The following is a 144,179-nucleotide window of genomic DNA, read 5'->3' on the forward strand; positions in this document are numbered from 1 at the left end:
CCATAATTTTTTTTTCTTTTTCTGAGAAACTTTCATCATTAATATGCAACTCCAAAATCTCCAATTAGGCTCAGAATAAAGTAAATGTTCATTAATTAATTGTAAATAAAAACACTGAAGTGTGACTATTACTAATATTTGACATAAAGTTCTCCACTGCTGTAGCTTCTGTAGTTCTTTGGTGCCTCGTTCACTGTAGTAAACATTAGAAGCATATCAAAAGTGTTCTTGTTCCTGAAGTGTTCACATCACATCATTGAGATCATTCTCTGTATCAGCCCAGAAACCTCGGTTTTAATGCAGAACGTCAAACATCACTTTGCAAAGAAGACTGAAGAGGATTCTTCCTGTTGGTGAGTGAATCAAAGCTAAACTGATTTCTTTCAGTGTCTCACAGTGAAGCTTTCACATCAAACTCCAGGATCAGCTGCAGGAATATTCAGGATGGAGCTCAGTGTTAGGTTTTCACCAGTGGTTGCTCTGAAATGTCCTCTGGTGTCTTTTCTCCTTCACGCGACTTTTTCCTTTTCTTATGACCTGAAACAGACGACACAGTGGCTTATCAGGAAGTGACAGGTGCCATGGGCCAGCAGTTTGATAGCCCTGCTCCAAAACTCTCAACATGTATAATAATCATTATTAAATATAAAACTCAGACATTGTCCATTTTCATTTTTTACATTTAAGTGCAAATAGGTAAAGTGCACACAGGACTTATGTGTGTGTTTCTGCTAAAGGGATGAACAGACAAAGGCTGAGAGATGAGAAGTGTGGAGTCCTCTCACTAATACCATAACATAGCATACCATACCATACCATACCAACTTTATTTATAAAGCACTTGAAGAACTTTACAGTTGGCCAAAGTGCCTTACACAAATCATAAAACTGTTAGGTAAATACAACAAATACAGCCATAAATAAAACAAAGACAATTTATGAAAACAACAGGAAAACTGAAACCACATCTCACTTCGTGACTTTAGCAATTTAAACACAGGCAGAGACTGAGCTTTTCTAATCTCTGGAGGCAATGTGTTCCACAGCTTAGGGGCAGCAACAGAAAAAGCATGGTCCCCAAAAGCAGCAGCAGATCTGCTGACCTGAGAGCATGAGACGGGGCATATCAGGTAAGAGAGGTAGGAGAGGGTCAAGCCATTCAAGCATTAAAAAGTAAATAATATAATTTTAAAATCAACTCTATAATGCACTGGCAGCCAATGAAGTGAAGCTAAGAATGGTGAGATGTGTTCATGTTTCTGTTAAAAGCCGAGCTGCAGCGTTCTGAATGCGAAGGTGCATTCTTACTCAAACCAGCGTAAAAGCTGTTTACAACAGTCAAGTCGAGTCATAACAAAGGCATCAACCACAGTTTCAAAATGAGGCCGAGACAGGATAGGCTTGATTCTTGTGTTAAGAAGAAACTAGATTTGACAACGTTTATTGAATTTAAGATCAGGGTCCATTTTCACACCCAAAATGGATGGATGCTGGGGGGTCTCTCCAGGCGGTGTCGCTCCGGTGGGCCGTGGGGGTGCCTCTTCCCTATGGGTGTAGCCTGGTGCTTGTCTCATCTCCTGGTTGCCTTGGGGGCTGTCCTCGGTGTGTGCGGCGGAGCCTGGGCTGTTGTCCTTGCACCGTCTGGGGCTGTGCCGTCCTGCTGGACCCCAGCCCAGCCGGTTCGTGGACTACCACCTCTGGTCTCCGTGCGCCGCATGCCGGTGTGGAGGTCTGGCTGGGCCCTTGGGGGGTTATTAATATAGCAATAACTAAGGCACATCACGCTGGCGGTGTCAAAAAAAAAAAAGGTCACCTGGGGTGCTCTGGGAGGCTGGGTCGGTGCGCCTGGGGGCTGGCGGTGCGGCGTGCAGCGTCCCCTCGCTGCCCAGGGTGGTTGGGGGGTGTGGTCGTTGTCCTTGGGCGGGCTGTTCCAGGTGCTGCTTCAGTTCCGGGTCATTCTGGGTTGGGGTCGGTGGTGGGGTGCGCAAGGTCCTCAGCTCCTTGGTGCTTTCTCGGGCGTGTATGTGGGGGGCAGTGGCTGCCTCTCGGCTTGGTGTCTTGGGGGCGTCTGGAGGGCTGCTTGGCCATGGGGGGGTTGTCTGTGCTCCCTGGCGCCCGCTCTTTCTGCTAGCCTGGCTGCATCATCGGGTCCGGGGCAGTGCTTGGGTTTGCAGTGGCGGTTTCTTGCACATACATCGGTCTACGATGCACTAGCATGCCTTGGACTGTGGGATAAAACTCGTAGTGGGCTCCCTTCCTTAGGGAGGGCTGGTGATGGTCACAATTATGCAATAAAATAAATTCATTTATAACAAAACATGCATTGCTGTCTAAAAAGATTACACTTCTTGTAGTGTTGACCTTTGACAGCATGTGCAGACAAAGGGGAAAAAAAAAAAAAAGACAAAAAGCCCAAGTCAACAGGAGCCGTGTGACTGACAACTGTGGGGCTAAAGATAATGACTCCTGTTTTAGTTTGGTTAAGATTCAGAAAATTCAACGACATCCAAGATTTTATGTCATGTATGCAATCAAGACGGGTTTGATTGCCTGTGAATCGTCCTTTTTTAAAGGTAAATAAATCTGACTGTCAGCAGCGTAAAAGAGGAACGCAATGCCGTGTTTCCTCAGGATGGATTCTAGAGGGAGAATATAGAGGGAAAACAGCAGAAGTCCAAGAATGAACCCTTGTGGTATCCCACATGACAATGAGGTCAAGGAGGAAACATATTCACTAAGACCAACACGGAATGATCTCCCAGTGAAACATGACCTGAACCAGTCCAGGGCTGAACCATGAATCCCCACAAAGTGCTTTAACCTAGAGAGGAGGATCCCATGGTCAACCGTATCAAAGGCGACTGTCAGGTCGAGCAGCACCAGGACAACAGAATGTGCAGCATTGGTTGAGATAAAAAATGTAGTTGAAAACCCATAAAAGAGCAGACTGTGCTATGAAGACTTTTAAAACCAGACTGAAACTCTAAAATATCATGTTCCTCTAAAAATTATTTCAATTGAGTAAAAACTATTTTCTCCAGAACTTTTGTTTAAATATATTTATTAAATTTTGCATAATATAAAACAGAACAATAATGCACAACAAAAAGAAAAAACACGCAAAAACAAAATCCCATACCCACACCCACCTCCTCTGTCACCATTATGAATAAAGAACTGACACTGCACATAAAGTTCAACTGTAAATAGTAAGTACAAATATAAATTACAATGAAAAAAAAAAAAAAAAAAATATATATATATATATATATATAAAAAAAATCAAGGGAAAATGGATATCATTAATTTCCACACCTTAATTTATATAATTTCCACACCTTAAAAAACTTGAGCCACGTCGTGTGTACTGGATTTTTTCTAGTTTAAGATTGCAGACAACATCTCTGATCCAATGCGTCACAAAGGGTGGTATCGAATCTTTCCATTTTAAAATAATAAGGCGACGAGCAAGCAAAGTGCTAAAGGCTACCACCTTATGGCCTCCCATTGGAAGACGCAGGTCTGCAGAGATGACATTTACTCGGCTAGGGCCCTTCAATACCCTCCGACAGTCCCACCAGTCTCACGTTATTTCTCCGGTTTCGCCCCTCCAAGTCTGTTACTTTAGCATGTAGCTTATCATTCTCCGCACTTAGCTTCACACACGAGCCTTCTAAACTGTCTAAGTGCTGATTCACGGAGACAGCATTCTCCTCCAGAGAATGTAATCGGGCATCGTGGGTGTCCAAAGATTTGTGGAGAGTATCAAGCTTTCCGCCAAGTCAGTCAATAGAAGGCTCCTCTAAAAGTGCGGTCCTGTTTTCAGCTAATGCAGGTAATAGGTCTGCTTTTCCAAAGGCACATAAGATATAGTGGGACTGTAGCACCAACTGTAGCACCATCTGTAACTTTTGGATTCTTCGGAGGAGCCATTCTGTGGCACAGTAATTAAGATTAAGATGGCGGCGCACATAGTTGCAGCGGCTCACGGCTCTCCCCTTCTTTGCTTGTTTTTGGTGTACTTTGCTAGTTTTTATACGTTTGCGTCGACGAACTTTTTCTACACTCGCCAGAACCTTCTGGACATTGGTTACCGACACAACATAGCTGTCTCGAGTGACTTTCACAATACGTACAATATACCGGAGGAGTTGGCGAGACCGCCGGGCTCCCCGTGGATTGTTGTCGGGTCTGGAAGGAGACGCAGATGGCGGAGGGAGAGGAAGCAGAAGCGGGGCTGCAGGTCAGGACTCCTGCTAAAGCTAAGGAAGCGACCACACAAGCTACCTCTGCCGAGCCTGTACCTCTCTAACGCCAGATCCCTGGTACACAAAACAGAGGACCTGGAATTACAGCTGGCTGGAAATTGCTATGTCCGGGACTGCTGTATCCTAATCATTACGGAGACCTGGCTCCACCCAATGATCCCCGATGCTAGCGTGCAGCTAGCAGGCCGCGCTCTGCTCCGCTGGGATCGTACCGAGGACTCCGGTAAGAGCAGAGGAGGGGGGCTCTGTATTTACGTGCACAATGACTGGTGTAACAACGGTGTGATCACTCACAAGCACTGCTCTCCTGATCTGGAGTACATGTCCATTAGATGCCGGCCTTTTTTCCTACCAAGAGAGCTAACTGTAGTCATCATCACGGCTGTCTATATCCCGCCTGACGCCAATGTCAACACAGCGCTCTCTCTCCTGCTAAACACCATAAACGAACAACAGCGAGTCCACCCTGATGGTGTCCACATTATTGCAGGAGATTTTAATAAGGCTAATCTAAAGACTGTACTTCCAAAATTCCATCAGCATGTCAAGTGTCCTACGAGAGGGGAGAACACTCTGGACCATGTGTACTCTAACATCAAGCATGCTTACAGAGCTATACCTCTCCCCCACCTTGGCCAGTCAGACCATCTCTCCCTGCTGCTCACTCCAGCATACACCCCCATATGACGGAGAACCAGTCCTGTCATTAAGACTGTTACATCTTGGCCTGATAATGCACTTCTAGAACTACAGGACTGCTTTGATCACACAGACTGGGACATATTTGAACATCAGGATCTGGAAATATTCACAGTGACTGTACTAGATTACATCAATTTCTGCATCGAGAACGTGACTGTGAATAAAATCATTCGGGTTTTCCCTAACCAGAAACCTTGGATGACCAGCCAGGTCCGCAAACTCATCAGAGTCCGCGATGCTGCCTTCAGGTCTGGTGACAGGGCCCTATACAGCATTGCCCGAGCCGACCTGAAAAGGGGAATCAAGGAAGCCAAAGAGGACTACAAGAGGAGGATTGAGTCCCATCTGTCCAGCAACAACCCACGGCAGGTGTGGCAGGGGCTACAGAACATCACAAACTACAGGGGCTGTGATGTACCATCAGTGGATGGAAGTGCTTCACTGGCAGAGGAGCTCAACTACTTCTTTGCTCGTTTTGAGACCCCACAGCACTCACCAGCCTCAGCCCCGCCCCCACCAGGTTCCAGCACCTCTTCACTCACTATTGAGGAGCGTGACGTCAGAAGGGTGCTCCTGGCAGTGAACCCCAGGAAGGCTGCTGGCCCAGATGGAGTACCTGGCAAGGTGCTCAGAGCATGTGCCCACCAGCTCACACCCATCTTCAATAGGATTTTCAATCTCTCCCTGAACCAAGCAGTCATCCCCCCCTGCCTAAAATCTGCCACAATCATTCCCGTGCCAAAGAAGTCGCCTCCTGTCAGCCACAATAATTACCGTCCTGTGGCCCTAACACCTATAGTGATGAAATGCTTTGAGAGACTGGTTCTTCATCACATCAAAGGTTGTCTCCCCTCCACCCTCGACACCCACCAATTTGCATATCGGACTAATAGATCCACAGAGGATGCCATCGCCATAGCCCTCCATTCTGCACTCAGCCACCTGGAACACCAGCAGAGCTATGTGAGGATGCTCTTTGTGGACTATAGCTCAGCATTTAACACAATCATCCCAGACATTTTGATCACCAAGCTTAACACCCTGGGCCTCCCCCCTCTCACATGTGCCTGGATAAGAGACTTTCTGACCAACCGGCCCCAGACTGTGAGACTTGGACCCCACCTCTCCTCCACCCGCACACTGAGTACTGGCTCTCCACAGGGCTGCGTGCTGAGTCCCCTCCTGTACTGTCTCTACACCTACGACTGCAGGCCAACCCATGAGAGCAACATCACTGTGAAATTTGCTGATGACACCACAGTGGTTGGTCTGATCTCAAGGGGGGACGAGTCAGCCTACAGAGAGGAGGTCCTGAAGCTGACAGCGTGGTGCTCTGCTAACAACCTGCAGCTTAACATCACAAAGACCAAGGAGATTGTCGTGGACTTCCGGAGGCACAGAGCAGACCCTGCCCCCCTCTACATCAACGGTGAGTGTGTGGAAAGGGTCCACACCTTCAGGTTCCTCGGTGTCCTCATCTCTGCGGACCTCTCCTGGTCAAACAACATCTCTGCGGTTACCAAGAAGGCCCAACAGAGACTACATTTCCTGAGAGTCCTCAGGAAGCACAACCTGGACTCAAAACTGCTGCTGACCTTTTACCGCTCGACCATCGAGAGCCTGCTCACGTACTGTATAACTGTATGGTACGGGAGCTGCACTGAGGCAGATAGGAGGAGGCTTCAGAGGGTAATAAAAACGGCTCAAAGGATTGTTGGCTGCCCTCTCCCCTCCCTGACGGACATCTACACCTCACGCTGCCTCAACCGAGCACATAGCATCATCAAGGACAGTTCACACCCTGGTTTCCACATGTTCAACCTGTTGCCCTCTGGTAGGCGCTACAGATGTATCAAAGCTAGAACAAACAGACTCAAGAACAGTTTCTTTCCGAAAGGCATAACCACTCTGAACTCTCATATGCACTAAATCTACAATACCATACACTGTTATGCAATATTATCTGACTGGTGCAATATACTGGCAAATGTGCAATAGTTTCTATGCAATACGCTGGCACAGTATTATGTTAATACTGATATGAGTGTATGTGAACTTTTTTTTTTTTTTTAAATCAATTTATATTGTATATACATTGTTTATTCTTATGTTTGTATTTTTATGGGGAGCTCTATCTCATTACATGTTATGTAATGATAATAAAAGGCTATTCTATTCTATTCTATTCAGTAGCGTCGTAGGTGTGGAATAAAAGGCAAAAATAGTTTTAAAGCAGCTGCCACCAACACCACGTCCTACTCCATGCGCAGCTCAACCGGAAAACCCATTTTCTCCAGAACTTTTGAGAGAAAGGGGAGCTTGGAGATAGGCCTGAAGTTTGATAGACTAATGTACAGTACACGTCAACCACAAACATCCATCCTTCATTTAGCTTTTTAATTAAACAGAGCAATAGAGGACATTACTTGCTCTTTTCCTTTTGTAATCTGTTTAAAATGCCTCTGCACGGCCACATTAGTGTCTGGTCAGAGACCCGATGTAAACCAGGGATATCTTGTCATTGCTCCAAAACAGTTATTAAGCCATGGATAAGGGAAATATTAGGAGATATAAGACTGAAACTAAACATGGAAATAATAGAACAAGTAAAAGAATATAGGGTACTAGGAGTGTGGATGGACGACAAGCTGACCTGGAAAAAACATATACAAATAGTTAAAAACAAAGTTGCCAAAAGCAGTTACATCCTATGGAAGCTTCAACAAATCCTACATACCAAATCACTTAAAACAATCTATTCTTCACCCATAGCATCGCATTTAAATTACTGCTCCAAAATATGGGGAAATATCTACAAAACGTATCTTGAACCATTATTTAAACTACAAAAAAAGCTATAAGAATTTTACTTAAAGCACCACACAACGCAGACACAAACGAATTATTTGAGAAGGCAAAATACCTAAAACTTTTAGCGCTTCATTTAAAAAACTACATCATCTACATCAAATACAAAAACGTTTCACATACAATCAAAATTCCTATGACTTCAGATATAATTTGCTTTATACTATACTTTATAATAATGTGTTTAGACTAGACAGGGTCAAATCAAAAGTTGGGAAACATAGTACTGTGTATAGAGCCATGAACCTCTGGAATAACCTTGACATAGAGACACAACAATCCGTAAATCTGACAAGATTTAGGGAGAAGACACGGAGGATATTCCTACACGCATACAGGTCCCAAGTCAACTCTTCATCGAACAACACAGAGTTGGAGGAACATAAACAACGACTGGAAAAGAAAGCCCGAGGAGATACGGATGAAAAGGACAGTGAGGAGGAGTAACAACAGGAACAATGACTGCAGACGAAAAGAAGAAAAAAAAAAAAAAAACACAAATGAAAATATGAAATTGTGGTATGAAGAAGATAAGAATGTTTGACCTGGAAAGACACGAGCTTTGATGTAAAATTATCTGTGTTCAAACCAGGGTACGGATCTAGATAAGCAAACTGCTTTTTTCCGTCGCCCTTTCCCGCATGCAAAAAGACAAAAAAAAAAAAAAAAAAAAACAATGATGTGATTTTGCTCTGAATGTCAAAGTGAATTTTTGTGATTGCAACCATGTCGGAAATGAACTGAATAAATAAATAAAATAATTTATATGTGAAATATGATTTTAAAAGTGCTCGGATCGAATGTGGTATCAGCGGAATTGTCTGGTCGCCCCAAGTCCAAATATGTGCTTGAATTTCGGGTATAGTCCGAATTGCACCTGCTAGAGCCGAAAATCATTATTTTCGGGCTGAAAAAAAGAGCTAATTTTTTCAAAAATGAGCTCAGTGGACATGTTTTATTCCCCTGAGTTCAAATATGTGCTCAGTTTTTAGCTAGAGTCTGAATTGGGCCTGCTGGGGGCCCTGGAAGGTCCGTGTAATCTACTGCCAGGGGTAACATCCCCCTTGAACACGTATTTTATTTTGAAAACAATGCGGCAGCAGTTACCCCCAATTTCCATCTGAATCTGTTCCAGCACAGCTGCGTAATTACTGCAGCATTCCGAAGGCCTCTGCAGCAAATACTCAGCCCTTCTATTTTTGACGGACGTTGGAGCAACGATGCAGCAATTTGACAAAGATTGCGTTGCAGTTTGAGATTTAACGGAGCAGTTACAGATCCAGTGTAAATACGGTGTTACGGAGCTGTGCTGGAGCAGATTTGGATGCAGTGGAAACTGGCACATTGACTTTAATGCAAACCTATCAGTTGCGTTGCTGTTCTGCAGACGTTTTGGAGCAGTTTTGAATGTGGTGGATATTGGGGGTTGCCCTGTATTTCCACTGGATGTGTATCTGCTCAGAAACTGCTCCGCTGCGTAACTGCAGCACAATCTTCAGTCCGTCAATCCACCCGCCTCTAATTTTGCTGCGTATCTGTTGCAGCAAGGACTCAGAAGATCCCGCTAATTCACGTGTAATGTGATGTGATATGTGATTCAAACAAGGGAAATATTTATATGGGAAATACGATTTTTATCAACGAAAAGATCTGGTTCCCTCGAGTCCAAATATGTGCTATAGTTTTCGGGTAGAGTCCGAATTGTGCCCTTTTTTTTTCTGCATTTGGCACAGTTTCATAAAGAACATCTCTTGTTTTCACAAGGAATACACTGACATTCATAATTCACTGACTAATCACATGGAAAAACTCCAGTCACACAGTTCTGCAATTAGCAATTAAAACTTCAGCATAAAAGGGCAACAGGTGAGCTTTTCTGTTTTGGAGCAACAGAGGTCAACATTAAAACAGAGGCAGAGGAGAGAGAGTAAGAGGAGAAGGAAGAGGAGGACAGGAAGGACAAGCAAAGCAAAGGACAGTAATCTCTGATGAGATCCACGCCACTTTGGTTGACCATGTGATCAACCATGGTCTTACAATGAGGGAGGCTGGGTAAAGGGAACAGCCAAATCTGTCTGCATAACATCAGGTGATAGATAGATGAGGCAGCCTTGAATGGCTGGCTTTGGGATAAGCAATGTGTTTTCAATTCAGGCTAGGTCAATTTCTAATAGCTTTCTGTCTTGTGTCTCTCTGTATTAATCGAATAACGTGGATTATTTAACTCATTGGCTGCCAGCCATTTTCAAAACATATACTGTACCCCATCACTGCCAGCCATTGTAGAGCATTTTTACTGATATTTTCAGATCCACAGAACATTTTTTACTATGATTATGTAAAATCTGAAACCAGATTCTGAAAGAATAGACTCTCCACTTTCATCATTAAAAAAATTATTTCTATCTTGTTTCGTTCTTCTGTAATCAGCAGTTGAATATAGGAAGGTTTCAAAGAAAACACCAATTTTTGACCCGGAAGCTGAGAAATCAGGCTTTTTGTGATTGACACACTCCTAATAGTCCACCTAGATCCACACATGCTCTGCTACGAGTGTGCGCTGCTTTAAATCCACTGTCTTAGACTCGTTTTTCCATTTTCTCCTTCATAAACTTCACCTCCTTCTTTGCCGTATATAGCCATCACTAATCTCTCAACCCAAAGTGCGATGCTGCCATCTACAGGGCAGGAGTTGGTCACTAAACCGCAGTAGAAGTTTGCTATATCATGGGAGAGGTCTGCCACAGTGTTTCCTAGCAACCCCCATGAAAAGACACAATTGACGTACATATTTGTCAATGAAGTGAACGTTGGGATTTGGAATGACATATATGTACGTCAATGGCGGTGAGTGAGTTAACTTGCAAGCCGGTCACTCAAATTCTCCAAGTTGGTTTCAATTTTGCGTAAATGATCCAAAGGCAGCTCCTGCTTGCTTTTGAGCTCATTCAACACATTAGTCTGAGTGTGAAAGCCCTCTCCATTCTTCAGAAATGACTGGCAGCCTTCCCAAAACAGTTGCCAATGTAAAACAGACTTTGCAATAGGTCAGAAAGCTGCCAGCTCCAATCAGCAGCATGCCTGCTACCATAATTCCAATCATGTAGATGTGATGACACACAACTCGCCACTTGTTCCAAGCATCATTTGCATATCCAGCAGCAAACGTCCCGCTTGGACACGTGGGCTCATCACTGCCCATTCTTTTTGTCAAAAAATTTGATTGATTGCATTGAGAGACCAACTGATCAATTCCATAATTCACAGGACCAGGCAAAACAAAAGCAGCAACCACGACAGACATGGGTGGGAAGAGAGGGAGCAAAGAAAAATGTGACAGCCTCTGTTGAGTAGCAGAAAAAGAACTTGCACACACATTGCAAAATATCACAAATTCATGTGAAATTCAGCAGCTATTACAGCAAATGATTTGATCAATTATTGTGGGTAAATGGGCCATGGGCTGCCAGTTGAATGGTCCTGATTTAGATCATCATATAGTTGCCCTATATACTTTAGCAACTTTATTTTATAACCAAAAAAATCGGACCGTAAAAAGTGTTGGGATTGGCAGATACCAAAGCCAGTTTAGACAGTTTATGGTATGGGGATAAGAGTTGAGAGAGTTTGGCTAGCGAGGCTATTAAATCCTCTTTGCTAATGTTGCCAACAGCTGTAACAGCCACCGGCTCACTTGCCTTAGCAACTTTAGCAAAAAGCAAAGCCCAACACAGTCGTTTGAGAAGGTAAAATTGTTAAAAAGGTGGGTTTTAAAGTTAAGGTAGCGGGAGATCTTGTTGCTCTCTATTGTTCTCAACTCATCCAGCTCTCGCTTTCTCTCTTCTTACCACCAAACAATAGCCTACATTTCCCAGAGTGCACCTGTTTATAAAATCAATAACATTTTATGTATCTGTGGCGATCTGGCAGAGCCAAACGTTTTGTTACCATGAGAGAATAGGGATGCAAATATCCATCCTTATTATTTCAAATGAATATGTTTTCATTATTTATTGTGTTTTTTGTTGTTTTTTTGTGTTATTCCCAGGTTCATCTTGTTCTAAAAATAAATTTTGTTATTAGAATTTGGAATTTACTCCCAAGAATACTTAATTATTGTTTGACTATAACTTGTACAACATACCAGTCAATGAAATTTCTATATATTACCAAAAAAATACAATTGTTTTGTGTCTTTACAATAAAGTTTACAATTTTAACATGTGTTTACTTCAGAATTTTGCTCTCTTTTTTACCATTGTGGGCACTTTTATGAAATACTTATTCAAAACAGTAAAACACGTTTGTTTTTTTTGTTTTTATTTAATCACAACCAAACTTTTAGGCATTTTTTTAAAATTGAATTTCCCAACTTGTTGTTTTGTAAGTATTTGTCTATCCAAGTTTGTGTAAAACAAAAGAAAGATCCATAAAAAATATCTTGGTTGTAAAAGTCACTGTATGAGGAAATAGTAGAAACAAACAGCAATTCTTCGTCGACAGCTACAATCTTAGATTTAGGTAAATCAAACCATTATAGTCCGGTAGATGCAGCAATTCTGGACCTACTACGTAGCATCGGATTGCTACGCCCGCTACACGAAAACAAGTCTCTCTCTTCTCCTTTAATGTGCCTATCTCCAGCTGAGAGAATCCAGCGAATCCACCCCATTTTTTTATTGTACTTTCTCACCACAGTGACGTGGGGGGAGCGTGGAGTGGCGGGGGAGATTTTTACACCAGCCAGGGATGACGCTGTAGCTCCACCAATTGTGGTCGCTGCTTTGGGGAGATGGTCAAGCACTGGTTCATGAAGTCGTTGCATTCATGAGACAGACAGTCAAAGGGGGGGTTTGGTCCTTCCATGTATTTCCTAGTTTTAAATGTTTTTTCAGCGTAGAGGTTCCGCAGCAGGGCCCCTATTTGCCACACTGTTGTTGGTTCTGCGTAGTACTGTCTCTGCAAAAGACTCTCTGGTGGTGCAAAGTTAAAAGTGCCAGAAAACCACGTGTATGGCTCATTTTTTATGATATCGCCACAGCCAAAGTCAATGATCTTTACAGAGAGGTTTCCTTGGTCCAGGTAAACAAGGACGTTCTCTGCCTTTATGTCCCGGTGAAAAATCCCACTCTCATGCATTAGCACGGCAGCATCTACAAGTTGTTTGAATATGCTCTTGACCTCGTGCTCCGGGATACGCCCCTCTCTGAGGATATTGAAGTTGTGCATGTCCATTGATTTCAAGGGTCGCTCCATAACTATCAGGATTTCCGTTCTTAGCTGGTAGAGATCCAATAAGCCGATGACACTGTGGTTTGCCACACTGCCATCGTAGAGGAGGCCGGCTGCCTGGGCCATGAGGGCCGCCTCAGTTACCGCCTTGTATTTATAACCTTGGCGTTTCACCAACATGTATCGGACCAAGCCTTTTGGAATATGCTTTATTGCCACGGGTTTTGAGTCGGAACGGCGTATTCCTGCCATGACGGATCCAAAGCCTCCTTCGCCAAGCTTTTTGAATTCACAATATTTTTCTTTAAATTCTTTTTTTGCTTTTTTGATGATGACAGGGCATGTAGGGTATTTCTCATAGCACACCAAGGAACCAACGCTCTGGAGCTCCTTTTTGTGGACTGACCTTTTTCTGGCTTTGAGGATTTTTCTTGTTTTCCTCACCTCACGATTTCTGCTGTCCATGCAGCTCCGTTTGCTTGGCCTTTCATCCTCGAGCTCGTCCTCAGCCCTCCTTTTCCTGCTGTTCATGGTTCCAAACAGCACTTCTTTTGCCTTTCTTTCCTTTTCCTCTGTGATGACCACTGCAAGGTGGCCGGTGAGGTTCAGTGGGATGGATCCTTTGTGGTTCTCCTCAACCATCATGTGATGCACACGTCTGAAACACTTCTTTATTTTGGAATTCATCATTTGCAAAGTTGTACTGTCAAGATGAAAGTCACTCTACCACAGGGTGAGTGTTTAGGAAGAATGCTTTGATGATCGTCATGGAGATGTAGAACCCATTCCTCACATGCATCTGTTTTTATATTTTGATGACAACACTGATGTCCCAAGGCCTTAAAATACAGTTTATTAAATGTTGTACACAATAAATGCAGTTTTTACATTTATAGTCATTATCAAGCCTCATGGTTTTTTAGTTTTTAACTTGAGTTTTTTTTTTTTTTTTTTACACAGGCCTATATACAGAGGGGCAAAAAAGTATTTAGTCAGTCACCAATTGGGCAAGTTCTCCCACTTAAAGATATGAGAGAGGCCTGTAATTTCCATCATAGGTGTACCTCACCTAAGAGAGACAAAATGAGAAAGAAATTCCAGAAAATCACATTGTAGGATTTTTAATGAATTTATTTGCAAATTATGGTGGAAAATAAGTATTTGGTCAATAACAAAAGTTAATCTCAATACTTTGTAATGTACACTTTGTTGGCAATGACAGAGGTCAAATGTTTACTGTAAGTCTTCACAAGGTTTTCACACACTATTGCTGGTACTTTGGCCCATTCCTCCATGCAGATCTCCTCTAGAGCAGTGATGTTTTGGGGCTGTCACTGGGCAACACGGACTTTCAACTCCCTCCAAAGATTTTCCATGGCGTTGAGATCTGGAGACTGGCTAGGCCACTCCAGGACCTTGAAATGCTTCTTACGAAGCCTCTCCTTCGTTGCCCGGGCGGTGTGTTTGGGATCATTGTCGTTCTGAAAGACCCAGCCACGTTTCATCTTCAATGACCTTGCTGATGGAAGGAGGTTTTCATTCAAAATCTCACAATACATGGCCCCATTCATTCTTTCCTTTACACAGATCAGTCGTCCTGGTCCCTTTGCAGAGAAACAGCCCCAAAGCATGATGTTACCACCCCCATGCTTTACAGTAGGTATGGTATTCTTTCTCCTCCAAACATGACAAGTTGAGTTTTTACCAAAAAGTTCTATTTTGGTTTCATTTGACCATATGATATTTGCCCAGTCCTCTGGTGGATCATCCAAATGCTCTATAGCAAAGTTCAGATGGGTCCGGACATGTACTGGCTTAAGCAGGGGGACACGTCTGGCACTGCAGGATTTCAGTCCCTGGCGGCGTAGTGTGTCACTGATGGTAGCCTTTGTTACTTTGGACCCAGCTTTCTGTAGGTCATTCACTAGGTCCCCCGTGTGTTTCTGGGATTTTTGCTCACCGTTCTTGGGATCATTTTGACCCCACAAGGGGAGATCTTGCGTGGAGCCCCAGAATGAGGGAGATTATCAGTGGTCTTGTATGTCTTCCATTTTCTAATAATTGCTCCCACAGTTGATTTCTTCACACCAAGCTGTTTACCTATTGCAGATTCAGTCTTCCCAGCCTGGTGCAGGTCTACAATTTTGTTTCTGGTGTCCTTTGACAGCTCTTTGGTCTTGGCCATAGTGGAGTTTGGAGTGTGACTGTTTGAGGTTGTGGACAGGTGTCTTTTATACTGATAACAAGTTCAAACAGGTGTCATTAATACAGGTAACAAGTGGAGGGCAGAGGAGCCTTTTAAAGAAGAAGTTACAGGTTTGTGAGAGCCAGAAATCTTGCTTGTTTGTAGGTGACCAAATAGTTATTTTACCGAGGGATTTACCAATGAATTCATTATAAATCGTACAATGTGATTTTCTAGATTTTTTTTCTCATTTTGTCTCTCATAGTTGAAGTATACTTATGATGCAAATTACAGGCCTCTCTCATCTTTTTAAGTACTTGCACAATTGGTGGCTGACTAAATATTTTTTTGCCCCACTGTACATGAACACAAAACAACAAAAGTATGGACTCAACTCATATTGAACTTACAGGCCACTGATCAGTATATCAGTCAGTCTTCATAATAGAGGTAAAGGTCACATTATACAACAGTTAATTCTGACCAAGTAATTTGATCGATAAGAGACGTTCCATGGGTGCTGATATAGAGTAAAAACAGCACTGGGACTTTTTACAGACAAAATCAATCCACTGTACAGGCGTTCTAATAACGTTAGTCAACTTTCAGTTCGGAAATGTTTATGTGTTGCCTGGCAACAGCCTTGTCTCCCTTCCAGTTGTGGACCTATTTGTTTTGGTGGAGCAAAATAAATGATTAAATAAACAATTCATAATCTATTGCTGCTTAATACTGTCGACTAATAAAATGCACTTTTAGAACTTTTGTATAAAAGCAATATCACACAAGAGGGAGTGATGCTGTGCTATTTGACAGCTTCTTACATTGGTCACTGTTCATTCTCATAAAAATAAGTCAATAAAGCTCAATGAAGTCGAGTAAAACTGATGGAAATGGCATGAGAGGAAGAGTCAGAGGATAGACAGAGATAGACAGAAAGAAGAGCATGAGACCAGAAGCAGCGTGCATGAATGTGGGCGTAAAATTGCATTTGGTATACAGAAATGCACGGATATTCTCATATCTGGGAAAAAAAGACACAGTGAAACAGAAAAAGCAAGAATGTTGCTTTTTAAAATTATTATTCTTATTTTGTGATGTTTGACAGCCTGTAATAAAAAGTCAATGAAAACAAAACAGGAACGTATAGTAACGTTCCACAGAACATTGGATGAACGATTGAACCATGACAACCTTCTTGCTTGTTAGTCGTTTTATTTCCACACTGTACTGCGGTTCCTGTCGGCCGTAACCACGCCAAAAAACAAGGGCATTTCCTCCCCTCTGACCCGCCCCCTATTTCACTCACAGCCACTCACATCTCAGCTCTGCCCAAAGATGCATTCAAAGAACACACAATAAATGGAACTATCATGACATTAACATTAGAACAATAACACTACAACTATAACACACTGCATGGATGTTACAGTATAAACTGACGTAGAAGTGACACAAAAATGGATAAACGCTGAAACAGAACAGGGAAAATTTTGAAGCTGAAAATCAGAGTCTCTACATAAGTGAGTGATAATCTGCATACTGTATGTATCATGTCAGTGAGGTATGAAGGTTCCTGTGAGTGTAGTGGATAGTGCATTAAGGCTGCACAGTTAATAGAATTTTAATCGTCATTACAATTTTGGCCTCCACGATCGTCGGCAATTTTTACATTTAAAATGCGGCTCTGCTCCATATCAAAACAGGCACTTCATTAAGCTACCTTAATAACAAGCGAGCAACACTTCAGTGGCTCGGCAGCTTCGGGTCACTTTAAACTAGACTGATGAGGGGGAGTTATGTCAAAAGAAGAAAGTGCAGAGCTGAGTTTTTTTGTTTTTATTCAGAAAAAGCAACATGCTGACAAGCTCTGGGCTCAGCCCGGTCTGTTAACCATAAGTCCCGCCTCTCTCGGCTTCAGCTGTGGGCTGGGATGAAGCCAGGTGGAAATAAAACATGGATCCGTCACTCGTTATTTTTCCTCCGACACTCTCACATAGGATGGATATCAAACCAGACCCGAGCCCAACAGAATCAAATGGGTCGGGCCGGGTTTGGACTAGGGCTGCACGATTATGGCCTAAATGATAATCACGATTATTTTTTATCAATATTGTAATCACAATTATAATCACGGTTACTTATCAGATTAGGGAAAAATTGTGTTTAGAATGCACTACTTTTAAACAAACTACCATATGTGTACAGTTTTCAGTGCAAAATTGAGCTTTAAAATGCAATTAGAATTATAAAATCATTTTTAAAAACTAACCCAAAAATATAAAATGTACCAAAGGCTAACGGAATAAATACATATTACAGAGAAAAATATAGCCGACGATCAGGTGAATTTAATCATGGCAACCAAAATCGTGATCACGATTAAAATGTGATTAATTGTGCATTTAGGTCACATTAGCTGCGCCGCTTGTTGTTCCGTGTGTCGGCACATACTCACCCTGTGTGACTTTCAGCAACAAGTTGACGTGATAATACTCCATTGACTTAACGTGGAAGTCAGCGGCAGTCGAGAAAACTGGACAGTTTAAGGTTTGTTTGAGGTGGGGAGGGTGCTCGTATTGCACATGTTGACACTCCCCCATGAAGCTTGGTATATGCTTCTGTGCCAGAACCTACACCATCAACGTGACGCAGAGGTTGACAAGTTGTAGTTCTGCGTCGAGGGAACGCATCGCTATGCGATTGGCCGCTGTGGGGTTGTGGCTATGTGTTGTTACAAATGAGCCCTTGTTTATCTTACGGTCACAGAAAACAAATGTTTTATGTTTTTTAAGCATCTTAAAATGTAATTTATTTCTGGATTTATCACTGTGCACTTTATTTTTCAATATAAACATATGCAACACGTAAAACAAAGTATAAAAGTGTATCGACCGCACTGTCAAACGCTCCGGTCAACATTCACGCCAAGGGTGAGGGGGCCCCGACCCCACCGTAGAACAACGTACTGTGATTGTATCTGAGCATGCGCACTACTAGAAAATTAATTTTTGCTAATTCCGCTCTGCTTTTTGCTAATTTTGCTGTACTGAAATTGTTCATTAAATTTCAAAGTAAATGTTTAAAGTTAATTTCTGGCAAAAAATGCACTTCACTGTGAAATAACTTGCTGAAATATTTAAAATACATTATTACACTTCTTAATACACAATATTAATGTGAATTACAACTAAGATATTATTTTAATCTCAGTATGACAGTTTGCGCATGGCAATCGCAGCACGGGTACAATTGCAGCACAGTTACAAACTCAATACGTGACACCGGGAAGTGGAGAGTTGGGAGCAGGACAGCGATGTAAAACTAGCTTTTTATGTTATTCCCAGGTTCATCTTGTTCTAAAAATACATTTTGTTATTAGAATTTGGAATTTACTCCCAAGAATACTTAATTATTGTTTGACTATAACTTGTACAACATACCAGTCAATGCAATTTCTATATATTACCAAAAAAATACAATTGTTTTGTGTCTTTACAATAAAGTTTACAATTTTAACATGTGTTTACTTCAGAATTTTGCTCTCTTTTTTTACCAGTGTGGGCACTTTTATGGAATACTTATTCAAAACAGTAAAACACGTTTGTTTTTTTTGTTTTTATTTAATCACAACCAAACTTTTAGGCATTTTTTTAAAATTGAATTTCCCATCTTGTTGTTTTGTAAGTATTTGTCTATCCAAGTTTGTGTAAAACAAAAGAAAGATCCATAAAAAATATCTTGGTTGTAAAAGTCACTGTATGAGGAAATAGTTGAAACAAACAGCAATTCTTCGTCGACAGCTACAATCTTAGATTTAGGTAAATCAAACCATTATAGTCCGGTAGATGCAGCAATTCTGGACCTACTACGTAGCATCGGATTGCTACGCCCACTACACGAAAACAAGTCTCTCTCTTCTCCTTTAATGTGCCTATCTCCAGCTGAGAGAATCCAGCGAATCCACCCCATTTTTATTGTACTTTCTCACCACAGTGACGTGGGGGGAGCGTGGAGTGGCGGGGGAGATTTTTACACCAGCCAGGGATGACGCTGTAGCTCCACCAATTGTGGTCGCTGCTTTGGGGAGATGGTCAAGCACTGGTTCATGAAGTCGTTGCATTCATGAGACAGACAGTCAAAGGGGGGGTTTGGTCCTTCCATGTATTTCCTAGTTTTAAATGTTTTTTCAGCGTAGAGGTTCCGCAGCAGGGCCCCTATTTGCCACACTGTTGTTGGTTCTGCGTAGTACTGTCTCTGCAAAAGACTCTCTGGTGGTGCAAAGTTAACAGTGCCAGAAAACCACGTGTATGGCTCATTTTTTATGATATCGCCACAGCCAAAGTCAATGATCTTTACAGAGAGGTTTCCTTGGTCCAGGTAAACGAGGACGTTCTCTGCCTTTATGTCCCGGTGAAAAATCCCATTCTCATGCATTAGCACTGCAGCATCTACAAGTTGTTTAAATATGCTCTTGACCTCGTGCTCCGGGATACGCCCCTCTCTGAGGATATTGAAGTTGCGCATGTCCATTGATTTCAAGGGTCGCTCCATAACTATCAGGATTTCCGTTCTTAGCTGGTAGAGATCCAATAAGCCGATGACACTGTGGTTTGCCACACTACCATCGTAGAGGAGGCCGGCTGCCTGGGCCATGAGGGCCGCCTCAGTTACCGCCTTGTATTTATAACCTTGGCGTTTCACCAACATGTATCGGACCAAGCCTTTTGGAATATGCTTTATTGCCACAGGTTTTGAGTCGGAACGACGTATTCCTGCCATGACGGATCCAAAGCCTCCTTCGCCAAGCTTTTTGAATTCACAATATTTTTCTTTAAATTCTTTTTTTGCTTTTTTGATGATGACAGGGCATGTAGGGTATTTCTCATAGCACACCAAGGAACCAACGCTCTGGAGCTCCTTTTTGTGGACTGACCTTTTTCTGGCTTTGAGGATTTTTCTTGTTTTCCTCACCTCACGATTTCTGCTGTCCATGCAGCTCCGTTTGCTTGGCCTTTCATCCTCGAGCTCGTCCTCAGCCCTCCTTTTCCTGCTGTTCATGGTTCCAAACAGCACTTCTTTTGCCTTTCTTTCCTTTTCCTCTGTGATGACCACTGCAAGGTGGCCGGTGAGGTTCAGTGGGATGGATCCTTTGTGGTTCTCCTCAACCATCATGTGATGCACACGTCTGAAACACTTCTTCATTTTGGAATTCATAATTTGCAAAGTTGTACTGTCAAGATGAAAGTCACTCTACCACAGGGTGAGTGTTTAGGAAGAATGCTTTGATGATCGTCATGGAGATGTAGAACCCATTCCTCACGTGCATCTGTTCTTATATTTTGATGACAACATTGATGTCCCAAGGCCTCAAAATACATTTTATTAAATGTTGTACACAATAAATGCAGTTTTTACATTTATAGTCATTATCAAGCCTCATGGTTTTTTAGTTTTTAACTTGAGTTTTTTTTTTTTTTTTTACACAGGCAACAGCCTTGTCTCCCTTCCAGTTGTGGACCTATTTGTTTTGGTGGAGCAAAATAAATGATTAAATAAACAATTCATAATCTATTGCTGCTTAATGTCGACTAATAAAATGCACTTTTAGAACTTTTGTATAAAAGCAATATCACACAAGAGGGAGTGATGCTGTGCTATTTGACAGCTTCTTACATTGGTCACTGTTCATTCTCATAAAAATAAGTCAATAAAGCTCAATGAAGTCGAGTAAAACTGATGGAAATGGCATGAGAGGAAGAGTCAGAGGATAGACAGAGATAGACAGAAAGAAGAGCATGAGACCAGAAGCAGCGTGCATGAATGTGGGCGTAAAATTGCATTTGGTATACAGAAATGCACGGATATTCTCATATCTGGGAAAAAAAGACACAGTGAAACAGAAAAAGCAAGAATGTTGCTTTTTAAAATTATTATTCTTATTTTGTGATGTTTGACAGCCTGTAATAAAAAGTCAATGAAAACAAAACAGGAACGTATAGTAACGTTCCACAGAACATTGGATGAACGATTGAACCATGACAACCTTCTTGCTTGTTAGTCGTTTTATTTCCACACTGTACTGCGGTTCCTGTCGGCCGTAACCACGCCAAAAAACAAGGGCATTTCCTCCCCTCTGACCCGCCCCCTATTTCACTCACAGCCACTCACATCTCAGCTCTGCCCAAAGATGCATTCAAAGAACACACAATAATTGGAACTATCATGACATTAACATTAGAACAATAACACTACAACTATAACACACTGCATGGATGTTACAGTATAAACTGACGTAGAAGTGACACAAAAATGGATAAACGCTGAAACAGAACAGGGAAAATTTTGAAGCTGAAAATCAGAGTCTCTACATAAGTGAGTGATAATCTGCATACTGTATGTATCATGTCAGTGAGGTATGAAGGTTCCTGTGAGTGTAGTGGATAGTGCATTAAGGCTGCACAGTTAATAGAATTTTAATCGTCATTACAATTTTGGCCTCCACGATCGTCGGCAATTTTTACATTTAAAATGCGGCTCTGCTCCATATCAAAACAGGCCCTTCATTAAGCTACCTTAATAACAAGCGAGCAACACTTCAGTGGCTCGGCAGCTTCGGGTCACTTTAAACTAGACTGATGAGGGGGAGTTATGTCAAAAGAAGAAAGTGCAGAGCTGAGTTTTTTTTGTTTTTATTCAGAAAAAGCAACATGCTGACAAGCTCTGGGCTCAGCCCGGTCTGTTAACCATAAGTCCCGCCTCTCTCGGCTTCAGCTGTGGGCTGGGATGAAGCCAGGTGGAAATAAAACATGGATCCGTCACTCGTTATTTTTCCTCCGACACTCTCACATAGGATGGATATCAAACCAGACCCGAGCCCAACAGAATCAAATGGGTCGGGCCGGGTTTGGACTAGGGCTGCACGATTATGGCCTAAATGATAATCACGATTATTTTTTATCAATATTGTAATCACAATTATAATCACGGTTACTTATCAGATTAGGGAAAAATTGTGTTTAGAATGCACTACTTTTAAACAAACTACCATATGTGTACAGTTTTCAGTGCAAAATTGAGCTTTAAAATGCAATTAGAATTATAAAATCATTTTTAAAAACTAACCCAAAAATATAAAATGTACCAAAGGCTAACGGAATAAATACATATTACAGAGAAAAATATAGCCGACGATCAGGTGAATTTAATCATGGCAACCAAAATCGTGATCACGATTAAAATGTGATTAATTGTGCATTTAGGTCACATTAGCTGCGCCGCTTGTTGTTCCGTGTGTCGGCACATACTCACCCTGTGTGACTTTCAGCAACAAGTTGACGTGATAATACTCCATTGACTTAACGTGGAAGTCAGCGGCAGTCGAGAAAACTGGACAGTTTAAGGTTTGTTTGAGGTGGGGAGGGTGCTCGTATTGCACATGTTGACACTCCCCCATGAAGCTTGGTATATGCTTCTGTGCCAGAACCTACACCATCAACGTGACGCAGAGGTTGACCAGTTGTAGTTCTGCGTCGAGGGAACGCATCGCTATGCGATTGGCCGCTGTGGGGTTGTGGCTATGTGTTGTTACAAATGAGCCCTTGTTTATCTTACGGTCACAGAAAACAAATGTTTTATGTTTTTTAAGCATCTTAAAATGTAATTTATTTCTGGATTTATTACTGTGCACTTTATTTTTCAATATAAACATATGCAACACGTAAAAAGTGTATCGACCGCACTGTCAAACGCTCCGGTCAACATTCACGCCAAGGGTGAGGGGGCCCCGACCCCACCGTAGAGCAACGTACTGTGATTGTATCTGAGCATGCGCACTACTAGAAAATTAATTTTTGCTAATTCCGCTCTGCTTTTTGCTAATTTTGCTGTACTGAGATTGTTCATTAAATTTCAAAGTAAATGTTTAAAGTTAATTTCTGGCATAAAATGCACTTCACTGTGAAATAACTTGCTGAAATATTTAAAATACATTATTACACTTCTTAATACACAATATTAATGTGAATTACAACTAAGATATCATTTTAATCTCAGTATGACAGTTTGCGCATGGCAATCGCAGCACGGGTACAATCGCAGCACTGTTACAAACTCAGTACGTGACACCGGGAAGCGGAGAGTTGTAAAACTAGCTTTAAACATAACGTCATGTCTGCTCCTCTGGCAGCCTCCACATCATGTCAGTCATTGTTTACTGTTAATGAAACACACAAACACACTGTAGGTACAGGGACGAGGCAGAGTAGTGATAATAACAGTAAACACACACATTTTGTCTGTGATTGACTCTGTTTGGTAGTGTTTACGTGCTACAGCCATGAAAGTAAATAATAAAACTGACACTTTTAGTCCGTCTCGGTTCTCTCTTTGACTCAATCCACTGTAGAAACAACTCTCGTATCGCTACGCAAAAAGCTGAAACACGGGGGTGTGACTGGAAAGGTCAGTGACCGGGGCTGAGGTTAGGAGCTGACCAATCACAGCCCTTATGTTCCACGTCGCCTTGACATGTAGTCAGGGGTTTTGGGAGGAGCATGTCAGGTTATGGGGAGGGGTTCTATGCCTACGTACGGCGTCAATTTTACGCAGATCCCTACATCAGGTGTGAGTGGATTTATAAGTACCTAATTAGTTCGTATTAATTAGTTAGTATTAATTGGTTAAGTTTTTGTTATTGGTTAACTGGTTAACCATGAGCATCTCTAGTCTATGTGTGCAGCAAAGTGTGTGTGTGTGTGTGTGTGTGTGTGAGTGAGGAAGAGACACATACTGAGTTTGAGCAGCAGCTTCTTGCCCAGTGTGTCCTCTGAGCCACTCGGCGACAGATTACTGATGAAGGGGGACGTGTCCGTTTCCGTGGGAACCGAGGCTAGGTCTGAAAGACATGAGCCAGAAAAAGGGAGAGGCTGCCATGAACCCCGCTGTGATGAAGGACATTTATCTGAACACATTATAAAAAGCAGTGGGACACCAAACTTTGTGTTGATTGGCTGTTTGAAAAAAGCTCAACAAGGGCTGAAAGAAAATCACTTTTTTAAAGTCGACATTAAAGTTAACAGCGCAGACATAAATGTTGTAATTTATGATTGATTTTATTGCACCGGTGTCTGAAAAAAAAAAAAAATGGATAACTCATGATATTTCAGAGGCCAAATATGGGTAAGTTTGATCTCAAATGGGCCGCAGAGATGGAGAATTGAACTATTTTAACTTTAGTGCTACTTTGCATTTCCTTGAATAAATGATATAAAAGTATGTAGTATATAAGGCATCGACAACATCCAGCAAAAGGTGACAGGTAGTGACAATATTTATTAAATTTGAGGATTGAGCAGGATTTTGGAAGGATTAGGTTTTTTTTCTTCACAATTTGAGGGTAAAAATTACTTCCATTGTGTTAAAGATGCATAGGAAAACTCGAGTTTCATTGAATTTGTGACAAATTTAAAGAAACTCCACTTGAATAATTGTAGAGTTCCAAAGTGTATTATTTTGCATTGATGCCACTATTTATGTTTACTCCAAATTTCTGCTTAATTTCAATAAATAATTCCTATGAAAAGTTTTCTCTTGTCTGCACATGCTGTCAAAGGTCAACACTACAAGAAGTACAATCACTATGAGACAGCAATGCATGTTTTGTTATCGCAATAAAAAAAATTGATTTATTTTATTGCTTAATTGTGACCATCACCAGCCCTCCCTAAGGAAGGGTAAGAAATATTTTATTAGAGGGAGGATATAAAAAGGGAGAGCAGTGTTACACCTAAGTGGAGAGGGAGGAGGAGGAGGAGGGGAAAGGGAGCAGGAAGGAGAGACTCAAGGTCGGAAATAGAAAGGGTGGGGGAGAATAGATTGTTTTACAGTGAGGGTGAGATGTGAAGTTGTAGAATATATTGTGCTTATTATGTTGTGTAATCAAGCCAGTATAGTGACAAGTGTGAAGCTTAGCTATAATGGTGGTGGCTGTGAACAGGGGGAATGAGTGAGTGGTAGTATCTAAAGCAGGTATTTGGGATTAACGTGTCTAAAGTTAAGCCCAGTATGAGTTTTATCCCACATCCCAAGGCATGCCAGTGCATCCTATACCAGTATATGTGCAAAAAACCGCTACCACAAACCCAGGAACTGCCCCAGGCCCGCAGATGCAGCCAGGCCAGCAGAAAGAGTGGGGTTCAGGGAGCCCCAGGCCACCCCCCCATGGCCAAGCAACCTCCCAGACGCCCCCAAGATCCCAGGCTGAGAGGCAGCCACCGCCCCCCACACACACATCCGAGGAAGCCCCAAGCAGCCGAGCACCCAGCGCATCCCGCCACCGACCCCAACCCCCAACCCCAATGCCCCCCGCTAGCATCCCGCCCCCCCCACCCACCCACACCCAAGTACCCAACCCCCGAGGGGAGGGCCCAGAGAGCAGCAGCGGAGCCAAGGCCCACGCCCAGCAGACAACCAGAGCCGCGCCGAACGGGCAGCCAGCGGGACCTCGCAGGCGGGCCCAGAGCCAGCAGGAATCAGACCCCAGGCCAGAAGGACCCGGAACGGAAGCAGCACCAAGAGGAGCGCCCCCAGGGACAGCGACCATGCCCATAGTCGCCGAGGGCACCAAGGGGATGCTGCAAGTTGCCCCACCGGCCCCCAGACACACCGACCAGGCACCCCAGAGTGCGCCAGATCGCCTTTCCTTGATGCCGCCCGCGCGATGAGCCGTAGAAAGCCCCCCCCCCCACCAAAGGTTCCAGCCACACCGCAGAGCCCGGCTTGCAGGGCACTGCCTGGGCCGGAGCCAACCGGCGCCGCACCCACAGGCATGGTAGGGCACGGCCCGCACCACCCGCCCCAGAAGACCCTAGCCAAGACCGGCCCGGCCAGCCGGCCAGGCCCGCCGGACCCCAAGAGCACTACCGCAGGACAGGGAAACCCCAAGGGCGAGCCCCCGGGCCAAATCCCCGTGGGGCGCGCCCCCCCACTCCAGCCCACAAACAGGCCACAACACAGCAGGCCGTACAGCCCCAGGCGGTGCAGGAACAGCAGTCCAGGCCCCCCCCCACCGGACAGCGCAAGCCACGGGGCAATGCCCCCCCCCGTGCAAGGGCGATTTTCAAAATCTAGAATGATTTTGAATGTTGCCTCCCCGATGGCTCCGCCTTTACCCCCTCCCCTCTGTGCTACGTCTCACTCACATGCTCGCGCTCAGCTGCTGCAAAAGAGGACCTCAGCTCATCGCTTGTATTGTTTTGAAACTTTGTTGTCTCATATCTCATTCAGCAGTAAGTAGACGATAAACTTTAGCGGTGACGTGCTTTCAGTGTGAGTTTGTGCATGTGAGGGATTGAGAACGACAGGGGGACGTGATTGGTTAAAAGAACGGTTAGTTTTTTTCCGTTGGTCGAAGTTATTACTGATTTACAGCTGCTACAGTTGACAGATTTTCTTCATTCCTTTTTCAGAGCACATAAGATCTTAATTTCTCTCAGGACATAAAGACAATTTCAACCAAATATTTACAAAGTGTATCTGTAGAAAATCGCCTACCCTACCTTTAACACAGAAATGTGTGCTGAAATACAGAAACCATTCCAAAAACTAATTCATTCATGAAAGTTGGGTGAAAATACTTTGTAAAGGATTAGTAATAAAGAAAATACATTTGATAGTAATTTATTTGACTTTGTAAACAAGATTTTGGGAAAAGTTTGTGATGTCTGGTGGTTTAATCAGTGCAATGTGAATTATTATTCATACAAATGCACGTAGGTAAACATGATGAACAGACAAACCTGTGTGAGTGTCGTTCTCAGATCGGTCCTCTCTGATGTAGGGGATCTCATCCATCCTGAGAAACACAGAGTCACTGGGACTCTTCTGGCCATCAGACTTACTGCCTGCAGGAGGAACACACACACACACACACACACACACACACACACACAAGGAAAAAAAATCAGACTCACAACCGAGCGATTGTTTGGATCACATCAGCTGTAGCCTTTACTTCCCTGCTCTTAAAGGGGCGGTATTAAAAATCAATTTATAATGGTTTTGCTATAGTGATGTATATCCAGTTAGCCTCATTTCGAGGGCCAAAGTTGAAAAAGTTCTGTTTCCTCTCTCCCTTGTTATTACACATTTTGTAAACAGTCAGCACCAACAGGGTGAGTTAGATTTTCCCCGCAAGCTGAAACTCCTCCTCCTGACAATCCTGGCTCCTCCTACCCTATATAAGAATGTGAGCTACTCTCTCTCAAACTATCTCACAGGTAAAACAAACACTGCAGTTTAATATAGAATATATATTGTAATTTATTGTCATATATGTAAAGCTACATACACGAAAGGTGTTCTCTGCATTTAACTAGAGGTCGACCGATATGGGATTTTCAAAGGCCGATGCCGATACCAATTAAAAAAAAAAAAAAAATCAGCCAATAGATTATATCTAAAGCCGATTTTGGAAGTCGATATACTTTTTTTTTAATGCACATTGATTATGAAAGACAATTGAAACACTCATATGATATAAATGTATATATTAGAAATTAAGTTAAATACACCAATAGAACTCTTAACATTTATTGAACTTTAAATATACCTGTACACAACCAAGTAAAACAAAAAGTACAGGACGGGTAAGTAGCAGTAAAGCATGACAACAATATACCATGTGCAAGTAGTGGGTTTAAACTAAATACCTGTTTTAGGTATAAACACTCACTCTGTTCACAGCCACCACCATTATACCGAAGCTTCACACTTGTCACCATATGCACAACTACAACATCACATTTCACTCTCACTTTAAAATAATCAACTCTTCTCCAGAATATTGCTTTGGTGATCACTGAGAGCAAGAGCGAGGCATGAAGTCTGCGTCTACAGACACGCCTACTCATGAATATGCATGAGTAGGCCCCAACACAGCCTGTTTTTAGAACTGCTCAGAAAGTGACTTTTCAGAAAGCTAAAACTCTGGAAAACAGGCAAGTTTGGGAAAATAAACCTCAAGTACTATGTTTTTGGGGTTCTTAGAACAAATAGAGATGGGTGAAAAATAGCATGATACAGGACCTTTAACCTGTAATTACTATCCAGACTGAAGAAGTGAATGTGTGTGTTTTAACTGTGTGTGAGGGACTGATGACCAGTCCTGTTTGTATCTCAACTTACACACTAATCCAGTGCTTCCCGACCTTTCCTTGTGGTGACCCCAGAGACTTATTTTCAATAAAATTATGAGCTTGTTTGTTGTATTGTGTTACAAATACAGAGTAGCCACGATTAGTGCACTAAGTGACAATATGCACCAGCTTAGATAAACTGTTTCAGCTTGTGTGTGGTGTTTTAATTAGAAAAAGAATAAAAAACATTTAAGCTCTTTGAGCTTTCTGCCTCTTACATGCACCGTATATCTATTTCTGTGATATTATGTATTATTTTTTAAAAGTGCAAAAAAGATAAATAAATAAATGTAATCAAAAACATTTATTTTATTTTACTATTACTGACCCCAAGGTTGAAAAACCCTGCACTAATCAAACTGAAATATACTGGGGGCCAATTCCAGCCCTTTAGAGACCGCAGGAGAAAGTGACAGATAAAACATGAAGAATCAATGTATAAATTACAAACTACTGGTAATTCAGTTGTAGATTTTGCAGTCCCTGAAAATACACAAATTCAATGAAACTTTACAATATTTGCCAGCGCTCACAGTTGTCCCATGTTTATATCACACTATGGAAATCATTTTTAAAAGCAAATTGTTGAAATAACTCATTATTTCCTAAAAATCCTACAATTATCCTTAAATTATTCCATAACATTTCCCCAAATTAAATACAAATGTATCACAAAATCAAGTAACTCTATGTGAAGATCCTGCAGGGACTGATATCTGCAACTTATTGCTTGGATATTATTGTGCTTTACATACTTTACATATCATTTAAACGTGGAAGTGTAAAGTAGGACATATTGTTGAAATTTCTTGCTTTCCTGCTTATAATCTGTGACCAACTTGTGATCAAACTGGTCTGTATTTAGCCCCTGAACTAAAATGAGTTTGAAACCCCTGGGATAAGGGGTAAAGATGATTAATGGATGGAACATATTGTCTTAATAGACAGCAGTCTAAACCATTGAGAATTCTTCTATTTCTTGATTCCTAAAGTATCTGAATATTCAAACAGCATGCTCTTTAAAACAGAGGCAACACAGTGTAAGTTCATGACTGGTGAGGCACTGACTCCTCTGAAGTCAAATGCACACATTTATGAACCTCATAGAAGCTTAAATGCATTAAAAAAAATGAATTCCATTTATGCCTTTTCTTTGTACTTTTACTTTTATTAATTGTTATTCTGCATTTGCAAGAAGAAGTTCTTGCACTGAAATGGCACGAGTTTGAATGTCATTTACAAAAATAAATCTGATTCTGATTATATTTAAATTTTGGCCTAAAGTGAAATATTCAGTTGTTTTGAAAGGTTTTGATTATTTTTAAATTCATTCTATATGTTTTAAAAAAAACTATAGCCTCATCCCCATCAGTGTGCAGCTACTTACGGACGATGCGGTTCCTCTCGTTGAGCAGTGACGTGCTGTGAGGGACGCTGGACTGCTGTCCTCTGGACCGGGCCGAGCCGGGCCGACCGTAATCCCGGGGCGGAGGCATGAGGGTGGAGGTGTGTCCTGGAGGCATCAGCGTGGGTGTGTGCTCAGTGGCTGGAGGCTCTGGGGTGGGGCTGTTGGCGTCTGACAGACGAGTGTCAGCATCAGGAGTCTGAGGAGAGCTGTCCATCCTAGTGGCTGTGACTGCGTTCTGATAGTGGCTCCTTGTGATCTGACACAAACGGACAGAGCATTCTGGGTATTATACGGATTATTGATTAATCATGTGGAGCTAGATTTTTGTTCCTTTGCTGTCAGCTCTTCCTGTCACTGTGAAGCAGAATGCAGCAAACATTGATTATTCCCCCACTAACAGAGATTATGAGCTGGGTTTAGAACATACTGTAACTCACCAACACATACAAGTAGCCTGCAAAGAAGCGTGTACAGAGGTCGGTAATAAGACGTGAACTTGATTTGACAATTAGTAACCTTCTGGACGATAGAAGCCAGATGTCCTCTTATCGAGTTAACCTCCGGGATTTGATCTGTGTGTGCTGTATTACAACCATGGTAACTTAGGCTGAGAGGCTAACCTGGTTGGGACCAGTGCTAGGATAAGATATGGGCAGAGCTTATTTTGGAGCAGGATCCGGCACCTCCCAGAATTTTTGAGCGGCACTTATTTGATTTGGATCTAGCGCCTGATTTTTTAAAAATATTTAAAAATGGCACAAAAAGAGCTTTTTCAAGCCAATAAGTGAAGCTAAGTCCGAGGTATATATTGTTTCTGAAAAATGATGAGGAGAAATATCCAGGGGACATGAGGAGGACTTAGGGACACAGAGAAGAGACTACTACTCTAGACTTATGAAAGACAAGGCAAGCCTGTGCAATATGTAAAAAAGTTGCAAGGACACAAAGTTCTCCATGGCTGTTTTTGACTGCTTTGACAAATAAAAGGTAAGCACGCATTTTATTTTCATTTTCTGCCGCTGGTTTATTAGGGGAGTTATGGTGTAAAAGTTTGTAAATATGTTGTATTTGTGGCTTTTCATGTTGTGAAAGTTAAGTGACCTTTGTGGCTAAATTAGCGGTGACGTTGCGCTGTCCTTGGTGCTGAAACATGGCAGATTTGACAGCTGTCACTTAGAGTGAGAGACGGATGTGCTCCATAACAAGCGATTGTCTGTGCTTCTTTCGAGCTGAATCATCAGTCTTTTATTAAACATTTAGGTTAATTGGTTGTTTGTGTTCACATGATATTATTGGCCCATTCAGTTAGCAAAAGGCACTTTAAAAAAATGTATTCTATGACATTCTTGTCTCTCTCTTACTGCCTGAACAACACGCGGCGTTTGTTTTGGAACCTCGTGATTTACAAATGAAGCACTGGATATGGGCCAGTATAAAAGCATCGCCTCCTGACCAGTGAAAAACAACCTGCCCAAGAATGGGTACGATATTCATTGTACAAGTTGCTGCGTGGATCAGATCTGACAGCTGACAGTAGAGAGAGAAAATGGATGATTGCAATCCTTTCATTTATCCAATGACATCCTACGATTTTTAACGGATGGACTGACCTACATACGTCAGCTCATAAAGCCTGCCTGTGTTGGTCGCTCTCTGACCAATAAATTAATTTATTTATTCATATACACTGTTGGTGTTGTGATGCAACAACACTGTAAGATAATCCAGGTGAATAGAAAATTGTCTGTGCTGTGGTAAAGTGATCAGCGTTCGTTTATTCTCTGATAAATTATAATTGTATAATATCATAAATTTAAACATTAACATTCATCAATTCCCTGCCTGCATTCCTTCCTTCCTGCTTTTTCTGCAACATCAGTGTTGTTTTTGGTCTGAATTATGGATTTGATTCTTCATATCTTTTAAGAATTATTCCTCATGGCAAAGTAAATTGCAATTCCAATTGTGATTGGTCTGACACTGCAAGAGCTCCCCCTGCTAACTGGCTCTAGCATAGGTCATAAACCCGCCTCCTCAATGATAACAGATAGGATGTGGGTCAAACTAAAAAGTTAAAATACCCATCATATCATTTTTTTCCAAACCTAAACTCTGCTGTTATCATTAGTTATTATAACCCTACATTATTACCTTGATGATCTGAAGGTGTGTGAGCTGTCTGACAGAGTAATCTGGCAGGTAGCTGTTTCCTCCTCCATTCAGCTGGTTCATGCTTCCCCCATACAGCATCGACTCAGAACGCTCCAGCCCACTGCTGCGAGACGGAGACCTGTGAACTACAAGAAGAACAAGGTCACACAAACGGTCACCTGATTTCTCTTTTACTAGTCGATGCTGTCATTGGTTTACTGTGCATTGATAAATGCTCATTTTAAAAGTTTGAATGGCAAATATTAAGCTTTGTATTGAAGTAATTCCTAAGGGATTGATCTCTCTATCGATTTATCACACATAGGGTTAGGCACCGAGAACCGGTTCCTATTTGGAACCGGTTCCTAACGTCCAGTTCTAGAACCGTTACGAAGATGTTTGCATTTTTATTCTTTTTTCGATTCCTAAATGCCCGCACTAGTTTGTTTCCGCGGCTTGCTCTGTTTGTTTACGCTGGGTTTGTATAAGATGTGTTCAGAACGCGACTTGTGTGTGTGTGTGTCTCTCTGGCGTGTGTGTCTCTGGTGTGTGTGTGTGTGTGTGTCTCTGGCATGTGTGTGTGTGTCTCTGGCGTGTGTGTGTCTGGCTACGGTTTCAGTTTGGTCCGGCGGAGCGTAAGGGAGATAGGAGCGAATCACCGGTATAAAGCCCAGTGTTGTAAATGTTAGCTCCCTGTAAAGATAGTAGCTCTATCATTACCGTTTAATAAGCCTGTGTGTGTCCGTGTGAAAGTCTGCATATTTATGACTATAACACAGAACACCACACATGATAACTGTTTTCACCTTTATTTTGATTGTAGTTTTGAATCAGCAGCTCAACAATAACACACGGTTTCAGTTTGGACCATGGAGCAGAAGAGAGATAGGAACTAATCACCGGTAAAAAGCCCAGTAAAACAATCACCATGAATAAATATTATCTCCCTGGTAAAGACAGTAGCTCTAACAACTGGTAAAATGATAAAATGGTGATATTACAGCCTGTAATGCAGTACGGGGATGCATTTACTCCGCCTCCGGGTCCTAGTGCCAGCCGATCGGTGAAGCCTGTTCCGTTTACTAAAGTCCGTGTGTGTTTAATAACTCTGTGTGTGTTAATATGAAAGTCTGCATGTTTATGCCTCCACTCTTTTCATTATATCCATGTCTTTTAAGGCTCTTATTAAATAGTGCCGGCTGTAGTCCGGGCCGCCGCCATCTTGGATTATGTCATAACCAGCGCGTCATCGCCGCTAGTCGCGAAAGCACAGAATTAGTCAAATAACTGTAAAGAGGTCTTATATTAGTCTATTTTCTTTTTAAAGTGGTGTTTTTTCTGGCTTTAGACTCCAATTACATTTATGTATATAATATGTTCCCCACAATATAAACAGGTTCACAATATAACTATTTTTATTGTTTCTGTTTCCACTGTATCCAGAATAATAATAATTCTCAACAAGAACTATTGATTGAATTGTCACAGTTTATTTTATTTACTTTCACATCTACCTGTAGCTCTTTGTTTTTTAGACTGATGACAACTTGTTTGTAGTTTTATTTCAGCAAGTTTCACTTTTACAGTTACAGTTGGGGACCTTTGTAATTGAATACCCTAGTTACATTACAGTAACCAATTTAAACTGTATCAACTAAGTCAATTAATAAAAAATACCTGTTTAAAGGCTTTTTCACATAAAAAATTATCCTGTGAAATCTGTGACCTGTTGACCTGCACAACTCAAAGAATCGGAATCGAGAATTGTTTAAAACAGGAATTGAAATTGAGAATCAAAATCAGAATCTGTACAATCCAAACGATGCCCAACCCTAATCACACACAGATAAACACACAGGGCCAACAGACACAGATGCTTGCTCAAGAACACTTTGGGAAAAAGACAAGCATAGCCTGGGATTGAACCACAAACCTTCCAACCTACTCCCCCTAATAAACCCCTACCTCCCCAAAAGGAAAAATATACATATTTATGTGTCGAAAGCACAATGACAAAAAAGCAGGTTGGAGAGAAACTTGGACAACTAAGTTAATGCCAGAGTTGTAAAGAGTACTGATATATCATACTCAAGTAGAAGTAATGCCACTTGATTGAAATTGTACTCAAGTACAAGTACAAGTCATACATAAAATATCGTACTCAAGAACAAGTAAAAAGTAGCCCAATTAAATAGTGCTCAAAGAAAAGTTACGAGTTTCTTTCTTCCCCCATGTTTATTATTTGTAATACATATTGCCACGATTCTCTTGCACACAGTAAACATATCATGTATAAACTTAAAAAGAAAGAGACAAGATCTTGCACAATTGGAACTTAATTTATTTTCCACAAAAGCCTCTGTATGAAATAAAAAGTTTGTCAAAATGTCTCCTAAGCATTAGAAGGCTAGGCTAGTCTGGTCATTTAATTTTTTTGTAATTCACAATGTCCGTTGATCATTTAAAAAAAATTATAATAATGTACTCAGTAACGGCTGGGTGTAGAAATGTAACAAATTACTTTACTTCTTTAAAAAAGACTTCAGTACAAGTAAAATTACTGATTTAAAAATATACTCAAAAAGTACAAGTACCCATAAAAGCAACTCATTTACAGTAACATGAGTATTTGTAATCCACCTCTGGTTTATGCATCTTTAAAGATGCTTGTCCTTTAATGTTCAGCTGCTTATTTCTTGCTGCATAGCCCCAGTGCACACAAAGGTGCAGTGGAGTCCATGCAAACAAGCATGTTTAAAGGATGCCGCACACACACTAAATCTGTCTACGATGTCAGTAGATGGGATTTATTGGTCCCGGAGGAAGTCCGGAGCAACACTGGCCTTATCAAAAAACTTTGATATTTCAGGACTGATCCTGGATGGTCCCAGATGTACCGGTATATGTTATGTTCTTGCCTATTCTAGGACTACTTAAGACACATTAAATGTTTAGAATAGCTCACTTGCCGAAAAGTGCAATGAATAAAATCACATGACAATTGATTCAGATCACCCCTACACTTTAAACAATCAATTTTTTTTAATTCCAGCAAGTTCATTTTGTCTTCATTTTTTAAATAATATGCTAAGGTTTTGTTTATTTAGACAATTGTCAGTCTTCCTCTATCAAAGCAATCACCTCTGAGGAAGACTGATAGTTGGCAGTCGAAACATGTCAGGAGATCAAATTTCCTGAAAAAAAGTTGTCTCAATAAACAAAACCTTAACATATTAATAAATAATGTTAGCTATCCGTAACTATCCTAAAAATATCATCAAAATTATTTTATAACTTTTTGAGTAATGTTTCAAAACAGACAAAGGAAACAGATAAAAACACAAACCAACAAAAACAAATCTCCATGGCAGAAGTAATAATTGATTTACTCAGTCGTGAGTGAAGATTCTGCCTTCAGGCCTGATGTAAAATGATTAATGACTCATTTTGGAAAGTATAGGGGACATTTTAAAAGAACAATTTTATTAGTTCAACTCAATCTTCATGTCATTTCTCCTATTTACATGAAGGCATCTCATTTCTCCTGCATCATGGTGTCACGTTTACAATAACCCTGCACTCACTATGTTGTAAACACACTTAAGAATCCAAATGCTCAGCACCTAGAGAACAAATATGATTTACATGGACATGATTGTTAATACCTGTTGGCATGATGGCTGGTACACCGAAGTAAGAAAAGGCTCCATTCTCAAACTTTAGGGCCTCCTTACCAAACTCCACTTCAACTCGACCCTGAGAGAGAAACGCAAGAGAAAAACATGCTGCAGCCAACAGACTTTGATCAGGGCTGACATGTATCTTTAAAATCTGTGAACGCTGTATGTTTATATGATGTCATTGTGAGAGTACCTGAAGCACGAGGATGAAGTAGTCCACCAGTTTGTTGCGTTGGAACAGGAAGTGCTGCTGCGCTCTCTTGTTCTTCTCGTCGAACTTGAGTTCCTGAACAACACTGGGGTGTTTAATGAGCCGCAGCAGGATCTTCTCTGAGATGTGAGCTGGTTTGAAGGGCTCCACCTCTGACAACACACACGCACACACACACTTAGATCAGAGCACTTGATTCCACATAGGCCTGGGCAATACTGTATATCAAGATTGAAGATGTATCAAGTTTTCTATTTTGGCGATAAAGAAAATTACTTTATTATTCGTCTATATCAGATTCAGATTCAGAATACTTTATTTATCCTTGAGGGGCAATTCATAGTTACTTCCCGTCCAAGAAACATGAAAGACAATCACATATAACACAGGAGGACAGAAGCGGAAGAACTGTGGGTCGCCTCAAGGGCAGCGCCCCATATTTAGATGAAAAGTGAGAAAATAACAGGGGGAAGGTGAGGGGAAAAAGCAGGTTTTAAACTGAGTTCCCTATTGGTGAGGAGAGTATAAAACTAGGAAAAAAACTCCTCAGCGTACATACACCAAAACAAAACAGTCACAACAGAAACAGTCACAACAAAAACTTGAGAACATAGCAAGTGGGCAGGGGGTTGGGTGGGTGGTGTGTCTGGAGAAGGGGGGTGAGGAAGGGGGTCAGGGCAGAGAAGAGGAAAAGATTGCTAGCCGCTGGGGGGCGTGTGCATGCAGCCTCTTGTGGGCGCTTTACCTGCCTACCCTTTAGCTTGGGGGGAGGGAGGATGGACAGAGAGCCAATAAAGGTGTTGAAATATAATCCCTTCACTCTGTTCTGAAAACAGTCAGATGATGTGTGACGACTAAGCATCTTTCTGCAAACCACCCTGGTGATAGATGAGACAGCCTTGGGCGGCTGCCTTTGGAAGCCAAAGTGGATAAGCGATTTGTTTTCAATTCAGGCTAGCTCAGTTTCGATAGCCTTGAGTCCCGGGGCTCCCAGCAGTAATCCAATAGGGTGGCCTTTTTAACGAGCAAGCCAGGCATTCAACTTCTCCAAGTTGGATTCAATTTCGCATAAACATTCCAAAGTAGCCTCCTGCTTGCACATGAGTCTGAGTGTTGGGAGCCCTGAGCCCTGAGTGACTGGCAGCCTTCCCAAAACAGCTGCCAATGTAATACGGACTTTGCGATAGGTCAGAATGCTGCCAGCTCCAATCAGCAGCATGCCTGCAACCATAATTGATATCATGTAGATGTCTTCCACGGAAAGAATCAACAGACACACAACTCGCCATTTGTTCCAAGGGTCGAGCACATATCCAGCCGCAAACGTACCGCTTGGACGGGTGGGCTCACCACTGTCAATATATTCTTATTTTAGAGCTTATTTTGTAAAAAAATATTGTTTTAGGAGTCACTGCATGAGAACTGCATGAAAAGCATAGTTAGATGGATTGCTGAGTGCGTCCTTACCCAGACCATCCCCTAAACAAGCCACACTACAGAAATCACTCACACATGCTGTCCCTTACAGGAGAAAAAGGCAAAAGTGGCACATATTGTGCAGCTATTTGTTAATAAATGTGCTTGCGTGACATTTTGCATCAGTAAATTTAACCTAGAATTATCTTTCTGGTCAGACTTTGAGTAAAAACTATTGAGTTTCACATGATATATATCGCTATTTTGAAAAAAAAAAATTGAGATATGAATTTTGGTCCATATTGCCCAGCGCTGATTGCACAGATTCCATGGATGCATCAGATTTTATACATACTGGTTGGTTAAAAGTTTTATAATGAAATTTCAACAGTGACTTTGGGTGTTTTCTTTTTTTTTGTTTTACAGGTTTTTAAAAACTTGATACTGGAAATTACCTGTAAACAATGATGGTAATCATCATTTTGAAATATAATGACAATTGTCTGCTGCCATTGTGGTGCTTATTGTGTTGCTGTGAGTACATTTTGGTTCACAATATCACATGAGTGAAGCCCATGTGTTCATCAAAAGCCAACATATGACACAACTTCACCCACGGCGTATATACAGCACATCCAACAGGTGGGAGTGTTAGAAAGCTGGTCAGACTGGTCGTTGGGATGCGACAGAGCAGTGTTTTGGTGACTAAGTAGAATATGAAATCTGTTTTTCTTTACTAAGGATTCAAATGAGGGGAAGGTATTAAAAAATGTTTAAATTATTAAAACTACTGTACTCCCTTCACAGCACGTTTTAATCACCCTAATGGGATTTTACGTCAGGTCCTAATCCTTTACAGGCTAACACAGTTTTGAATGTGTAGCCAAAAATGGAATATCATCACTTCCACATGAGCTGACACTGAATCAGCATCATCGTTGGAGAAAAACAATGAAAACACAAAGCACGTGCACACAGGTGAGCTGTCATCAGGTGAGGGAAGGGCAAGAAGAGGAAGGAACAACTGCGCTACAATCACATATTTAATTTAGAAACGAAACTGTTCCATATTTTACTCGGTCAATCAAAGAATGTCTTCAGACATTGTGAGAAGGGAAACAGTATTTGTGTTTTTTTTAATTATCTCTCCTTGAAGCCTTAAAGGTATAGTCTACAATCCTGTTCAGAAACACTTTTTGTTGTACTGAGTGAAATGGTTCTTCTATCCTTAGAGTATTCGATATATTATGTAATCAGAAAAAGGAACAAAAAGAATCAGATCTCTCGAGCAGCTGGAATCCTGTAAAAATTCTGACCAATCGCTGCCTTTCTGTCCTAATGGAAATAACCAATCAGAAGCCTTCATCTCCCATTCTGCTTGGAAATATCAGCACAAATGAGGATCTGAAGTGCCTGAAAAGTTATGTAGAGGTTGTATATTCTGTTGGACAGCTCAGTTTTTGTTTTACTTTGGGGGATTTGTTATTTTTATATTGCATGCTCATTCAAGTTCGTGGGGGTGTGGCTTTGGACGGAGAATTGACGGGAGGGGAAGGAGAGGGTGGAGCTTAGAGGAGATCTGGCTATCACAAAACTCACTAGCTTTCTAAGATTGTAGACTATACCTACTCCTCTGCCCCTCTTCCAACCCCCACCTGCCCATGTGCTATCTTTCATTTCATAACTGACTGTGTGTTATCTTATCTGTCTTTTTGTAGCTGAGAGGTTTCTCCTGGTTCTGTACTTTGTTTCTCCTTTAGGGAACTCATAATCTGCTTTTTTCCCCCCCTCACCTCTCCTTATGTTGTTTTCCAATTTTTCATCTAAATACGGGGTGCCTCCTATGCCCTTGGCGACCCACAGGTCTCCCGTTCTTGTCTCCTATGTGATTTGTTACTGTTCTTCCATGTTCTCTTTAGATGGGATGATACTGAAATTTGTGCAAAGCACTTTGTGAATTTTTTTGCCTGTGAAAAGCACTCTATAAAAAAAGAATACTTACTTACTATGAATAGATGAATGGTTGGCAGAGTCGCTCGCTTTTTGAGGACCTCTAAACATCTCTGATACCAGTGTTTTGTGGAAGGTGAAGGATATTTCATTTATTTCCTTATTCTTTAATGTTTATATGTTGTAGGCCCTGACAATATGCTGCTTTGGTTTGAACACACACACATTGTGCACTGTTTTCTCAGAGCTAGACTACCCTGTGATATATGGCTAGATCATGTTTGTTCCAGCATCCTCTTTGTATGATGCTAGGAGGGCCCAGCCATGAAGATAACTGGTCTTGCTTTTTGAACAAACAGACACAGAGATACACAGAGGACAGAGATACATAGATAGAAATAGACACAGAGAACAGAGAGACACACAGACATATGAACATAGACTTCATCTGCAAGCCACCTGCATGTGCACTTCGTATGCTAAACTTTAATTGTGACTGTAACTAGAATAAACCACATTAAAAAAGAGCAAACGTTGTCATCTGTCCTCAGAGCTCTTCTATTAAAAGAACTGAGAATAAGGTAGAGAAAAGTCTTACAAAGGAAAACAAGAACAGTGTTTCTTGAGTCAAACAGATGGTGTTCCTTTAAAGGCTTGGGAGATCTAATATAAAACAACCAATGAAATGCAGGACATGTTGGAGAATGCAGTCGTATTGGATGAAATCACAAAGTGCACCAATCTGTTTGGTTACCTGTGGAGAGGAAGCGGTGCGTTGCCAGGAGAAGCTGAGGCGAGATCTTTACTTTCATCTCGTTCTCGGACAACTTGAAGATGGAGAAGTCTTGGTGCTTCCTCTCGTGGTGAGAAACGCGCCGTTTGGTTCTATTGTCAGCTGAGATGTTAAACCACATTAAAAGATGTCACACCAAAATGTAGATAGTTGTGACCGAGTGTGACTGTGAGTGTTTGCATACGCACTGTAGAGGTCCGTCTCATCCAGAATCTCCGACTTAATGATTTCCTCGATGACGTCCTCCAGTGTGACGATGCCCATGACTTCATAGAAGGGGTCGCCCTCTCCTTCATTGTTTACGCGCTGTATGATTGCAAGGTGGGACTTTCCTAGTTAACGGGAACAACATGAAGAGTTTTCAAGAGTTTTTCAAGGATATCATTAGCAGCAGGTATAAGAGAGTGACTAACGGTGCTCTTATAATAATTTAAAATGACAAAAAAAATCTGTTTTGCTTCTTGATGATAATCAAAATTTGCTACATTCAATATTATCATTATACAAATAGTGTCTCTTCTTATTAACTCTCTCTCTGTATTTGACCATAATGGAGCATTGCATAATTGATAATAAATTGCAATTATGATATAATTATAATTGTAAAAAAAAAATCTGTTGAATTGTAATGGACTTCAGATAATTAACTTTGTAATTGTAATTGCATGGAAATTCTCAGAAAACTGTCAATTATGTTTTAATTAAATGCAAAAATGAAGAACCATGTTACAGTATTATGGCTTACACATACGTAGTTAACAATGATTAAAATATGTTTCATATCACCTGTTGATTTACCATTTTTAAAAGAATTGAAATGGAGGGGTATACTTGACACAAAAAAGGCTCAGACTCTCACACCAACAATATTCATACCAATATTTCCATGGATCAGGAATCCTAACAAGGAAACCAAGAGATGTAAAACAAATTGGATGATAGATTATATTTTTTAGTGTATTTTACAGCTGATTTCAGACATGGGTCAAAACAGACGTGTTATCATAAGAGATGCTAACAGAAAGCTAACACAAGAGGAAGGTTAAGTTTTAAGGGGTTATTTATTAATTATCAGTAATTGATTAATTGTAATTGAAGTTTAGTTATTGAGAATGTACAGTATTTGTAATTGACTTTCAGTGGAAAAATAATAACTGTAATTTTAATTGTAATGCTGGTCACTGTAATAGTAATTTAATTGTGATCAAATGAATGAATAATTGAAGATGTAATTGCAATTGAAAAATGGTATTGACCTCAACCCTGGATTTTAATGACGTGTCATTTCCATTCTTGGTATCGTAATCCGGCTTTAATGCTTGATAATTGTTTGTTGGTTCTATCATGTCAGGTCACCAGCACTTATTAGAGATGGCCAATATTACGGGCCGATATTTGTCATAAAATGTAATATTGATTCACAATGGAATTGGTTTTTCCACCAATATAAAAAAAATGGTTGAAGAAATATGGCATTTTTTTCATTACTGATGTTGAATGTAAATATTCCCATTTTGTAACAATGATGTTTAGGGTGGAGTAATACATCCACTGAGACATCACATTAAAAGTAGAGTGAACGTGTTCATTCCATAGATAAATATATAATGTGACCTAAAAAATGTACTTCTTTTTGGACAATATAATGTATATAATAACTTTACTATTTAATGATGGCTCAATAGAGAAGCAAGAGAAGCTGAATAAAAACATAATCCATCGTGTTGTGTTTACTACTGGAGTGATGAAGCGTGTTGTCAGTTAGGTGGATTTATTAATATCACGTGCTCTGCTAGAGGGAAAACAACAAAACAAGACGGAATGAGAGCAAATCCGGGAAGATTTCTGCCTCATAGCATATTTTTTTAACAAATGCTTAAAAGAATGGAATAAAACTGGGTAAGTTTGGCTCTTGATGGAAGCTGTTAAATCATACCGCTAAGCTCTTAGTATGTGCTATAGGAGTGCTCACTTTAATTCAGGAGCCACATATGCACCAGTTCCATCTCAAATGGACCAAATCAAAAATGTAAAAATAAAAAATTCCAAGCGTCTTCTAAAAATAAATAAAAAGTGAATTTTTTCAGTTCATGCCCTAATTTGAACACTTTTTCATGTAAGTTACTGTAAATTAATCACTAGTAACTGCAAAACATTCAGGTTTACCTGAGCAGTAATGCTTTTCCTACAAATTTACTACAACCTAAATTGTTCCATGGTCTGAACTGGATTCTTTGATGAACCAGATTTGGGCCACAAGCCTTAAGTTTGACTCTCCTCCTGTAAATAACAAAAGTCTGGGAGAATAAGCTACCTGTAGGCCACTGTAGCTGTGTGTCTTTACTTCACCAACGAATGAAAATGAATCAACAATGTAATAAATAACGCTTCTTACAATAGTTAAATTGTTTTTTTGATTTGCACTTTGCTGAAGTATTTTTTTGTTGCTCACCTTGTTACTCATAACAGTTTAATAATAATACATTGCAAGAAAAGGCAGTTTCTAGGCAACAAAAAACAACCTAGCCTAGCCTTGTGATTTGGCAGTGACACATTTTGTTTAACCAGGAAGAATTAGGTTGAAGCGACTTGTTCATTTTCTAAAAATGGCAACACCTCAATAAACACTTCTTAGAAAGATGATTCTGGGTCTAATTCACTTGTGTAAAATATCAAACAGTCACGCACTTTTATTAACAATTACCTGCACAATAATGAAAAAATGAATCCCCCATGCTGAACATCTTACCTCACACTCTTCTATGTGTAATATGTAAATTAATTGATTTATCTTTTTGTTCAGTATACTTCTGTTCTTTCTTTGTTTTGCACCTTTACTTATACTGTCTTGGCTGATATGTTGTTTGTAATTGTTTGTAATTTTTTATTTTATTTAGTTTTTCTCTCTCAATCTGACTCTGGGACATGCACAAGATTTCCATTCCTGTTCTTTTTGAACATGTACATATGGCAATAAATTCTATTCTATTCAATATCAACCTTTAGTGCCACTTGTTGGTCAGTCAGTGCTGTTTTTGGTTTTTAGTCATGAGCACATTTTATTGAACAAACCCTACTATTAGCAGGCGCTGAGAAATCCAACACCTCACTTTCCCCTGCCATTCTAATTTCTCCTCACTGTGGATACATTCCCCTATCAGTTCTCTCTCCAGGGAGGCAGCAGCGTATAAAACATTCAGTGTTTCTCTTCTCTATGCCATCTGTTCCCAGTATATTGCTCTAGTTTAGTTTAGTTTGGTTTGAGGAATAAAGTCTGAATAAATTCATTGGTGGCAAAAGTAAACTATTCCTTTGATTAAGTAAAAGAATCATTAGGCCTACTTGTATCAGTACTTGAGGTATTAAAACGTGTTATGTATGGAACTACAAAAGTACAGACTTCTTTCTGAAAAAAAAAAGAAAACATACAAAATGAATTTATACATATTGTATTATGATTAATACAACAGTCAGTCTTCAAATACTTTATGAATAGGTTATAATTAAATATATTTATATAAAATACAATATTTAGTGTAGAATTTCACACAGCTCAGTTACAGTCAGTGGTCCCATGATACAATATTTCTAAGGGACAATACAACTTTGCCTTACTGATGTTATTATCCCCCAGTATAGTCTGGTTACAGTATCAAATACTTTGGACAAATGGAATTTAGTGTTTTAAGGCGGATTGAGTAAACAGTACAGGTGTTTGTGTAAAAAGTAAAGTAAAACACTAAAAGTAAAAAGTACATACCAAAATAAATACTTACTAAAGAGTAACAAAATACCTACTTAAGTACCATCGTAAGGTTTTACTCCATTACTTTCTAAGTCTATCTGAAAACCACTATTTACATCAACAGTTGAAGCTTTAAGAAACATTTTAAAAAGACACATTTCTGTGAAATATTTATTCCAAAAACCACATGCAATGATGGTGATGAAATGCATATTTATTATTGGTGGTTTCGTTAAAATTGGCTCAAAAGCGCATTTTCGAAACAACCTGGCTGAAATACGGTGTTGTGATGATGTGAGCGAACACCATGTCCAGCGCTTGTCTGGACATGTGTCTACAATGCTGACCACGGAGTGAAAACAATGAAAAGTTCACTCTCAAGTGTGATTTATGTTACGTCATGGCCGTAGCTACGCATTGCGTTGACTCATGATTCCGTTAAATATGAACCACACGTGACGTCAGAAGCATAAATTCGGCTTTAGAGTCTGTCAGCACCGAAATCCTCTGCACTTCATGGCGACTGCATTTGATCCGCGTTATAAGGCATTATGATGCTTTAAAGAATAATAAACATACAGTATGGAAACATTTATTTAGCACTGACATTCCAACAATGCACAATATAAAATAAAATAAATGTTTAACTTGACCCCACTCATGTGTACATTCAATAATAATGTACAGGACTATAACTGAGTGGGCTGTCAAAGAGATTCATATTAAATATGTTCTCTCAACAAAACACAAAGTGCATTTTAGTGCTGGGCAATATGGTCCATAACTCATATCTCAATATTTTTTGGCATTATGGCTTTTTCTCCTCTAAAAGGCAGCATGTGAGTGAGTTCTGTAACATGCTGTTGTTCAGAGTAGAGAAAGCAGCGACTCCTAAAACAATTACTTTCATACAAAATAAACTATAAAAATATTTCTAACAATATAGGTGATAATGTAATTTTCTATATCGCCAAAATTGAATATAGAATAATGATATATCTTGAATCTCGACATATTGGGGATATATTGCGGCATATATCCCCCATCCTCTCTCTTTCAGCTCAGTCTGCGTCTCTATCTTCAAACGGCTTCCCCTCGTCCATCTCTGCATGGACAACTTCTTGTGGATCATTACTGGAATCTGGTAATAAAGCTGTGCGCTTTATTACCAGATTCCAGTAATGATCTTTTATAACACAATTCAAGTACAGTCGCGATAAAGTCCAGAGGTTGGTGAAACGTGTGCTGACAGACTCCATTGGCATGTTCACACCAAATGCGTCAAACGCGTCAGCTTTACATACACAATATATGGTGGACGCGCTTCTAGGAGCGTCAAGGGATCCTGCAGGAGCTTTTCGCGTAGCTGCACATTTGGAGATTTCAAGCTTTTGATGCGCGTCCCGTGCCTTCAACGCGGCCGACGCTAGAGTTGGGATTGTTAAACTTTTGGCTGCAAATCGCGGTGCGTTGACCAATCAGGAGCTTTCTCCAACAACGATGTAGTGACGTATTTCGTGACAGGACTGTAGGACCTGGATGACAACAGGAAGCCAACACAACTATGCTGTGCTCTTTCCGAGCTGTATAACCCAGCGGACTATTACTATTGAGACAGGAATACAAAGGAAGAGGTCGGTGTCTCGGGTAAATTATTTAAACAACAGAGGGGCTTCAACACTTCAACCCTTGGTGACAAGCGTCTGATTCAATCCAATTAGGGGCGTGAAGCGCGATTTTGACGCCCGAAAAGCGTTGGGGCCAAAACTGCCCAGTTTGTTGTCAACAACTTATTATTCTCTGGAGCGGAACGTTGTTTACCGAAGCTCTGCACGGTCTGCACCGCCACCGCCGTCTGTGTGTGTGTGTTCGTCACGGCTATCAGAAGCTACTATGCTGCGATACAACATGGACCGCTACTTGGTTAAAACCAGATAACCATCCAACAAAGTGAACCGAAGTCAGATCCACCCAAAGTTCCACAAACACGGGGACAGAGATGACCCTGTAGCAACGATTATGAACTGGAAACTCAACTAAAGCTAACTATGCTAAGCTAACCCACCGATACACTGACTGAGCTAAGAGCTAATGCTAACCACTCCATATAAATAATAGACCAAATAAAAAGAACACGTCTTACTGTCATAAAGCCACAGAGAGCCACCAATTTGTTTATGGTCAGATTTAACAACAGAATAAAAGCTAAACGTTGTGTGAAATAAATATTAACATAATAACTAACGTCACTATTCATTCATCACAATTTGTGAAATGCAATATTTTTTAATTATATTTCAAAAGCAATAAAATCACTATTGAAGTTATTTTTGCTTATAATGTGCTTTTTTTTGTACACTAATAGTAATCCACATGCACAAATATATTCCATAAAATATCAGCTCAGGGGCTGTTTGAGTCAGCAGTTGTTGTAGCCTTTTTAAATGTGTCTAGTGTTGATGTATTCAGATTTATTTGTGTTTGTAAGGAACCTGTTTACACTAAGTTGTGAATTTTTTAATTTTTTAAAATTTATTTATAGTTTTTATTTATTGTGATTTTTTTGTTAATATCGTCCATCCCTACTTCTGACGTGTAGCTAGGATCATTTGGAGCAGCTTGTCAGGCTGCATAAAGCAGACTTGAGAGGGAACTTTTCATTGACATGTTTGCTCGTATGGAGACCAGCATGTGCTGGCTGCGGTTTTTACTTGCATCATTACAGAATCCTGTTTTGGCCTGGTGGTTTCAGTGATAAAAGTTTCATTGCATCACTAATTATTTGTGAAAATTTTAATACCTCCAACCGGCAAATTACCCTCACGTTTTACACAAAATATTTTCTGTTGCATAGGGCAACTATATGTCCAGATTTACCCACACATCCTCTTTTCATGGCTGGATTATTATACAAACATACTGAGTTTCCCAGGGCGGTGGATTTTATTAAAAATTATAAAATCACCATGGATGGAGGTTCAAAGGGACTTGAAAACAAAGGAGTAAACTGAGCCTATAAGTTAAGGTAAGATCAGTTTCATTTCTGGATCAATAAATATCATTCTGCTTTTGTGTAGCTAGTCTTTGTGTACATTAATGAAAGTGTAAATAGATGCTCTTAATGTGTGAGATGTTTTTAGAACAGTATAGCGTATATGTTCATTTAAAGTGTGTGTGTGTGTGTGTGTCATTTATCTCCATCACTTTCAGTTTTCCTTTTGACGAACATCCAATGTAATGATAATATCTAACTCTTCTTTTATTTCTTCTTCTTTGAGTCCATGCATAGTGGACACAGCCCTCCCTGGACATTAAAACCATGAGCTGACCCTAGTTTCCATCATCTGGTCTAGACCCATCACTATCACAGACAACAGACAGAATAATGCTCAGAGTCAACATAGGACCATGGGATGCTCTTAGTCATTGAAGTGTATATTAAATGATTATTTCATGTTCTGTAAACCTTGAGTTTGCTTCTCCATAGTTATGATTCAAGCTCAGATTGTTATAATACATAATAAAGGTGATTGACTTGAGTTGTTTTTAAGTCTTGGTATAAAGAGACTTTAACAGGACAACAATGATGTGCAGGGCTGCACTGATGTTGTCCTCAAACAATAATAATAATAATAATAATAATAATAATAATAATAATAATGTGACAATAAAGATATACAAGTTATTTTGGGAATAGTCATGATTAAAAATTATGAGTGTATTATACCATAAAGTTTATAATTCTCAGATTTGTAAAAAAAAAAAAAAAAAAAAGTCTTAAGATCACAAATATGACATTCGATACAAATCCACAACTATTATATATAAATTCAGGTTGATACACCTGTCAGTCATTAGATAAAGCCTTGATTATGCTGTGAATAACAAGTTAAAACAAGGAAGACTAATATATTTAGGTCATTGGCTCATCTTCCTTTGTTTCTGTCCACAGCATAATCTTATATTCCTAAAATGTGCTTTCGGCTAATTCACCTGCCTAAAATGCACTTATTTTTGCCTGATTTAAAAGCAATTAAAATGTAGGCTATGTTTTACTGATGACAGGAAATAAATAAACAATGATATAGCCTCTCAACTCTGCCTAAAAGCTTTTATTTGGTATGATTTGTAAAAACTCTAACATGTGTATACAGGTTTTCAATAACACATCCATGAAACAAAATTGCTGGTTTACCGATTCAAGATAGAACAAGGTGATGCAGAAAAGAGTCAGGAATGTTAGTTTATGCACAAATTTGCTTCTCTCACAGTTTATATACGAGATCGCGATGGTTTGTCATTTTTAAAAAACGGATCACCAGAAAAAAAGTTTGGAAACCACTGCTATAGAGCAAAATGATGGAATGAATGAGTGATAACGCACATTTTAAAGAATCTCATTTTGTAAACAAGTAAAATGAAACTTTTATTCAGTGCTTCCTAAATTGATTTAATTTTACAATTTTAATCATTTCCGGTCATCTCCTGCATGGTGTTTTTTCAGTTCATGTTTTAATCAATCTATTCATTTCCATCATCATAATGATTATTGTTTTTAAACTAAAAATAAACATTATAAACCTCATATTCATAATGCTTTCATTTGTTAATTTTCCACTCTATTTCTCTCTACTACCCCACATATTACCATCGGGTACACATAACCTCATTTGAGAAATACTGATCTAGATATTCAGTCACGTCTTTTCTGGTGAAAAAATAGCAAGTAAATGTTTGATATTGTCCCAAAACATGCATGTGAGTTTTTTGTGTTATGATGGGGCACAACTTTAAATAAAAAACAATTGGCTGCATCTCAGGCAGTGTTGGGAACGTTACTCTAAAAAAAGAAATTAGTTATAGTTACTCACTACTTGTTCCAAAAAGTAACTGAGTTAGTAACTGAATTACTCGATAAAAAAAAGTAACTCATTACCAAAGAAAGTAACTATTTGCGTTAGTGTTAAAAAAAAAAAAAAAAGTTGCTATATGTAAAATAATTCAGATTTTTTTTAGATGCGTGTGTCGTGAGGTGCTTCATTAAATTTGAGTTGCTTACAAGGGATGTCGAAAAAGTTCCTGGATATAATGAACACTTCACATGCACGTTCTTGCCTTTGAACACAATTAATTTGAAGAAGTGTTTGTATCGCCGCCTTAAAAATGCCAACTTTTCATCGGACTGCTCCACGCTCAACATCTGGAACATGTGTAAAAACACTGGCTCTGATTGGCTACCATGACACATGACGCCGCCTTAGCCAATCATAATCGCTCATCTTGTTTTTAACCCACCTCCTCACTATAGCTGAGTAAGAAGCCAGGGGTGCGTTCAGTAATGATAATGGTGTTGTAACGGCGTAAAAAGTAATTAGATAGATTACCCCGTTACTGAAAAAAAAAGCCATTACATAACGTCGTTATTCCAAACACTGATCTCTGGCCAGGGGTTCGCACTAGCGGTTCTTGCACATACATTGGTCTACGATGCACTGGCATGTCTTGGGCTGTAGGATAAACTCATACTGGGCTTAACCTTAGATATGTTGATCCTAAATACAGATTTTAGGTATAACCACTCACTCCTTCCCTCTGTTCACGGCCACCATCATTATACTTAAGCTCCACACTTGTCACCAGACTGGCTGAACTGGTTATGCAACACAACAAGCACAATATGCACAACTATAACATCACATCTCACCATAAAGCAGTTAACTCTTCCCCACTCTTTCCATTTCCTACCCTGACTCCTTCTTCTATGTTCCCTTCCCCCCACCTAGCTGTAACACTGCCCTCTCTTTTAATATCCTCCTTATAATAATAAATAAATAAATAACTTTTCAGAATGGGAATTCTGTTTTTTTGTCCATTTTCTGCAAAGCTGTGAGACCAGTGGCAGTGCAAACACTGACATGTCTACCCAATACCCCAGCTTATCCATATATACATTCTATGGACAAACATGAATGCATTAATAAGTTAATCAACATTATTTAACTTTTAAAAAAAACATGTATTTTACTAGGTTTGCTTACTCTTTGAGCAGCACTTGTCCTGTTAACAGGAGTAGATTGAAAGCAGATGAACTGCTAAAGCTCAAAGTGTCAGCATCAGCTGCTGCAGGACTCTCATTGAAATGAATGAGAGTGGCTGTGACTCTGCTGCAGTGCCTTCAAGTAAGGAGGGTGCAGAGCAAAACAAGGAGGGTGCGCAAAGGCAGATACAGTATGTGGTTTGTATTTTCAGGTTGAAACTGACATTTCTTGTTGAATACAAATACACTGTTGGACAATGAGGGATTGACACACAATGTTATCAAAATGAGCTTTAAAACGCCTCGAACTAAAGCTGCTTCAACCAAGGTGTGCTGTTCTGTTTACATCCTCTGTGTTCTGTCCTCAATACTGCAACACAACAACCACAAACTGCTGACTGTGTTGAATCCCCAGCAGAATGACATAAGCAGCCAAGCCTGCCATTGGCTAACTCGCTCCCCACCTCTTTCACATTTCTCCAATAAAAGTAGCCTGAATGCCCATCCTCTGCAGCAAAAGCTCTGCACCGAGCGTTCCAGTGTTTTTATCAGGACCTGCAGAGGAGGGGTGTGTGTTTCACTGGTGCTCCGATCCAATTTGCAACACATTTGTATTCCCAATAGTGTCCGAACACTTTGCAGCTAAATACAAATGAGCCTCACAGGGAGAAAGAGCTTTGAGTGCTGCTGCTCGACAGAAGGAATAAATACATGAATGAATAAATGCATATTCACAAACAGTAACAGGTCTACATAATAATAATAATATAGTAGAATAAATGATTGGGGGAAAATGCACCCTTTTAGGAAATAAGCTTCTATTTCAATATTTTTGCTTTGACTTGCTATGATTTTGACAATATATTTTCTTTTGATTTTGGTATAGACATAAACATGTAATTTGAAATTATTTGGAGCTTTATTAGAAAAGAAACAAACCATACAAACAACAGAAATGATAATTGTTTAAAGCTAAATTGCAAGAGAACTTCACTAATCAAAGTCGATCCTTTGTAAAGCTAGAAGTCTGACATTAAAGCTGCGAGGGACGATAACTTACATTTTAAAACTGTATTTTATCCAAAAGTTGTGCTCATCTACTACAGATGCCAGTGTGCCCTAAAAACACTGCCACGGGGACATTTCTGTTGGTTTCACTGATTGAATGTTGTGCCAAAACAATGGCAGGTGTTGATATTATAGCTTCCACGGAAACACCGGAATACAGCCGAAATTTAATATCTCACTGGGTGATGTCATATAAACAAACCGGAACAAAAAAGCATCAAGTAAATCTTCATTGTCTGAGAAACACAATAAACCACAGTTAGAACAAAGTTCCATAAAAACTGTTCATAAATATCAGAAAAATGTAACTTCAAAAATTATCCGGGATTCCCAATCCCACAATAATAATTTGTCAACAAACCAATTGTTTTTGTTAAAAAACCAAACCTTTCTATCCCTTCTGCATCTGTTTCAAGTGAGCGTGAGGAACAGTCAACGTCCAAAGGTCTCAATTATTACTATAAATTGAAGACACGCTAATATTCTTAAAGATGAACATGTTTATGTCTTAAATGTGCAGTCTGCAACTCTCAGATCCCTTTCTCTCCCTCCCTCCCCTGCTGCCCTCTTGCCCTGCCTCCAAACTTTCCAAAGTCCCTCCTTCAGAGGAGCTAACAAGCTAACGTTAGTCCGACAGCAACATCACAGTAATATAACATGCTCTGTTAAAAGCATTCTACTGCAGCGCTTCTCTCTCTCTATGTGCACACACCTCAGTAGCAGCAGCAACAACACAGTGTCACTTCCAGCAGCCACACGAGGCTGCTGTGCACACATGAACACATGCACTACGGAGTTCTAGTGTAACAATTACAAATCAAACATATTGTAAATCAAGCAGCAGCAATTACCTTTCAAGCAGAAAAGTCACCAATTTCATCTTCTACTCCTCTACACCATACACTGTAAAAAAAAGACGGCGCTCAAGCTCCAGAAAGGGGCGGGGACTGTGAGCAACAGCTGTCAGACAGTCCAACAAACACAATCCTGGCTCTGATTGGTTCTTTTTACTCGGTCGCAGTGCATTCTGGCAATCTGCCAAAGGCTGCAGGAGCAACAGGGGGACTCAATGAGTCTGTTTTTTTCACACAAACTACTAGTTTCATGTAAAGCTGTCCTTACATAGTGACAGCTTTAGCAAATATGATAAAGTTACTTTTAAGAGTTGCAGACTGCACCTTTAAATCTTGGCAGTGTAGACTGTTCAAGTTTAGTTTTAGGTTCTAGGTTTGAAAAAACTTGTTATGAAAGTTCATGCACTTTTTTGGAGAATGTCATGATGATGAGACTGTCATGAATTGTCGGTCTCTGTTTCTGTGTTCTATTTGCAGAGTGACACTTTTGGCAATCATGAAAACAAAAATTATCTTATTTATCTTATTATTCATTTATATTCCTATTGAGTTGAAAAGGTCATACATAGAGTCAGAAGTTTGTGCATTTTTGTTGTCATTTTCTCACCAATCAGCCTTCATGTTTTATCAGTATGGCTAGAGTTAAAGACAAATAAAAACATGGCTATTTTTGCACCTGCAATTTTTTGGTCTTTTTTCTTTTTCCAAAATATTTTATCGTATCGTTATGGGGAGTCCATCATCATATATCGTGCTGTATTGTGATTTCTGAGTATCGTCCCATCCTAATCACCCAGCTCTAACACACAGCTTTTGAAAGATGTTAGTAGTACTAGCTAGTGCTGGGCAATTTTGCCTAAAAAAAATCTTGATTTTTTTTAAAGAAAAATTTGAGTTTTGATTTGATTTTTGATTTTTTTTTTTTTCAATGCACTTAAAAATGACTGCAGACATCAGATATATCGTCAAAAGTGCAACTTTATTGCTGTGATTGTCCTCAAGAGTTAAAATGCATAGAACAATCCCAAATTAAAAAGTAAATGAGGCTCTGTCATTCAACAATTTCAAGCTTTAACCCAGGTTTAAGAAAAAGTGCAACAGCAACTTCACAGTAGCTTAAACTACATATTTTATAACATTTATCATTAGAAAAATGAATAAAACTCTTGTCTTAGCATCTCAGCATAGTGTGAATAAAAAATGAAACATGGCTGTGGCACACATATAGACTACTCAAAGGATGAACAAATGTAAACAAAGAGGGGGCTGGCTCACATCGCGCTATGGTAACCCACAAGGACGGAACGCGAAAAAGTCGGAAAAAACTGTGGTGGAAAAAAAATAAAAATAAAAAAAATATATATATACATATATATATACAGCCCTAGTACTAGGTAACCGTACTATCAAACATGCTTCTTAGTTCAGTGTAAAAGTTTAATTTATTTTAATGAATCATTAACCATTCATCCTGTAATCCTGGAAATGAGGATTATGAGTGGCCAAATGTTTTTCATAATGGTAAAAACTGAGTTATAGCTTTCCTTCAATTATGTCAGCTCTCTTCAATTACCCAACTCATTCCTTCAGTATTTACCTTACCTATGACTTAACGCTCTAAAATGTTTTCCCTCTACTCAGCTGCTATTGTGGTATCAAATAGTTTCTCTGCTTCCGTTTAGGCCTCATGAGGACAAATGCACCACAAAAAGGTTGCAAAATGCATTAAAACTTAAGGTAAAGAGGAAAGGTGCCCAACCTAACTTTAGTCGTGAAGTATCAGAGGCTAAAAAGCTACTTCTTAACAGTAAAACTTTACAAACTGTAAGGATTACTGAAATAATCACATTTACATTAGTCTGGTAAATAATGGACAAAAGAGAACTTGCACTTCTTGTACTTCACTAAATGTAGATGCAGGCTGCATCAAAATAGATCGCCAGCTCCTAAAAATAGGAATAAAGTTTGTTATGGATAGAAATTAGAGTTTAAAAAGTTTTGTCACATTTTACAACACATGAACACATTTAAATAGTCATGATTTGTGACTGTGACTATAGTTATGGTTGTTAAACAAACATGTTTTGAGATCCACATCCAGGAAATATATATATTTTAATCTGCTCGAGCTTTTGATGGATATTTAATATTTTGGGAGTCAATTAATATCCCACCAACACTCACTCACCTTTCTTGAACTCCTCCAACATGGCATCCAGCTTGGTGTCATTGAAGACGCAGTGCAGCGGGTGTTTGTAAAACTGGGTGATAGTCTTCAGAGGTGTGCAGTCATCTGGATCCACAAATGTCAGGTCCTTTACAAACAGGATGTCCACGATGTTGGACCTGTCATTTTCAAACACTGGGATCCTGGTGTAGCCACTCTGCATCACCTCAGACATGGTGTTGAAGTCCAGCACCGCATCAGACGACAGCATGAAGCAGTCAGTCAGTGGGGTCAGGACGTCCTCCACGGTCTTGGTCCTCAGCTCCAGGGCTCCCTGGATAATGTTGAGCTCTTCTTTGACCAGGTCGTGGTACGGGTCTGTGACACGAAGCATCTCCAGAAGTTTCTCTCGGGTGTAGAAGTTGGAGATCTCCTGGTTAAGGATGAGATCCAACAGTTTGCTGATAGGATAAGAGATGGGGAAGGAAAACACCATCAGGATACGGGTCACCCAGATGGTTTTGGAGGCGATCGCCAGACCGTGGCGCGAAGCCACGGAGCGAGGAAGGATTTCCCCGATGAAAAAGATGCTGAAGGCGCAGATGGCCGTGGAGATCCAGGTCATGCCCAGGATCTGACACATCCACACGGCCAATGAGGCGTTGATGATGGCGTTTCCCAGAAGCAAAGTGCAGAGGACGTAGTTCCCGTGCCGACGCACAGACTCGATCTTCCGCGCGTAGTTCTGCTCGGTGTCGGTGCCGCTGTTCTGCAGAACCTGCAGCTCCACCGGGTCCAGCGCCAACAGGCTGAGGTTCAGCCCGCTGAACAGAGCCGACAGCCCGAGGAGCAGCACCGACACCAGCACCTGGAGCCACAGGTCGGGCACCGCAGAGCGCTCCGTCACCGCCACCCAGAAGTCCCTGGTCCGGTAGTGTTCCCACTTGGAGCCGTCAAATGCGCACATGGAGTAGTGTTTGATCTTCTCTCCCCTCCGCAGGTCTTTGGCCAGCAGCTCCACCAGCACCGAGTTCTGACTCGACGCGGACTTAAAAGAGCCCAGAACCTCGATGTCGGATGTCCGGGCGGTCTTGTCCATGCACATGTTCCTCTTGGGGTGAACTTGTCCCTCTCTGCCCGGAGCTGGCTCCTCAATGAACGCGATCCAGGGCGCGGCGTTGTTGGCACGAGTCGCCGTGGTGCGGTTCATCCTCTGCGGGGAAGAGGAGTAGTAAACCCGCAGCATGAAGCGGGTCCCCTCGGTGGCTTTCAGCACCCCATCCTCCACGGACAGCGCCGCCCCGGTCTCCTCCGGCCGGAACCCGAGCAGACCGAGCACCGGGCCGGTGCACATGGACAGCAGCAGCATCCGGGCCGGGCCGAGCGGGGCTCCGGGTCGGTACCGACCAGCGGGAACCTCCGCAGCCATGATGCGGTGTGTGAGGAGGCCGGTCCAGGGATCCCGGGTCACGTGGAGCTGCGTGTGTTCCGGTCCATGTGTTGGTGGAGGGGATGCGCTCACGTGAACGCGCCCTCCTCTGAGCTGTGATGTAACGTAATGGGCAGAACTACCCACTGTGATATCACAGTTACAGCAGATCAGTTCTAAACGGTGGAGTGACTTTAAAACAACTTTAGTACAAACTACTGAAAGTCCAAACGACTGCAGTGAAAAAACACCCTGTAACTAAAGTGTGGAGGTTTGTTTACCTTACAAGCAGGCATAGGCAACTTCCGGTCCGGGGGCTGCATGTGGCCCTTCGTCTAATTTTGTGCGACCCCCAAAACAAATCCCCCAAAATTGTATTTCAAGAAGTTGGAAGGAATATAGAGCACAACATAATACACAAAATAACTCCCAAAACATACAAATCGACAACAAATTGCAAAGCACACAAAATTACACAAAAATAACAAACACACTCAACAATTATAAATGTTATAAAAGTCAACGTTATGTACAGCATTTTACATACATTAATACACACACACATATGCGTCCAGTTATACAAGCACGGACACACACACACACACACACACACACACACGCACGCACACGCACACGCACACACACACACACACACACACACAGTGTGGTAGGAAATTTCTATTTTTTTTTATTTTTTTGGAAAAAAATCCTTCTTACATTTGTTGATTGAACATATACGAGTAATACACAATATATTCATCATCTTAAAACTGAAATACAACTCGCTAACACTAATGAGAAGGCTGAGGCTGAGAGGATGCACAGAACTCATTTGAGAGACTCTAAGTCTTTAATCGTTCCCCACGAAAAGTCTTTTTCTGTATTTATTTTTATGTTTGTCAAAGCTGAAAATTCACTTTCACAGCAGCATGTGGTGCAAAGGGCATCAAAGTCTTTACGGCATGTTACTAGCTCAAAGCAATGTTTTTTGATGAGATTGTTTCACTGTCACCACTAGAGGGCAGTCTAACATCAGCCAATGTGTACTGACTGCTGCTTTAATTATATTCTAGTTTCCACTGTTGTCCCACTGTTTATAATTATTATTCACATACTGTACCCCCATGACAATTTGCATACACCTGGGGGTACCAGTACCCCACTCTGGGCTTTAAGATAATAAAGCTAATTGCCCTTGCCTCCACGATTGTACCAAAACGTTCCGAATATTATTAGCTGCATTAATATATTATATTAGTTTATGTTACCAATTATCTAAGAGGACAAATGATGACAAAACAGAAAAAATAAAGAATGCTGTGTTCATAAATGTGTTGGTTTTATCGAGTACATCAATATCTCCAGTGATTTTACTGCACAATGCTTTGATCTTTTGAAAGCTGCTTTATGCACATTGTTATGGACTATGACAGGAAGGACCAGAGAAAACCAACAAGTGCACAGAGAACATGCAAACTTAAAACAATTTGATATTTTGTCATTGGGAATAAAATTAATGATCTTCTTGCTGTGAGGCTGAAGTGGATCAGTCGCTCTAAGTATAAATTATTCACTGCAGTATTTTTCTCACCTTATTATTTGATTATTTCATTTTAAACCAATATTTATTTACCCTTTAGCAATGCTGCATGTATTCACATATCCACAAAAAACACATTTTTTTCACTTGTACTTATATCTAGAAGGATTCAGGTGTTTCTATGCTGATTATGAGTCTCATTTTCACAAACTTGTTGTTTATAAAACAAACACTTTTTATAATGCAACTGAAATTGTTGAGTTTTCAGGAGCATTGAGTACTTTAGACTTTTAAGAAAGGATCTAATATCTAATCTGGTCTTTGATTTGGACTATATGAGGAATAAATGTTACTTTTTCCATCAGTGCTAAGCTGTTTACTGATCAGAAATCTGCTACAAATAATACAACAATGTTGTAACTCCATTTGTAACGACGAGGTGACGTTACACATGGACTGTTATAATGTATACATGGTAAATTGTGTGAACAGACTGGCAGTGCTTAATGAAAATTAAGAAGACACATTCTGTTGTATTGATTTAATGAATTTGCTTAAATTGACATCATGAGGACAGGTGATGAAGCACATGGTTCAGGCCACAGGGTTTCAGCATTCATCTAGTGATAAAAACAGAAAATACAGATACAAGATAATTGATAAATAACTTAGCAGTGACATGATAGATAAAACCATTAAATATGTTCTCTTATTCTGGGTGTGATTGAAATGCAATATACAGCAATTCTTACCTGTGCATGGTCTCTTCCTCTTTCCTGTGGTGTCCTGGTGAAAGAATTCCCCGGGGGCTGTGGACACCTTTTTATAGTTCCAGGTGGGAGAGACCAAGAGGGACTAAGGAACAGGGGAGCTTGATGTTTAGAAATCAATGTAAATAATTAGTTTAATCATTTAGGGGATCTGAATAAGGGTAATTACATTAATAGAGGGTTATTGTTTATGATGGTGTCTGTTAAGAATTATTTGTGTAAATATTTATGTTGTAATTTTAATATGTAAATCAAATGTCACCCCATGCTTGGTACAGGCTAATTAAGGATGCACCTGTATATAGGGACCTCCATTCTGGTCAGTAGTGGGTTGAGTGGAGATTGAAATACACTGTGCTTGTGGTGCCAATGGAAAATAAAAAGACAAAAACCTGATGCATCAAAACTCTGGAGCCTGGTTGCCTCATTGATTGCCTCCACTGCTACGGTTGCTCTTTGACACCATTATTCAAATGAACAGTATCTAAAATTCCTGGGACCAAAGGTTGGTACAGAGATCTTTATACATATTTAAGCCTGAATGCAAGTAGTTGGTCAAGGCCAAGAGAATGAAGTTAGTTTAGGTTGTATACATGCGTTGATTTATAGATTTTCCTTGCCTGCTCTACAAGGTCACATGGATCTGCTGCTGTATTAATTCTTGGACACAACACAACCATTTAAGAATAGAACACACATTATTTGGGCCGTAGAAAAAAGCTTGAGTCCTCAGTAAAAAGCAACGCAAGTGGGGACCCATCCTTAAAGGTGCAGTCTGCAACTCTTATAACAGTGACTTTTTGTCATATTTGCTAAAGCTGTCACCATGTAAGGACAACTTTACATGAAACTAGTAGTGTGTGTGAAAAAACAGGCTCATTGAGTCCCCCTGTTGCTCCTGCAGCCTATGGCAGATTGCTAGAATGCACCACGACCAAGCACAAAGAACCAATCAGAGTCAGGATTGTGTTTGATGGACTGTCTGACAGCTGTTGCTCACAGTTCCTACCCCTTTCCCGGGGCTGGAGCGCCATCATTTTTACAGTGTATGGTGTGGAGGAGTAGAAGATGGAATTAGCAACTTTTCTGCTTGAAAGGTAATTACTGCTGCTTGATTTACATTATACTTGATTTGTAGTTGTTACACTAGAACTCTGTAGTGCATGTGTTCATGTGCACGCAGCAGCCTCTGTATGGGCTGCTGGAAGTGACACTGTGTAGTTGCTGTTGAGGTGTGTGCACATTGAGAGAGAAAAGCATTGCAGTAATATGCTTTTAACAGAGCATGTTATATTACTGTGATGTTGCTGTCGGACTAACGTTAGCTTGATAGCTCCTCTGAGGGAGGGATTTTGGAAAGTTTGGAGGCAGGGCAAGAGAGCAGGGGAGGGAAGGGGAGAGAGGGAGTTGCGAACTGCACCTTTAATTAAGTAAAAGTACTGGTCTAAAAATGTAGGCCTACTCCAGTAAATGTAAATAGTAATTTGTTTAAATTGTACTTTGAATAAAAGTTAGTTTATAAATGGAGTGGAGTTCTTATTTTTGTCGTCTAAAACTGAGGATAACAACGGTACACAAATATTAATCTACGGTAACTGGTTTTATTTAAACGTAACCATTAAAGCTGAGTTTCTGAGAAATCTATGTTTGCATATCAATCTTTTGAAATGTGAAAATACCTAACTTGTCTTTTACAATGGTCTACTGCCAGTGGTCATTCATATACATTCATGTATATACGTCCCGCCTTCGTTCTTCAGACCCCTATACAAATGGCAACAAGCGCCGTGATCCGCCAGCCAATAGGCTTCGACTTCCTGTAGCAGACTCTGTCAATCAAAGTGAATGCGGAACTGTGCACGGAAACAAGGCAGCGCGTCACAACAGGAAACAGGTAAATATGATTTTGGCTCTTACCTGACCCTTAGACCTTGATCAATGAGACCCGATGTGACCTTGTCATATTCCACGATGCACATGCAGAAAAGTAGAGGCGTGGCTTCCGGTAGATTGGCAGAAGCAGGGGAGGAAGTGGAGCGATTTAGGGAGGGACATCAAGACGTTTCTCAGAATCTCCGGATATCAGCTTTAATTTAATCAACTTCAAACACATGAAATTAACGGCAGAAATCAGAGATGCCTATTTGAAAAGAGTAAGGTACGTATTTCTCTACTATCGTCAACTTTACATTCCTATTCCAGTAAATGGACAGTTCAGGCAAACTGTGGTAATGCCACTTTGACACAACTTTATTGTTTATATAGTTGATAATTTTTAAAGAATGTATATGAAGTTGTATTCCTATATATTTGCATTCAAACAGGTGATGACTTAATGGGGCTGACATTTTTTCAGCCAATACACTATGTCACACACATGGAACACCCAAGGATCTCAATCTAGTGGGTTTCATATGATATAACACAAACATTTGGGCTTAATATTCACAAATTGATCAAACAAAAAATCTAATTGTTTTTGTGCAGCTTTTGTCTTTAGAGATGACATAACCTTTGGTATGATCTTGCAAAAACAACAAACACTGTTGTATTGTGATTCTATGTTTAGCAAAATTATTTATTCACAATAGAACTCTGAAGTCATTTGTCAAATTTATTGTCTTCTGAAAGAAAATCAAAATGAACATGAAGTCTTCTAAAATGTAATTTAAAAAGTAGTAACAATCACTTTAAACTGACAGATAATGTGCACAGCAAATTGTGAATGTGGTTAAATTGGCAAAAACAAGGAAGAAATATGGTGAAAAGTGACAATAATGGGTCAACATATGTGACACTAGGTGGGAAACGTGGTGGAAAGGGTTTATAAGTGCCAAAGATGTCTTGAAAGTTAAAAAAAAAAATTTAATGGAGAAGTGGCAGAAATGGGAGTTAGGTAGCAAAAACGCATTAAAAAGAGCACAAATATGGCAAGAAAAAGTGATGAACACATTTTGAAATATTGCAAGTTTGGTGTAGTTGCAGAAAAAAGCCTAAAAAATAAGCAAAAATGGGCTCAAATTGTTCAAAAGATCTTCTTAGTTTCTTGAATGCATCTGGTGTCTCATGACCCAAAATGGGGTCTTGACCCCAAGGTTGAGAACACATGCTCTAAATAAATGAATGGCAGATCTTTACAATAAAGAGACAGTCTACAGGACCTGGAGCAGTTTTAGCCTTAAATGTGTAACATTTGTCCACTTGGTGGCAGCAGATTAAAGCCTATAAGTAAAAACCAAAGTTTGGGTCAAACTGCAGCACAAATGAAATGATACAAAAGCTTCCTTTTCTGGTGAAGTAGATTTGATTAAAAGAAATAAACGTGCTTTCATCGATAATTTTGTAGCAAGTTTGATTAAAAATACAGAAAATAGCAGTTTCTCGCAGTCTATTAATATAAAACACTACTTTAATTTTTTTTTTAAATCTTTTAATGTAAGTGTTGAGCAGCAGTATGAAAATGAAACACATGGAAACAAACCTCCGTCTGCGCGGTTTTAAAGTGGATCAGAAATACACATTAGGTCAATATTTGAAGACGAGGGTTAGTGATTAACTGCTGTGGTTAGAAGCAGCTGCTCAGAGTCCCAGAGCTCGGCTCATCATGCAGTGTTTCCGGACATGGAGAGCTCTGACTCTGAGCTCCAGGCACATTACGGTGTGGTGGAGCCGAGCCTGGAGCTCTGCGGCGGGGCCGGGCAGGCTGGACCTCAGAGGGATCTATCCGCCCATCGCCACCCCGTTCACCGCCTCCGAGGACCTTGACTACCCAAAGCTGGAAGAAAACCTGCACAAGTATGCCCAGATCCCGTTTAAAGGTCAGAACACAGCCGTGCGGTCACATGACTTTAGTTTATGTCTGTTAGAAGTTTACAGCATAAATATAAATGAAACTGATTCACTGTAAAGGACATTAACATGTTTAAATAAGTCCTACAATGTGTTGTTTACACAGACACCAGACAGGAGGTCAAAGTTTAACACAAACTATTTATTCATTCCTTTGCTGCCCCCTATTGGTCATCTATTGTTATTACGTTAGTTTTCCACAGAAGTCCACTCTGTCAAACTAAGGTCCAGGGTTGATGTGAATTATAATTGTAATCGTGTAATTGCTAATTAATTACAATTATGACATAATTATAATTTTAATCATAATTGGAAAAAAATGTGTTGCTGTTTTAATTACAATTGAATTGTAATTGAGTTCAGTGAACTGACTGTGTAATTATATTTGACATGGAAATTCTATTAAAAATGTCAATTACAATTTAATAAAAAACAAACCTGGGAAAGTTTTTATAGTTCAGTGGCTTACACAAACTTAATTAACAATTATTAAAACAAGTTTCAAATCAACTTATCCTACTGTCATTTCTCTCATTTTACCAAAACGAAATAAATAAATAAATAAATAAAAAATGAAAAAATTTAAATCGAGGCGTATACTGACATAAAAAAGACTCAGATGGCCACACTAAAGTAATTAATACCAATATTTTTCTTGGTTAAGGAAGCCTAACAAGGAAACCAAGAGATGAGAAACAATTTTAATGTTAAATATCTTTTGTGCAATTTACAGCTGATTTAAAAAATGAGTCAAAACTGACCTGTTATCATAAGAGATGCTAACAGAAAGCTAACACAAGAGGAAGGTTACATTTCATGGGTTTATTTATATCAGGTTCAATTGTAGTTGAACTTTAAACAAGAATGTAATTGTATTTGACTTTCAGGGGGAAAATAATAATTCCAATTTTGATTGTACTTGGAAAAAATGATGGTCACCATGATCGTAATTGAATTGTAATTAAACATGAATAATCAAAGACAAGGGCGCACGGTGGATTAGTGGTTAGCAAGTCCGCCTCACAGCAAGAAGGTCCTGGGTTCAATCCCTGGGGTGGACACTTGGGTCCTTTCTGTGTGGAGTTTGCAAGTTCTCCCCGTGCTGCGTGGGTTTCCTCCGGGTACTTCGGCTTCCTCCCACAATCCAAAAACATGACTGTAAGGTTGATTGGAGTCTCTAAATTGCCCATAGGAGTGAATGAGAGAGTGAATGGTTGTCTGTGTCTCTGTTGCCCTGTGATGGACTGACGCCCTGTCCAGGGTGTATCCCCGCCAAGCGCCCCATGAGAGCCGGAGATTGGCACCGGCAGACCCCCGCGACCCTGTTAAACGGGAATAAGCGGGTAAGAAAATGGATGGATGGATGGATAATCAAAGACATAATTATTTTTTCGAAATGTAATTGATCCCAACCCTGCTGGGGTCCAAGGACCCCTGGGGATACGCATTAAATACACACTCGGCCCAAAACACACACAAATATACATCGGCTTTGGACTTATAATATTGCTACATATCTCATCAGATAATGTAAATATATGAATCATTTTAACTAAGCTCTCAGGGCACTCTAGCTGTTCAACTGCTGCTGAGGATCCAGTTAACATGAAATATGGATATTAAAAAGCATGTAAACTAACTATGCAAAACCTAAATTGAGATATGCGAATACACAGGTGTATTATTATGTACCAGTATTACCGTTATCTAATTTTCGATATGTGTAAAGCAGATAATACATTTAAATTATTATAATAATAAAATGAAATAAAATGATAAAACATCTTAATTATAAGCACCTATAAAAAACACTCAAGGACACTGTAGAGCCTGTGTGTCAATCTAATTTTAGTTTAGGGGCCAAATACGGACCAGTTTAATTTCAAACGGGTGTCAAATTATAGGTGGTAAAATGATCAATTTTATCATTTACTTGCCCTAGTTTGCACTTCCATGTATAATAGTATTTAAAGTATGGAAGGCAACAACAATTTTCACGCAATAAGTGACAGATATCTTCACTTAAATGTCCTTGACATTGTGACAACATTTTATTGAAACTGGGGAAATGTTGGTGAATAATTTGAGAAAAATTGTAGTTTTTATTTAAAGAGAAATTACAACAATTTGAGATTAAAAATGACTGCCATCATGTTATATAGGTATGGGAATTGTGTGTATTTGGAAGGACTGAGATATAATAGAGATAATTAGTTGGTTATGTAAACAATGAGTCATATTTTCGCTGTCATTTTTACATTCTCCTGTGGGCTGTAGAGCACGTGTCAAACTCAAGGCCTGGGGCCTAAATCCGGCCCTTTAGAGCATCTTATTTGGCCCGCACGAGAAAGTAAAAATCACAGAAAAAACATGTATCATTGTGTAAATTACAAAATAATTGAGTTGTAGATAACTCAGCTCCTTCAAATATACATAGATATTAATCTACACATTTCCCATGCTTGTATCACATGATTACAGTCATTTTTTAATCTCAAATTGCTGAAAAAACCACCCAAAAAATTCAAAATCATGCAAATTTCCTCAAATCACTACTAAATTAAATAACAATTGTTCAAAACATCAAGGAAATAAAATAATTTCAGTTTAAGGTCACTTAATGCTTGAATATTATTGGTCTCATATACTTTATGTGTAATTTAATAGCTGGAAGTGCAAATTAGGGCGCATTAATGTTGAAATGGCTGAAATCTGTGGCCCACTTGAGATCAAACTGGTCATTATTTTGCCTCTGAAATAAAATGACTTTGACACCATGTGCTGTAGAGTAATGCAATCCAGAATATCAGATGTATCATAATCTGAGATTTACACAGATATCTAAGAGAAATATTTACACTACTGTTGGCTTCAGGTGAAAATTCAGTCTTTCATCAGAACAATCCATTATCGCTTAATGTACTGATATTGGAACTGTTTGAAATAATGAATTGAGATGTAAGAAAATAATGCAAATATCTGTTCCCTGTCTAAGGTTTGGTGGTTCAAGGCTCCAATGGGGAGTATCCGTACCTCAGTGAGGAAGAGAGGGTTGAAGTGGTGAAGACTGTCAGACGATCATTGCCTACAGATAAACTGCTGATGGCCGGATCAGGTTGTGAATGTAAGTCAATCATTCCAATTAAAAGAAGGGATAGGGTTAGGACTGTACTATAGTAGTTGTAATTTGTAAATAGTGATGCCTCTGTTAGACACTATATATATATATATATATAAGTTTGACCCAGAAAGTGCAATAAAAGCACCAGGTGGAGCCATTTTTGCACATATTTCTCTTGCACGTTTGAAGTGGCATCACCAGGATGTAGAGCAGATCTAATCCTTTGTCTTTAAAACTCACAAAGGATTCCCTATAACAGGAGTGGTATATAAAAAAAAAAACCTAATTGATTAATTGTGATTTTAATATTGACAATTTTGAAGCATTTCTTACATCTCCAAAGATTGATTTACATTTTTCAAAATGTAATTCAAACCAGGCGATATATACCTAATTTGTATATTTCAATTGCACTAAATAAGAACGAAGATGCTGTGAGGTGTTACTCAGAAGAAAAGCCAAATTCAGCAGCTAACTGATTTTAAATGGAAGATCAATAATCCTTGATAATCTAAAATTTAATCCATAATCATTAATAATTTAGGGCTGCACCGAAATGAAAATTTGAGGCTGAAGCCAAAGCCGAACAAAATATAAATGCTTGGCCAAATACCGAATATCAAATATCAAATGCGGTTGTTAAGTTTTTCACTTTTTAAAAAAAATAATGCATAATCAGCCTAGAATAAATTTTTAGACATGTTTATTTAAAGAAAGTAAATGTTTATTGAATATTCTAACATTTTTTAAATATTCCAGTAGCCTTTGCTTTTCATAAAAAGCACAACAAAGTGCCCTTCAAATAAAACAAAATATGCGTTCAAAAAAAAATAAAATAAAGTGCATTAAAGGGGAGGTATATTGAAAAAAAAAAAATCACTTTATAATGGTTTTTCTACAGTGATATACATCCCTTTGGCCTCATTCAGAGGGACAAAGTTGAAAAAGTTATTTCCTCCCTCCCTTGTTATTCCACATTATGTAGAAAGTCAGCTTTAAACGGGCGAGTTGGATTTTGCCCACTTTGGCAGGTGACGTCAACTAACACTCCTCCTAGAATGTGAGCTCCTCCCTCTCCAACTATCTAACAGCTAAAACAAACACTGCGATTTAATATAGATTATATTCTACTTTATTGCCATAAATGTAAATGCAAACTGCACTACTGGACGCCCAAACTGCACTACTTTTTCTGCTGCTGATCGTGTTGGGAGTCACTGCTTGGAGCCACAGTACCATTGTTTACACACATCAGCTGTTAGCACTCTGTGCTAATGCTACACCAGCAGTGACGTTCAGTCAGGATAGGCAAGGTAGGCAATGCCTACCCAAGGGTGAATTGATATTTTGATTATTTGATTATTGATTATATAATATAATTATAAATTATTCCTTTTTTTTATTTCCAATAGCCTACAGTACCTGTAAGTTTGAAAGTGCCAGCATTTTGTGCTTTCCATAGCCTAAATGACTAAACATCGCTATTTCCTGGTACGGCAGAGATGCTGCACAGTCTCACTCCGCTGTAAGGCAGGAGGAGGCCACGCCCCTCCCAAAAGCACATTGTTGCTCTGCCTCTGTTCCAATAGCGTGTTTTTATGTTTGTGCATGCGCAGTCAGTTCCCAAAGAAAGAAAACCATTTACGTCCAAAGGCAGCTCTCTACGCCTCGCTATGCTAAATGCTATACGTAAGTTCACAGTGCATTAGTGAATTGATACAGCGTTACCGCTGCTGCTACGTTCTTTAGCTAGTGGACGGGATAACACTACAGACAGGATGACAGCGCTAGAGACGATAGAGAAACTTTTTTTTGAGGAAAAACAACTGCTTTTAAAAGATGGGAGACCAACACCTGAGTTACCAGACCTTCAGCAAAGGTAAGGTCAGAAAATGTTTCATACTTTCCACAGTGAATGATACAAAAGGAAGGATTGGGTTTGTGGATGCTCCTCACTGAGGCTTTTCTGAGTTGTTGTTGTCATTTTCTCCGTGTTTCTGTGTTTCCAACACAAACAACGGATGCGCTGCCGTGTCATGAGATATATCTTGTTGGGAGAGTATGGAGGCTGTTTTGAATAATTGCTTACGTTTCTTTATTGGTGTTTTACGACGTTGATTTTGTTTGATTAACACTTGCCAGCAGAAAAATATGAGATTGTCATTGATGTCGACATTGGTGGTCTCCATTTGCAACGCCCTGCCTACCCAACCCTAGTGCTCACGGCACGTCACTGTACACCAGCCTATGCAGTGAGACCCGACATTGCTTGTGAACTGAGGAGGAAACGATGGGGATGTTTACGGCGTTTTGTTGTGTTTATGGCTCACAGCGCTAACAACAGACTCGGTTGTGGAATTGGACGGCTTCCAACTTTTACGCGGTGACGGACAGCGGAGAGCGGAAAGGAGAAAGTCTGGCTGTGTTTGTGTGCGGAAAAGAGGAGCTGCTGCTCTGGTTCTGCAGCAACGCGCACACAGAATCAAAATCGCTGCATGTTGTTTGCGTCTACTATTCGGCCTTGCTTTTATCTCAATCCACCGAAGGCTGAATGTGACTTTTTTTGCAATATTCAGCCGAATATATTCGGCCACTGAATATTCGGTGCATCCCTATTATTAAGAAATAGGTTTATCATCAAAACAAGATCTGAATTTTTATAATTGAATCAAATAGGTAAATTGGGGTGATTAACCACCCCTAATGTATTATATTCAAATGCAAAAATCGTGGAATTCCAGCATTCCTGTGCATGGATAAAATAAATAAGACAGCCACTCCTGTTAGTGGGTTGGGTTGGAAAAGCTGGATGTGTGGGCACACACACTTAGGGGCAGATTCACTAAAGGTTTAGGGGTATTAAAACATGTGCAAACATCACTCCACGTGCTAGTAAGGGATATAAACCTCAGGGAATCAGGACTGCGTGTCTTTTGCGCCCACAATCCATTTAGCACATTACCCTCTGATGAATATGTAATGTAGGTGGATCTCACAAAGAGCAAAAAAATGAAAAGGGGAAATGCAAAATAATTATTACAGTGGATGCAATGCATTTGTCAAATCTGGAACTGTTTACGGTGACTGTTTTCTGTGCTGAAAATAGTACGACCCACATTCAGGTGCAAACTCACACACAGAGATCATCGCTGCAGTAAATGTTGACACAAAACGCGGTGGAGATGGAAAAAATGCTCGTTAACCTTTATAGTATAAGAAAATAATTTAAATAAAACAATAGTAAATATTAACACCACTAAAAGAAAAGTGGGAGAAAAAAACAGCTGAACATGAGGCAGACCATGTGGAGTCTGGTGATGCTACGCTGCAGAGGATGTTTTGCGTGGAGCTCCATGGATGTCGCTCCGGACGGACAGTTCCAGTGAGCTCCTGTGTCTTCCTCTCTATGTTTTGACCGTCAAACTCGTGTCGCGTTGATGGTTCAGAGTGTCAGACCAGTCAGCTGACCAGCGCAGCGATGGCACAATGTTCACATTTGAGAGTCTGCTTGACAAAGCGCTACTCAGACCTGCTGGATGATGGTCAATAGATCAGATTCAAATGGTGCTGACTGATAGACAGACTCAGTTGCTGCATTAACTCAGATCGCACCAATTTGTGCCGCAATCTTAGTGAATTCCCCACAGCAGGTGAGCAAACAGTGCCACCAAAGGATTTAGGGAAGCACTTGGCTTACCACCCTTTATTTCAGATCTTAGTAAATCCGCCCCTCTGTGTATTGGTCCACAGAGAAAAATACACTATATTTTTGCTGTTTAAATTGTATAGTTTGGGGCGACCATGGCTCAGTGGTGGACGGGGTTATCCAATAACTGAAGGGTTGGGGGTTCAAAACCCTGCTCTAGCCAAGTCATTATCGTTGTGTTCTTGGGCAAGGCACTTTTCCCACATTGTCTAGTATGAATGTAGTGCGTGAGTGAGTGTTGGTGGTGGTCAAAGGGACCAATGGCGCACTATTACAGCCTCTCTTCTGTCAGTCTGCCCCAGGGCAACTGTGGCTACAATAATAGCTTACCACCACTGTGTGTAGTGAAAGAATAATATGCATCAATGTACAGCGCTTTGAGTGTCTGAAAAAGTGCTATATATGTATTATTATTATTATTATTACAGTAACAGCAACTTTCTCCTAACTCAATGGCTTCAATGGCTGACACCGAATTTCCACTGGTGCGGAACTGCTCTGTAATCCACTGTCTGTTATTCCCATCTGGCTCCGTCTGTGATGCATAACTGTTTCATCAAAAACTTAGGAGATCTTGTTAATTCACACATAATCGTGCGATTTAGTGAGTTGTTGTCACTATAAAGAGAACTGAAGGAAATTAACTTGGTCCTTCACTGTAGATCTTCCAATGTTGCCCTGTCCAGCATGTAGCCCTGCCGAGTGCATGAAGAAAGCTGGAGATAAGCACCAGCAGACCCCCGCCACCCTGAAAAGGAGCAAGCAAGTCTGACAATGGATGGAAATACGATCCTCCTTAAACACAGTATTATCTTTGCTGAATTTATGTGTTGATGTTCTGGCATCCGGCACAAATAGAAGCTCTGTGTGTCTGTTGTGGAGGGTTCTGGACTGACGGAGTCGTTATACAGCAGTGACGCACCGCATACCCATGCGGTGGAAATTGACACATTGACTAGAATGGAAACGCATCCAGTGGAAATTGTGGGTTAGTTACACAACGAATACAGTAACAACAGTGTTGTTATTAAACATGTAATTAATAATTAATGTGGCGTTTAGCAGCCAATGGTAGGAAAATAATTTGACCTTTGTACCCTTAAAATGGAATATCCAATTTATTAAGTTGACTTAAATTTGGATAAAAAAGCACTAATTTTTCATCAACAACGCAGCAGGAAGTCTAGAACATCATCCGTAAATCTAACCCTTGCTGTCTCGATCCTCTCTCATCTCATCTGCTTAAAACTCACAGCAAATCATCAGTCCTCTCATAACCAAAATAATAAACCTGTCCTTGGAAACAGGCCATGTTCCAACCTCCCTCAAAACCGCTCTCATTAAACCCCTCCTCAAAAAACCCACCTTGGACCCTAAACCACTGTCAAATTACAGACCGGTTTCAAATCTCCCATTCATTTCCAAACTCCTCGAAAAAGTTGTTTCCACCCATCATCTTAAATCTAACAGACTCTATGAAAAATTCCAATCTGGTTTTAGTCATACCCACAGCACAGAAACAGCTCTCATCAGAGTCATTAGCGACCTGCTGATGGCTTCTGATTCCGGTTCCACATCCCTCCTCATTCTTCTCGACTCCTCTGCTGCGTTTGACACTGTAGACCACCACATCCTCCTGCATCGACTCCAGCACTACACAGATCTCACTGGCACCGCCCTTCAATGGTCTCAATCCTACCTCACTGACAGAGCCGGGTGTGTAGCAATGGGGGATGCAAAATCTAGACACCACACTGTCACCTGTGGGGTCCCCCAGGACTCCGTACTCGGTCCAACCCTCTTTACCATCTACATGCTCCCCCTGGGTCATGACGTCAGCAGCCATGGAATTGATTTCCTTTGCTATGCTGACGACACACAACTATATCTTAAAATCACTCCCTCCTGCCCCCCTCTGCCACGGCTGCCTGGAGGAGATAGGGGCGTGGATGAGTCAAAACTTCCTGCAGCTAAATGGCTCAAAAACAGAAGCCATTCAAACTGGAACCCCTCATTAACTCTGCTCCTCCCCAATCACCTCTGTTTTATTTTCTGAACACACCATTCCCCTCTCTCCCTCTGTCACAAACCTGGGGGTTAAATGTGACCCCCACCTTTCCTTTGACAATCATCTCACCTCCATTTGCAAAACTTCATTTTTTCACCTCCATAATATCTCCAAACTGTGCCCCTCCTCCCTTCCTGCTGCAGAGAAGCTAGTCCACACCTTTGTCTCCTCCAGGCTGGATTACTGTAACGCACTCCTCATAGGGATCCCTGGCAGGAGCCTCCAAAAGCTCCAGTATGTTCAGAACAGTGCTGCCAGGGTCCTGATGACGGTGCGAAAACATGAGCATATCACCCCCATCCTCCGTACACTGCACTGGCTCCTCATTCAGTCCCGCATAGAATATAAGATCCTCCTGCACACCCATCACTGTCTGCACGGTGCAGCCCCCACTTAACTCACTGAACTGCTCACACCACACATGTCAACTAGGACCCAGTCAGGTCAACAACATTGTCTGGTCATGCCCAGGACACGGCTCAAAACAATGGGCCACAGGGCCTTTGAAGCTGCTGCCCCCTGCCTGTGGAACACCCTCCCAGACCACCTCAGGGCCCACAAACGCTGGACATTTTTAAGAAAAAAGTTAAATATCACCTTTTTACAGAAACTTATTTTAACAGTTAATGCCTCTTTTAGTCCTGTCTTTTAATATATGTTGTGTTTTATTTTTTTTGATCCTGTAGCACTTTGAGGTTTGGCATCAAATGTAAAGTGCATTACAAATAAAATGTATTATTGTTATCAACTAAAACTAAGGTGTTTAAAGTTTGCACTACAATTAGACAATGTATTAATGACAAAAAGGACGCAAATGTGCCAAAAACTCATATTCAATTTCATCTTAAAGCTGAAACAAAAACAAAATGAACACTGCTCAACCACTGTGATTATTTAGAATTTTCTAAAATTGTCTTAGTGCTGTACTGGAGACTTTTCTATTGGGTGACCCGTTTTGGCAGTGAGCCATGATAGCCAGTGTCTGTGACCTTGGTGTAGACATTCATCTATAGAAAAGTTTTGTGGGCTTAGTGGAAATGAGGGCCCCTGACCTGTATGACGTCCACCTTTTACCAGATGAATGTGGCTGATCGACTCACAAAGCCCTTTATGATTACTTGAGTTAGTATAATATAAAAACCATTGGCATTGACATGCTTCTATTTGTGTGTTTGCTGCCATAAATGTTCTATGTGTATACAAACCGAAGCTAAGGTCTGTCGGTTTAGTTGGAGGTAAGTAGGGTAAAGGTTTGGCTTGTGCTTTGGTGTTTGCATAAAAAACACTGCATTTGTGTAAAATACTGCTCAGGAAACAACACCTAAATGTTAGTAGTGTGAGATCAGCACACTTTTCCAGCTTCCATTTGCAACAAAATCCTCTTTTTCTCCTTTTCCATTAAATATCAAATAGACATTCTTTGACTGCAGCCTGGCATCATGCGTGTGTGACTCCCAATAAAAGATGGAATCGTAGAGAAATATATTGAAGAGTGCATGTATATACGCTCTGTAAAAAAAACAAAAAACCCACAAACTGAGTCTTTATATTTTGAGCCTAAACATTCTCTACTTTACATCAGACTTTTTAGCGTTTTACTGCTGATTCACAGCCTGATGCAGGATTTTGACAAAGAGATGAATTTCCTCAATAGAAGGATTCAACATCTCATTCCATTGCATTGTAGGTCACAGTAACCAAATACATAATGAGAGAAATACAAACTGTCAGCAATTATAAGTAGGCTTTACACCGATCTGATCTGGATCGGCCGATATTTTGCATTATATGCAATTAATTTGATCGGCTCTAATGTCTTAATTTGCCGATCCGATCAAATACGTCATTGTCATGATGAAACTTCATGTAGATGCTCCCATTGTATTGTTTTATCATATCATTTTCACCGAAGAGTTATTTGTTTTACGTGACACGGCTTTATTTCACTCACATTTGTGCACAAAGATGAAAACCTATGAGCGAACAGCAAAAATGTCTCTCGGTTGGAGCGGAGCAGCTGGGACTTCTTCTCCAGTCTACTGGCTCTGAAAGTGGGGCAGCGTCTGCTGTTAGTGTCTGTGTGTGTTTGTATGTGTGTGCGCTTGTTTTGTTTATTTGTTTATTATGGATGCTAAAAGGGAGAGTCCTCGAGCGGAGCTATGCGCTCCCATTTGTTTTCGCTTTCATAGCCGTCACTTCTGTCTGTTTTTGGGTGGTGGTGGACACAGATGCATGCGTGTGTGTTTGCGCCTCACCTCCATTGTACACCTGTGAATATGGACTATAAGCAACAGCAGGTTTTGTGATGCCACAGTCAGTAAACACGTCTTCACTTCGCTAGTCCCACTGTGGTTTGCCTCCGCAGCTTAATCTCCAACTGTCTTGTAGTTGCTTCACAGCAGTCATTGAGTATGACACGGGACTGCGGTTTAATTCAACAGCTGCAACATTTACTTTGCCAATCACTGAAAAACGGCATACAGATAATGGATCTGCTCCGTTCACACACACACACTTCCTCACTCCGCACACTGGTCGAGCGACCAGCACATTCATTCGCAGTTAAAGGGCCACGCACCCACACACACTCACCCTGACAACAAATGTTATGTTCAGGTCCTGCATGGAAATTATTCAACTCTTCTACTCCCTTACAGTCACAAGGCTGCGTTTAGCAGTCCCTCCAGGATTTTTTGATGTTACGATCGCAACTATTAACGCAAAATCAAGCAAACTCCACAAAATCAGTGTGGCGATGCAATTTTTCCAAAGCCCGCAACTTTCATAAATATGCGGCCGCTTATCGTTATTTTTGGCATTTTAGCGCTTCAATTTGCTACGGAAGTAGCGGAGGATGTACTATGGGCTTTGCGCCATAGAAATATATACGTCGACGCCGCATTGACTGCTGCTGCCCACTAGAGCGGTGCGTCTATGTATATTATTTCTATGATTGGCACTGCTTACAAGGAACCTACGAAGAAGAAAATGCCTACGTCATATCCTGTTTTCAACCAGTCCCGGGAGAAAGCATTCGATATAGTCATGTGCAATAGAAATACCTTCCATTTGCTCACAAAAATATTGGCTAAGGACCGTGAAAAACAGTACCCAACGTTGCTTCATAAGAGTGGAGATAAACTTTTTTTTGTTCAAAATGTTATCATCGAGCAAAAGCGGAAGTCGTCTGTGGACAAGCAATTTGCTTCTGCAAAGCACGTCAAGAGAATGCAAGCCAGTGCACAACCCTATGTGGGAGAACAAACAGGAAGCGCACAATATCGTTGTTTGTTAATGCTTTGAATTTTTTCTTTTTTTTGTTATTCCCAAATAATATGTCTTCATGACAGATTCATGTTATGCACTTTAAGATTCCTTAAGTTCAATATTGTTTACTGACTTGCACTTCTGATGATCATTTTGATTAAAAACTGTTGCACCTTTTGCATTCAGGGTATGCTCAGTGTATAAGCCAAAAAAACAAAAAAAAGTGTTTGCATGTTTTGCAAAGTTTTGTTGGTGTTTGCTTCCCAACAATAAAGCATATTTTTTCTAGAACATGTCTGGTCGATATATATTTATAATTGGTATAAAAATTTAAAAAATAGCAACTTTTTATTGCAACTTTTGTAAAAATGGCCCTCGAAATCAGCCATTTTAGCCCGCAACAATCACAAAAAATGCCTGCGAAATCCTCGAGGGACTGGTTTAGGTTTTGAAACATGGGAACGTTTGATTATCTCTGAATCTGTATCAGGTAGTACCAAAGGAATTCGGTCGTTACCTAAAAAAACAACCTGAATTTATATGATCGGATTGGTGATGGGTTTTTAAAACTCACTGAACGGTGATCGGCACAAAAATCCAGATCGTGTAAAGCCTAATTATAAGCAAATACTAAAACAACTTTTAAAATGTTTAAGCCCAATGCCAAACGAACAACCAAAGACTAACTAAAAATATTCAAAACACTTTGGTAAAAAATGAAGCATTTTTAACTGAATATCTGTTGAACACCAATGTCAAACTTACTTCACCATGGTGGAAAGCTGATCTAGTAAACCGTTTGCAAGTCGGAGTTATATGTATAACTATGCATCTGTAGAAAGTAAGGCTTCACGATTTTGACTTAAAACCTAATTGAGGTTTTTCGGACTAATATTGTGATTGTGATTCAATTTGTGATTTTTATATTTGACACATTTAAATGCATGAACTGCTTAAAAGATGAACGAAGGAAGTCATGTTACTTTTAGACTGTCAGACATCATGTTCTTGCTGAAATTGCCCCACATTAGAACAAAACAGATTCATCTACTTTCAAAAATATTTGGTTTTATGCGGACAGAGCCCTCTTCTGGAGGAATCACAGTGTCTGTTTAAACACTTTAGGATCTGCTTTATGAAAACTCAGATGTTTTATCTGTTCCAGCTGTATCTGAGATCGCAAGGCTCCACCATTCTGATTGGTGAAAATCACACAAACGCCAGAGACAGAAGAAAAAACCTCAGTCTCTTGAGGTTACGTTATTACAGTAGTCAAAACCTTGATTGCATTTCGATATCGATAAACCTTGCAGCCCTAGTAGAAAGACTACTGACCAGGTACTATATGGGTTGGTGACATGTCACACAGACGGGTTTCAGGTTCTCTGGCTCTTTGCCCCCCACAGAATTCTGTTAGCTGGGCTTAGCTCCGCTGCTCCTCTGCAGGACTGTGCTAGCTGCTAGCTCTCCCATTCACGCTTGTTAGGGTCCAAGCAGTGAGGCAAGGAGAAAACAGCGTTACATTTCCAAAAAAGGTGCTTTATTGGCCACAGACTAACACAGGCCAAGAACAGAGGTAGCATGTGCAACAAGAACTAACACAAAACCAACTACCTCAAATGAGACAGAAGTCAACTTAAATAGAGTTTGGACCATACCAAATATAAATAAGGAGAAACACAGGGGATAAACACCCAAAACTAAGGGACAAACACAGCCCCCTTAACCTCAGTCCCCCTCTGCAATGGTCTGGTCCACTTAAGTCCACCTCCAGCTCTCTCCAGGCCAGCCCCTCACCACCTCTGTTCTTAAAGGGACAGAGAATAATGTCAGTGTCAATCAAATGATTTAGGGGCTGTTACCTCTGTGTGGCCTGGCCATCACACACCCCCCCTCTTCAGGACTCTCGCTACCCCAGCGAGAGAGATAATCTGCTGTTGCATTATCCTTTCCTGGGATGTGTTGAATGGAGAAACAAAAAGGCTGTAGGGCAAGATACCACCGTGTTATTCTCCCATTAGTATCTTTCATCCTTTTGAGCCATTGTAAGGCTTTGTGGTCCGTCTCCAGGGTAAACTCACGGCCGAGAAGGTAATATCGGAAAGAATCCAGGGCCCACTTGATGGCGAGAGCTTCTTTTTCCACTGTTGAATATCGAACCTCACGAGGGAACAACTTCCTGCTAATGTAGGCCAGTGGGTGGCGATCATGCTGGGGTCCCTGCAAGAGGACAGCTCCGAGTCCTCTTTCCGAAGCATCAGTTTGCACAATAAAGAGATCATCAAAATTTGGAGAATATAAAACTGGATTCTTACTCAGTGACTGACGTATGTCCTGAAAGGCTGCCACTGCTTGCTTTGTCCACTGTATGTGGTTTGGATTCCGAGATCCTGTCAGGTCAGTCAGAGTTGCCGCCCGGGCAAAAAACTGGGGAATGAAGCGATGGTAGAAGCCAGCCATCCCCAAAAAGGAGCGTAGCTGCTTCTTTGACTGGGGCAGGGAACAAGATTCCAAAGCCTTTATTTTGTTTACCTGCGGCCGCAGCACTCCACCCCCAATGACATGTCCGAGGTACTCAGTTTGGGAAGCTGCAAAGACACACTTAGCTGGATTTACAGTAAGGCCAGATGCTTGCAAACACTGCAGAACAGCTTGCAAGTGGTCCATATGCTCCTCCCAATTTGAACTGTAAATGACAATGTCATCCAAATATGCTGCTGCAAAACTTGAAAATTCCCTGAGTACCTGATCCATAAGTCTCTGAAAGGTTGCTGGTGCACCATGTAATCCAAAGGGCATCACCGTGAACTGGAAGAGTCCCCATGGCGTTCGGAAGGCGGTCAATTTCCTAGACCGCTCAGTGAGGGGAACCTGCCAATATCCTTTAGAGAGATCTATAGTTGTCAGATATTTGGCCTTCCCAAGCCGTTCAAGCAGGTCATCAATTCTCGGTGTAGGATAGGAATCAAAGAGTGATATAGAATTAAGGTACCTAAAGTCTATGCAAAACCTTATGGTTCCGTCCTTCTTTGGAACCAGGACCACAGGGTTACACCACTCACTTTTCGAAACTTCAATGATCCCCAGGGACAGCATTAGGTCAACCTCCTTCTTTAACGAGATCCGCAGGCGCTCAGGAATCCTGTAACTGAGTCTTTTAACAGTAGCACAATCTTGGAGTACAATATCATGCTCAACAATATCAGTTCTTCCTGGGTTTTGCTGAAAAACATCCATTTTACAAAGTGTGCTCACCTGGCCTCTTTGTTCTTGTGGGAGGTATGTTAAATCAAAGCCCTGACCAGAAGCTGCAGATGGAAGGTATTGCTCTTCAACCTCCTCCTCTTCTTCCACTCCTCTAATTAGCATCACACTCCTTCCAGGCCTCTCCACCCACTCTTTCAGTAAATTTATATGCAGCACTTTATTTGAGTGGCGCTGTCCTGGACCTTCAACCTGATATGTTGTCGGACCGAGCTTCTTGATCACCTTAACTGGCCCCTGCCATTTAGCCAGCAGCTTATCGTTTTCACTCGGCAGAAGCACAAGAACTTGTTGTCCAGGGCTGAACGATCTCTCACGAGCTGACTGGTCATACCCGGACTTCTGCTGCTGCTGGACCTTCTTCATGTGTGCTTGAGCCAGTTCGCTCATCCTTTCCAGGCGCTCCCTCATCTGCACAACATATGAGACCACATTAACAGGTTCCCCCCTCCCCTCCTGTTCCTCCCAGATCTCTCTGAGCAATGAGAGTGGTCCACGTACCTCATGCCCATACAAAAGTTCAAACGGAGAGAAACCTGTGGAGGCCTGGGGTACTTCCCTGTAGGCAAACAGGAGGTATGGCAGCCATTGGTCCCAGTCTGTGCCCGTGTTGTTGACAAATTTCCGGAGCATCTGCTTTAAGGTCTGATTAAAGCGCTCTGTCAGCCCATCAGTCTGAGGATGATATGGTGTAGTCCTCAGACGTCTGATGCCAAGAAGCTGATACACCTGTTTTAGCAGAGTGGACATAAAGTTAGTGCCTTGATCTGTCAATATTTCTCGAGGAAACCCAACTCGTGAAAAAAAACTGTACCGGGCAGAAAGCAACAGTTTTCGCCTTGATATTTTTCAATGGAAAGACCTCTGGGTACTTGGTAGCATAGTCACTTATAACTAGCATGTAGCGATATCCAGATTTACTCCTTTCAACAGGCCCAACAATGTCCATTCCTATACGTTCAAATGGAGTTCCAATAATTGGCATGTTTTGGAGTGGAGCTCTGGAGGGCATTCTTGGTGATGTAATTTGGCACTGAGGGCAACTGTGGCAGAACTGTGCTACATCCTTGTGGAGTCCAGGCCAATAGAAATAGTGAAGAATGCGTGCTGCTGTTTTGTGCTTACCAAGATGACCAGCCCAGGGCACTGAATGGCCCAATTTGAGTATTGTACTCCTCACCACTTGGGGGACAACCAGTTGCTGTACTGTCCCCTGCTGGCGATACAGTATGTCATTATCCAGTATATACTCGAACATCTCTCCGGCTGCTGCTCCAACTTCCTGGAAGAGAGGCACTAAAGATGGATCAGACTTTTGCATTTCAACAATATCTGTAGGCATTTCAAAATCAATAGACAACTCTGGTTCCGTATTTTCGATAGGCGTCACAATTGTATGTTGAAACTTTTCTTGTCTTCTCTTCCTCCGTGATTTCCGTGCCTTTCCAGGTTTTGTCTCAAACTCCTCATTATAAAAGGGCAAAGCACTAAGCAGATCAAAAGTCTCTTCACGTTTTTGAGCTTGAGTAAAAGCAGCACAACAAGTTTGGCTTTGATCCTTCTCCAGTAAATCAAATAACACTGGTAAGTCCCGGCCTAAAACTACCGGGTATGGCAAACTGTCCACAATGCCCACCTTCAGCAAGTAAGTTTGGTAGTCTATCTTTAGATACAAATCAGCTGTAGGATAATTTTTCTTATCTCCGTGTATACAACAAATGGGTATAGTATCTGCCACATTTATCTGGTTCAAAGGGACATGTTCTTTATGAATCAAAGTCTGGTCACTCCCGGAATCCAATAGAGCTTTTAGAGCAGTCCCATTCACTTCAATGTTGGCCATTTTTACAGTTTGGAGATTATTTACTGAAAGTTCAGTTTGCGACCAGGGAGCATAACACATTTGGGTCATTTTAGCTGTATTTTTGGGACACATCGGTTTTATATGACCCTCAATCCCACAAAGGAAGCAGATAGGTTTTCTCCCAGAATATTTCTGTGGCCGCCTTGATTGATTTTCAACATTTTGAGGTTTACTCACACCTTCTGCCCCTAGGTGGCGCTGTGGAGCCGAATCATAGTCCCAGGTCCTCTTCCATTCTTCACGGCTCCATGTTTGTCCTTGCTCTCGTGCAGCCACAAAAACGTCAGCCAGTTCCGCTGCCTTCAGGGCAGTTTTGGGGTCACGTTCTTTATTCCAGACCTGAAGCTCAGGGGACAATATTCTCAAGTATTGCTCCAAAATAATCACTTCACCAATATCATGGATGGTTTTACTTTTTGGTTCAATCCACTTCACATACAATTCTTTCAGCCGTGCATACAGTTCCTTTGGGCTCTCACCTGCATGGATCTCAAGAGAGCGAAATCTCTGCCTGTAGGTCTCTGAACTAATATTATATTTTGACAAAATTGCAGATTTTACTTGTACATAGTCAAGTGAATTTTCAAAGTCCATGTGCACATATGCCCCTCTTGCTTTCCCTGTTAATAATGGAATTAGATGGAATACCCAATCAGATTTAGGCCATCGGCATGCAAGGGCGATACGTTCACATGTGATCAAAAAATGTTATCATCATTATCTGTTAGTTTTTCCATTCTAGGTTCATGACAAGTGTGGGACTGACCAGTCAGAGTTTGTGAGGAAGACATGTGCTCTGCTTTAGCCTGTGCATCAGAAAAGTCAGCTTGACAAGATTCAGATCCTGGCTCTCTACTTGATAGTGGATCGGTGTTTTTACTACTCACTTCTAACTGCAAGAGTTGAAACTTGTGTTCCAGAGCTGCAAATTGTTGCTGTTGTTTGACCTCTCGAACATTCTGCTGCCCCATGTGTGTCTGAAGAATGGCCATTAGGTCTGAGAGTGTTGGCTCCTCCCCTTCTTCCTCAGTGCCCTTTACCTCTCCAGAATCTCTATTTTCCTCCATTTCTCCTTCAGAGTCTTTACTTTCTACTACTCCATGTGGTTCTTTCCGGGGTCGTCCTCTTCCTCTCACAGGCATTCCCAAAAAAAAAATTTGAAGGTATGATCCAAAAAATGATCAATGAAGAGAGAAAACAAACCTTGTCCTCACTGGCTGATTCCACCACTGCCACCAATTGTTAGGGTCCAAGCAGTGAGGCAAGGAGACAACAGCGTTACATTTCCAAAAAAGGTGCTTTATTGGCCACAGACTAACACAGGCCAAGAACAGAGGTAGCATGTGCAACAAGAACTAACACAAAACCAACTACCTCAAATGAGACAGGAGTCAACTTAAATAGAGTTTGGACCATACCAAATATAAATAAGGAGAAACACAGGGGATAAACACCCAAAACTAAGGGACCAAACACAGCCCCCTTAACCTCAGTCCCCCTCTGCCATGGTCTGGTCCACTTAAGGCCACCTCCAGCTCTCTCCAGGCCAGCCCCTCACCACCTCTGTTCTTAAAGGGACAGAGAATGTCAGTGTCAATCAAATGATTTAGGGGCTGTTACCTCTGTGTGGCCTGGCCATCACAACGCTGCATTTCAGGAATGTAATGAACCACACCATGGCCCTCATTAATCAACCGTTCATACGGTCAGATTTAAGCGTATGATGCACTTTCAACCATATTCACGCAAGCTTCGGTATTTATCAATTTATGCAAATCTGAGCGTGTGGGTTTGTGGTGTAATACAGAAAATTGTGGCTGACTGTAAATAAAATATTGAACAAACCTCAGCTGTCATTGAAGCATAAGTAGACACACATCAATACGGATTTTTAAAACAAATTAAACAAAATAAATTGAATTCCCAAAAATGCGCGCGCACACACACACACACACACACACACACACACACACAGGAGTGCAGCACAGCTTCTGATCTGTATTTGATTGGTTGAACGCTACTGTGAATCAATCATGCTTTTAAAATTTAAAGTATACCTTAACCTTTATCAGTAATATGATGAATTATAGGTGAAAGTGACTAAGGGCATAATAAACACAGACAAGGGACTACAATTTGTCATTTAAGGTTTTTTTTGGGGGGTTTTATTTGCTTTAACTGATACTGATATAAACGGTATATTTCCATTTTTTTTCCATGATCTCTGCTGTGAAGTTGTACACAGTGGACACAGGGGGGCAGACGTCACCTATGAGCTCCTTCATAAGGTGGCTGACAGGGACACGCTGCAAACGCAGGAATGCTACGAAACTGTACCTTTAAATCCAAATAGCACATCTTAGCTTGCTCCACCTCAGTTTTGAGGCTTCCTTTTCTTTTCTTGCCAGTGTTTGTTTGACCTCAGTGGGCGTGGCCTCAGAACCAGAATGATTTAAGGGCTCAACATGTTAATGACGATCGAATTCGGCCGCCACATTTCCCAAAACCCGATCATTTGTATGCTGGAATTGGTCAAATATGAATGTTTCATAAATCACATGTTGGTTCTGTTGTAACCCTAACCCAAATGGGCACTCAAATTTACACCTGTATTCATGCAAGGTTGATAAAAGAGGGCTAAAGTCTTTCCCTGAATCTTTAAATACGAAAACAGCCACACAGTTCACGAATCACAACCAATCTCAATACGGCACAGAGAGATGAGTTTGGTTCCCGTGACCTTTGACTGATAATTTTAGTGCATGTGTAGTTGAGATGTCAATTTGGTCTATTCTTCCTGTCATCTTTTTTCATAGTTTGCGTTACCGGTAAACACTTCCTCACCTTTCCTTTTCTCCTCAGCCACCAGAGCTACAATGAAGCTGACTGAGAGGATGGCAGCAGCGGGAGCCGACACTGCCCTCGTGGTGACCCCCTGCTTCTTCAAGGGAAGAATGGACAGCCGTGCTCTCATCCAGCACTTTATTAAGGTCAGGTGCCAACATGAACACATCCAATTTAGGCACCAACTGTTACTCTACTGACAAAATCTAATGCTTTATAAACTCACCAACTGTGTTAACCCTATTCATTCATAATTGACAAAAAGTGCTACTATAGAAAAACTTTGACTAATTTAATGCAATGTTATATAAAGCTTTAAACGTATCATATATTCTTATAAAAACAAATAATTGATACATGCATTTCTTTAAAGAGATCAATGGCACTGTTTTTTTCACGGATTGAAAGTTGTTCAATGTAACAAATTAGCACATGAAACCTTTCCAAAGTTAAAGTCACATGACCAATTGACAGCAAACCCATTCTCATTGGTGGAATGAATAACAAAGCGGCAAATTTCTACCGTCCGCACTGATTTTTGATAGGGATGTAACGATTAATCGTAAGGCAGTTAAAAATCGATTCATGGGTATCACGATTCACATCGATATTCTGAAAATTGAATCGCAGTACTTTTTTTTAATATTTATCCCTCTCTTGTTTAACAGTGTAGGCTGCGGGCAGAATCTGCTACTACTTTCTTTCTGGCCGCCTTCTACTCTTAAACATGTTCATAAATGATTCCTTACCCCTTTAGCACCGTAAGAATATCTGTAATATTATGTGAATATTTGCAAAAATCACGTTTTTCTATTAGCTCTGTCTGCTAGCATAGCATCTCTTCTTCACTGCTAGAATAACTACATGCCAACCGCCCTCTGCTGGTCCAAACAAATATTTGACGTAAATACAATGCAATGACTCTTTTTTTTTTTTTTAAGTCTAATTGTTAAGGCACAAACAACATTTTTAGTTGCACTTTTACAAAGAAAAAGAACTATTATGCAGTTTTGCATTGTTTACTATAGAACCAGAATTTAAATTATTAGGCTTCTTCTTCATTTGTATCATTCCTTTATTTTATTCAAGATTTATTTTTAGTTAAATTGCATTGTTTTGAATAGTTTATCAAAGGATTATTGACAATGAAAAATAAAAGGAAAATAGTAAAGTATTTTCCAAAAAAATCATTATTTGTCTACAGTCCCATTTTGTAAAATAAATCGTGAGAGAATCATATTGTGTACCCAGTATCGTGAATCGAATCGTATCGGGAGTTGAGTGAATCGTTACATCCTACTTTTTGTTGACAGACAGGTGCAGTTTTAAAAATGTGAGTTATGTGGTTTTGTAGCTTCTAATTTAGTAGGTATTTTTTTAACTCATAGGTAACCATAAAGAATAGATGAAGCTGCGGTCCGGCATAGAGCAGCTACTTTTAGTGGCAGTAGTGAAGGTAGTTTAGTCAAACAGTTGTAGTGCTCTTAATTTTCCTTCAGAGAGCACTGGAGCCTAATATCATCAAACAAATGTGATAAGCAATGTTGCATTTGTGATGATGTAGCAATAGTTAACATTTAAGTCATATTTTTAATTCTGCATGTTTTCAACGGTTGTGTCCTCCTGGCAGGTGGCGGACTGCAGCCCGGTGCCAGTGGTTCTGTACAGTGTGCCAGCCAATACGGGCCTAGAGCTGCCGCTGGATGCTGTGGTGCAGCTCTCCCAGCACCCAAACATTATTGGCCTCAAAGACAGCGGTGGTGATGTAAGTGTGTATTACGCAGTTTCTGACATTCTCCTCTAGAGCAGTGGTTCTCAACCTTTTCAGCCCGCAACCTCCAAAATAAAGATTCCAGAGACCGGGGACCCCCACTGTACCTGAAGCTGATTGTACACAGACATGTACATTGAAGAATGCGGCGACAAGGCCATCTATAAGGGGAGAGACAGGGGAGAGCTTTTTGGGGGCTCATCCATAAATTTAACAAAGTGATGGTCCATTTTTTTATGAATCTGTGTTAACCACATTTACTTATTTATCTAAATAATACCCACTGTTATCAAGGAAGTTTGATATTATTTTTGCCATTGTATAAAGTGACCAAAAATGGTGGCAAAGGTGGCATTTTACAAACCACAGGAAATGGTTTTAACTGGCAAATAACAGGCATGGCAAATTGTGAATGCGGTTAAATTCACAAAAATAAGCGTGAAATATGGTGAAAATAGGTTGAGTGACAATAATGGGTCAACATGTGCAACATTTGGTATTAAAAGTGATGGAAAGGGTTTATAAGTGCTGGAAATATCTTGAAAATGGAAAATAATGGCAGAAAATGCAAGACATGGGGGTAATGTTGCAAAAATGCATTAAAAAGAGCAAAAATATGGCAAGAGAAAGTGATAAAAGATATGGTAAAATATGGCAAGAAAAAGGGTAAAAATAAGCAAAAAATGCCTCAAATTGTTCAAAAAATATTTTTAGTGTCTTAAAGGCATCTGGCAACCCCCTCTCAGTGTCTTGCAACCCCAAATGAGGTCCTGACCCCAAGGTTGAGAACCTTTGCTCTAGAGTATATGAAAGATGACCTTTACTTATCAGATATTTTAATGGCTCACTCCAATTCCATTTTTGGAGTTTATGGACTACCAACCTAATTTAACGGCAGCTTAACTTACATTTTTTTCCTGCCCTGTTACAGTTTATGCTCTCAACTGAGACGGCAACACCCTAATGTTTGGACGGGAGGGGGGAGGGGGCTTTTTATACATGTATTTCTGTGTGACTCTCTCATCAAAATGTATTACGTTTGTCTCAAAATTCAATATCTAGCGGTCAAACAAGAGCACTTTCAACAATTCACAAGCAGATTTACAAACTATTAATACTACTATAAATGCACACAGAAAAATATACAACTCATGTAAATCATGGATTTATTTATTTCTCAAAATATGTTATTAATTTCTGTTAGCTACTGGTGGCACAAAAATAGGGCCTCTGATTTTTTTTTTTTTACTGCGATTGTGGGAAATGGACAGAAACATTCAAGTAACAGTTCATGGCATTCTGTCAGCCATGCCTTCTAAAGTAATGAGAACAGGTGCTGGTGAAAAACTACAAGGTGGAATGTAATTACATGACACTACAAGTTGAAGGGAGGAGAGACTCTAACTAGTGAAATGGCAAGGCCACATGCACATCATAATAACTACCAAGCAAAAGCTGGAGACTGGTGCAGAACTCATGCTTGCTTATTAAATTCTCACTTCTGAAACATACTAAAAAAAATTAACAAGAGTTGTTGAATCCCTATTAGGTATTTTTGGCACGGCTTTGTAAAGTTTAGTGTGCCAGTGGTGTGCCAGTGGACTGCCGATGAAACGGATTAAAAATGGAAAATTAATAGTCAAATGGAAAACTCAAAAGTAAGGAAATAGCATTTGCAAAGAAGATTTTGCAGATTCTAAATGGGTGCAATCCACATGTGGCACCATGGGAAATATAGGGACTCAGATTATCCATGATTATGGATAACTACTGCAAATCAGGGATATCAATTCCTGAAAATGAAATGGCTAAATGACAGGGAATAAAGCCTTGTCTTTTAGGACACACATTCACACACTCTTTTTCCTTGTTAAAGATTCATAATAATCTTTATCTTCCTGCTTTTCCCAGAGCTTTTTTGCCCATTCAGTCTGAAAATTTAAAATGATTTTTCTCTGGTGAAATTGCTTCAAATCGGCTTAGGCATGAGAAAAACTCCAAAAGTATGACAGAGCCACTGGGCAAACTGAAAGTACTACTTAGTAAGACACTGTCATCTGTAATGCTCCACACAAATACAGATAAGTCAGTTTTTCATGTCGACAGAAGCTGAAAAGTGTCAGTGAAGTGACGGCTGCAGAAAAAAAGTCGTTGACCCTAAAGGTGAAGAGTGAGTAGTTTCATCCTCCAGGACTGAGCGCTCCTTTTTGTATGCGGGGGGAAGAGTTTGCAAGAAGTTGCAAATGGATTTTCAATTTTGGAAGTAACATATTTGTCTACTTGCTTGAAGACAGGCGTGTGGGAGGAGTTCAAGCAGAGAGCAGCCTGGCTCGGTTGTAGGCGGGATGAAGATGGATGCCGAAAGCAAAGGGTGATGGGTCGTTTTCAGGGAAGCAGACAAGTTACAGGAAGAAGCAGATTTTGTCACTTCAACAGGCTTTTGCAGTTTCCTGGATGACTTCATCATAAAGCTCAGTTTCTTTTTGAGCCCTTCATCGGGCTGTGCTTGAGTTTATCTTGCCAAGATAAAAGTAATCTCTACACTTGCACAGATCAGAGGACACAGATTCTGAAAACAAGATGTTCCTCAAAGAATTTGAATGTGGGCAGACTTGTGTGTCACAGCAGCCTGGGGCCACACTATCATCTGGCATCGATGTGAAATGGTCTTTGCTTTGCTGTGTTTTGCACACTTTTCTTTCTTTGACTTTTGTGTTTTATTGTTTACTGTGTGGTTTCTCAGTGCTACAGAAAAGATGGGATCAGCTTAGGGTTTGAAAAGATCTGAGCTATTTTTGTACAATAAACTGGTAGTAACACATGTTGTATATTGTGCTTGTATTTAGATTGTCTTTTTAAAATCATCACCAGCAATATTCCTGAGATCTTGGTTAATTTAACTGGGATTAACACCCTCCTAATCTTATTAACATAAACATGCATGATGTTTGAGTGTACAATTTCCGATTCTTCCTGATTGTGGAAAAAAAGGACTCAAAATATGAAATTCACTTCCAGAAGTGGAAATGGCAATATTTTTATTTTCTTAAATGTTCATTATTTGAAATGATTTCTTAAACAAAATCAAGCGGCTATTGCAATGTTAATATGAAAATAGTTTCACATGTATGTTTTGGGAAAAAATCAAACATTTAAGTGCAATTTGTTTTTGGAAACGGTTAGTCAGAGATAGAAATGTAAATTATTGCACAAAATCTAATATAATGTGATGCAATATGACAGACTTCACCTTCTAAAATGGAAATTGCTATATGACAGATTAAACCTTCACAATATGTTTTGGGATAATATCACACATTTTCAATTTCAATTTCTCGGTAAAGTGGATGGGCTGTTTGTTACACTTTATCAAGTGTAGTTCAGGAGAAAATATACTCTTGCAGTTATTATATTACAGAGTAAATAATGACCAGGGCTCTCCAATACTTGGCTCCCTGTGGAGTTTTTTCATAAATAAACAACAATTACGATAACACGCTGTGCCTTTTCCAAAGCAAACAGCGTTTGTGGGGAAATATTTCATAAATTATTTCATGATTTCCTTGTCGGTGCCTGTCTGTCACATGGATCCACTGTCTGTGAAAGTATTGGCAGGAATATTTATTGCACCACTAGTTTGTAATTTCCTGTTTTCCAAGACTCAAACTGTGAACATGGACTCACTGACATGCACATTGGCATTCCTTCAGACGGAATAGAACCTCAGTTCTGCAAAAGGTATGTTAAAAACTGTTGGAAAAAGAAACATGAACAACCAACCTACCAGAGTCTGTTGACAAATAGTCATACGACCTAAACTTTGGAAAAGTTTTGTGCATTGCATTGTGGGATGGGTAACCATGAAAAGATGGCTCTGTACTGGAAAAGTTTTTACTTCATTCTTATACTGTGATTTCTTGTAGTTCTTCACCATGCAAGGATTTGATTGTCATTATTTTTGTTCTAGTTTATTTAGGACTGGGGTGCCCAATGCGTCAAATTCCTCTGCAATCGTGACCATTAGATCATGATCTACTGGTCCCGATTGCGATCTACTGGTCGATCGAGCTTGTGGGCTGCAAGACTTCATAAATGAATGAGAATGGCACAGTCACATATACCAGAAATGAAGCCTAACTATTCAGCTTCTGACCTCAATTTGACAGGGCGCCGGCTCACTTATCTGTTCATTTACAACTTCTAATAAAAAGTAGTAGAATACCGGATGGTATTCATGCCCATAGCTATTTTTGAAGCACTTTTGGCTGCAATCTTTGGTCTTCTTAACTCTTGAGTATGCCTCCATGAACTTAGCACATCTGTTTCTGGACAATTTCTCCCATTCTTTTCTGCTGATTTACTTGTGCTTGGTCAGGTTTGATGGGCAGCTTCAGTGGAAAGCCACTTTTATGTCTTTCCAGAGATGTTTGACCCTGGAATTGTCATCTGATTTAAGTCCAGGCTGTGGTTGGGCCCTTCAAGAACATATACAAACTGCTCCTGAAGCCAATCTTTTGTTTCCTTGGTTTAGTGATTTAGTGATTTGGGCCATTGTCATGCGGTCTTCAAGGGCCGGTAGTCTACCAGGTTTTCAATGTGTCCCAGCTCAAACACAGCTGGGAGGCTCGTTAGCAGATTTTCTGCAAAGCTGCTTCAGGATTTCAGAAGTGTTGGAGCCACGGACACATTGAAAACCTGGTGGACTACGGGCCCTTGCGTTTGGACACTCCTGACATCTCTGAGTTCCAGAGCGCTCTGAAGTGTTATCTTAAAGAATCTCTCTTTATTTGTCATCCTATCATCTTTGTGAACTATCGGCCCAGAAAAACATTGCCACAGTATGATGCTGCCACCACCATGGTTCACAGAAGGAGCAGTGTCTGTTTTTTTTTTACAGATATTGTGCTTTCATTCCAGGCCAAAAAGTTCTTTATTGGTTTCATCAGAGCAGAATATTTAGTTTTTCAAGTTGCGAGAATTCTTAAAGTGCCTTTTGACAAACTCTAGGCAGGTTGCCATTTGCCTTTTTCTTTGTACAGGTCTCAATATAATAGCAAAGGGTAAAGAGTTAGTACTGGGCGGTATACTGGTTCATAGTGAATTTTTTTAACGATGAATTTTTATATACTGCATTACCGGTGAGTATCCTTCACAATCTCCCAGAAGTGAGGGAGAAAGGTGTGGTGTTGCCCATTTAGCGACTTGTCACTGTATTTAGCAAGTTTTCAGATTCATCACACGAAGCGACTAGCGACAGATGTAGTAGGTGTTCTACTGTTATCGAACACTCTTACAGATGAAAACAAGGAGATTAATGTCCAAAATTTTTAAATGAACTTTGAGTTGAATGGATTTCTTACTCTATTTTGGCGTTCCTCCAAGTTTCTCTCCCGTCAGTGTGCAGACATGCAACTTCCTCTTCTGCCGAGTCTCATTGCTTTCCCCGTTTTTTTTTTATTGTTTATCTCACCATCTCCACACACTCCAATATTCGACTAAAGTTCCACACATGCTCTGGTCGGCTGTGAGCTGATGTGCGCTGGTGGGAACATCAACATCATCTCTTGTAGCACCATTTTCTGTCTCATAAACTCCTTTCCTCTCCCTTTGAGCTCTGCATCCAAAGGTGCGCTGATACCACCTACATGCCACCTATTATTTTGCTATCTGGCTCACAGTTCAGGCCCACCCGCCCCCCGTCGACCACACAGACATTACTTCCTCTTCCTCTCGACATGCAGCGATTACCATTTTGGCCCAGTTTGTTGATGGTTTTATCTCATGATTGCAACATTATCAATAATCCACTCAGGTCCACACATGTTCTGCGTTAGTATGTACATACAATATCACTTCGTAGCGTCATAATCTCACACGTCCCTGCTTCTTCTTCTTTAGCCAATGGTAGCATCAGTGGCTAATCTCTCATCTAAAGGTGTGCTTCTGCCACCTTCAGGGTACCACTTGGTTACTGCATCACACTACAGCTTAGGTATTAATGAGGGACCTCCGCCAGGATGTTTTCTAGTAATCTCCGTGAAAAAACGCAAATGACGAGTTATCTCGTCAATGGCACTGAGTGAATTAATCAATTAACTCACAATCATATAGGATTGCTCACCACCAAGCAATTCTCCCTTCTCTCTACGTTTGGTTTTTTACTTTTTAAATTCAAGCTGTAATATTACCTATAAAGATTGCAATATACACTAGATGCCAAAAGTGCTTTTCTTGCAGGTTTACATGTCAGGGCTCATATTGAAAAAACATCTTTAAGTACATGCTTGGCTATTCTGGTTTTAAAAAAACAGGGATTATTCCGTCTGCATTCAGTCAAAGATAAAAACATCAATGTTCATTTTAAAGAAAGACTTGCTAAGAGCTTCAAACTGTATCGTTAGTTTTAAACTGTCCAAAAGGAATCATTAGGTTTACACAAACTTTTGTTTTCTCTATATAAATGGATTCCTCTTGCTCACACTGCTGATGTGTTTACGTCAACTCTGCATGTCATTCCAACATCAATCCTGAGAGAGCGTTACGACAAAGTACATCATTAATTTACTTACTTGCTGAGATCTTTCATTTCTGTTCAAACAGCCATCATTCATAAGTAGGGTAATTACACTGCCTATAGTCATACTTATCACTGCAAGAAAACTGATGGTGGGAGTATTTTAGTTACATCTTAACAGGAAGTTATCGTGAAAAACTAAATGTGACATGAGGACTACTAACTAATGTTTTTGTCTCTTGTTGTCACTGCTTGAGCACAACAACACAAAGACAGAGCAAGGGATGACTTATAAAAATAAGAATAATAGAACAAATCACTTTGAATTATTAAGAAAGCTAAATGCTTGATTTACACCTATCATGAAAAATACATTATTAGCGACGTAAAGTGTGTGAAAATACATTTGTTCACCCATCCATCCATCCATCCATCCATTTTCTGACCCGCTTGTTCCTGTTTCCAGGGTCGCGGGGGTCTGCTGGTGCCTATCTCCATCTCTCAATGGGTGTTAGGTGGGGGTACACCCTGGACAGGGCGCCAATCCATCACAGGGCAACAAACAGACAGACACACAGCCACTCACATTCACTTCTATGGGCAATTTTGAGACTCTAACCAGTCACGCAGCACAGGGAGAACATGCAAACTCCACACAGGAAGGACCCAAGGGCTTGAACCCAGGACCTTCTTACTGTGAGGCGGACGTGGCCCCCATTTGTTCAAATAAAACCTCCAATAACAGTAGCATAGGCCTTTTTGGTACGGTTGGCTTGAAGCCGCAGTCCCTAAACCAGCAGTGATGGTCCTCTGGGAAAAAGCCTGACCTGTATAGAATCTCCCGCCCTATGGTTTTGTAAATTACCTGGGACACCGCCGGTACAATCAATGCTGCTCCCTCATTGGGAAGAGACACATGGCCCATTCCAATGCTCTTTGGGTCCCCCTCGAAAACGAGATGCTACATCTCAAGGGGTTTTCCTCAAAAAAATTTCAAATAAATGCTGGCCACTGCATGTCCCGAGGGTCGTACCTGTAGTGACTGATGAGCCTCCTTCCGAAGTCGCCCGTGGAAGTGGAGTCTGTTCCTCTGCCTGGCCCTGTAACATGCTCATTTGCTCCCACTGAAGAGCCACCATTCCACCAGCAAACTGAACCATCCATCGTCCGTAGCACCACTGTGGCAAGACTGTTCTGTAGGTAAGGGTTTGAGGACACAAGGCCACAGACAGATTGCTAGTGTGCTGGTTTTATTAGTGTTTGCACAGTTTTTTACTCCTCTGCAGGAGTGTGGTGTTCTGTTTGCAGTTAGCTCCTACAGACTGCCGGTATGTCCCCATACCAGCTGGTCTTGGAACATACTAAACAGGTGTGATTAATTATACCTGTGAATAATCACTCACAGAGTCCCTCCCTTAATTACTTCCCCTCTGATCCTCACTGCCTGCTAACACACACATATCACAGTACTGCATTGCATGTTATCTGGCCTTCAACAATGCGAGCTAATTGAAAATCCTTTTTTTGTTAGAAGTATTGGGGCAGGGAGACGTCTTCACCTGCAGGACAATGTCTCCCCTGGACAAGGAATGAAGACACCTGTCTCATAGGTTTTCATGTACCGGTATTTTCTCATATAGAGGGTTAATTGTTCTCTAGCCCCCAAGTGGCCCATAGCTGGCAAATGGTGATAATGAGACGTAAAAAATAAAAGCAGTGTTATTTTTCCCACAGGGGGCGTGGTAGCCAAAGTGCTTAAGCTTTCAGAAAGACAGCAGGAGCTCCTATAACCCGACTGACTGACTGACTGATCAATTACTGTCTTACGCGTTTGACATGACTGATACACAGAAACTGACTGACACTCAATGGTTAAAAATAGACCCTCCTCTATAGCCCTGATGGGTTCTGAAACGGGGGGGGGGGGGCTGCAAGTTTTCCCTGTGGAGCTTTCAGTGTTATGTGCATATTCGTCTTCTTACTTTGAATATTTCAGGTATATTTGGATTGCTCGCTTCATATCTGGAGTGACAAACGAGAATTAAAAGAGGCAAACAAAATACAAAGCTCATCGGTTATTCATGAGCCCCTCTCCCCCTCCCTTTAAATCTGTGTTTTTGAAGATGATTTCTCTTTTTTATTTCTCACTTGGGACTTGTCTGTTTTTCATCCTTTCTCCTCATCCTCCTTCTGTTTTGGATTCTCGATGATCCCATCCTCCTAAAACCTCCAGCATGTGACCAAATGGTGTTTGGCTCAATTTGAGCGATTTGTTTACCGTGTGAGAGATGTTGGGCTTGTGTTCGTCTTCTGTGACAGTTCCCCCTGGGATTATAATATTACAGCAGGAATGTATCCTGACAGGAAGGAGGAGCGATGGCGATGAAACCGTGCTGCTCGTTACATCTTTCCCCCCCCCCCCTCTTTTTTCTTAGATCACACGGATCGGCCTGATTGTTCACAAAACCCAGGCGCAAGATTTCCAGGTGTTGGCGGGCTCAGCAGGATTTCTAATGGCGGCCTATTGTGTTGGTAAGAAGAAATAAGGTGAAACATTATATTACACTACAAATATGGACTTAGTTACATTTGAAGCCACACGGACTCGTGCGTTGTGCAGCAGCAGCTGTTATCACTCAGCTGCTGCTGCATGATTAATTAAAACTCTGACAGACGCAGGCTTCTGTTCATGTTGGTCACAGTGATTCAACTATTTTCATACTATGTCCAACGTAAAGTCACAGTTTGATCCACTACAGAGTGAAACAAGTTGTCAAATGCGAATGAGGATGGACCACAAACGGTTCCCACACATATTTTGATGAGGCTCAGCTCAGGTTGTTTTAAACTATTTATATTTATAACTGCGTGTTATGGAAGCCAATAGTTCTGTTTCACTGCAAACATCCCTCTGAATTAAAGCAGGACTCTCTGAGGTCGCGTTATTTCCTCATATTTCCAGCGCATCTAACTCAATCACGCTTTACAGCGATGATGATGATGATGATGATCAAGGAGAGAGATTTTGACTTTGACTTGGACAGAATAATGCGGCCGATCCTCGCACTGCAAAAATCTGATCAATGATCTGATCAAATCAACCTGTTACATTGTTTATCAATGAAGGCGTTTCAAATTAAAACTGAACTTTATAATTTTCACAAATTTCAATGACATTTACAAGCGTTGGGAAAACTCCATGTTCTGTGATTTCTAGAAAAAATGACATCGCCGCCTACTTTCCTTCACTCACACATACGCGCCTTTTTGGCTTCTTACGCGCGATGAGTGTGTCAGCAGCCTGGACCAGAGAATACGTATAGGAGAGAAGTGCTTTAGTCCAGACGGGAGAATAGAGCCCTAAATCTGGAATAGTTTGCGGTGAATGTTTTCTGCACTGAAAATAGTACGACCCACAGACAGGTGCAAAATCACAGGCAGAGATAATGGCTAAATGTTGACACAAAACGCATCGGAAATGAAAAAAAAGTATAATAAAATTTCAATTAAACAATAGTCAATATTAACAGCCACTGAATAAAAAAATGCTCATGGGAGAGAAAAAGCTGGACACTCGAGGCGGTGCTCGTGTGGCTGCGGTACATAGGGTCGCTGGGCGCAGAGCTCCATGGATGACCCTCCAGTTAGCTCCTGTGTCTTCATCTCGTAAAACTCTCGTGTTACGTCGATGTCAGGAGCGTCCGGCTAGCATCAGCTGCGTAATTTATGCAGTGATGGAACGATGTTCACAAATTAGTGTACGCGTGATAAGTGCAAATCAGGAGCTCAGACCTGCTGGATGATGCTCAGTAGATTATCTTCAAATGGTCCAGACTGATTGACAGACTGTGTTGCTGCATTAACTCAGATCAATGGCATCAACCGATCAATAGGACGGTTTCTGTCCAAAGCTGCCTGTTTTTCATGGACTGATTAGAGCAAAGTTACATGACGTGGTTGAGCACCAACATTAAGTTAGGGGGAAAAAATATAATTCGTTTTTAAAGTTGTTTTAAAAAACAAAACAAAAAATTATTTGTTTATTTTGTTATCCACATTTTTGAATGTTTGTGGAGCAGACAGAGAAGTCCACCCACCTCCAATTAAACTTTTCAAATGTCATTTTGTGCTTCTGTGCGCTCACCTCTCCACGTTGAATGAGCAAAATGTTCATTTAAATAGGGTGGTGTCATGTGTGAGGCACAGTGACATTGATCATTTTGAACAAACTTGTGAACAGACATCGAGGTTTGCAAACAATCTATTCAAATATATTTTTTTTTTCATGTTCAAGTAAGAATGCTGTTAGCTGAAATATTCACACAAAGTCCAACAATATGATATTGTATTAAATTAAATTAAATACAGCAAAATAAGATATAGCAGGATTTATTAAAACTAAATAAATCAACGAAATAGGATAAACTACATTTCCATTAGCTATTGTAGCTTATTATTGTAATTTTGAAATTTTTAAATTGTCAGGGTTTCCTACAAGTGCTGATTGACGCCCAGGGTGTCTTATTGTTTCATACGTACTCTACACTTTACAAATTAATACCAGGGCTGGGATCATAATCAATTCCTTTCACCAGGCGGCCAAAAGAGATACGAAGTGAGGTTTGATTCCCAGCCCATAGATGGTAATGACTGTCCTGCATCATCAGCCTTTTCTGTTGAATACCTGTGTGTGTGTGTGTGTGTGTGTGTGTGTGTGTGTGTGTGTGTGTGTGTGTGTGTGTGTGTGTGTGTGTGTGTGTGTGTGTGTGTGTGTGTGTGTGTGTGTGTGTGTGTGTGTGTGTGTGTGTGTGTGTGTGTGTGTGTGTGTGTGTGTGTGTGTGTGTGTGTGTGTGTGTGTGTGTGTGTGTGTGTGTGTGTGTGTGTGTGTGTGTGTGTGTGTGTGTGTGTGTGTGTGTGTGTGTGTGCGAGAGAGAGAGAGAGAGATCTCCTTGGTATTTCAGCCACGTTTGCGCTACACTCAAGATTAGATAACACATCTGGGAAAAGGCATCAGTGCGATGCTCAAGAACCTAATGAGTCATGTTCTGCCACTACTAGTCTCGTCAAACATGGTGACACACACACACACACACACACACACACACTGATCTTTGATCCCTGACATTTTCTCATCTCCATAACTAATAGATGCAAGTGAAGTGAGTGGTTTTGTGTGTGCGAGTGACTCAATCCGTCTTCATGCTTGTTATATATTGGCAGTTGAACAGAACTCATTGTCAGTGAGGGTTGGGGTCAATTATAATTGCCATTGCATAATTGATAATGAATTACATTTATGACATAATTGTAATTGTAATTGTAATTGAAAAAACATGTTGCTTTTGTAATCATAATTGATTTGTAATTGAGTTCAGATAATTGACTTTGTAATTAGCATGGAAATTCTCTAGAAACTGTAATTTACAACTTGGGAACAATGTTCTCTGGCCTACACAAAGGCCTACTCTGGAAACAATTATAATATGTTTCATGTCAAGTTTACCTGTTAGTTTTACCATAAAAATGTAAAAAAAAAATTAAAAGAAGGGGTACACAGACACAAAAAACACCCACACCATAAATATTGATACCAATATTTTCATGGATAAGGAAGCATAACAATGTAACCAAGAGATTAAAAATGAATTCGGTGATAGATTTTATTTTTTAGTGTATTTTACAGCTGATTTAGGGTCAAAACTGACCCGTTATCATAAGAGATGCTACCAGAAGGCTAACACAAGAGGAAGGTTAAGTTTTGTGGGATTTATTAAAGGATTAATAATTGTGATTAATTGTAATTTACCTTTAGTTATTAGGAACATAATTGTAATTGACTTCCAGGGGGAAAACAATAATTGTATTTTTAATTTTAATTGGAAATAAAACTGGTCAAAGTAATCTTAATTGAGCTGTAATTGAACATGGATTATTGAAGACGTAATTGGAATATAAAAATGTAATTCACACCAAACCTGGTGTCAACACATTGTTGCTTAAATTGAACTATATTATTGAACAACTATATTTGTGTACTTTGATCTTTATTAAGTTTTTTTTATTTGCCTATCCCAGCCATCAACAGGTCCATGGACTGTTACTCGCTGCACGAACCTCCATTCTGTCATAGAACCAGCACAGAAACAGGCAGACACACTATTCTGGTTTACCTTTTATAGAAACTAATCAAACGTGCATTTTTTGGGGGATTGTGGGAGGAAACCATTGTACAAGAAGAAACCCCAAAGCAAACACCGGGAGAACATGCTAACTCCCCCACAGAAAGGTCCATGGACTACCTGGTATCTTTGCATATGGGAGGCAGAAGTGCTAATGTCTGGTGTACTGTATATCTTTTTGAAATGAGTTGTTGTGTAGCTTCAGTACTGTAGTACAGTAGTGGTCCCTGGACAGTGTTGGAAAGGTTACTTTCAAAATGTAATCTGTTACAGATTACATGATCAGAAATGTAATTTGTAACATAATCCATTACATTACTTAAGATGAGCACTGTAATCTGATCATTTGGATTACTTCCACATTAAATTGGATTTTTTAAGTGTATGAATGCAGCATTGAAAAGAATCAAGAGGACTATTGTGAATATAACATCCTCGGTGCTGATGGTGACATTACACTTCACAGTAATAACATTTACTCATTATAATCATCTGTTTTAAATGTATGTTACCACATCATGGAGGACCTGGTTTGTAAGGAAACATAGACAGTAGTCTAGCACTAACTGTAGACAGTAGGCTATCTGTAACTAACTGCACATTAATAAGCAGATAGAGATTAGGGATGTTGTTAACTGACTGTTATCCTTGCCGACTACACTGTTGTAACTTAAGCAAAAAATCAATCTACAAGGTCAAAACACCGTCTTTAATAATATTGTGTGTATTTGATATTTATCTGAAAAACATCCTCCGTATAACTAGGTATTGGTTTAAATGCCGGTGAGATGTTCACACTGAGAGACAAGCACCTGAACTCTGCTAAAGAACAAAGTATCTCCTCCGGATTAATCAAAGAAAGCAAATCACACTGAAAACAAACCAATGAGCTCTGGAATCAATGTGTGGCATTTCCAAACATTATTTAGTTTAAAAATTACACATGTATGGAGAATAAACAGTCTAACAGGCAGAAGCAATAATATTTATTTATAATCAATGTGATTAACAATCACATTAAACTATGGCAACTATACAAAAGAACAAACAAATGATAAATAATTTATCAGAATTACAGTTTGGCTCTAATAATATGTTCAGACATCACGTTTTAATTGAAAAGTGAACTGTAGAATGAGAGAAATGTGTGGTATCCTCCTGTTACTGAACACAAATTAAAACTAAAACTACTTAATCATACAAACGGAGCACCCATGGAATCATTAGATTTAAAAACACCTCCAATAAAAACACCTTTTCACACCAATAAAATACACACACACACACCGCCATCTCTTCAGTTAGCTGAACTAACTCTTCTTAGATAAATTATTCTCTTCCCTGACATCATTACATCGGTATCCAACATAGAAGAGAAGCTAACGTTAGCTTGATAACTGTGATCAGCCCGTGTGCTGATTGAAATTTAGCCTGAACGTTTGTCAAACTTTGTCACTCTTCAGCGGAAAGTATTTTCAGAGGTAGGAGGTTTTTATAGAGCCGTCCTCTCATCCTATGTGCTCTGTGCTGCAGGGACCACACAAGAAACACATTCTTACCGATTGGGGCTCCAGCTCTGCCTCTGGTTCCACGTCTCTCTCTCGCTGCTTGTTTTATGACATCAATAGACTGAGTGACCGAATTTACATTTGGGCTTCTGGGAAACGCATCGCGTTGCCATGTTGAGAGTGAATAAATCCATGAAACAGAGAAGAATCATTATGTAATCCATTGATTTCAACAATGTACCTGTAATCTGATTACTAACCATTTAAACTGTAACTAACGGATTACAGTTACTCGTAATTTTTAATGTGATTACATAACCCCGTTACTCACCAACACTGCCCCTGGACAAGTAGGTACACACTGAACTTTTGTACTTTTTGAAAAACACCCTGTTTTAAAAACAGTAACATGTAGTAAATTATTTTTACTGATAAATCCATCAGTAGAATTTGCTCATTGTCACATAATTTCTGCTGCTTGATTTCAGCAAAGAAGGATTATGGAATTATCAAACTAATACTGGCCCACAGACTAGTAACAGAATCCATTTTTATCCTTATGGACTAAGGAATAAGGAATGACAACTTTTCTCTCACCTGGCTAGTCAATAGTTTCTTAGTAAACAGCCTCTTTCAATGGCTGATTAGCAGCTAGTAATGTGAGCCACTATCATAAAAGGATCATGACTTGATCAGGTGCAGGTATTACTGCAGGCCTCACATACAGTACATACAATAATATAATTGTTGTTGTGGGACGTTAGACGAAGGATTTTAGAGGAAGGACCCCCGACTCCAGGTGGCGACCCCCGGTCAATTGAACAGGAGTTCTGGGTTGCATTGAATGCAGCATGGAGACAGCGACTTCCTTGTGGCGATGCAGCCTGTGGGTGGAGTGCAAGCCGCTGATTGGCTGAATAGCCTTTGATGAAGGCTTTCCTTGCACTGGTTATTGGATGAACAGCACCTAAGTGGGCCTTGTTTAAAATGGGTCGGCCCATGGCACCAATGGCCCATGATGAAGCCCCTCCCCTCTGCTAAAGAGGCGGTTCTTTGAAGACTGACACATCCCTATTTGATTTTCTTTTTCACAGACAATGAGATGTTGCACTTAGAGGTTATAGGTTGGTGACTATGAAAATGTAGGGCTGTAAATAAACAGAGTGTGGCTGCCTTCGGAGCTGACGAGAGAGGAAAGAGCAGGATAGAGAGTGAGAAAGCGAGGCTGCCACCTCTGAAATACAGAACCAGTGGTGATGGATGGCTTGGGAACAGAAATGCTGTGTGCTCGTCACTGAGTCAACAAGACAACACAAGTCAGTCAGTGACAGCGATGGGTTTGTGACCGATGGCTCAGATAAAGGTTTGAAGGTTTGATTTCAGGTATGTGTCGACAGCTTTGTTTTCTTGATCAGAATCCATCATTTTGCAAGAGGAACCGTCAAAAGCTGCATCACATGTAGGCACCAGGCCTTTTCTCATATGGACCAAACTATTTCTGTACCGTCTTACCTCTGAGTCACACATGGTGCAGACGTTGAATCTATACTTTGCTTCAAAATGTGACAATCATGATGTCTGATTTGAAGCTCAAACAGTGCATTGCTAATGGTTTCAGACAAAAAAAGAGGCCAACATGTGAATGTAGAGCACTGCTTATGCTTCAATGATGACAATAGGTCTTAAAATACATTTTGGAAATCTGTAAATTAGAAGTACAAATTAAGTACTTTTCAATTGAGGTACAATTGTGTTAAACCACATCAAGATGCCAAGTTTAAAATGCTGCAATTTGGCCAAAAGTGTTTAATTTAGTACCAATAGATGATACATTGAGTTCATGATACGATGGATAATGGGCTTGTGATACCGATTATATTTATGAGATACCACTCATACCCTTGACAATACATCTTATGACATTTTAATATCGCAATATCTTGTTGCATGATTTGTCGTCCCATTTTTAAGCACTATCAAGCAAAATGTGTGCACATTTATTGTAAAATTGTTTGCACAATTATATACGTTAAAATACAATCCACGGGGAGCAGCCATGTTTGGCTGCATGTGACGTCAAGTTGTTGATTGTAGTGCATTTATTCAAATTTCCTTTAATCTATTTCTATAATATATTTCTATACATATATTAAGTTGTTATTGGTGCTCTTGTGGAACATTGAAGCAGCCACAGTTTCCTACAGTTCCAAATCATTTTAAGCGAGAAAGTGACCATAAAACTCAAGGAAACAAATTTCATGCCAACATTTTGGAGATTTTCGGAGACCCACCATTGTGCTACTTACCAAACTTCCTGTTACCTTCAAAACAAGAGCTCTATTGAAAAAAGCGTTAAAAAAACAACTGAAAGACGAGAAGAGATGCTTTTGTTTCGAAAAGAGAATGTTTAATTTTTGACTTGGAGCCAGTCCCAGGACAATTTTATATTCCACTTGCAATGCATCATGGGACGGTTGAGTGTTACTAGTATGCCCACCATGCATACTTCAGAAATGTCTTGATATAGTATACATCCTGGTATTTCTCGCATAGTCAATCTTTGCATAGGTGAACGCACTACAAACTCATTTTGACGTCATACTTAGTATGGATAGTACGTTAGTATGACATTTCAAACACAGCCTATGACTTTATCAAGTGAGCATTACTCATTTAAGCTGTATATTGCACTAAACTGTTACCATGACCTCAATTAGAGACCTGAATGGGATACCATGGTCTTGCCTCCACAGATACCTGAACAGCTCAGTGATGATAGCTGTGTGTGTGTAGGTGCTGTGGGTGGTGTGTGTGCGCTGGCCAATGTGCTCGGCCAGGAGCTGTGTGACTTGGAGCGCCTGTGTGTTTCTGGGTGTTGGAAAGAAGCCAGAGTCTTGCAACAGCGCCTCATCGAGCCCAATACTGCCGTGAGTACCATCTGCTGCTCGCTGCTCATCTTCATTACTCACTCAAACTCTCACAAATGATGCCAGACTGAAGGTTCAACACAGTTCTAAGAGCCAGCAACATAAAAGTGTGACAGTGTTACTCTGGGAACGACTTTTTAGAGGTTTTAAAAAACTACCGTAGATCCTAAAACTACAGTAACTAGTTTGAAGTGCTTGGCCTTCAGATTTTCTAAAAAATAATTCAGCATCTTTTGGATATGATGGACAATTTGCCTCAAAATCTACAAGTTATGATCTGCTGCGGAGTCCTTGCTTTCAGTTACCACACAAAAGAACAACCTAAATAACATTTGGCAGGTGGTTATAATATTATAACAGATTTAAAAAAAAAAATCGAATTACCTTAAATAATGTAGTGTTATTCAGCTGAATGGATAATATAATCTTTTATTGCATAAAAAACCATCCATCCATGTTCTGACCCGCTTGTTCCTGTTTTCAGGATTATGGGGGTTTGCTGGTACCTACGGGCATCAGATGGGGGGACACCCTGGACAGGGCACCAGTCCATTGTAGGCAACACAAAGAAAGAATCGCTCACACACCCATTCACTCCTATTGACAATCGAGAGACTCCAATCAACCTAACAGTCATTTTTTTGGATTATGAGAGGATGTCAGAGTACCTGGAGGAAATCCACGCTGCATAGGCAAACTCCACAGGGAAAGGACCCAAGTGTCTACCCCAGGATTGAACACAGGACCTTCTTGTTGTGAGGCGGACATGCTAACCACTAATCCGCCATGCGCTCCATAAAAAAACAAATCAGTTAAATTAAATGGAAGCTAGAGTTTACTTGTGTATTTCAAGTTGAAGTTTCTAACAGCAGACACTAAATGACATCCGTGACACCACAAATGAAAATATCAGTGTTGTGCGCTGTTGAACCCAGCTAAGTTGTTGTAGACCTTGCTTCAGCCAACAAACCTGCCCGTTGTTAAATGTCACTGGCCCTACAGTGTGGCCCTACCGCAGCACCACCTACACACTGCTGAGTGCACAGAGCAGACGTAGCTCTGCAGACAAATATCAATCATAAATCTGAGTGTCATTACCCTTAAAACCTTGTGCGACGCAGCGCACATGTTTGAAGGGTTGGCGCTGTGTGGACATTGATTGGAGCTCTGTGTTGCTAGGTGACCAGAAAGTTGGGAGTTCCTGCTCTCAAGCAGGCGATGGAGTGGTTCGGTTTCCATGGCGGTGCCTGCCGATCACCTCTTCAGCCACTCACAGAGGCCGAGACGCAGCAGCTGAGGCGGGACTTCTCCTCCAACGGGTGGCTGTGAGGTGACATCGTGGTGGACGTGGGAGGGAAGGTGCTTTTCACTGCAACCATGAACCTTTTATCTGTTTAAGTAGGAACTTGGAAAAGCAATTATCAAGAAAATGTGTCTTTGAAGGAGAATATCTCAGTTATTCACCTATAAATGCTAGGTTTAGGGCTAACTAAGCATATGAAAATAAAAAGCTTCAAAAATGTGCTTTTTTGTGTCTTTATTTCCATTTTTCCATCCTAAGCACAGATGAGTTAAATATATACTTTATTAACCTCAAAACAAAATTCACATTTTCCAGCATCTTGTCAAGGATAAAGACACTCGGGGACATGCAATGTTCTAGGAAAATGTTATTATAATGAAATAAACAAAAAAATATGAATGATCCATATCAGGGTTGGAGTCAAATACATTTTTCAATTACAATTACATCTAATATTGCATCAATTTGATATAGCACTTTTTTGGACACTCAAAGTCGCTTTACAGAATTAAGGGATTATTCTTTCACTCCACACTTAGTGGTGGTAAGCTACTGTTGTAGCCACAGCTGCCCTGGGGCAGACTGACGGAAGCGAGGCTACCAAAGTGCGCCATTGGCCCCTCCGACCACCACCAACACTCACTCACACACTACATTCATACTGTAATTATCCATGTTCAATTATAATTAAATTGTGATTATGATGACTGGCCTTTTTCCAATTAAAACTAAAATTACAATTATTATTTTTCACTTGGTTACCTTGTCAGGCTTTCTAATCAATTAAAATATTGGTATTAATGTTTTTGGTGTGGGCGTCTGAGCCTTTTTTCTGTCAGTATAACCCTAGATTTCCAATTTTTTGAAATGGTAAATGGATCCTAAAGGGAAGTGACAAGTAGTGGAAAAAGTTTACACTATATGAAACTTATTTTAATAATTGTTAACTACGTATGTGTGAGCCATAGAACTATAACATGGTTACACAGGTTTAAGTTTAACTCAATTGTAAATGACAGTTTTTATAGAAGTTTCATGCCAATTACAAGTACAAAGTGAATTATCTGAAGTCAACAACAATTAAATTCTGATTACAACAGCAACATATTTTTAAAATTACAATTAGTTATCAGTCACGCGATTACAATTGTAATTGACCCAAACCCTGGTCCATATACTACACGTTGTTTCCTGTTTGTTTGGGACTTTATTGAACAATATCACCAAGTTCACCATCCTGTAGTGAAAAACTATATATATAACCTGATTTTTTTTTTTTTTTTCTAAACAACCTGTGTCATAAATAGCTGAGCTAGTACAGCATAGTGTAAATTGTAGCTTCTGTGCAGCAATGGTCAGGACCAAGCAAAACAAGACAGCAGCTGTTTGTGTAAAAGGGCAGATTTCAAACGGCAGTCAATATCAGTAAATCTGAAAATACACGTCTAGAGCATGGAAATGCTGGTAATTTGTTTTTAACAATGATTTTTGCTCCATATGTGAAAATATCTAACATAATAATGAAAATGGTAAGTATTTGTAGTAATTTGTAAATACCGGTATATGTTTACAGTCAGACATTTTATTTTACTGTTGGCTTAATTTTCAATAAATCCAAAATCTGTGTGATTGTTTGTGTAAGACAGTCTGAAGATGTGCTGTAGACGGTTTGAATATCAATTGAATTGAGCAAAAGTTGTGGGAGGTCATATATAGATTTATTAAGTTTGTGTTTTGTTTTTGTGTTTTTCTACAAAAACAGAGTAATGGACTTCATAATTTGCAATAGGCTTAAAAGTACCAAAGTTTCTCCATTTGGGGGCTACATTGTGGTGAAAGGTGCAAATCTGTAGCACATATGGTTGTAAGGCTTGTTGTAGCGCTACCATTAAGACTATTGGCCTGTTTCTGCAGCAGAGGAAATCTGGCATGGGCAGTGCTTCATTTGTAAATCATCAAGTCCTGGAAAACCAGCCGCGTGTTATTCCAGTAGTAAGAGAGAGATAAAAATGTTACGAAATAAAAAAAATGTTTAAAGCGCTTTTTCCGACTCTCAGATCCCTCTCTCCCCCTCCCTCCCCGCTGCTTTCTTGCCCTCCCTCCAAACTCTCTAAAGTCCCTCCCTCAGATGAGCTAACAAGCTAACGTTAGTCCAACAGCAACATCACAGTAATATAACATGCTCTGTTAAAAGCATGTTACTGTAGTGCTTCTCTCTCTCTATGTGCACACACCTCAGCAGCAGCAGCAACAACTTAGTGTCACTTACAGCAGCCAAATGGAGGCTACTGCGCACGCATGAACACATGCACTACAGATTTATAGTGTAACAATTACAAATCAAACATAATATAAATCAGTAATTACCTTTCAAGCAGAAAAGTCACCAATTCCATCTTCTACTTCTCCAGACCATACACTGTAAAAAAGATGGCGCTCTAGCTCTGGGAAAGGGGCGGGGCCTGTCAGCAACAGCTTTCAGACAGTCTATCAAACACAATCCTGGCTCTGATTGGTTCTTTTTGCTTGGTCGTGGTGCATTCTGGCAATCTGCCAAAGGCTGCAGGAGCAGCAGGGGGACTCAAATAGCCTGTTTTTTTCACACAAACTACTAGTTTGAGGTAAAGCTGTCCTTACATGGTGACAGCTTTAGTAAATATGACAAAAAGTCACTTTTATAAGAGTTGCAGACTGCATCTTTAAAGAAGCACAGACAAATGGCCGTTACTGAGCACATGCGTCTCTCACTCAGAGTGACAACTGTCAAATCTGTCAGGTTTCAGCACCAAGGACAGCGCAAAATCACAGCGAATTTAGCCACAAAGGACACTAAACTTTAAAAACACAAAAACCCACAAATACAAAATTATTTACAAACTTTTACTGAGGCGTTATCTTTGAAACTGACTTAACTTTCAACTCTGATATTAAACAAATAACAAGGACAGCCTTCTTCCACTTCCGTAATATCTCTAAACTCAGGAATATCTTGGCCCAGAGTGATGCTGAAAAACGAATCCATGTTACATCTAGATTGGATTATTGTAACTTCCTAGAACTCACTAAAAAGTCTCCAGTTAATTCAGAATGCTGCAGCTAGAATACCAACAGGTAGAACAGAAGAGCTCATATTTCTCCAGTATTGGCTTCCCTTCATTGGTTTCCTGTAAAATCTAGAAAAGAGTTTAAAATCCTCCTGTGAACCTACAAAGCACTACATGATCAAACTCCTGTGTATCTTAGAGATCTGTTAGTGCCCTATTGTCCGGGCAGAACACTGCGCTCTCAGTCTGCTGGTCATTTTGAAGTTCCTAAAGTGTCCAGAAGTAGAACAGGAGGCAGAGTGTTCAGCTACCAGGCTCCTCGCCTTTGGAACCAAGTCCCAATCTTTGTATGGGAGGCTGCTACTCTCTCCACCTTTAAAAATAAACTCAAAACCTACTTATTTGCTAAAGCGTATATCTTATAATAGCAATAACCTAAAACAGATATGGTCTTGTTGTTTTGGTCACAATCACAGACCATTACACGTACATGGTCACCTCAGGCCATTACGAGACACCGTTACCTTCGAAACCTACTAAAGCGTACACCGTATAGCTGCGATAATTAAAGTGGACAAGCATCCCCTCTGTAGTGATCGCTGAGATCACTATGTGTGCCCATTACAAGAAAAAATCTCATCTGTAAGTAGCATTTCAGAGCATGGAGGGTGGCCGCATGATGTTTAATATTAATATTAGGAACGAGTATATCATGTTTTGCCTGCAGTCTGTGCCTTCTCCTCGCCCTCCACTCTCTTTTCTGTTTCAGGTGTCTTGATGTTGGGGCTGGCGGTTCCTGATTGATTGCGGCTCAACTAGTCTGGAACACCCGGATGGACTGATCAATAGTTCACGGCTCAACTAATTTGGAACACTCGGATGGACTGATTATGGTTCGTGGCTCAACTAGTCTGGGACACTAAGATGGACAGATCACTGGTATGCTGCTTGACTAGTCTGGAACACTCGGATGGACTGATCAGTAGCTCGCGGCTCAAGTAGTCTGGAATAGTGATCGACCAATTCATCGACCGGCTCATTTTTCCATGTTTTACGTATATCGCTGCTGCGTTCGCCAATTCACTTCATTAACAGAGCGGCTACTCCCGTTGCTGGAGACAGAGGCTGCACAGAGCAGAGTGCAGTGCCCCGCCCCCCACTAGCAGAGCGTGAAGCAAGCTCTAAAATCCCAGGCAGGTTTTAAACTTTTAAAGGATCTTTTAACTATTTAACTTATCTGTTCCGTGGGTCTACGTGTTGTGTCGCAGTTATAGTTAACGAGCAGCTGGCTGGAGGTTTGGCGTGTATGTGTGTTTCCCTCTCTCTCTGCTTCTCTCAGCACTGCGCTGAGAAGTTTTTTAACTTTGAGAAGCAGTTTACTACTTGTTTGAATATTTATTCTTGTTAATGTTGATGTTATTTAGAACAGAAACTTGAACAGTTTGTTGTTTAATGCCCATCTGACATCACGTTATTTTATGTTCTGGGATTGTGTCGGAATGGACTATTATTCATGGTTTCTTTTTGTTTAATACTATAATTATATTATTTATACTCAATAATCCTGTTAATAAAATATATCTTCAGTCAGGTCAACTTTTGTCAAAGCTATTTTCAGGACAAGGACAAACAGTTATCTTTCATAATTTTTCATGAGATGTCTCACTCCATTTTTTACTTGCTCTTGTTCTACATCACCTGTTTTTATTTTTTGTTAAATATTTTTTACTTGGTGTCATTCCACCTCACCTTTGTTAATTTCAATAAATGATACTTTTTTTTAATTGAGACATGTACCATTTATCATCATCATAGCGTAATTTTTATGATGTAACTTGAGGGAGCACAAGTAGTATCAGCTCAAGAAAATCGGCAGTCCGTATCGGTCATCAGCTCAGGCTGATGGAAAAAAATCGGTATCGGCATCGGCCCAAAAAAAACCCATATGGTCGATCCCTAGTCTGGTACACTAGGATGGACTGATCAGTAGGGTTGGGCACCAAGAACCGGTTCCAAATAGGAACCAGTTCCAGAACCGTTACGAAGATGTTTGCATTTTGATTTTTTTTGGTTCCTAAATGCCCGTACTAGTTTGTTTCCGCGGCTTGGTCTGTTTGTTTATGCGGGGTTTGTATAAGATGCGTTCAGAACACGACTGCTGTGTGTGTCTGTGCGTGCCTGGTTCCGGTTTCAGTTTGGACCGCGGAGCGGAATGGAGATATTAACTAATCACCGGTAAAAAGCCCAGTAAAACTCCGGAAAACAATCCCCATGAATAAATAGTTGCTCCCTGGTAAAGATAGTAGCTCTAACAACAGGTAAAATGTTAACCTGGTGATATTACAGCCTGTGATGTGCCTGCCAGTCGATGAAGCCTGTTCCGTTTAGCAAGGTCCGTGTGAAAGTCTGCATGTTTATGACTATAACACAGAACACCACACATGAGAACTTTATTTTGATTGTAGTTTTGAATCAGCAGCTCAACAATAACACGCGGTTTCGGACGTTGGAGCAGAAGAGAGATAATGGATGTGGCAGGTGCCTGGCTGCGCCTGTGGGGTGGGAAGTCCCGCCGTGCTCCGTGCGGCCGGCATGGTTCGTGGGGTGCCGCGGGGTGGGTCCCCGGCTGTGCTGCTCCACTTTGTGGACCACACAGGAAAAAAAAAAAAAAAAGAAGAGAGATAGGAACTAATCACCGGTAAAAAGCCCAATAAAACTCTGGAAAACACTCAACAGGAATAAAATAGTTGTTCCCTGGTAAAGACAGTAGCTCTAATAACAGGTAAAATGATAAACTTGGTGTTATTTCAGCCTGTGAATGCAGTACGGGGATGCATTTACTCCGCCTCCGGGTCCTTGTGCCTACCGTCCGGTGAAGCCTGTTCTGTTTACCGTGTTTACTGAGGTCCGTGTGTGTTTAATAAGTCCGTGTGTCCATATGAAAGTCCGCATGTTTATGCCTCCGTCCATCCCCTCTTGTCATTATATCCATGTCTTTTAAGGCTCTTATTAAATAGTGTCGGCTGTAGTCCCGGCCGCCGCCATCTTGGAGTATGTCGTCACCAGCGCGTCATCGCCGCAAGTCGCAGAATGACCCAAATAACTGTAAAGAGGTTTCATATTTTTTTTATGTATTTATATTTTTGTGGCTTTAGACTCCAATTACATTTATGTATATAATATCTTCCCTACAATATAAATATGTTCACAATATAACAATTTTTATATTTTCTGTTTCCACTGTATCCAGAATAATAATAATCTTTGTTTTTCATACGACAACAGTAGCAGCTCATCTTGGCTTTAAACTGAGCCTTTGTCCTAACTTCCTTGTCTCAATGTCCAAAGTAGAACTTTGACCGTTGTGTCCTCTTCTCTCTGTCCCTGAGTGCACTTCATGTCCCCTGGATAGTTCTCCTCCCGTGTCCTGTCTGTTGGACATCGCTACAGGTGCTGCTACTCGTCAAACTAACCACTGCTGTGCTGCTGTTCTTTTCCGCGATTTCCACAGAAACAACCTCAGACTTCTTTAGCCGAGGCTTAGCTTCACTTATTGGCTTAAAAAAAACTATTTAAATCCAACTGCCTTTTTTAGCCATTTTTTCCATCTTCCAAGCTGACAAGACACAATTTTTGTGGAAAATCATATTTTAGACGTAGCGTGGGCGACGCTGTGGCCTTTCTTTTCCCACTCTTCCTCACTTGCGCTTAGTTTTTATATTATATATTATATACAGTTTTGTGCTTACAATGAAATTTCCAGTGATTTCAACTCAATAAAAGTTGCAGCTGCCCAAACATAGTACTTCAAAATTTAATCAAAACACCTAAAAGCAAATAGGGTGCTGGAAGAAAATAAGAAAAATAAATAAAAAGAATGAGGTGCTGGATCCAATCAAATAAGTGCCGGTCAAAATCTGGGAGGTGCCGCATCCTGCCTTAAGCTCTGGGCACGGGACTGGATTGTTGTGCAGAATTTGGTGATTTTTTTGTGCATGGGAAGTAGGATTTCCCCAGACGAAGAAGAGGAAAAAAGAACATGCACAATAACAATAGTTTCTGGCAGCTTGGGGTGCCTGGCCCCTAAATAGCCATTTTTCATTAGATTTTTATTTTTATTTTAGATTTATTCAGAAAAATACTGACTTTTTACATCACAGTAATGCTTTGTGGCGTTTGTTTGTTATATACTGTATATATTAAAGAAGGTTATAGCTTCTGTTTTTATTTACAACACTTGTTTTGGAGCCTTTAGAGTAGCCTACATCAGTAGTCGAGCTGTGGGCCACAGTCTGGTTTCAGCAGCAGAAATAAAGGGCACTCTGAAGTGAGAGGTTCAAAACCCATATACTTACCCTAATGAAAGCCCAGTGTAGCAGGTAACCAATGATTGGCAGTGAACGCTTCAGCTTTTTCAGCACATAGTCTCCTTTTTATTTTTTCTTGAGTCCAATTAGCACCTTTCTTAGCTTGACATTATTTCAGGAACCCTTTCTGGATGATGAAAAAGATGCTTTGGTGGGGTCTTTTTTACATTTACTCTCTCATGTGGTGGAGACTTTGTACCTTAGCGACGCAGCTAGGAGAGCTGTATGGATGCCAGTTTTCTGCTTTTAAGGCTGTTACCGTCAAAAGTGTTTGAGTTTTCACATCAATCATTTTACCCATATACAATGTGCACTGCACTTCTAATTTCTTACATTATAATAGGGGTGATATCTTCAGTGTCAAAAGAGAATTCGAAGTCTTTGGCAAAAAACTGTATGTTTTTTTTGTTGGAAATTTTGAATGATATAGGATGATCAATTTATGATCATTTTATGTTCCTTGATATTCACTGTGTTGCATATTACAGAGGCTCCACCAACACACCAAAATGTAATGAGAATGTAATCATTCAGCCCTGCAGGAGGTCTGATGAGATACTCAAAATGTCACAAACAAAAACGCACAAAATGAGAGAGATGTAGAAAATACCAAAAATCCACAAAACAGCAATAATAAACTGGTACAAAACAACAAAAAACGTACAAAATGGCTTTTTTGTGGCCCATTTTTCTGTGATAAAAGTTGCTCATTTCTGTTGTAGATAATGTCTCCTATCGTTATCTTATGTAACAAATCATTCCTTAAAGGGGCAGTATTATGAAAATTAACTTTATAATGGTTTTGCTACAGCTGTTTAAAAAAAGTATGCAATTCAATTTTCAGAGAATCGATATGAATCGTGATAACTATGAATCAATTTTTTTCTACTGACTCCACCTTTTCCACCAGATTACCACTGGATAAATAATGGCTCCACTGTGAAACGTCTCTGTGCTCCACTGTCTGTCAATACTCACCAGCCGTTGCGGCTGAGCATGGACAGCGGGAATCGCAAGACTCAGGAGATCTGGCTAATTCACGCATAATCGCACGATATAACGAGTTTGTTGTGTCTCTTGAGTGGATCAGAAGGAAATTAAACTTGTTTCCTGCCCTGTATAGCACCTCTACGTTTGTGGAGATTATTGCGATTAAACCATTTGAGTAAATGAAGAAAAACACCTGATCATTAAATTAGGTTTAACGCACTCAAATGGATTTAAATATCAAATAGGATTCATTACAATTTTGTGCCAACGGGGTATTGGTGTTGCATGGAAACCTGTGGCCTGCAACTTTTCACAACTTCAGAATGTGTAAGGTCACAAACTACTTACGCTAAGAATTGAGACAATGGTATAATCTTTTTTATTCCTTAAAGTCTCCACGATTGGGTCTGGTTCTGTCATTACCTATGCATGACCATGTAGATGTAACTTTTTAATAATTCAGTTCATATACATCATTTTTCTGGTCATATCTAATATATCAGACAGCGTCTGACAGCCACCGTTTCCATGAAACTCAAAACCTTGTGCGTTAATACAAGTCAGACTGATCCTGAAGGTATTCAACTGAGCAAATTGTACATTGTCCAACCTTGACCAATGCTCATAGCTTTCATGATTTAAAACGAAAAAACATGAAAAACCCCAGTTAATTATAAGTTATGAATGCTCTGCTGAAATAATCAATAAAGTCAATTCATGTTCATAAAACTATTGATGAACAACCTTGGTAGGTGAACATTAGGGCCGTGTTTTCAGGGTTTTCTATATTTGCACTGAAAGACGTTCCAATTGGAAGATTTTAATGGTTTTAGAAGTCCAAGGACTTAATGGAGGTGAACTCCTTTAATTGATGGTCTGTAAAAACCTTATTTCAAAGGCATGTTATGATAGCAAAAATGCTGCTTGTGAACATTGGTGGACATTTCCGCACAATTTTTATCATCACTTCAGTTCTAATACATAAACACTTTCTGTTGATGCTTTTATGTGCCAGGTCATGCTATCATAACTTTATTATGTCATACTCATCAGTAAAAAAGCAAATCAGAGAGAGAGAGGTCACATGCAATAATGTTATTTGGACAATCGTTCCCACGGACGAAGATATTCTGAGCATCCGTGACCGTATCTCATGCCCCTAGTTAAGGAATTTCAGAAACAAGTTCGGATGAACTACTGCCGGGCCCGTGGAACGTCTCCTTGCCAAACCGCACGTACCACGTTCCAGAGAATTCAGTCAAATGACTCAGTTCCAAAGCCCAATTCACAAGCATTAACGGAGGAGGTAGTCATTTGAAAAATGGTGGCCCCAGGACCCCATGGTGGCCCCTTGGCACCCCTGTGGCACATACGGAGTAATGGACCTCATTCATATATTGGTATGGTATGTGGCAATTATTTAGTACCACCAACTGTCGCAATATTTGACTCACAAATACAGTAAATGAGAAAACGACTTTCATGGAAATTCCTGAAAGAAGGGGGGTGGGCCCTCGGCCCCTAATTGAATTGTGTGAGGCATAATTGTAATCTACGCTAAATTACCTTGAAATCATATATTGCGTGGACTATGTTCCCATACATTTGGAAATTACCAGAAATGGGGGGTGGGCCCCCAGACCCCATTTCAAAACATAAGGCTTTGAGCTTCTCATCCTATTCATTCATAAAGTATTCATACCAAACTACATTCGATCTAACGAGAACTAACGGAGGAGTAGTCATTTTAAAAATGGTGCCCCCGTGACACGTACAGGGTAATGGGCCCCATTTATATATTGGTTTGTGCCAATGATTCAGTACCACCAAATGTCGTAATATTTGACTTGCAAATAAATGAGAAATCAACTTTTGTTTTTTCCTCTTTTGGGGGCCTTGAAAATCGGGCTCCGAGCATTGATGCGTACACATCCATAGATTTTACCTGCCAAATTTCAGCCTGATCCATTCACAAATAACAGAGGAGTAACGATTTGAACTCACGTACACAAGAAGAAGAAGAAGCAGAAAAACAAAGTGACTGGCATTTTGAGTCTGGTCGCCCAGCCCAAAAAGTGATTTGTTTCATAAAAACGGCACAAATAATTAAATAGTGTAGGCATCATAGATCAATAAATCGAAGGTATTTCTTCCAAAAAGCAGGATAATTCACACACAAACAAAAATTGCCCAAAGATTGTTTTTCAATCCATCAAAAAACATTGGTGACTTAAATATTCATGTAGACAATAACATGGACAATACTGCCAAAGTACTGTGTGCTTTAATGAACACTTTTGGTCTTTTACAACACGTGACTGGTCCGACAAACACTCAAGGTCACACTTTGGATCTGGTTATCTCTAAAGGTGTTGATATCTCTGCTGTTGATGTAAGAGACTTAGCTCTATCTCATCATTTCTGTGTCTTTTTTAACTTAGAGACTAACGTCTGTTCCCCCTACTTCTGTGTGTTTAAAGAAAAGGTACATAAATGACAACACAAGTGCACAGTTTATGGAAGCCATAGCAATGGCACCAACATTGAGTGCTGAGACAGTTGATGATCTTTTGGATGAGTTTAATACAAAAGTCTGTAATGTCATAGATGTGGTGGCTCCAATCAAAACTAAGAGAAAACCAAACACAGAAAACACCTTGGAGGAGACTGAGATAATGCAGAATTTGAAATCTGACTGTAGAAGAGCTGAGCATAAATGGAGATCAACAAAACTCCAAATTCATCTAGAACTGTACAAAATAAGTCTGCGAAAATTCAATGATGACTTGTTCAAAGCAAGTTTTCTGAAATTATTGCCAAAAATGTCAACAACTCTCACACGTTGTTTTCTGTAATTGAAAAGCTCACAACCCCCCTAGATCAGATAGCCCCTGAATTACTGTCAGCTTGAAAATGCAATGAATTTGCTGTATATTTCAATGAAAAAATACAATCAATAAGGTCAAACATCAGAACAAACCAGCAAAATACCAAAAAGCTTGAACAGCTTCAACCACTGAGGGATGAGTCAACTACAATGTTAGAGTTTATTACAGTGAACCCAAAAACAATAGAGGAAACTGTTCAGCAGCTGAATTCATCAATGTGTTGCCTTGACACAATACCCTCAAACTTCTTTAAAACTGTTGTAAAGTCAATTGTCACTGATTTGTGTCAGATAATTAACTGCTCATTCCAATCAGGCACCGTACCAAAATCCCTGAAAGTAGCTGCTGTGAAACCTCTGTTAAAAAAGAGAACACTGGATGCCTCTATACTGGCTAACTATAGACCAATCAGCAACCTTCCATTCATGGCCAAGATCATTGATAAGGTGGTCTTCAACCAACTGAGTCAATTCTTAACATTCAACAAAATATTTGATAAATTTCAGTCAGGTTTTCGTTCTCATCACAGCACAGAAACTGCTCTTATCAAAGTGATCAATGACATAAGGTTGAACAATAATTCAGGAAAAGTATCTGTTCTCATTCTATTGGATCTAAGTGCTGCATTTGACACTGGAGATCATACAATTTTGTTGCACAGATTGCAAACATGGGTTGGACTAAATGGAAAAGTAATGCAATGGTTTAAGTCATACTTGGAGGAGCGAAGTTATTTTGTAAGCATTGGAAACTTTGAATCTGACAGATTGCCAATGTCCTGTGGGGTTCCTCAGGGATCTGTTCTTGGACCTCTTCTGTTTAGCCTATATATGCTTCCTTTAGGACAAATTTTACAGAACTGTAAGGTTGATTATCAGAGCTACGCAGATGACACACAACTATATCTATCACTGAACCTAGATAACTATGGTCCCATTGAGGTGTTGTGTGACTGCTTAGAAAAAGTAAACTGCTGGATGAGTGAAAACTTCCTTCAACTAAACCAGGGGAATAATAGATCAGAGTTTATTGTCACATGGAATGTACAGGTACATACATGACATCAATTCTCTGCCACTGGCATCAGCAGAGGATAAAAACCACTTTTAAAAATGTTAGTTATTGTCCCCAGCAGCTTTATTGCTGGCTAGATAAATTCTGGTTAGGTAAACAAAAAACACATTGAACATTGCATTATTAGCCATTTAGTTTTTCTTCATTATATCTTGTGATGCTAAAATGCTACTACAAATATGCTGACAGTGCAATTGTTGGTGAGGGTTTTTTTTTATTTTATTTTTTTTATGGCATTTTAATACAGTTGTATTGGTTGGTAATAGCAGCAAAGTTATTCATTAATTTTATTTATTGGTTTATTTCACAGGGACAGTGTAGATTAATATCAATACTGACAATATACCAGAATTAGCCAAAAGGCTATTTTTCATCTGCAGTCCGTGGACAAAATGTTTAATTGTCCCCTAAAAAGAATACCAATTGCAGGAAATATACAATACACAATACAGTGAAAGCATGCAACTACTTAATAACATTTACTCCCATTTACATATAAAAAACAACAGCAATTGAGGGGAGATAATCATTAGATATTGAAACATACAAGTTTATATAAAAACATTAAAAAGTCACCAACAGCCATAAACAATAAGCGGAGGTACAGGAATGATGGACATGAGATTAGCGAGTGTTTGTGCTTTAAACAGACTGTATGTGGTCTGATTTCTGGCAGTGACAGGGTCTGAGTTAGTTAAGACTTTTTGTCTTTTGTTAGATGTTCAGCATATTGAATAGAGCAGAATAATAGTAACTTTAAAAATTACTTTGTGGCCTTTATGGAGGATGAAATGTTAGTGTGTAACTGAACAAGTTTACACAAATATTAATTTGAATACTTTTAAAAACAAAAAAGTCCAATGTTTTGTATATTTTTTGAAAAAATTAATTTTGAAGTGCACTCCTTTTATTACCCTTAGCAGCAGTGACGTGAGGGGGCCACATGGAGGCGATGCTTTACACCTTGCGGTCCTGATGCTGTCTTCATGCTTCCTGTCAAGGGCATCCCTCTGATCTCATTAGGAGGATTTGGGCCTGTAAGGGGAGTGATGTCCGTGCTCCCAGTGGGAACACGAGGAGTGCAAGGTGGATCTTACTGCAAGTGACGAGTCAGCAGAAGCTGCAGCGTCACAGAGAGGAGGGGGAGGGGGGGGGAGGGGTAGGGGGTCGACCATGACACAAGAGGACATGAAGTACAAATCCAACAACCTCCTCTGGCTTCCTCTGCATTCCATCATCTCTCCACATCAGACAGCTTGTCGTCCTCCTATCATCTTTTTCTCCATCTCTCCATCCCTTCCTCCTCCTCCCTCCTCCCTCCCCCCTCCAGGCTGTGTGCTGACCTCTCTGTTTAGTGAAGCATGTAATGCTTAGTCCCTCTCTCCCTTGATGCTCCTCTCTCTCTCCCATACTGGCAATGGCCCAGATTTAAAGCGAGCTAAAAGATTCCCAGATATCCCCTCCTTTCCCCCTCCCCCTCATTCCTTCTTCCTTCTTCCTCTCCTTCACTTGCCTGCAGCTCCTGACTCACCTCTCTCTCTCTCCCTCTCTCAGCCATTACCTCGGACACTAAAAACATGAACTATGTATTTCATTGGCCAGTTTCAGGAATGTGTAAGTTGTTGATTAAGAGGGCTACTGAAAATGATGGAGGTCTTGTTAAATTTGTGTTTTTTTTAAATTATTTTTAAGATGAGCCTTAAAATGTTTGTTGGACTGAGATTGGAAATTTACCTTCCATCTGTGGTATAGTTGCAGCTGTTACTATGAAGTCACAATATCTATTTTCCCATGTTACAATGGCTGTGTATATTGAATGAGGCTTTTCATTGTTTGCTTTATTTAACTTTTACATTTGTAACATTCTAAGTTTAGCTGACTAGTACAGTGCCCGTCGGAAGTATGCGTTCATGTGGGAGCATGAGGGGTATAATTGCGTGTTTTTATATCTTTCTGTTGTGCTTTTGTGCATTTTTTTTATATAATTATTGTTTTTGTTACTCATGTTTATATATTGTTTTTGTTTGATGTATTTTTCTGTAATGGATGTTTTTGGAGTCATTATGTGTATTTTTGTATCTTTCTGTTGTGTTTTGTGCATTTTTTGTATAATTATTGTTTTTTGTTGCCATTGCAGTGTGATTCTGGAATCTTTTTTGTGTATTTTTGTGTCTTTTTTAGTGTAGTTTTGTGCATTTCTGTTGTAATTTTGTGTATTTTTGTATAAATATTTAGTTTTGTGTATTTTGAGTCATTTTCATATGTTTTTTTGGTGTATTTTTCTGTAATGTATGTTTTTTGGAGTCATTTTGTGTTTTTGGAACCTCTTTGTATATTTGTATTCATTTCTGTTGTCATTTTGTGCACTTTTTGTATAAATATTGTTTAGTTTTTAGTTTTATTTTACTCATTTAGTATATTTTTATTATAAATACTGTGTGTGTGTGTGTGTGTGTGTGTGTGTGTGTGTGTGTGTGTGTGTGTGTGTGTGTGTGTGTGTGTGTGTGTGTGTGTGTGTGTGTGTGTGTGTCAGCCATCTCCTCCGTGTGTTATCTATCACACATGCACGCACGCTTCTTGCACATAATCTGTCGCAGGTTGTTAAGAGAGACACGGTAACTACGGTACGCCAGTTAAGTCAACTATTCATCAGCATGTATGTCTATGCTGTACAACCCCTCGACTAACAGAGAAAGTTTGTCACACCACCACCACTCGATTAGTTTGTGTTTGTCTATCTATAAAAGCAAGGAACGTCTGAGTGTGTGTGGAGCAAATATCTCCCCGATGCGGTATGAGTTCAACCTGAAACTTATTCAACGGGTTCTAAATACCCCAAGTGTGTGCATCTGTTATTTTGGAGTAATTTGGTGAAGCAAAACGGTCAAAACAGTCAAAACATTAATTTTGTAATTACGGCTCCCTCGGTAAGAGCGCGGTATTGAGCGTGCTACTTCCAGTTCCGGGTTCATGACGTCAACGTGTCGCAGTTTGTTTGGGTTAAAAAAAAAAAAGGTCAATATTAAAAACGTTTTTGTACCGCTAAAAGTCATTTAAGTTAATATTTCATGGTTATTTAATATTATTCCCGTGATTCCAAACTTCCTTTAAATCTCCGTTCACGGACTTCACTTCCTCCTTCGTCTCATGACTGTGGGTGATGGCTGTGCTGACTGTAGTGATACGCTCTGAGTCAGATGTAAGTATTTACATGTTACGTAGACAGTGCTACATAGAATATGAAAATGACTCAAAATACACAAAACTAAATACTTATATAAAAAATACACGAAAGCCAACAGAAATGCAAAAAACTACACTAAAAAAAGATACAAAATGACTCCAGAATCACACTACAAATGCAACAAAAAACAATAATTATACAAAAAATGCACAAATGACATAAAACAAAAAACTAAACAATATTTATACAGGAAGTACACAATACGACAACAAAAATGCACAAAAATCTACAAAAAGGCTCCAAAAACACACAAAATGACTCCAAAAACACATATTACAGAAAAATACACCAAACGACAACAAAAATATAAAAATGACTCAAAATACACTAAACTAAATATTTATGCAAAAAAATACACTAAAATGACTCCAGAATCACACTACAATGGCAACAAAAAACTATAATTATACAAAGAATGCACAAACATACAACAAAAAAATACAAAAATACTTATAATGACTCCAAAAAATATACATTACAGAAAAATACACCAAACAAAAAAAACATTTAAAAATGAGTAAAAAACCAACACATTTATCATGCGCATGTCCCATCTATCTCCCCAATGCGTTGCCTGTTATACCTGAAACTTTGTCAACGGCTTCCAAATACCCACAGCCAAGCAGACACGGACACACGAGTGAGGGAGAGGAAGATAGTTTAGACCGGAGAGGGGGGAGGGGCGTCTGAGCAGCCGCGCTCACACTGATAAACTCGCAAAGCTCTCAAGTCTCACTGATTGGGTCTGATGTGAGTCACTGATGCACACACGTGTGCGGCTAAAGCGCGTGCGTGGGTGTGAGTCACGGAGTAGTGAGTCACACACACGTATCATCATCTTTATTATTATCAGGGCTCTACACAAACTTATCCAGTGGTGGCACTGGTGTGACCAACTTTCTCTGTTAGTCGAGGGGGTGTACAGTATAGCCATGCATGCTGATGAATAGTTGACTTAACTGGCATACTATAGTTTTGTATGAAGATTGACAGTGACTCGAGATATAGTTACAAAATGTTTTAGAGTCAGTATTAACCTATCATTAATATTATTATTATAACATTACTATTATAACTATTACTACTTTCACTATTTTTATCATATCCCTATCTAATTGTACTACTACTGTATTATTGTTATTGCTATTCTTATATTATTTTTTTATTTTATAGTTACTCGATTCTCATATTATTTTGACAACTCTACTTAAGCTCCTCCCACTATATGAATACATACTTTCGACGGGCACTGTACTAATATAAATAAAGCTGACATTGACATTCTGAAAGTAATTTCTTGCGTTTCTTTGCCAGAAAAGACCGTGATTTGCTTGAGGCCATTTACTGTATGTTCTGGTTTCTTAAATGGCACATGGCACCAGTTTTGATTCTGTTAAAAATGTATGCTAGTATCCAGTAATAAAAGTTCTAAAAGATGGCAGCGTCCCCTTGGTCCAGGATGCGACCGTCGTCCTTGTGCGGGCTGCTGCCAGTGCTGCTTCTGTTCTGGTTCCGTCCTTCTGGTCTGGGGTCCGGTCCTTCTGGTGCCCACATGATGATGCTATCTAACTTTGTAGGTGTCATCAGTAAACAGTAAAATAGACATAATATTGTAAATTATTTTGTGGATGCACTATTTAGGATGTGTTTTTTGCATTAAGCATCAACATGAATTTTGATGTCATGTGCCTTTTAAAGGATTTTCCCATTACATGACATCATTCAGCAAGACAAAACATGTTCTTAGAATTTTAATGTAGCCGTTGAACAGACTCAAATTCAGATTGGATCACACATTCAAAAAGGCTAAATGATTTTGAAAAATAATCTAAATTCAATTTTTTTCTTCAATATTGCCATTGCAATTTAATATGCAATTTTTTTTTCTAGGGCCTCTCATGTATTTTTCAATGAACACAAACAATAAATCAATTGTTTCATAATAAACAATTTCAGATTTATTGACACTTTAAATAAATATAAAATATACACCTTAAAGCACAGATTACAACATAAAGCAAATCTGTTGCTTTACCTCTTCAACATATTTAGCTAAATTAATGTTTCATGAAACATGTAAACATACAGACTGCACTTCTTAAACACTCTCTGAACTTAACGGGACAGGACAAAACAGGACAAGAAAAAAAGTAAAAAGGCAGCCATTGCGATTAGAAAATCGTGTTTTATGATATTGCGAAAATATTGCAAATGCAATTTGTTCAGCCTTATTCATAAGTGTTGTTTTAATCTTCAGAACTCTGCATTGAATAATTGGTGGTAATCCACCCTGGTTTAGGATATAGTGAACAGTCTTAAGTTGTTACTTGCAGTCTTTTGTCTAGTTAAAGGTGCAGTCTGCAACTCTTATAAAAGTGACTTTTTGTCATATTTACTAAAGCTGTCACTATGTAAGGACAGCTTTACATCAAACTAGTAGTTTGTGTGAAAAAAAACAGACTCATTGAGTCCCCTGCTGCTCCTGCAGCCTCTGAGGGAGGAACTTTGGAAAGTTTGGAGGCAGAGCAAGAGAGCAACGGGGAGGGAGGGAGAGAGAGGGATCTGAGAGTTGCAGACTGCACCTTTAATAAAGTGATCTTAGGTGTCTGAGAACTGTAGAAGTATTTTTGGCATGTCCAGGTTTAGATAAATAGATACAATCTGTAGAGGGTTTAGTACGTTTTATGATGAATTTAGATGTTTATTTGGGTACCACATCTTTAGAAGAAGAATAACGCTGTTTATCAGATATTAATAATTCACAATAGCTCAGGGTGTAAATTCTTGTCAAACTATATAGTCTTTCCATAGCACAACAATATGAATGCATGAACCACAGACAAATACTAAACATTTATTGTCAAATTTATACAAACAACACTAAAGAGCGCTAGACTCACTAAACTAAGTCTAATGCTCGAGTACATAAAGAAAAAAGAGAAAGCTTAATGGAAGAAAAAAAAATAGAGAAATCAAAATCAACATAGCAGGATGTGACTCTCATGTCCTTCCACCCTCACTGTAATATTCAGTGTAGAAGAAGAATTAATGCCTAAAATATATGTGTGATGTTGTATGCAGCATCTCTCCACCTTGGCTGTTGATGCTTGAACTTCTTTACAGTGAATCATTGTGTCCCGTTTGCCATTGTCTTCACATGTTTTACACTCAGAGTGGGAGGAAAGCTTTGTTTAGTTTCCTCCTTGTGCTGCTGTTATTCCAGTACAGAAACTCAACCAAACTGTGAGAACACTGACGTTGAATAGTCACTTGAAGCACTGCATTCTCTTTTTGACTTACTGGCATTTTTTGTCGTTCTGTCCTGATTCTTTATTGCTACAAACCTACAAGAAATATAAGGGAAGAAGTCATGAGTGTTAAGATGATGCACAAGCGGACCACAGAGAGGACCTGTGTGCAGCTGGAAAGCAGCAATGAAGATCTTGAAAAATGGCAATGGTAATGTAAGAGGAAACATGGTGGCTAATAAACACAAAGCTGCTCATAGTTTAGTCATGTGATGTAGTTTGCTTTTTGCAGAAAGACCTCAGTGGTGATGGCAGTGAACAGCAATGTGTGAGAAAAGTAGCGACAACTCGATTAGCAGCTTCTTTCTCTGGGCGTCGGAGATCTAAAATTAAGCATAATTGAGCAGCTGCATGACCTATTTCTCTTTCTTTTTAAATCAGATGAAGACCTTCCTCAGCAAGGAACAAAGAAGCAGCAGCAAGATTTAGTGCTAAGCCACCTGGTTTCTGTGGTGGAAATAGCATTTCCATGATTTATCCAAAAGAAAAGTAAAAAATGAGAAAGTATGAATAAAAAAAAAGAATTGTTTTCACACCACCTATGAAAGTTGTAATGAAAAATATCACTATATGTCCAACATTTGTGGAACTGATAGATCACAGAACTCCAGAAATCACATTCCCATAAAGAGAGGTGAAGAAATAGTCTTGCTCTTGTTTTCTGCATGTGTATTAATGCTATTTTTTTAATTTTATTTTATATGCCTCTCTTTGCTTTTCTAATTACCCCTCGGGATTAATTAAAAAAAAAATTCTGATTCTGATTCAGATTATATTTATCTGTAACAGGTTCAGCAACTAAAATGTGGAGTGGAAATTAAATAACTAAATAATATAAATTATTTGGCTAAAACTACACAATAGTCCCTGAATCGATGACATAATTCAGACTAAAACTAGGTTGTTTTTAGTCAAAAGACTGTGACTTGCTGTAATAATAAAAGTGGAGCGTAGAGGATGGAACGACCTGCCTGAAGTCTGACCTTAACGTCATTGAACACTTGTGGGATCAGGTTGGAGGAGCTATTTGTTACCAGAGTGACCAATACAACCATGTTGGCTGACTTTGCCATCAGTGTGAGACCAGGCTGTTAACCAGCATGAGGAGGAGGTGTCAGGCTATTGTGGCTTTGTACTATTCTTCCACATGCTACTAACGCTCATGTTTGTTCAATGAATACATTATTAACTCATTCAGTGCCAGCCATTCTGAGATTTTCTACCCCCTCAGTGCCAGCCGTTTTTGAGCATTTTGACTGATTTTTAAAGACCCACAGAATATTTTCTACTATGACTAATCTGAAATCTGACACCAGATTCCGAAAGATTGAAGCCTCTACTTTCATCAAAAAATGTTTCTGGCTTGTTTCGTTCTTTTGTAATCAGCTGTTGAATAGAGCAAGTTTTACACAAATCTTCAGTTTCAGAGCAAAAAGCTGAGAAAAAAGCCTTTTTGTAAAAAAAAAAACCCTGTCAATCAATCAATCAATCAATCAATCTTTATTTGTATAGCGCCAAATCATAACCAATGGTATCTCAAGACACTTTACAGTAGAGCAGTCTTAAGGACGGACTCTTCATTTTATGGATATACACATATGCATATATACGTATATACACATACATATGTATCCCACACCCAACATGAATTCATCATGGCGGCAAGGAAAACCTTCTGTTAAGCAGCAGAAACCTTGTGTGGATCCCATTCCTATGATGAACAGCCATCCACGTTATGCTGTGTTGGGTGTCAGTGACTTTAAAGCTTTTTTTTTAGTGACAACTCTAACATCTGAACATCCTTTCCTTATATAAAACAAAAAAAAAACACACAGACCAGGCTTTTGATGGCAAAATTATTATTATTTATCTATCTGGGTCAGAGTTGAATGGATTTCTTACTGTAATTTGGCGTTCCTCCAACTTTCTCTCCCTTCAGTCTGTACACACACAACTTCCTCATCCCAGACATACAGAGTGTCACTGCTTACCGCGTTTTTTATGGTTTTATCTCACAATCGCCACATTATCCATGAATTCCACACTTGCTCTGGTCGGAGTGTGCACTGCTGTGCGCTGCTGGGAACGTCAGCTCTGCATGTAGCGTCATTTTCTGTCTCGTAAACACCTTTCTTTCTCCCTCTGAGCTCCGATGAGCATGGATGATCTCACATCCAAAGGTGCGCTGCTTCCTACATGTCACCTATTATTTTGCTATCTGGCTCACAGACTGGGGGTATTTTGTACCCATCCAATCCCCCAAGGTTGCATTCACAACGAAGGACTCTAGAGTGGTTAAAACGTTCTAGGATTTGTTTGCTCAATAAGTCCACCTAGAGTGGTCTAAAAGTGGAAAACAAATTCTAGAGAGATTGTTTCTGCCGATCTCTGAGCGCTCTCTAAGCGTTCCTAATCCTAAGCACTGAAAAGAGGCACTGAAATGGTCATTCCTATTTGGTCTGGTTAGTACCGTTTACGTTGGAACCGGTACCATGTTAAATCCATGTTTGGGTACCCAACCCGACAAAGGACAGTTCATAATTTCATCACCTTGATTTGGCTCAGTTTGTGTTCAGAGTGCAACTTCTTTTCCGCTCCAAACAGCCTCTGGTGCAGTTGCATGAGCTAACCACTTGAGGGGGCTGTTACTGGAGTAGAGACTTCTCTAGGCAGAAAAACAGAAACCAGAAGAAGAGGCTCTCAACAGTGAGTCAAAGCAAGCGCTTTAGAGTGCTCAGAAACCTCTGCCTTCTAAGTTTGTTCTTTCACAACATTCAACAATGAAGTAGCAACACGTTGCTGTGCTTTTGGTTGTTTTAAAGGCCTGTTTTGCTGTCACCGGTTCTCCTGATTACCCACAATGCTGTGTTCACGGCGCTGCTCATTGCTCTAGGCTTTAATTGGAAACGCTCCAACAAACAACTCTAGGATTCGCCTGTTTGATCCGCTCTAGACTTTGTTTGTGTGTTCACAATGCCCAAACGAGGTGTACTATCCGAGTAAACAAATACTGGTGCGTTTAACCACTCTAGATCTGTCTGTGTTACTGCACTCGCTTTGATCCATAGATGAGAGCCTCTTCTTTGGGTTTTTGTTTTTCCGCCTAGAGAAGCCTCTACTCTTGTAACTGCACAAGAGGCTGTTTGGAGCGGATCAGAAGCTGCGCTCTGAATGCAAACCAAGTCAAACCAAGGTGATAACATCATCAGTAGTCCTCCACCCATTCGGATCGAGTCTAAACTGGTGTGAAAGCACCTTAAAACACGAGTCAATGGCAGAATAAGCTGTTTGGCATTGTCGGAGAAGATTTTTTTTAAGTATTTTTTCTGCGTGACCACTCTTGTTTGTGGACTTCTCTGTTTTATATTTTGTTTGGACGGTTTTGGCATTTTAAATTTTCACGTAAATAGACAATAGGCTTGACAACATTATTACCACCTGCTGCCTTCCACTTTGTATTCGGGTCCTTCCCACACTCAACAGCTCACTTCCCTGACACCCTCAGCAGGTATGGAATTTAGTTGTTGATTATAGGATTTAATGTGTGTGCCTCTAATTGTCTTTCTCTGTCTTTCTCTTGATGTGTGGGAGACAGATGGATGCACATTATACTGACTAGTTGTCAAAGTCTGACAACTGAGTAATTTCAGAATCAAATTAAAAGAACAAATTACTTTAAAGGGGACATATACTTAATCCACTTTTTTAGCCCTTAAATGCATTTTGTTGTGTATTTAGATTGTTTAAAAGTACAGAAAAGTTCAAATTAGTCTCTTCAGGTGCTCCGTTGATATTTTTATATTCTGTTTTGGTCATATTTTTCAGTCTGTTTCGATTCTCTATTACGTTTTTTGAACAATAATGTCACAGTATTTGCAGCGGAACTGCCAAATTAGGACATCGACTCCAGGCCCAACACTTCGAGCAATCCGCCATTTTTATTTCTCGCTTTTATTTTGTAGTCCAAGCTCAAGGATGCCGAAGTTACGGGAGGATAAGTCAAAATGTTTGGTTGTTGGATGCAGTAACCCACACGCTTCATTACACCGTCTCCCAGCATCAGAACCTTTTCAAAGTTCCTGGTTGAGTTTTAATTTTCACGGAAATGTACCCACATCTGTGGGTAAGGTCATTTTTGTGTGCGTGAAGCACTTCAAGGATGACTGCTTCTGCAACCTCCACCAGTATAAAGAAGGATTTGCCGAAAGACTTCGTCTGATTGAGGGTTCAATTCCTTCTATCTTTGGAGATGACGAACAGAACACTTCGGTAAGCTGTAAATAACGCTAAAAAGTGTGATGATAAGACGTCCCTGTCATTGTTTTGTTAGCATTAGCAGTTGCACCGTCTTCATATGTTAGCGCTGTGTGCTCGTTTTAGATCCTTGATGATACGCCTACGTGATTTAATTTAAGTCTAAAGTTTTCATTAGTCATTTCATTTTGCCGTTTTTTTGTCTCCGAAAAGACTGTATTAAAATGCATTTCGTGACGTTAGCTTGGCGCTAGCGTTAGCTCGCCGCTTGTGTTAGCTCACTTGTTAGGGTTCTGCAGGTTCATCATCTTCATTTTCATCTCGCTCCGCCGGGTCAGACTCTGGCTCAAACATGTAAGGCTGGATGGACAAGTCTTCTGTTGTTGACATTTTGTAAATAACGTGTGAATAAACTTTTTCTGCGCCGCTACATAATCGTATCTCTTCTATCAAACTACAAAAATGGCCGAACAGGGTGGAGTTGAACCTGGAGAGGGGGCGGGGTATGAAGTGTCTCATTTGCATTTAAAGAGACAGCACCAAAATGAGTTGCTCTTAGAAGCACATCAGAAAAGGGGTAGAAAAGGGGTGGAGCTATTTTAATGAGGAATTCTGACCCAAGCATTGCAGTTCCGCTTTATGTAGACCATAACTGTATGATTTATATGTAAAAAGGAAGGATTTGAAAGCATGATATGTCTCCTTTAAAATCTAACCTTCAAGAAAAAATACCACATTTAAGCTTTGGTATAATTTTCAAAACTTTGAAAAACTTCTGTAGCACAATTCTAACAAATTGGATACAACTAATTTCCTACAAATATTTGAGGTGCTTAAAGTTGATGAATTTTCACAGTTAGGAACATTGAACAAAGCCATAATTTAGAGGTCAAAGGAAACAGGTAGATAAGATAAATGGGGTTTATATATGCAACCATCAGCACAAAGAGAGGAATACCCTATCTTTGCTCTGGTACCCAGAGCAATCACGACATCCATTAGATGTTTAATTTGGCAGAACGTCTCTCATGTTAGCTCCAAGGAGTGTGAATAGTTAAGAAGAACCTGCCCGAATCTGCCCGACTACAGATGGGTTACATCTATCACAGCATCAAAGTGTGGATTTTTCCTTGATGGGATGGAGAATGTTGAATATGTATATCATGTCTTTACATTCTTTGGTATGCTCCCACTCCCCTCCATTCCTCTGGTCTCTAAGCTGAGATGAAGTGTGATTCCTCCTCTCACCCTCCTGCTTCTGCTCTTCATTTTTCTCTTTCCTTGTGCCTGAACCACCTGCAGGGAGAAGGCGGTGGCATGTTAAATGTGAAAATGTAACCATAAAATTAATGTGTCCTGGTCTTAAAATCAAGATGTGCTGCAATGACTCACCCGAGGGAGAACTGGAAATGAAGACCTGACCATCATTTAGAGAAATGACGTGTGACTACAGACACACCACCCTAAATATTAAAGGCAGCATATTCTCCAAAACATGAAACAGAGTATTTGGTTTCCATCCTTCTGATGTGTGTACCAAATCAAATGTAGTGAGGAATCACATTAATGCAGCCTCAGTTGGACGATTCATACCTTTCCTTACTCTTCGTCTTTCCCAGTAGCTTTGTCTGCAAAACATTTTCCCCATTTTTGCCACCGTCTCCTTTTGCATGATCAAAAATTATTGCAGTCAACATCTGAGCAGATAATGAATGCGTAGAGGTCAAGAAATAATCAGGTGAGCACAGATTTGTTCTACACCGTACATCATGGCAGCCTTCATTCACATTTGTCAAAGCTTTGATTTCATTTAAAGGACTATCTTTCTGCACCCCTGGTAACATCACATGGTAGTGAAATTCAACTGGCAGCCAGGATTTTTGTAAGAAATCTTCAGACAGACAATGAATGCAACACTTTCTTTAGTGGTTCTGTAAAAATATTGCCACTAATTGTAAAAGTAAGATAAATTATTTTTCTTAAAGCTCTAAAACATCAAATTGACAAAGAAAATGTTGAGTCTAATCAAACTTTGAAATATTTGAACCTCACAAAAAGGCACAATTAGAATTAAAAAAAAGTACAATGGATATAACAAAACAAATTAAGGAAGATAAAAAAGAGACTGAAACACACCAAGTTATACATGTTCAAAAGTAGTGGAAGGAAGTGGAAACCTACCAAACCCCATTCAGTCTCACAGCACTTAGGTCTGTACTTTTATTACAATTACTGCTTAAAACAACAATGATCAAAGAAACCCTCAGATTACAAGCCTGCTTCCTTAACTGTACCTGAAGGCCTATTTCATCATTTAAAATGAACAACCATTCTACAAACTATACCTTTATTCCCATGTCTACCACACTTATCAATGTTGTGGATCCATAAAAGACAAATACCATCTCTCAATAAAACAACCACATGGGCTTCTTCTGGATCCATCACTGGATCCAACAAACTATTGATTATATGCAGAATTAGCCCAGATTCATTTTTCCTTCAGTAAACTAAAAATGTTTTGGGATAAAATTGGAGTACAAATTAACTGTCAGAATGTTAGAAACTGGAGCTCTTCAAGTGCAAGTTATGACAACTTTATTTTGAAATCACTAAATCGAGAATAGAACATCAAACTCAAAGTAATTATAGCATACAGTAATGAATTTATAAATATATCTCACTGAAGAAATGTAAAATAGTGTAATATTTCTGTTATCTGCATCAGGTAGAACACGGGCTGGATATCAATCAGCAGGACAATTCTGAACAATTCACAGATTGATTGCAAACCTGTGCTATATACAGTCCACATTTTATTTTACTTAAAGGCACACTGTGTGACTTTTGGCAAAGACCTGTAACTTTCACGTAAAGTGCCCCTAGTGCCGACAAGCGCTGCAGCACTGTCGCAAAAATTAACAGTCAGTCGGGCCAGCTTCCCTTGTCTTTTGATTGTGTATGCAGACAGTAGTTGACCTGTAACTTCAGGATAAGGATTGGCTCTAAGGGCTGGGTAGGTCGGGCTGGGGTGCGAAGTGGGGCTTCGTCCAAAGCGAAGGGGGCCGAGGATGGTGGGTCACCGGTGGCGGGGAGAAGAGGGCGGCGACTGCTCCTCCAGCCGCGGTGCGAGCCCAGCCCCGCTTCGCACTCCAGCCCGACCGACCCAGCCCTGAGTCAATCCTTATCCTGAAGTTACGGATCTGACTTACCGACTTCCTTTACTAAAGAATCCACATTTAACTGAACTATTGCAGCGATTAGTACGTCATTAACCCAACACGAAACAACCATATTGTGCTCTTTTGGCTGTTAACAGAGGCTAAACTCCCACAGCAATGGCGCCGGGTCAGGAAATGCCCGTATGTTGTGACGTGCTGTGGGAAATTTTCAGCACCACCCTGTAACTTAAAAAGGGTAAAAGGAAAGTTGCTCAAATTAAGCAGTGTTATTATTTGTATTGTTCTAACTGATAAAATACAACACTTGATACATGTGCTTGATATGCTTTAATATGGGAGAAACACTTTAACATGGAGAAATACACTTTCTGGCAGTTGTAAATCACTAAGTTAGACAACAGGTAGGATAGCCTAAAATGGATATATGAGGATAAAAAGTCTACAGAGAGGGGGTAGCAGGTTGTAAAAATGCACAAAAAAGACACACTAAGCAACCACTTAAACATACAAAATGACTACAAAAACAACAACATATACAAAAGGACTTCAAAACTTGAAAAACACAAAAAGACAACAAGCATTTGCCACATTGACCAGAAAAACTAAAGTAAATTAATTTAAGAACACATGAAATGTGTTTTCAAGCATGTATTAATGCTCAGATTGGTCATTTTTCTAAATGCTGACATGAATGTTGATAATGTGGCCCTCGGATCAGATAATCACATTTTCTGTTGCCCCCGCTGTAATAAAAGTTGCCCACCTCTGCACTACATTGTCCAGGCTTGTTAAGTGTATTACAAGAGAAAATAAGGAGGAGGTTGTATCATCTGTTGTCTTCCTGAACAAATAGAGACCGTTTTGATTCATGCCCTCCACTTTGTGGAAACAAGGCCTGACTATATACCCACAGCTGAAATATATGACAGATAGATTTTAGTGTCACGATGAACTGTGGAAAACAATCATGTTAGCCCTGGCTACATACTCCCACAGTAAAAGGTACAGTATATTATAATAACTGTGTTATATGAGCAACACAGTGATTGAACATAGAATCAGTGAAACATAACATGAACAAATGAGGAGGTCTGACCGCTGCAACCTCCACTGGGGTCTGATGCCCCCCACCCCCTTCATCAAAGGGTGACCCTCATTATTGGACTGCTCCTCTGCAATAGTCCTGAGAATACCACCCCCCTCCGTCCTGTTTTTTCCCTGTGGGCTGCAAACAATATCAAATAAATTTAGAAGATTCCATCTATCCAACAAAAATCTCATGGAGATCTAAAGCTTTGTCATTCACTGCTTTGAAGTATGTTTTTGTACTGTAAGACCTTTTTACCCCACTGGGTTGCATCTGAAAATGTGCAGGTTAATAATCATGGTTACACATGGAATAACTGCAGAATATGTTTTTTTGGTGTCATTTGGTCAAAAATATCATATTGTATATCAAAGTGTTCCAAGAGAACACTGGACCTCTGCTCATTCTCTTGGCTCTGTATTTGAGCTTCAGAAATCCAGGAGCATGACACTCCAAAGGGCGACCGTGGCTCAGGTGGTAGAGGGTCGTCTTCTGATCGAGAGGTTAGGGGTTCGATCCCAGTACCTGACTATGTGTCGAAGTGTCCTTGGGCAAGACACTGAACCCTAAGTTGCTCCCAGTGGTCGACTAGCGCCTTGCATGGCAGTCCTGTCCCACTGGTGTGTGAATGTGAGAGTGATTGGGTGAATGAGCTGATATGTAAAGCGCTTTGAGACTGCTTCAGTGTGGTGATAAAGCGCTATATAAAATCAAGTCCATTTACCATTTACTCCTTTTCAGCCAATCAGAGATCTTTCTACAGAGTGCTCCATGAGCTGTTTTGGGCGTTATTATTGGCTGCTCGAATGAAGTCAATGCACGTTCACGTCCTCTGTAGTAAAAGTGCAATGGTGGACTTTCCAGCAGGAAAAGTCCTTATCGCAGCATTAAGCACAACGAGTAGCCAAAAAAGGAAAACCGACGTGGAGAAGGTGTCTAAAGGTCCAAACATACTCGGCCAGAACGGACTCCACGGAGATCCGTTCGGACTCAAAGTGGATATCCGTGACCAAGTGCAGTCTGCCCCACATACTGGTGTCAGAGGGAGAGGCATAACAGATGGGATAAATTGTGTTTAAACCTAAGAGAAGAATAACCAAGGTGGAGAGAACATACACATTTAATTTGCAGTCTGAAAGTGGAGTGGTGTGGGTCTGCGCTGACCCATCACTGGGATCAATGCAGGCACCTGTGAGCGCTTTGTGGCTGAGGAGGGGCTCCCGCTGCCATGAGGACAATAATGCTTTCATGTCTCTAAAACATCAGAAAACACAAGATAAAGTCCCTACATTTGTCACTAGTCTCTATTGAGAAAAAAGGTAAGAGCTCTATAGTTGTACACATTCACAAATTCAAAACAGAGAGAGGAAGGGGTGGAGCCTGGTTTATTTCATACAAGTCTTATGATTCTACATACTGCAGCTTTAATGCCGTCATAGTGTGGAATGTTTCAACACAAAAAGCACTCACAAGAACTTAATGGAATATATAAACGAAAGGAAGTATGGTACTGAGGAAACTCCGCCAGAAACACTGGGCTGAGTTTCCTCGAATGTTTGTTTTGGTCAGGCTAATATTTCTCATCGTTATTATATAATTTTCTTTTTTTTTATATCTTATATATATATATATGTATATATATATATATATATATATATATATATATATATTCTGCTTCTTTTTAGTCCCATTCATTCTCTATGTAACAATTTTTCCTCTTACAGGCTGATGCTGTCTTTCAGCCTTCTTCTATTTGTTTTAATAAAACAGTTTTTGTATTTCAATGCACTTTAAAATGTTTCATATGCATTGTCTACAATGCTTTCATTATATACTTCCTAACAATAATGTACCAGTAATTATATTTAGTGATTACTCTCACCTGAATCTCTCATATTCTATTTGCTTGTCTGTCTTTTTGTTCGTGTAGACGTCTGACACACAAGGCACTCAAAAAGAAGGCAGAACAATTAGTGAGCTAATGCTAATGTTTAGGTCAAATCACAACATTGATTAATCAGGATCAGTTCCAAGTGCTACTTCTTATCACATTAATATACATTAGTTGAGAAATAGCTGATCAGTGCTCATCTCGACTTGTCTTGAGAGACAATCCTTAGCAGGCCTGGCCTAGACCAAGACAAGACCAAATAAGAATGCCCTTGAGTCCGAGACAAGACCAAGACCACCAAAATGTGGTCTCTGGACCAAGGCTGGTCTTGAGTGCTATAACCCAGAGATCTACAGTTTTAGGCAGCTATCGAGACCTTTACTATATATAAATTCCTGGTGTTCATATTGTGTGGGTGTCTGTATAAACCCAATAGTAGCAGGGATGGAAAGGTTAGATCCACCCCCATCACATTAACATATACACAATAGATCTAGACGTTTTAATATTGTATTATATTGAGCATCGTGTTAGTTCCGTCAAGGAAGTACGTCAGTAAGTAATTTATCTCTAAAGCGCTTTTTGCAGATAAAATCACAAAGTGATGTACAGAACAGAGGAGAAAATAAAACAACAGGAACAACATCATAAAAGATTAATAAAACAAAGGTGCATTTACATCAACAAAAGCAGCATCAAAAATGGATAATAACAATTAAAATCAATTTAACTAAAAGCTTTTCTGAAGAGTGAAGTCTTCTAACGTTTCTCAAGAAGAGTCCACGCAGTTAAGTTCCCAAGGAGACTGGTGCAGTTTATTCCAGAGTCTGGGGGCCACAGCCTGAAACACCAGATCTCCTCAAGTGTTAAAATTTGTTTTTGGGATCTTTAGGAGACCCTGGCCTGAAGACCCTTCAAAGGGTGCGCCCTGAAGTGGCACAACAAGTTCGTGATAAATTGAGGGGCCTGGCCAAGTAACGCTCAGAAAGTCAGAACTAAAATGCTATGTTCTATGCAAAGCCAGTGCAGAATAGAAATAATGGGGGTAATGTGGGATGTTCTTGGGGCACCAGTCAAAAGTCTGGCAGCAGACTGATGATAGTGATGATGATGATGATCAAGGAGAGAGATTATAACTGTGACTCGGACAGAAGAATGCGTCCGTTCCTCAGTCACACCGCAATAATCTGATCAATGATCTGATCAAATCAATCTGTTACATTGTTTATCAATGAAGGCATTTCAAATTAAAAGTGAACTTTATCATTTTCATGGATTTCAATGACATTTACAAGCGTTGGGTAGGAGAGTAGCACATAACTGCAGGTGCGCAAAAAAACCCTAAAGGAGCAGTAAAACAGGAAATCATCTGCATACAAATGGTAAGACACATTTTTTAAAAAAACAGATTAACCGACCAAGAGGCATCAGGTACAATTAAAACAAAACAGGCCCCAGAACAGAGCCCTGGGCAACTCCACTTGACAGGTTGGACACAATATACATTACATTGTTAATAGTAACATTAAATGTTCTTCCATTTATATATGAAGTAAACCACTGGAGAACAAGCACCAGAAAACCCCTTATCAGATTTGAGTCAATCAATCAATAAACCGTGATCTACAGTGCCGAAAGCAGATGTTAAATCAAGTAAATCTAAAACTGTACAACGACCAGAGTCAGCGGCCATCATCATGTCACTGGAAACTTTCACAAGAGCAGTTTCAGCAGAATGGATTGACCAAAAGCCAGATTGATGTTTGGTTAAAGTTAGTCACGACACTGTATTTAAACCACTGCAACACACCTACTTCCCCACGCTTTGTCCGCAAACACCTTGCAACCCACCTCCACCCCAGCTCCTCCTCTTCTGTCCGATTAAACAGTGTCTGTTGCCATCTAAACGTCTGTGCTTCTGTTCCTGCTGACCGCTCTCTCTGTATATGCCTTTTCATGTAGCTTATGGAAGAGTGAGGGGGAGCTGTGGAATGGCATTGAGGTCCCAGAACAAACCCTTAACGCCAATTCCAAAATGCATGCTATTAAACATTTAAAGTGATCCTGATTGAAATATTGTTTTACAGACATTAGAGCCATCACATTACAGTCACATTGTAAACACTCTTGTTAGTGTTGTACAGTAGAGTATCCTGTCATATTTGATATGAATAGACTGAGACAGCCAACATGTCTGCTCTGCTGTCCCTCCTTACTTCTTGTAGGTTCTTAAAAAGTAATAATGTCTATCTGCAACACCAACTACCACTCTATCATATAACTGTTTTTTTTTGTTTTGTTTTTTTCAAATAGGACACCGTTTCCTTTCAGCAGTGGCTGTTTCTTGTTGGTGTGTTCCTTTCTTTGTGTTGAGCACATTGAAACAGACTGTATGTGGTTTAATATGAGGATCTAGCAGCAGGGGGATGTAGTCTGTCTCACCTTTGGTTTGCCGCCCCCATCCTTTAAGCTGTGGCTCAGAGTGGAGGAGTTAGGGTTGCTGAATATTTTTTATTTAGCAGATGAAAAGAGTAAAACACCTATTATAAACATCCATCAATGCACTGATGCATCGAGACGCACGCACATAAATTCCCAAATGTGCAATTGTGAGCAGTGGGAACAAAAAGCAATTAAAAGTCGGCAAAATTGACGGTGGGAGTGTGTGCTATTGTGAATTTTGCATCTTTCTCCCCCTCCTCTCTTATTATTATTTTTTGCTCTGTTTTTATTTCTCACACGGCCAGCGACAGCGTGTCCCCCTGCAGTGCAGTGCCTTCTCTTATCAGTATGCTACGTGCACTACCTCTCTAAACATGGCCAAAGCTTTTGGGAGCCGTGAAGCTTTACTGATAAGATAAGAGACAAAGCCTTCTCTCTTTAAGGAATGCATGAAATAGAAAATATGAGATATCTCCCAGTGGAATTGGAGAGACAGGAAGAAGAGTATAGGAGAGATGAGAAATCATCTGATTGGGGAATGAAATTTAATAAGGAAGTCAGAAACAGGGTAAGAGGTACGGGAAGATGGAATTTTTGTCTTAAAAAGGAACAAAAGAATCTTTGCTCACACAGCAGCCACTTCTGCTGTGTGAGGTGAAGATGATCCACAGAGCATATTTAAATACTTCGCCATGGCAACATGCTCTATGAGTACAGCCAAACAGGCAAAACTGCAGCAGCACTTGGGATTGAGATGATACAAATTAAGGGAACTCTGGATGGTTGCCAGGGAAACGAAACAGACGGAGGGGTTAAAGTCCAACCTAAACACACCTTAAAGCTATTTTAGTGACAGCAGAGCAGAGAGTAGGTGGGGGGAGGGGAGCACCAGGCTTGAGCATTGAGGGCTTTTTTTTTTCTTTTCTGACAGCCGAGCTCCACAAATAATTGTTAAGACCTGCCGAGATGTGTGATCAGAGTTCAAAATCCTTCCATATGTCTGCCTCTGTGTGAGTGTGTGTCTGATCCGATCCTTGTTCTTACCTCTCAGTGTTTTATGTCTCCATATGGCCTCTCACACCTTTGCCGAGTTTGAAAAAAACAAGCCACAAAATCATCCACTTTGTTTCATGCATTTCCTTTACTGTAAACTGCGGAATCATTCCTTCCACAACACCCCATTTTTTTTGACATCATTATAATAAATAAATATTCCCTTACTCACAATGGTGGCAATTTGGCTTTATTCCAAGAAACGTTTAAAAGACGTGTTTGGTATCAGCTGTAATTGAATGTTTTTGTTTGTTTCTACGTTGGCCCTGTGACAGAGTTGTTTCCTGGCAAGGGTGTAGCGACACCAGCACACAGACCCCTGTGACCAGTTTGAATAAAGCTGCTTTATTGCCTCATTAAAATAGAGTTTTTCACAGAACACAGTTGCACTTTTGAGTGAGCCATAAAAATATGTTCATGTGTCGGTTAATCATTAGTAGGATAATATTTGAACCACACAAAGAAGGTAGGACTCATAAGTGGACCCTGAAGTTCTTTACTTTACTAAGGGAAATCATTTCTGAAGAGAAAATATGTGAGGAAACTCAACCAGGAACATTTTAAATGCCTGATACATTTTTTTTTGTTTTGTGGTAGGGGCAAACACTTTTGCTAAACAAATGTCATCAAACCAGCACATGGGTTTACAGCTTATAATCTAAACACATCTAAACTTTAGCCACCAAAACCACACCGATATGACTTAATGAAAGGATTAAAAGCATTGTGCAGAGTGAGAAACACAAGCTCAACCTTGTCCAGAAAAATAAACTTAGCACCTGTCAGCCCATGTCTCTATTAAACCTCTATAACAGACATTGCCCTATACAACTGGACAAAATGTACTTGTTTGGGATATTTATATGTGAAAGCAAATGTCATCTTTTTTACAGAGTTTTATAGTCGTGTCGGAAGTAATCACTTATCGTGTTTCTGGCTGCTGTTTAATCCAATAAGAGCATTAGAAACTTTCCTAACTTTCCTTTAAGTCGATGGAGGAATGTGATGAATGGGTTTTTTGGGCATTGAACTTTAATCCAGTGAATCATTGAATCATTTCCATATCTCCATCATTCATCCACATTGCAGAATATGTCAGGGTAACAATAACAGAAAGAACGTGTTGTTGTTTTTTGTTGTACAGTTGGTATTTGCATGTTTATGAGGCAGAAGCAAAATAATATTGCATAAGTTGTGCAATTTCTAGAAAATATTTAAAAGTGGCCAAAAATAAACCACAATACCATTAGGGGAAAAGATGTTTAAAATACTTTTGCCTCACTAGGTTTTATAAATTAAATTTGCCAAGTTAACCATCAAATGTTGTCCAATTCTAAACTAAGATAAAAACTTCATGTAAATTATGTATTCTGTTTAAACCTCATTGGGGGGCTGGGCAGCCGCAGCTGTCCAGCTTGTTGTTTTCCTGCATGTTCTTCTTTCTGCTTCCTCTTCAGAGGAAATCATACTTCGTATGCATGAATAATCACCCAATATTCCATAAACGTCCAGTCCCATCCCAGATAACCTCAGCTGCAAAGACAGGACAATCGTCCTAAAGGTGGTGCTACAGCAAACCAGTAAAGTAACATATTTTGAAAATTCAGAACAAATAGGTACAGATTTGCAACTTTCACCAAAATGTAGCCCCAATACTGAAAAAAAACTTTGTGCATTTAAACCAATTGCAAATGATGATGTGCATTACTCTGTTTTATAAACACAACCTCTGAAACTTATGAAATATATCTGTTCTCACACATTTAGCTCAATTGAAGCCAAACTTGCACGTTTGTGGAGGAACATGTTTGACAAACTGTGACATAGTGATTACCCAAAGCAGTGCCCCATTCATGCAACTCCAACTGTTTTTATGAGGTTAAAGACATCCAATGGTTACCATGGTAGCATAGATTTCCCCATTATAAGGTGTCTTCCTTGTTCAGCTGGAAGGCAAGCGTGGGTCTGTAGTAAGATGACTGATAGTGGTATTCAAATGCTGCATCCACCGCCATTTTCCCTTTACTGGTAAGTGCAACCTCAAAATCTGTCCACAGTACGACTCCTGGGCTGCGTCCGAATAGTCCCTCCTATCTCCTTTCCTAACCACTTTAAGGAAGTTGACTACATTTATAACACTTTCCCCTGTGCCTCTAACTGCTGATATAATCTCAAATATCACAAGGTTTTAATGTAAATCAAAGGAAAAGAGGCTACCACGCTATGAGGAACAAAAGTGAAACTAAAAGAAAGTCACATTAAGAATGGTTGCTCACACTCACTTTCCACTCACACATCAACATTAACCCAAAAATAAGTATGATTTTATGAAATTGTTACATTTATGCAAGATATATAATTTGGATGCACATAACATTGTAGGCATAAACATGTACAACCGAACAGCATTCCTAGGTGAATGAAATCTGAATAAAAGATAAAATGTCTCTGATCCCTTTTTCTTGAACAACAGACGGCTCTGTTTTCAATCATTGTGAGTTTCCATGAACGCTCAGAAGAGCGTGTCCCTTTAAAGGGCCCATGTTAAGTTAAATGGACTTTTCTGTTCTTTAAACATCATAAAAGTGCTATTTGAGCTTCATACACATGCCCAAAGTGTTTTTCATTGATTCCCTCAATCGTTAGTTAGAGGGTGATTTGCTCCTTTCTTACTGCAGGGCGAGCCCAAACACCTCGCTCCAATTTGATGACGTGTTCCCACGAATTTGACGTGGCACTGAGCTGGAGAAGCCGCGTCTCCAGGAAGCTCTCTGCCGTGACTGACATGTAAACAGACACGCCCACAAATGTGAGCATTTCAGCGTCCTTCACGCAGTGCTATGTACAGTATGTATTTTCTACAGTCTATGTATGTACCAGCAAATGCCCCACCCCCACGCTCTGTCTCGTGTTTATAAAGCAGCATGACCTTGGTTAAGGAGTGGGAGGGAGGAGGGCGGGCCGTCCTCTGGGCCTACGTCATGTGCAGGTAAGAGAAAGTCAGTGTTTCGTCTATAGACACGCCCACTCATGAATATGCATAAGTAGGCCGCAAATCAGCCTGTTTGTGTAGAGTTGCACAGAAAGTGACTTTTCAGAGGCTAAAACTCTGGAGAACAGGCGAGTTTAGGAAAATAAATCTCAAATACTATGTTTTCGGGGTTCTTAGAACAAATGGAGATGTGTGAAAAATAGCGTGACATGGGACATTTCAATGTTGTCGCCACAGTTAATTGTGGGTCAGCGTTATCTGGTCTCCTTTGGTAAAGGATGCATCAGTGTTTCCTTGGCTAAAGGAGGTTATATTTTCCTTGACTTTTAAAGAACTAGAAAGCTCCTTATCATAGCCACCACTTAAACACTTCCGGGAGTTAAGGAAAAGTGGATAGGAAAAGAGATAGGAGGGAATATTCGGACGCACCCATGGTCTTCTTAGGAATAACATCATAACATCCAATGAAGTGGTTGACACTTAACTAAGCATTAAAATGTTAGATTGAAATGCTATTTCACCATAGACTAACACTGGGACTGGAATGAAGAAGTGTGCTTTAAACCCATCATCTGACATGCATTTTTTTGATGGTGTGGTATTACTTTAACTCTTGGATCTTATCATCGCATTGACTCAACCAGGCTGGAGGATGATTAGTCACCTACTTATTTGACCTCTTTGTTATCATTTCCTTTAGACTCACTTTTACCTTCTAACTCTAAAAAACGGCTAATAATACTGCTCACAATAGAGATAAAGCACATTTATTGTCACATTTATTGTCTGTTTATTATGACAGAAAAGGCATGGAAAAGCTGGGAACTGGTTACACACCCAGGACATCGGCCACTGTGTTTGAAATATCATTCTACTGTATCTTGGTTAACAGAGAACATAGTACACCACAGTTTGCTGCAAATATGACACAAAAATGGAACCAGCACAATGTAAGGCAGGTGGTTATAATGTATTAAAGAGTTGCTCTATACACACGTGATCTTTCCCAGACATTGATCTGTCCATTTTCCATTCAGCAGTTTGAGTCTTCTTTGAATAATCTTAAAGTGAACAAATAAACTTGATTTAAAGTACAACTCTCAATTTAAAGATATTTATTGCTATTATATTTATAATATTTGTTGGCCTTGATTTATTTTGAAATAAAAGATAAAGGTAAATGTGAGACATGACCCAATTTTTACATCTGTTGTTCAGCTTTCTATCCTGTAGAAGAGCAATATCACATACAGTATCGTGCTGAAAACTGAGACCAAAACCATAGTAGAGGTTATAAAAACAGGATAAAAAATACTGGAAAATGACTAAATTGTCAAACACTGTCCATTGTTCCAAAGTAAACATAAAAAGCAGTGACATCAAACATTAAGAAGGTTTTCATAACAGTCAGGCAGTGTATTAAAAGCACAGTTGTGGAGTTTTTTTTTTCTTCAGGCACTCGGTCAACTCATTCTGTGTTGGTTTTTATCCAGTAACTGTTGAACAACGGTAGCCATGCTTTGCTCTTCCCAGACCTTTTTATCCTAGCTGTGATTATGGTGTTTGTTTGTCTCAGGGTGCTGTGAGCCCAGGTGAGTGCTCTTGTTCATGTGAAAGTGTGAATACAGTTCAGAAAATGAAATAAAAACACTGATTACATCTCCATTACCTACTGTACATCTGTGAGTTAGGGAGCAGATTTTCTGAGGGCACATTTCAGGCTGTTGCCTCTTGGATTAAGAAGAAAAAAGAACATCAACATTTCCATTCAAGATAGTGAAAAAACAACACAGTAAAGTTAGTAAAGGGAACAGTCATGGAGCCATTGTAAAAACTCAGCTTTCTGAAAATATTTTAAGTGACAAAGTGACCAAGTACAATATCATGTGGTCATTTGATCCATAAAACTCGTGGAAACACATTTCAATGCCGACATTTCTCAGATTGCCGACATTGTGCTACTGACAAAACTTCCAGTTAACTTCAAAATAAGAGCCCTATTTACAAAAACGTTAAAAAACCAATGGACAACAAGAAGAAATGCTTTTGTTTTGAAAAGGGAATATTTAATTTTTAGCTTGACGGTGGTCCTATTTTACATTCCGCTCACAATGCATCATGGGACGGTTGAGTATGACGAGTGTGCCCACCGTGCATACTTAAAAAAATGTCCCGATATAGTACTGTATACATCTGGGTATTTCTCACATACTCAATCTTTTCATACTATCTAATGTGAACGCACTACATACTAAATTTGACATCAGACTTAGTATGAGAAATACGTTAGTATGACATTTCAAACACAGCCTATGTCTTCATCTGATTGATAAAACAAAACAACTATCATCCCTCGCAGCTTTAAAGGTAGTATGCTTTGTATGTATAAATGTGTGTATATATACTGTATGTGCATTGCCTTGCTAAGAACCTCACCATATTTGGGTCTAAGTCTTCTATATGGGTTGTAGACCGTGACGCCTAGTGGCCGCGAAAAATATGGCAGGAACAATGGAGAAAACTAGTTGATGTGTACACTTTTCTCATTTGTCTGATACTCCTACAACGGAAGGTGACCAGTAGGTGCTTAGACAGTGAGAGTGCCAGAGCTAAGGCATCATGAGCACCTGCACCTGAAATGTTCTCTAAAAATTCAGTAATTATCAACACACACAAAACTTTACCATTTTAGCTCCTAACAGCTAGAAAACCAACTATAGCATACACAAGTGGATAAGCATACTGCAATCAACAGCCTGATGTAAGTGCATTCCTTTGTTGTTCACAGTGAAATACTGAATTCCATCAGTTTGACATGAGTCAGCAGTGTGACAACCACCATGGAAATGTCAAGTGGTAACATTTTCGAGTGATCTTTAAGGTGCATTTAAAGGCTTTTATGATCCCCTGCATTTTCTGACTGTGAACTAATGTAAAAGAATCCAGTGAAATACCCCAAGTTAATATAAAAAAAAAACAGACACAGAGAACAATGTCTTCACAGCGTTTTTGACAGACACATTTCTGTGGAAACCCACCCCATGCCATTTCCCCGGAAAATCCAACTGTGCTGAAAGTAACAGTCAGCTCGATTTAACAGTGTGTGTTTGCGAGAGCCAATTAAAGGTGCAAGATGCATTTATCGGTTCAACTGTTCAGACCATGAATTGTTCACATAACTAACAATTACCTCTGACTTCCATTTCCATTCCCAAATCCCCACGACATGCTAGAAACTACACACAAACACACATACACAGGTGAAGTAAGTGTTAGACAGAGCTTAATACAAGCTCACCATAATGATTCTTTTTTTAAACTAAAAAATCGATTCTACACAAACTGATGGCCAAAGTGATAGTGATGGGGTTGATTGACAGGAAACAGCTTCCTGTATTAGCAGAAGTAGCAGTTAGTGGCAGCCAATCAATGATAAAGTCAGTTCTTTGTTAAAATCATATAGTGCTTCTTATTTAAAGAGCTAAAATGTATTAAAAACAATGTATTTGAGTAATTAACACAGGCAGATGCAGTAAGTAGTGGACTTAAAGCAATGAGCCGGTGTGTTTTCAGTGTATAATGCTGAACTACGGCAGTGCCACAGGTGGTCATTGTCTCAAGCTGAGTGCCAGACTATGTATTTCCTCTCACAGGCAGTGAGTGCCTGATGATAAATAAGGACATATCTGGATGCTCTCTGTTGGATACAGCCAGTGAACACAGATATATGCAGTGCCTATAAAAATTGAATTGGCTTAGATGGTAGATGTTTTCACTCATGATTCTTGACAAACCATAATAATTTAGATTTTTACCTAAAACAAAATATATATACTGTATATATATACAATTTGAAATATGTCATTTAAAATAAGTGAATACATGTTCAATACTCTTTTCAAAGTCATTAAACAGATTCAACCGAGTAGTCGTTAGTCTGACCAACTTCCCTCACCTCAGCTCCATTTCTAATGTTCTAAAGTCAAGCCTGAGCTGAGAAATTCACAGACAACCTATTGGAATAGTAAAGACTTAAAAGCGGGCATACACTGTGCGACTCAATTGCAGAACACGAATGTGCACAGCTCACGATTCATGTTCTCACACTATACGGACCGACACTCTGACACAATCTGACTGCTCAAACTGTACATTCATACGCGACACGTCGGGGTCTTGTTTCTGGAAATTCAACATAAAAATCATGATGTGATAGCCAGGACAGACGTGGGCACTACGATCCATCAATTCTACAGCATGCAGTCTTATGGTGTTTGCACATACGCAGTGTGAAAGTTTGAGGTTAGCCGGTTCATGGCACTACTTCAACAGCGCGATACCCTCACGAGGAGCAACCAGGATTTCAAACAAGTTTGATTTTCTTACGACCATACAATTGCTGATCGGGAGCTGGTTGCCTCTCGTGATGCCATGTATACCACATGATGACGCACAAGTGAAAAATCAGCTCAAAATGGGCCAAAATCGTACAGCGTATGCCCGCCTTCAGACGAACGCAGCTTAATTTCAGTAACGAAAACAAATGTTGTATTAACTGCCAATTATTGTTTTATTGTACAATCAATGACATGTATTTTATTGTGTTCCATGTAAGAGAGACTCTTACTTGAAACATATAGAAAAGTCCTAAAAGTAGCAAAATGTCCAATGAAATGTAGCATGACTACCCAAGAAAACAAAGTACTTCCCACTCCTTTCACATATAAAGAAACAAGCGCAGTGAGCTGTTCATGGCTACACTAACAATGCATGATTGGACCAAGTTTGATTCTCTTGGTTTAGTTTTGTCTTCCAAAGTTTTTTTTTTTTTTGCTTTATTTGATGACAAAAATAATCAAATTACAGGTTCAATTATCATTGCTGCACACATTTAGTTTTGATTAAATAAATATTTACTGCAAAATTAACAGGGCTGATGGATTCACATAAAAATACAGTGTACTAAATGTACTAAATAAAAAAATCAAATGATGTTTTACATGATTGATCTACAATATCAATTGTTAAGGCACTCTATTGTGAAACAAAGAAATGTTAATGCAGAGATGGAGCTTTCTAATACAGACATAAACTTACCTCACAAACAACATTCATTAGATCCAAGACTAATTTTTAAAGTGTCTCATTATCGTTGTTTCGTGCAAATTTATATTTGCATTATTGAATGTGTTTGGATCAGTAACTGGTCTTTGTTGATAAGTGTAAGTCTGCAGAATTACTAGATGTATCTATCTTAAAAGTGAAATTATTTTCAAATTAGGTTTTTAAGGAAATGTAAATACAGTTCCAATAAAGCTGATGGGTCTTCAAAGTCTGGGTTTCTTTGAAGATGCATTATCAATAACACATTTCTTTAAGAAAATGTCTTATTGCATGTTTATGTGGTATGAAACCCTTCACGCATTTGGTAAATAAAGACCTCATCCAATTATCAGACAGCCTTTCTCCTCTCCATAAAACCCCTTTAGCTGACAAAACAGTCAGGCTCGCATTAGGCACCTAAAAGCCTGCTGGATGGGAACTCTTAGCTTTTAGACCAAAATTGCCCACTGTTATCAAATTACACCTCAAAAACAGAAATTGCAGTCATTACTGCAGCCTGTGACAATGCTGGATCTTCCATTACCAACCATTTTCCACCCTCCTAACTTCTTCTCTGGGGGAAGAGTCACTGATTGGGGATCAGCTCTTCAGCCTATTGGCACTGTGTGGTTGGCACTGAGGCTGATGCTCCTGCTGACCTGAGATCAGACTGAGTTGTAACGGCACTGAGTGAAAAGAAAGACTGCCCCCTTTGTCTTCAATCTGAGACCTACACCTTCCTGACGTCTCCCTGAAATACAGTAACAATAGTGTTTGAAGCACCAACGACATGGTGAGATGTCAAGGTCTAAGACTGGCTTTATGTATCTTCTTTGCTCCACAGAATTAGACATTTTGTCACATATTTTTTGTTGCACTTTTGTCAAGTTACTGCAGAATCAAACCACTTCTTCTTCTCCGTCCCAAACATTTAGGTCAAGCATGTCCAACCTGGGTTCAAGACGGCTGCATTGCTATAGGTTATAAATGTCTCGCTATATACCTCAAAACTCCTGATTATAAGGAAAGGCTGGTTTCTATGTTTAATGTGGAACTGGCTGGAATGACATCTTTGTCAGAGCCAGATGTGTTGGAACAGGGAGACATCTGGAGTCATCCAAAACCTGCAGGATTAGACATTGTTAAATTTCGATAGACTAATGGGAAAATAAATAAAGAACATTTCAATTAATTGTGGTCAACTCATCTTAAATTACCAAAATTATTTGGAAATTTTGGAAAATTCAGCACCTTTATGCTCTGTTGTAACTTCCTTTTTGTCAATTCTGTATTTCTAATAAAGAATAATTAAAATTTTCCACACCAGTGTCTTTTGATTTGAGCAGTTTAGCTTTGAAGCTGATGTCACCGCTGCTCCTGAGCAGATGTATAAATAGAGGCTGTG

At 39.9% G+C, this 144,179-nt stretch overlaps 3 protein-coding genes across 4 annotated transcripts in view; 1 reads left to right on the plus strand and 2 right to left on the minus strand.

The window, feature by feature from the left end:
- Positions 1–407: 407 nt before the first annotated feature.
- On the minus strand, positions 408–55,644 carry LOC114466812 (metal transporter CNNM1-like). The gene is given in 12 exon segments (XM_028452584.1): positions 408–537; positions 24,047–24,151; positions 27,054–27,158; positions 29,839–29,893; positions 29,946–29,969; positions 29,972–30,115; positions 32,011–32,156; positions 35,676–35,766; positions 35,884–36,053; positions 40,022–40,162; positions 40,249–40,392; positions 53,953–55,644. Coding segments are annotated over 12 exon segments (2,613 nt in total). The 5' UTR covers positions 55,361–55,644; the 3' UTR covers positions 408–457.
- A 5,550-nt stretch (positions 55,645–61,194) lies between these two features.
- On the plus strand, positions 61,195–102,076 carry hoga1 (4-hydroxy-2-oxoglutarate aldolase 1). Of its 2 annotated transcripts, none has more exons than XM_028460162.1 (7): positions 61,195–61,488; positions 64,515–64,643; positions 81,672–81,799; positions 83,284–83,418; positions 92,374–92,470; positions 100,419–100,552; positions 101,037–101,719. In XM_028460162.1, exons 1-7 carry the CDS (start codon positions 61,275–61,277, stop codon positions 101,154–101,156), a joined length of 957 nt encoding a protein of 318 aa, XP_028315963.1. In that variant the 5' UTR covers positions 61,195–61,274; the 3' UTR covers positions 101,157–101,719. The 2 variants fall into 2 exon arrangements, with proteins under 2 accessions (XP_028315963.1, XP_028315956.1); XM_028460155.1 differs by lacking the exon at positions 101,037–101,719 and adding an exon at positions 101,732–102,076 and having other exon boundaries at positions 61,197–61,488.
- A 37,829-nt stretch (positions 102,077–139,905) lies between these two features.
- Positions 139,906–144,179, minus strand: part of LOC114464850 (MORN repeat-containing protein 4-like) — a 35,134-nt gene continuing 30,860 nt past the window's right edge. Inside the window, exon 5 of the mRNA XM_028449473.1 lies at positions 139,906–144,179. This exon is cut by the window's right edge and continues 1,824 nt beyond it. The gene's annotated coding sequence lies outside the window, so the exon portion shown is untranslated.

Source organism: Gouania willdenowi, chromosome 1, assembly GCF_900634775.1.
Source record: "Gouania willdenowi chromosome 1, fGouWil2.1, whole genome shotgun sequence".
NCBI classification, from domain to species: domain Eukaryota; kingdom Metazoa; phylum Chordata; class Actinopteri; order Blenniiformes; family Gobiesocidae; genus Gouania; species Gouania willdenowi.

Excerpts from the sequence above, each read along its gene's own strand:
- hoga1 (XM_028460155.1), top strand. The coding sequence starts at position 61,275 with ATGCAGTGTTTCCGGACATGGAGAGCTCTGACTCTGAGCTCCAGGCAC. Across the intron at positions 61,489-64,514 it reads TGCCCAGATCCCGTTTAAAG|GTTTGGTGGTTCAAGGCTCC; the intron begins GTCAGAACACAG and ends TCCCTGTCTAAG. Across the intron at positions 100,553-101,731 it reads TCATCGAGCCCAATACTGCC|GTGACCAGAAAGTTGGGAGT; the intron begins GTGAGTACCATC and ends CTGTGTTGCTAG.